This window comes from Tasmannia lanceolata, unplaced genomic scaffold (assembly GCF_043159265.1).
Source record: "Tasmannia lanceolata isolate RefF3 unplaced genomic scaffold, GAP_Taslan_0.1 ptg000037l, whole genome shotgun sequence".
In the NCBI taxonomy this organism is placed as follows: Eukaryota; Viridiplantae; Streptophyta; class Magnoliopsida; order Canellales; family Winteraceae; genus Tasmannia; species Tasmannia lanceolata.
This window is the reverse complement of record NW_027518714.1, coordinates 48,685,900-48,810,000: the sequence shown is the minus strand read 5'-3', so window position 1 is coordinate 48,810,000 and position 124,101 is coordinate 48,685,900. Positions and strand designations below refer to the sequence as shown.

The 124,101-nt window shown below is 41.4% G+C and overlaps 4 protein-coding genes and 1 pseudogene across 9 annotated transcripts; 1 reads left to right on the top strand and 4 right to left on the bottom strand.

Moving 5' to 3' along the window:
* Positions 1-2,769: 2,769 nt before the first annotated feature.
* LOC143860342 (uncharacterized) lies at positions 2,770-19,928 on the bottom strand. 5 transcript variants are annotated; one of them, XR_013239683.1, is made up of 3 exons: positions 19,744-19,928; positions 16,993-19,369; positions 2,770-3,112 (listed from the first exon to the last, which is right to left on the bottom strand). XR_013239683.1 is itself a non-coding variant. In XM_077370928.1 (2 exons), exon 2 carries the CDS (start codon positions 19,325-19,327, stop codon positions 17,135-17,137), a length of 2,193 nt encoding a protein of 730 aa, XP_077227043.1. In that variant the 5' UTR covers positions 19,328-19,369; positions 19,744-19,928; the 3' UTR covers positions 16,832-17,134. The 5 variants fall into 5 exon arrangements, 1 of the variants encoding a protein (XP_077227043.1); XR_013239680.1 differs by lacking the exon at positions 2,770-3,112 and adding an exon at positions 3,123-3,455; XR_013239681.1 differs by lacking the exon at positions 2,770-3,112 and adding an exon at positions 3,123-3,420.
* Positions 19,929-41,318: 21,390 nt separating this feature from the next.
* Positions 41,319-42,602, bottom strand: LOC143861512 (uncharacterized). The gene has a single exon (XM_077372433.1). It carries the CDS (start codon positions 42,600-42,602, stop codon positions 41,319-41,321), a length of 1,284 nt encoding a protein of 427 aa, XP_077228548.1.
* A 16,187-nt stretch (positions 42,603-58,789) lies between these two features.
* Positions 58,790-59,977, bottom strand: LOC143861511 (uncharacterized). Its single transcript, XM_077372431.1, has 2 exons — positions 59,563-59,977; positions 58,790-58,914 (listed from the first exon to the last, which is right to left on the bottom strand). The coding sequence occupies exons 1-2, from the start codon at positions 59,975-59,977 to the stop codon at positions 58,790-58,792; spliced, it is 540 nt and encodes a 179-aa protein (XP_077228546.1).
* Positions 59,978-69,402: 9,425 nt separating this feature from the next.
* Positions 69,403-69,970, top strand: LOC143861510 (zinc finger BED domain-containing protein RICESLEEPER 2-like). The gene is made up of 2 exons (XM_077372430.1): positions 69,403-69,613; positions 69,714-69,970. Exons 1-2 carry the CDS (start codon positions 69,403-69,405, stop codon positions 69,968-69,970), a joined length of 468 nt encoding a protein of 155 aa, XP_077228545.1.
* Positions 69,971-75,402: 5,432 nt separating this feature from the next.
* On the bottom strand, positions 75,403-78,952 carry LOC143862460 (7-deoxyloganetin glucosyltransferase-like; annotated as a pseudogene). Its single transcript, XR_013240315.1, has 2 exons — positions 78,409-78,952; positions 75,403-76,458 (listed from the first exon to the last, which is right to left on the bottom strand). The product of XR_013240315.1 is annotated as a 7-deoxyloganetin glucosyltransferase-like (transcript).
* Positions 78,953-124,101: the final 45,149 nt, after the last annotated feature.

Below are 124,101 nucleotides of genomic sequence, written 5' to 3'. Positions count from 1 at the left end.
ATATTTCCCCACGTCGCGACATTTAAAACCATGCTTTCAAGAGTGACACCCGCGACTCAAGAAAATACAAGCAGAATAGATCCAAGAAAGCATGGAATAAGTGGTTTTACGAGTCAGGGAAATGATATTTCCACCCCCTTTCTTGGCATTTTACTCATTTTTTTGTCTTTTCCTAAAATTGATTGCATTTCTGCCCATTCTATGTCTTTTCCTTATAGGATTCCATTTTAGGTGGAAATGTTAAAAGAAGTGGTGGAAATATCATTTTCTATGAGAAATTATACGAAGTTAATTTGTATTTTTTCAGGTAAAAATATGGGCAAGCAAACATTAATAATGAAGAAATCAAGGTACTTATTGGGAACAAAAAGGCCATGCTTGAAAACGTTGAAAAAATTATTCCATGAAATATTTGTGGGGTTAGTTGTGAGAAGGGCTGGAGAGGGAGAAACTTGAGAAGGTGGGTTGGGGGTAGCATGAAAAGCTGTTAAAATCAGGAAAATAAAGGGCCAATTTTATACATATATTCTTCTTTCACCAATTTTTAGGGATTTCTTATGCTCTCTTCACTCTTGCCTTATCCTCAGAATATTCCATGGAATACTTCTTCATGGTTGCCAAACATGGTCGAAGTGTAATAACATGCTTAAAAAAAATGAAGGATGGAGTGGACCCTAGTACCATATAAAGCATAATGAACATGATCAAGCATAATGAGGGCACTTTGTGGGCTTAGGGCTCCAAATGTGACACATCAAAGGAAATTAAGGATCGACAACTCATTTTGTGGGCACCCACTGTTTTGTGAGCAACGGCTTGATCCATCAAAGCCTCATGGACCCCACTGTACACAAGAAACACCTTAATGGCTATTGAATCGTTGATCTTCTGGGCCACCACAATCCATGATCACGATACATTTAATTGGGTTCCACATCTAGTGGATTATCATAGCTACCTGATCATGACTTGTTATTGGAGACTACCAAATTTAATTCGGAAATGCTGGAACTCTCTAGATCAATGGTTAGGATGACCTGTTGGGCCTTAGGGGATCCAAAGCTAGTCCTATCAGAACCGAGACGTGGTCATGTACGTGCAATCGAGACCATTGATCTTGTAGACTATCATTGTGTAAATAGTACCATGCTGGATGGACATTCTCATTGGTAAGATAAAGGTCTACAAAAACCAACTGTTTAGCTTTTCTTGACAACTCTAAATGCGGCTTGATGGATCAAGTAGCTAGGATCATCCAATCAAGGTAGGGTCAGATCCAACGGGCTGCAATTGTGCTCACTGGTCAGATTATCGGACCCGATCAGATCCATATGACAGGTGGGGCCCAAAAAGCGTGAGTATAGTATAACATTCTTCATCCATGAATAACTACTAAAGAAAATTGGCAGTGTTTATCAAGTAATGATGCCATACGTAACCACAATGAGCTCACTGTACAACATATTAGACAATGATATCTATTTTATTCAGGAAAATGCCAAAACAGTGCTGAAATTTGTCTACAAGGCTATGCATATGCATTCTAGAAGGCAACCATTGCACAACAATAGCAGATCATAATACCCTTAGAACAGATAATAAGAGAGATCTAGAAAACCCAAAAAGAAACCAACAAGGACATGCACCTCAACACTATTACATGGCTAAAAAATGTACATATACTGTGAAAGATAGCAGCCCCATCAACACTAAGAACAAAGATACATCAAAGGACAATACAATCAAAACAAATACAAACCCCAATAACAACAGTACTCAAATGATTTGCCGAGGGAATTCAACACCTCCCATCAAGATCATCAAAGCCCAGTACCCAACAGGAATTTAAAAACCTCCCCAAAAGCATATACAACATCTTGTTTGCATGGAAGGAAAAAGTAAACAAGTACACTTCAATTGCCCATAGACCAACTCACATGCAGTACATTAAAACACACATTTTACATAGCTGAAAGTCAAACGCCTCCATAAAAAATGCAGCCTTGTTAGCCTTGGGATTTTGAAGCCTCCTAGTGCCAGATGTAGAAAACCAATTCAATCTCTCTTACATGGGTGGACATTGCTTTTTGAGAATAAACAAATAGAAAACTAACAAATTCTAATCATATAGTAACTGCAATATAGCAAAAGGGTACAAGGCATCCCATAGAAGAACGACTCTTTGAACCTCCAAACGACTAAATACATACACAATCCGACAACCCATAAACCCCAGTGCAGCCTCTCCATTCAGAACCTGTCAAACCTCTGCATCCTTACCCCGCCGATAGGGTCTGTAATACAACTACCTCCTGCTTGTCTGCCCAATCCTTGGCCAATTTATCAGAAGGCTTGTTCACTGACCTTTTCTTATGGCTGAAATATGGTCAGATAGTCACACAAATATCCCTCATCTCGGAAATGATGTCCCCCAACTTCCAAGGTATGGGTGCCTTGTTAGAAGCCCAAGATTGCTAGCATCGAAATTAAACTTGATCCACGCAGGAAGTACAGTCAAATCATTACATGGGTGGACATATACAACTGCAGTTCAATCTCCTATTGGAACACACAAGACTCTACATGCCTAACCCTACAAGACTACATATAAGAAATGAGTAACTATTCTTCATGGATTTCTGAAAATCCACCACCATGCCTAAACCACAGCTTGAGCTCTAGAAAAGCGCACAACAAATTGCGCCAGTATTTCCAACATATTACATCTTTGGAGAGTACATGTGAAAAAGTTGTGATACTTAAAGCTGATTCAACATAAACTACTTTTCATTGATCTTATCACCTCCAATTACAAATGAAGAGGAGAACCCTCGTTACAATGTGTAAGTATGTCATAACCCTGGAGCATATCTTATCTGTATGAACTTATACAAGGCCACTGCTGACAGAGAAGAACCTATACAAAGCCAAATGCCTACTACATGTTTCTACACAAGCTCCTACAGAAAAAAAAATAGTTACATATAAAACACTATCATTCTTTACACGGTGGATATCAAGGACGGAACTTCAACATCTCCACAATATTTGATCCTCGTCTGATGCTGTGCTGAACCATATAACTGACATAGTCTATACACCATGCCATCACCTATAATTAAAAATGATGTCTGTGCACAATAAGTGAAACACCCATCTTGGAGATTACAGGGATATTACAGGTCAGGCTTCAAAGGATTCAAGAAACACAGAAAATCAAAATTTCCAATGTGGAAGACCCTACACTGCTACATCTTTTGTTTGCATATGGAAGACTCTGTAAGCAACAAGCCTATAAGCACCAAAGCATAACTGCAATAATTAGAAAGAACGCATCATCTGATGTATTTAGTGAAGGCACCCATTCAAACACATTTTCCTCAAGTTATTTGGGGGCTGTTTAGCGCGCGCATCACCACACTAGCCATATAAAAAAGATAGTCAGCTGCATTCCCCTGGATATGATGAAAAATAAATCTAATGTTAAAATAGATAAAAAGTAGTCCACTAAAAATAATCCCATAATCTTTCTACCACCCAGTCACTGTCACTATAAATAAATATTCTAGAAGCCCTAGATATAAGAAATCCAATGATGTAAACTTCAGCTGGAAAACAATTTAGGATCAGAGAGAATGGAAATTCTTTCTAAGATCTGGAATCTTATGATAAGAATTGGATTTTTCTTGAAAATGTGTAGAAACTCAAGAAAATATGCTGGAAGTCAATAAAGATCAGCTCTGATACCAAATTTGATGCAAACTTCGGATGGAAAACAAGTTAGGATAAAAGAGAAAATGGAAATTCTATCTAACATCTGGAATCTTATGATAAGACCCGGAATTTTCTTGAAAAAGTGAAGGAAGTCGGGACAATATGGTGGAATCCAAGAAAGAACAGCTCTTATGCCAAATTTGATGTAAACTTCAGCCGGAAAACAAGTTAGGATCAGAGAGATCTGGAATCTTCTGATTAGACTCGGTATTTTCTTGAAAAAAGTGTAGAAATTTAGAAAATATACTGCAATTCAAGAAAGACCAGCTCTGATATCAAATTTGATCTAGATCTAGTGTAGATCTACACTTGAATTGATAGGTTAGATAAAAAACGCAAGCAAGAACAATGAATGAATAAAAATTCTGCTCAAAACAGCCCTTAAAGCAGTATGTTACTGGAAATTGCACAAAAATGTAGAAATTGTGTGGAAAATGAAAAGAAAACACAAGAAGTTGAGCAAAGGAAATAGATGAACTAAAAGTTTATTGAATTTTAATGAAGATAACAGTAAAAGGAAACTCCGCCTGTGTTTTTCACAACCTGTCCCAAGCCAGGATGAAGGAGGAGGGTTGGCGTCAGGTTGGCAAATGGCCTTAAACTCTGCCACTCTTTTATAAAATGAATCCTATAGAAAAAGAAAATGATCCACGTAGAAGAACCCAACTAGAGCCAAGATTAGAGCCGGGTAGATTCCTTATTCATGAAATTTTTCTAATGAATTCATGTAGCCGACCCAGACTAGTTTGGGACAAAGGCTTTGTTGAGTTGAGTTGAGTTGAGAACAATAAAAGGAACTCTGCCTGTGTTTTTCAGAGCCTGTCTCAAGCCAGGTAAAGGAGGAGGGTTGGCATAAGGTTGGCAGCCGGCCGTATGCCACTTTTCTATGAAATGAATCCAATTACAATAGGATTGCACCAAGGATAAGCTCTAAGCCAGGATAAAGGAGGAGGGTTGGCATAAGGTTGGCAGCCGGCCGTATGCCACTTTTCTATGAAATGAATCCAATTACAATAGGATTGCACCAAGGATCAGCTCTAAGCCCTTATCTTTTTACGCTAGTTATGGATGAACTCGCAAGGGGTATTCAGGATGGGGTGCCGCGGTGTATGTTATTTGCAGATGATATAGTATCAATTGACGAGACCAAAGCAGGAGTTAATGCTAAGTTAGAGTTACGGACAACTACTTTGGAATCCAAAGGTTTTAGGCTGAGTAGGACTAAGACAAAGTATATGGAGTGCAACTTTAATAATGCAAGGAGGCGGGGTGAGGATGTAGTAAATATGACTGGACAGGAGGTACCTAAGAAGGATATCTTTCGTTATCTTAGTTCCATCCTACTACATAAGGAAGGAGAGATTGAAGAGGATGTTAACCACATAATAAGAGCAGGGTGGTTGAAGTGGAAGCATGCTTCAGGAATTCTATGCGACCGTAAAATACCTACCAAGTTGAAGGGAAAGTTTTATAAGACAGCTGTGAGGCCTGTCATGCCGTACGACTTAGAATGTTGGGCCACCAAGAAGCAGCATGTGCATAAGATGAGTGTAGCGGATATGCAAATGCTTAGATGGGTGTGCGACCATACAAGGTTAGATCGAATTAAAAATGAAGACATCTGTAAAAAGGTGGGGGTGGCACCAATAGAGGAGAAGATGAGAGAACACTGCTTAAGATGGTTTGGGCATATCCAGCGTAGGCCTTTGGATGCTCTAGTGAGAAGAAGTGACTCATGCCAAGTTGGAGTAAAAAGAGGTAGGGGCAGATCGAAAACAACTTGGGTAGAAACAGTGAGGTAAGACTTGAGGGCTAGGAACATAACAACTAACATGACCTTGGATAGGAGAGAATGGAAGAAAATTATCCATGTAGACAAACCCGTGTCAGGATTAGACTTAGTAAATTTGAGTCGGGTAGATTCTTTCACCTTCTTCATGAAATTTTCTAAAGGATTCATTAGCCGACCCCAACTAGTTTGGGACAAAGGCTTAGTTGAGTTGAGTTGAGTTGAGTATAACATAAAAGGAAACTTAGCTCGTTTAAACATCAAAACTGAGAAGTAGATGAAGTGGAAGGCCTTCTTCAACAGGAATTCCCTTCAAACAACCTTCAAAGCTCCTTTTACAAGTGATTTCTCTCTTCCAAAGCTAGGGCGCAAACTCTCTAATTCAAATATCAGCAAAAAGTCCACTAAAATTCGAAAGAACCCCTATTTATATGGGGTGACCAACACTAGATTCCTCACATTACAAGAATACCCTCACTACATCTCTCAATTACTTGAATGCCACTCCTCTCTCGCTTATTACAAATATGCCACCCCCCCCCCCCTACAACGGATTTAACAAGAATTGGCCCTCTTACACTTTGGCAGGGACACAGTCCTCATCATGCAGGTCCTGAAATCATTCAAGATTCAATTAGGAATCAACACTACTGCAGTTTAACTTGTTCAACCTATGACAGTCGGATTCGAGCTTCCCTTTCACTATTGGATAATTGCACATTTTTATCTGAACAATACCTCTGCATCTCATTACAGTTATGCAAATGCTGTCACATAAATACTCATGTCCATAGATCAAAACTCCCAGTAAGAACCAAGCGACATCTATAACATTTCTCCAGATATCGCATAGTGAGAAGGCATATGTGGGCATCTCCATGTTAGAAAGTGTGTGATTCTGCAGGACATATGGTGAACATAGAACAGAAAAAACATAAGCTTGGCCATGCAATAGCGGTCACTTCCAGTAAGGTTCCCAAAATCTCCACATTGAAAATGTTAAGGCAGCTAAAGGGAACCCTCACTTCCAGTTCATTAGAATCCTTGACGACAACAGGTCTGGCGTAAATCTTGATGATCTCCACCACCTCATTTTAGAAACCCATGCAATAGCGGTCAAACCTGGATTGCCACGATAGTTTTGTAGAAATTAAGCTTGATGGAGTTATTGAGTAGGATGTCCCAGAGCAATAATCCTATTTGACGAGTGAGAACTCATAGGGATCATCTTCCAATTCCAAAACAAATCTCCAACTGAAACACCACTCTTTCCTTGCAGATGACCACTCCTGATGTTCAAATTAAACGTCTAAGACAAATTGGATATACAATCAGTTTCATTGCAGACAACCCAAATCATGAAAACTGTGGTTACTTTCCAAGGAATCTTCCCATTATCATCAAAATGACATTTATGAAAAAATTTAGAATATAGAAATAAAGAGTAAAGCGATCCCAAAGGGCTTAAAATTAGTCATCTAAATTGTATGTTTCATCTTACAGCTATGTTGCTTGGTATGGATAAGAGATTCAGAATCCAACATGGCTATTGAGCGTCAAACATGGCAAACCTTGAAAAATGGGAGTAAGAATTTGGAAGCAAATTTTGATCAACTTTAAAAATTTAATATTTGTATATAGTAATAGGCTTAGTTATGAATTTTGTTTCGTTCGCCGTTTCATTTTGTCCAGTAGAATGGAACGCTTTGGCATTTTGTTTCAGAAAAAAGATGCTAGGACGACTGAATTTTTTTTAATACTTTTGTAAAGATCCAACATTTATAAGGAAAATGTCTTTGTTGGCAAGTGTCGACTGGTGCCTGACTAGATGGAAAAATTTTAGAGACCAAATTATGAGATTTTGTTTATTGCAATTTAGGAATTTAATAATGTTTGGACATGATAGAATTTAGGAATTTTTAAAATTAGAAAAATACCCCAATGTTTGGAAGTTAAGATTTTGACCAGGCCCGAAACGACTGAAAAATGTCAAATTTTGCACTAGAACTAGAAAGTTGACTTTTTATCCTTTTAGAATTGGGTCTTGAAACTATTTTTAATAAATCCAAATGTGGCGTATTCCCCTGTTTATATGTAAATCTTAAGGAAATGGACATTTACCTAAGTGACTTTGCAAGTAAATACCCAATTCTAAGAAGAGGCGGGAAGAAGATAAGAGAACTAAGAAGTGGTAGGGCGAAATGGGACGAAAGGGATGTTCCGTTCCAGTTTTCCGAACAAAACGAAATGAAATCGATAGGTTAGGTAGTAGGGTTTTAAGAAGTTAAGTAATGAAAAAACTTTAATAGGTTATGTAGATGTTTAATTTTCATATAAATAGCTTACTGTTAGGATGGATAGAGCTCCATGTGGCAAATGTAAATCTATTGTTAGTGACATTCGGAAAATAGAATATAACATTAAATCTAGAAATCCATAGTGCCAAAATTCGACATGTGTCTGACAGGGGAACTTGCCTACCTAGAACCTATGCAACATAGCTTACAAGGTATGTAAATGGTCATCAGACTCCTCCATTGTCCAACGTAAATGCCACATGCTAGCAAGCATAAATTCCTCCCTTTTTAGCATATCAAAAACATTAAGATTTCTTGCCATTATCATCCAATAAATGGCCTCAAGTTGAAGGAGCAGTAGAGCACCCCAAACGATTGGAAAGTTAAGCCCTCTATAGATATAAGTAAACGAACACCTTTAGCTTAAAAGCAACCTTTAATAGGTTAAGAAGGGGCACATGAAGATTCTTTAATGTCCTATGGAGCGTGAGACATTCACTCATTGTATTTAAGCTTTCTCTTGAAAACCACTCTTTCTTTACATGAACAAGCATGCACGTCCCTGTATGGACACACACAATCATAACATTCTTTGATTCTCATCCCTTGTGAACAACTACCACAAAGAAGCTCCAAAAAAGCATCGTATAACATAGATCCCCCAACCACAACTCAATCCCAAACCTAATATCCTATTACTACTACTCCACCCTCTTCCTTCCCAGTCTACTACAGTTAACCAACAAGTAAACTTTGGCCTAGGAAAAAAATCGATCTGCCACATGCCCAATCCTCTACACTAGGATTCTCCCTACATACCCATCAGCCCCAAGAATCCCATATTTGTCTCCAATAATTTTACACAAAAAAGCATCACTTTCTTATCCCAATCTCAAGCATTAGCGTTATTTCACCATGAAGGCCATATTTCGCTTCCTTACATAATTGATGCCAAGACCAATAATCACTTTGTGCTCACAAACCTAGTTCCAATTGATTAGATTGAGTATCTCCCTTTCGCCCCTCCCTCCCACATCTACAAATGCATCCAAAACCTAATACCTATTGCCCCCTCCCCTTCCCCCTCCCCCTCCCCCTCCCTCTGTCTTACTTCTCAGTCTACTACACATAACCACCAAATAAACTTTGGCCTGGGACAAACTAACAATCTGCCATACCATTCACAAGAAAACAGAAAAAAAAACGAACTATCTGCCACACGCCCAAGCCTCTAAACTAGGACGATCCTTACATACCCACTCACCATGAAGGCCATATTTCGCATCCTTACACTATTGACGCCAAGACCAATAATCACTTTGCACTCACAAACCTAGTTCCAATTGATTAGATGTTTGAGTATCTACCTTTCGCCCCTCCCTCCCACATCTACAAATGCATCCAAAACCTAATTACCTATTGCCCCCTCCCTCTCCCTCTGTCTTACTTCTCAGACTACTACACATAACCAACAAATAAGCTTTGGCCTGGGACAAACTAACAATCTGCCATACCACACACACAAACACACTAAAAAAAAGAAAACACGAACAATCTGCCAGATACCCAAGCCTCTAAACTAGGATGATCCTTACATACCCACTCACCCCAAGAATGCCACATTTGTCACCAATTTTACAGTAACAAGCATCACTTTCTTCCCCTAATCTCTTATTTCACCAAGAAAGCCATGTTTCGCATCCTTCATTATCAACACCAAGACCAATAATCACTTTAGTCTGACAAACCTCCTTCCAATTGATGAGATGTTTGAGTTTCTTCTTTTCGTCCCACCCTTCCATAAGAAGCCTCCTTGGTTACCAATCTAGTTGGTAATGCTGCCACTATCTTAAATGATGGCATGAAGTAGACTAAAATAATACAAAGATAAGCTCCTTGAGGGTGATATTCCATCCAAAAAAAAAGTTTTCTTCCTAGCTGCCAACTTCTTCTGCAAGTATCTTTAACGATGACATGAAGTAGACTAAAATATTACATAGATATGCTCCTATGGGTTGATCTTCTGTAAAAATAAAAAAAATAAAAAAAAGTTAACTTTCTTTCTAGCTGCCAACTTCTTTTCAATACTATCACCGGCCCCCATAAAGCTTTGAGAGGTACTAATACCAATAGGCGAATTATGATATGTAACTGAAAAGTGATGGACAGGCCAGGGCCTTTAGTCTCTCCTCAACAATGTTCACACCTTCAACCACACTTTCCCCAAATGCACTTTAAGAGCGGATTCCACCTCAAACTACCTTAAAATGAATAACAACTTTTTAACTTCTCTGACACTATGATGGTGACCATCCTCAACCAAAGACAATCAAGGAAATCATCCCTTGAAGATTCAAAAAGATTTAGATGGAAAATGGGTCCATCAAGAAATGAACCCAATTCAATTCTCTCGAAAATTTCCATGGTGTATTTTGGCAAGTTGGATAGTCTTTTTTTTTTTTTTGAAATTTTTTATTTATTTAAGTTAGTAATTAAATAACAAAGAATCTGTGGTCCCACAATCATTCGACAAGGGTGCTAATAACATTGTGCTTAAGTGATTTTTAATATTGAAGTTGAGTTTGGTCTAATTGGTCCACATGTTTTTTTGCTCTCTTTTTTTTAATGGCTTGGTCCATATGGTTTTTATTTTTATTTTTTAAATGATGGTCACATGGGTATTTAAACCCTTTATTATTTTTGAGAACTTGTATGGGGCCAAATTTATGGTAAACCATTTTCCCAAATGGAATTGCTTGGGCTTTTAGTCATTTTTAATATTGATCAATGTTTCTCATTTTGGAACTTAGTATTTTTTTAGAAAGTTAAAGTGAGATTAGGTTAGTTTTCTAATTATATTTAGAGACTTTAGAAAAAAGGGCGGCCTAGTGCACGAGGCTCTTGCCACTGCAGGGTCTGGGGAGGGTTAGATGTATGCAGCCTTACCCCTGCTTTGCAGAGAGGCTATTTCCATGACTCAAACCCTTGACCACCAGGTCACAATGGAGCAACCTTACCGTTGCGCCAAGGCTCGCCCTCATATATAGAGAATTCAGAAAAGCCTCATTTTAATGGTAGCAAATTTTATTAAAAAAAGAGAAGACTGAGGAGGTCTATAAAGACAGGGGATGCAAGAGAAAAAAAAAAGAGAAAATACAAGAGTGAGCCTCGCCATAGGCAATGAGAGAAAGTCAAGGTGGGAGAAAATCAAACAACTCCACATGCTCCTTGGAAACACCTTCTCTTGCTAACCTATCAGCCACATCATTAGCCGACCACCTTACGCGATGGAAAGAAATCAAAATTTTCCCCATCTGTCTTGCATTTAATTAAAATAAGGAGCAAACCTCCATGGATAAGAGTGGGAGCCTCTTAGTCATCTTATCACATTGAGAGAATCCCCTTCTACCACCACTTTGTTCAAGTCTTATTGCTAAATTGAAAAAGGATCAAAGCAAGTTACTCTCTAAAGTATGTTAGTCTTGTGTGGATTTGACTAAAGGAAGGCTTCGGACACGGGTGTGATGGTCACAAGCCAACCATTCGTGTGATGCCCTTTCCCCTTGGTGTCATTGGTGCGATGTCTTTCACTAGTTAGTAGTGTGATGCCCTAACATATCCAATCATAGGTGTGATGCATTCCCTAGTATACATCCTTTATTTTCATCAGATTTATTTTTCCTTTTCATTGTCTTGTCTTTCATTTGTTTCTTCTCCTCCTATTGCATTTGACTTCATCTACTCTTCGAAAATTCTAGGCTGTTTAAATCTACTATCAATTTCATTCGATTGATTGCCCATATCTTTAGATCCAGTAGTTAGATTGAGCCGAGATGTGGAGGTTCCATATTCTTCATCTTATGCGTAAAAGTAAAACATCAAACATTCAGTCCAATTTGACCCATGGATTACAATTTGAATATGATAACAGCCCCAGAATTGATATTGGAACCCCTCCAAAAATCCAAAACGATGCTCATATTCAACATAGTTCCCTTAATACGTGCTCCACCTAGTTTTTACTTAAACCCATGTCTCTCTCATTTCCTTGCTATCTTATGCCTCTCGCAATAGAAATATCTAACGTCACACTATCATTCCCAAAGGTAATATCTTCTGAAATTTATAAATAAGTAATTATTGATGCATTTCACCATACCACATAGCCTATGATTAGACCTCTCTCTTTCTCTCAACAAAGAAGATTTAACCATAGTTGCAAGAGTGAGAAGCGGGTGCGAGAAGCGATGAGGGAAGCATAAGCGGGAATCAAGGGATTTAGAAAAGAGAAAATGCAGGAAGCTAAAAGCTCCAAACAAAGTAAAGAAAAAACATGTGGGAAGCTTCATTGAAAGCCAACAAGAAGCTTGTAATAAGCTAATAAGCCTCATTGGAAGCGAACAAGAAATGTTTACAAAGATTAGTGGTATAGCATGCTAGGGAGGAGGAGTTAATGCAAGTACGATTACAAGTAGTAAAGAAGATTTCACAATTATTAGAATTACAAGTTTTAGGGATTTATAGCTTCACATGCTTTATTGATGCAAATTTACTATTAAGTTTTTGCGAAAAGATCCACATATGTTTCTATTTGAAGCTTAAGATGAGATTTAAGTTCTAAAACTGATATCAGTGACAAGGTGTCCTTTTGCAATAAACAATGTTTAGTTTGTCTGCCTTCTATGAAGAAGGCCTTCAACAGATGATAATAACTCCAAAATACTAATGACATTTTTTACCATGATTCATACAAGATACTAAACTGATAGAACAGAACTCTTTCACTACAACTGCAACTTCTACGAAAATAAGAGTGATACAGGTAGCATCAGCCTCCCTACTGATGTAACACATCATGGAATTCATTAAAAATCTCCATTGGCAGAAACATTTACGATGGAGTTTCAATAGACCATTGCCTCAATGGGCAAGATGGTCTGGGCCGCAATAATGGGCAAGTCCTCATGGTTTGGTCCGCAATAATGGGCAAGTCCTCATGGTTTGGTTTTGGATAATGATTCCAAGGAGATACGCCACTAGGGACAGTTGCCTCAGTGGGCAAGGGTAGGCGTCGATGGGTGAGTCATCATGGGTCAGTTTTTGGTACCGATCCTCATGGAAGATGCAATTACTCTCAAGCATGCACCTCAAGTGAATTGAGTCACATCAACTGAATAGGGCTACTATTTTAGGCAAACGCCTCAAGTGAGGCACCTCAATTGAAATAGACAAAAGAAGGAGATAAATATTGAGGGAAAGAAAAGTAGGCTTTGAAAAATATGGAACGACGAGGAAAAGCCACAACTAGCAAGTGGGGATGGTCGGCAAATATTAAAGCATAAGACGTGATGACACTAGTGAGAAACAAAATGTTGTTTTCTTGAAGGGTGCAATTTTCAATTTATGGGATGAGGGTTCTGCTTAATACAAAGGGCAGGATATCTGGAGGAAAATTAGGGAGTTATAAATGGAACTAGAAAATGTGAGAAAATTGGAAAAGAGTGGGGGTACTGTTATCAATTTTGTAGTGGGATTTTTGTAAGGGTAGGATTTTCGTAAGATAGGTGTGTGTATTGAGTAAAATATGGGGATGGAATTTCCCACCCCTCCTCATTATATTTCGTCACAGACAACGTCCTTTTTCAGTTTTACGCCTGCTTTACCTTCCTCTATCCACGCTATCCTCTCTTAATTCCTCCAATCTCTTTACAAGACTTTCGATGACTAGGGTGGACGGCGATGGCTTGTTGGATGTAAGATCAACCTAGGTCTCCCAATGACGAGGATGGATGGAAACGACAGGCTTGTTGCAGCAGCCAAGTGTTGTTGTTGTCTAGGTGGAAGGCTTCAGGACAATTGAAGAGGGCTTTGGTGGCGTGTAGAACAGTGGCATGGAGGTGTGGTGTGACGATCATGGACACCAATGTTTTTGCAAGGGTGTGTGTGTGTGCGCGCGCGCGCGCTGGTTTATCATCATGTAAGCTTAATTTTCTCCTCTGATTCCAATGTCCTATGAAAATTTCGCCGAAGCAAGAAACCCTTCAACTACATGCCCAATAATTTTTTTGGGTAGGTAAGCTGGGATCGAACCTGCGACCTCAAGGTACATGCCAATAATTTTGGAACCATTTAACAAACAAGCATAGAGAAAATTTTGATCACACAAATATTTGATCACATTTTTAAACTCATGGAAACTTACAAAGATAAACAACATCTAGGTTCCAGTTCCAAAAGGTGAAACAGTACATCTTATCTTGTCTATTAGCCAGTTGATGGAAATTGTTGTTTGTTCTACACTAGGATCTAAAAGGCAAAAATAATTAGGGAACATATACATCCGTAGTTTGAAAATTATATCCAATTAGTCATACAAAATCACAATTTAGCCAAAAATATTCAACATTTAAAAAAAAATGTCCAAGAAATCTCTATAGAGTAAATACTACACTGGTCAACATATGTTAAGTACGAACGTCTGTTGACAAAATGCCCTTTAAGCAACTCAATGGTAATAAACTTCCGTCTAAATTTGTGTATTTTATCAAGGGTTATCACTTTTTTAAAATTAGGTATGCCAAATCTCATTGCTCAAATTTCATCCTCATTCTTCTTCATTATCATTAGAAATGAAGAGAAAAATAAAACCACTCATCCTCCATTTCTCATCACCAACCATTGCATACTCAAACGACAAATTTACAATGACTAATAGTGATATCGCTATCTAGGTTCAATCCTACATAATGAATGAGAGACCGAAGAAGATGTTAACCACAGAATAAGAGCAGGTTGGTTGAAGTGGAAGCATGCTTCAGGAGTTCTGTACGATCGTAAAATACATGCCAAGTTGAAGGTAAAGTTTTATAAGACAGCTATGAGGCCAGCCATACTGTACGGCTCAGAATGTTGGGCCACCAAGAAGCAGCATGTGCATAAGATGAGTGTAGCGGAGATGCGAATGCTTAGATGGATATGCGGCCACACAAGGTTAGATCGAATTAAAAATGAAGACATCCGTAAAAAGGTGGGGGTGGCACCAATTGAGGGGAAGATGAGAGAGCACCGCTTAAGATAGTTTGGCCATATCCAACGTAGGCCTTTGGATGCTCCAGTGAGAAGAAGTGACTCATGCCAAGTTGATCAAGTAAAAAGAGGTAGGAGCAGACCGAAAACAACTTGGGTAGAAACAGTGAGGAAAGACTTGGGGCTAGGAACATAACAGAGAACTATGGTTTTAAATTTCGGCCAAAATATTGTGGTTTTGGCCGCGACCGAAACGAAATTTATATGAAGTCGTTTCTTTACAAGATTTCGCAGAAATTTCATCGAAATTCAGAAATTTCATCGAAATTCAGAAATTTCATCGAAATTCAGAAATTTCGCCGAAATGTCACAGAAATTTCGTTTTTAACCTTTTTTACAAAATTTCCACTGAAATTTTAGAAAAGTCCACCGAAATTGCCAAAATTTTCACTGAAATCGCTGAAATTTACACTGAACTTTTAGACATTTTGGTCGAAATTAAAAAAAGAAGAAAAGAAATCATAATCATATTTTTACATGACTTCGGCCGAAATTTCGGCCCGAAACCGAAACGTTTCAGTGGTGACCGAAGCCGACACTGAAACCGAAATTTAAAACCTTGCAGAGAACATGACCTTGGATATGATAGAATGGAAGAAAATGATCCATGTAGACGAACTCAACTAGTGTCAGGAGTAGACTACGTCAATTTGAGCTGGGTAGATCCTTTCACCTTCTTCATGAAAAATTTCTAAAGGATTCATTAGCCAACCCCAACTAGTTTGGGACAAAGGCTTAGTTGAGTTGAGTTGAGTTGAGTTAATGACTGTGAGTGATATGGTTTCCAAATTAGGCGTTTATAGGGAAAACCCTTATAGTTTATTATGACAAGACATAATGCGACATTTTAACATCAAAATGTAATTGAAGTTAATGATCCTATGCAATTTAAAGGGCCATGTAACTCCATGAATTAGGCAAAGAAGTAAAGACCAATGAGCATCTGTTCAATTTCAAAAAAAACAATGAGCGTCTGTTTACAGGTTTCTTTGAATAATTAAACAACAATCAAGACTTGGCATGTAACAAAACAGATCTAAGCACACATATTTTACATAAGTTATAGAAACATCCTGGAGGAAACAGCACCAAGATACTAGTATCAATCATGCTTGTCATCTTACCATCAAAGATCAAATTCAGAATTCAATGTTGAAGAAGAAAATGCTCCATAGCAGAGACAAGTAACATATCAAGTGACCATGCACCACGAATCATGCGAGCTGATTTCCAAAGAAAGCTTGGAACAGAACAAAGCATTTTCATGCACCGAGTTTCACAACAGATGCACCGAGTTTCACAACAGAAGTGACCCTAGATAACCCTAGGGATGCTAATGCACTACTTTAGACCGTAAAGACACGCTATAGCATCCTGTTTTAGAAGTCATAAATCATGTCCACATTGCACCCTTGGGCATCTTTAAAGTCTTCCTTCACCTTGCGCCATATCAGACATAAAAGCTAGGTGCGTTAAAACTATCACTCCACTGGGGTTTAATACATGATTAATAACCACAAAATTTAGTGCTACCATGCAGAACAACACACCAGATCTTGCTGACCAGAAATAGTAATACCAGTGTAACCCACCAACAATCTTTTCACAACTGCTAACATTAGCATCTAACAGTTGTAATCAATTTTCCCCCAAGAAACACTAACAACATCCAACTAACTCAATAAAATGCTTGGTGGAGAGAATTTTCTAGAATTAAAATAAATTTAAGGTACCATTCAAAAAAAAAAAAGAGTTTAAGGTGATCAGTTGAACATTGAAATATGATTTGCAGCACACATTAAATAGATGATACCCCAGAAAGCTCTCGCCGCAGAAAAAAAAAAGTTTTGGGGCAAGGTAAACCAGTGAAAGAACAGGCCAGTAGTATGAAAAGTCCAACCTCACCAGATAACTCCAGATGTTATGAAAATGACTTAGTGTTTTAAGCAAACAAGTATCAATTTTCGTGTCTAACGATGTTCTGTGAATAGGAATACGAACACACGAATAGTTTTTTTTCTCCTACGAAACATAATGATAACTTACGTTTTTATCCGGGAGCCACACTCCTGCATAGTTACCCCAAGAATGATGGTAGAGATGTAGTCACCAGGAATGTGAAACCTGCAGTCATGATTGGATCTGTCAAATTTCTTGCTGAAGGATCACGAAACAACACAGGATTGTGTCACTCTGATGGGAGGCGTCTCCTTTTCCCGTAATCTGCATCCCTGGATCGAGACCTATGATCTTCTTCTTGCATCATGTGTGACTTGCTCCGAGACCTTGAAGAGGACTGCCCCCTATCCCAATCATCTTCATTATCTCTTTCGCGTTCCCTTTGCCGATGTTCCCTGTACCCATCTTTTTCCTCCCTGTATCGGTCCCTATCAGACCTGTCCCAATCCGGTTCCCTCTCATCCCGATGCCTCCTCTCAGAGTTCCCTGACCAGTCACGGTCGGAGCCCCTATCCTTCTCCCTAGAGGCATTTGACCTTGCTCCTCTTTCATGGTTCACCTCTCCATACCCATAGTCAGAGGCCACATCATCGCCACCATAACTCGACTCCCTAGTCCTTCTCCCATGCTCATCTCCCGTCCATCCAGCCATGTTTGTATCTGTCCACATCCCTGCATGATGTCCTTCCATTCCAGTGCTACCCATTATTCCCATTCCATTTGCGGACATTCCTCGGCCAAAGAAAGCGGGGTTAACATGTGGTGCCACTCCAGGAAGGCCAACGGTATTAACAGCAGCAAATGAAGGCATCATCCCTGGAAAAGCAGGGCCTGAAAAGCCACCATAACCACCTCCTCGACCCATGTATGTGGGATCAAAACCTGCACCCATCATACTTTGCGGATGCATCATTCCACCAGGGGGACCCCCTAGTGCAGGGCCTCCAAGGCCTTGACCATAATGGCCTCCAGTAGCGCCTCCTCCGACCCCAGCAGTGCCCCCAACCATGCCTCTTCCTCCAATAGATCCTCTCCCCCTCATTGGTCCTCCTCCACCTTGCCCTCTATTGAGTAATCCTTGCCCTCTACCCCACCCAGGCTTGCCATAGTTCCTCCCACCATCTCCACCCTGATAATTCATCCCACCACCTCTCCCAAACCCCTCATTCATTGGCCTCCTTCCTTGTGACTGTGATTGAGTTTGCACTTGGGGTCTGTTTTGGAAAGAACCACCCATCTGCCTCCCATTTTGCGGATTAGCAAATGCAACCACACAAGCCCGCCCATTAAACACATGCCCATTCATCCCTTCCTTGCAAGCAGCCGCCGCCGCAGGATCATAAAACTCGACCTGACAGTAGCCCCTCGACTTTCCACTTGCTCGCTCATCAAAGAACTTAATTTCCTTTACTCTTCCATACTGCGACAAAACACTCTCAAGCTCTGCATCCGTCGTCCACCAATGCAATTCTCCCACGAAAAGCATAGTTGTCCCGTTATCAACAGAACCCAATATCGGCCTGTTTGAGTTTTCATTAACCATAGGGCGATTCACAACCATTCCCGTTCGGTTAATCGGCACGTTCACACCACTTCTAGCACCAACACTACTTGAATCCAACATTGACGAAGGCCCACCACTAAACTTTCCTTGCACTTGAGAAGGATCAACCTCAATCTTGGGTGCCACCATGGGTGCCGATCCTCGAAACCCTAAATTTCCTACATGACTTTCATCAACCTCAGTCTTGACCGCCACCATGGGTGTCGCTGATCCTCGAAACCCTAAATTTCCTACATGAATTTCATCAACCTCAGTCTTCACCGCCACCATGGGTGCCGCTGATCGTCGAAACCCTAAATTTCCCACATGACTTTCATCAACCTCAGTGTTGACCGCCACCATGGGTGCCGCTGATCCTCGAAACCCTAAATTTCCTACCTGACTTTCAACACCCAGTTCTAAACCCCCACCTTTCTGAGGCACCACATCTGGGTAGTTTCCAGTTCCTTCTTCAAAACCTTTACCAGACAAATACCCACTCCTTTTCTGCTCTGAATCAACAAAACCAGCGCCACCCATGTTCGAATCTTTCCCTTCAAGGCCAACTCCAGGGATGTTCACCTCTTGAAGCCCACCAGGCTCCGAAACCTTCGATCCAAGACCATCGATCTTCTGAGCTGGGGGCCCCCCATTTACATTCCCTAATGCGACCGGCAATTCAGTCCGTTGCATTGACTGCATAAAACCCTCACCGACATTAACATCGTTGTACAGATCATCATACTCGTCATCGTCGTCCCCAATTAGCTCCTCCTCAGCTAGGGCAGAGATTGCTCCGCCGCCCTGAAACTGCATTTTCTGACTCCCACCATACTCATCATCTCCATAATCTAATTGCTCTTCGCCCATCGGATCCATTTAATTTATACGAACACAAGTACAGAAATCTATAATGCCCACCTAATTAAAAAAAAAAAAAATTCCGAATAAAAAAATAAGAAGAAAATAGAAGTCCATTTATACAGAAATCTATAATGCCCGCCTAGTAAAATCAAAAAAGAAAAAGCCAAGAAATTTCTCATACTAATCAAAGAAAATAAGAAAAAAAAACAGATATCCAAACAGAAATCCAACGAGAAATCTCAAATACCCAGTAACGAAAACAACAGAAAAACAATGAATTTTAGAAAAACAAAGGAATCTCAACACCCATCTAAAAGGGAATAGTGAAAATAGAGAAAACCCTAGAACCCAACTTAAGAATGCACATGCATACACAACAAGAGAGAGAGAGAGAGAGAGAGAGAGAGAGAGAGAGAGGAGAAGATTCTTACCTGGATATGGAACCAGATGAAAGGAAAAAGGAATGATCTTGTGGATAGATGGATCGATGATAGTAAGAATAGAATCTCTCTTTCTTTCTATCTCGCCTTTTTATCCTAGCCGCCAAGGTCTTAGAATCGTTAATAAGAGTGTTTTTTTTCCCCTTTCTGCTCTGCTTTGGAATCCAAATCCTAGAGTCGTCTTCTAAATTCTAAAGGGTCATTGTCTAAAACGTAATTAAGATGTAACTTCCTCTGTATCTGACAAAATTGCCCTTTAAATTGACTATTATGGCATTCATATTTACGCCCCTTTGATCACCAGGACACCCAGTGCCAGTGTACGTGTTAATCAAACCCGCTGGATTTTCTGACATAAAGTACATTACTTACATTAGCCCCCCTTTAGTCATTGATACACTGACACTGGGTGTCCCTGGTAATAAAAAGGGCCTAAATGTCACTTCCCTTCTAAAGTATATATTTTAAGGGAAATGATATATTCACCCCTCTTTTATTACTTGGGACAGACCCCAACAGTGTAAAAGAGTAGTCTTAAATACACTATAAGGGATGTCCCAAGTAAACCAAAGGGTGAATATATGTAATTTCATTATCCTTTTTAGTAGTGCAGTTATCAAAACAAGGGTGTGCAGATATCTTTCATCTTCATTAAAATCAGAAGATCACAACACGTCAACACCCCGATTCCATAGAAGCCTAGACGTAGAAGAGCAGATATCAAACAAATAAAGGATCTAATTACTTGGAAAGAATTGAAGGAGAAGCCGTATGAGGTGAAATAAAGTATTAAAACTAGAGGAGTGCTAGATTCACATGCACCCTCTCCAAAAAGGGAGCAAAGGGTGCCCCTACTGGTCAAATTCCACTTAAGACATTATGATATTAATTCTATGTGCCAACTCAAATGGGATTTGACTAGGGGTGCAACTTGGGTTGGGCTCAACATGGCTTGGCTTGGGTTGGCATTTTCTCGGGTTGGGTTGGGTTGGGTTGGGTTAGGGCTGGGAAAAGCCAACCCAATTTAATTTCAGGTTGGGTTAGGGTTGAGGCCTTTGCGACCTAAACCCAACCTCCGTCCTCTAATTTTCTCATGATTTTCTAGGATTATGCTATTTTTTCTTGTATTTTTTTATTTGGCCCTAGATGAAGCCGAACTCAACCCGACCCGATTTGGAGGCAGGTTGGGTTAGGGTTGACCATCCTCAACCCGAGGCTCAGGTTGGGTTGGCTTAAGGCTGAGAGAATGCTATCTCGGGTTGGGTTAGGGTTGAGGCCTTTGCAACCCGACCTGAACCCGACCTCTGTCCTCTAATTTTCTCATGACTTTCTAGGATTATGCTATTTTTTCTTGTATTTTTCTATTTGGCCCTAGATGAGCCCTAACCCAACCCGACCCGATTTGGAGGCTGGTTGGGTTAGGGTTGACCATCCTCAGCCCTAGGCTCAGGTTGGGTTGGGTTAAGGCTGAGAGAATGCTATCTCGGGTTGGGTTAGGGTTGGCCTCAACCTGACCCAACCCGACCCGAGTTGCACCCTAGATTTGACCAATGGGAGCACCCTTTGCCCCCCTTTTTTGCAAGGGCACTTGTGAGTCTAGAGACCCCCCCCCCCCCTAATAACAATAAAATGGCATGTTGCGCGTTATTCAAGCAAAACATAGTTTATAGTTAAATTTCTTCGAGGTACAAGTATAGCCAAGGCTTTTAATTGTAAGGTATTTGATAGCTATAAAGTGATTTATATTCAAGGAAAACTACTAAAAACCCCCTAAATAAAAACGTATCTACACAAATCACCCCAAAAATTTCTTAATTACGAATCGGGCCATAAATTGCTTTTAATTATGCCTTTTACCCAACTTAACCTTATATCACCCTTACAAATCCCTAAAATCTATCCATCCACTAATCTCTCTCTCTCTCTCTCTCTCTCTCTCTCTCTCTCTGTGTGTGTGTGTGTGTGTGTGTGTTAGCTAGTTTTCGAACGACGCTTTTTCCCGTTTTTGAACATCACTGAGATAGGCTTTCCCCCGAACCATTGACTCTTGTTTGGGAGGGAGAAGTTGATTCATTCAATGGAGCCACGATCACCAGCGATTCGAGCCATTGAGGGCTTGTTTTGCTACTTAAAGAGAGGTTGATTTACCTGTTGATGCTAGGGAAGGCTCGTCAAGACCTCCATGCCATCTTTGGCTCTTCTCTTTTCAGCTTTGACATGACATTAGAATACGCACATGGATTCTAAACCTTGGGCATTGCATGAATCCCCTCTTTTAGAATAGAATAGCATGGGCCCACGGAGCATCGTAGATCAGGATAGATGCAGAGGAAATGAATGCATTTCCATACTATAAGTAGGTGGAATAGATAGAAGATAATCTGCCCCCAAAAGCAGAACCCCATATTTCTTATAGAGAATCTCCTAATTGTTCCAGAAAGAGATTCTTTAACTAGAAAGAATTCAGTTCATCACTGAAAGAGTAATCACACTGATTCATTCCTTCCACCCAAAGCCCGCCTGGCTGGGATGATCGTCATCTGATTTCACACGATCCAGGAACTTCCATAACGTTGGCGTGATTCGGTTTGAGCAAAGAAAACCATGGCTTCTTGCTTCACGCATTCAGTTTCTCGCGCTCTTTACTTCCCTTGCTCTGTCTGGATAGGATAGCCCATGTCACTTCACTCACCTTTAGCCCCCTACTAATCACATTAGCCCATGTTCTAGTAACTTGCGCTAGGCGCCCAATTTGTAGCTTGGTAAAGTTATTTTGTTAGGGTAAGGAGGAGTTATAGGCGGACATGGGAACATGCAATATGTCAATCACAAAACAGTTGTTGGGGCTCTTGCGGCGCACACGGTACATGTGGCTCTTTGAATAACCTCGACCATCTTCTGAAGTTCTAAATAATCTACTGATCAAACGCTGTAAGAGCGGACTGCTCTACATTCAGCCACGCCGCAATGACCCCTGAAGCGCTACGGAGGGACGAAATCAGGCAGCCAATTGATGGCTCTGAAATAAGCTCAATTCCTCCACGCCTCATTATTTGGCTGAGGGTCCGTCCTTTCTTCCTCTTCGTCTTCGCTCATATCTGTAAGTCTTCTTCTTTGAGAAAGAGTCACCGGCCTCGCCGTTGACTCTAATAGGCTTACTAAGAGGGCCTTGGATGTTGCCGCTTGATCTGCATGGATTGGGACCTAGAAATATTCTGTGATGAACGTACGGGAAAATCCTGGTCCCTGGCATGGATAAGATGTGCCCAGAAAATAACCTCCATAGGATGATCCTAACCCTCCAATCCTCCTTTTAAACCTAAACAAATCAGAGGGATAGGATCATCATACGGAGGAGATATTTTGGGACCTTCCTATCCACATCAGGGACCAATAAATAAATGGCTTGGATCACCAAAATAATGTGGACCCACTGTATTTTTGGGCTCCACGTGCATGTACGGCTAAAATTACTCAATTAAGAGAGCCAGAAAGAGTTCAAACGATACACATTGATGGGGATGGGGGGAAGAGAGAGAGAGAGAGAGAGAGAGAGAGAGAGAGAGAGAGAGGGAGAGAGAGAGGGAGAGATTTATGGATGGAGAGATTATAGGGTTTTGTAAGGTAACATAAGAAAGAGTAAAATGGGTAATAGGCAAAATTAAAAGCTATTTATGAGGTGATTGGTAAATAAGAATATTCTGGGGGGATTTGTGTAGATATGTTTTTATCTAGGTGGTTTCAAGTAGTTTTCCCTTATATTTATAACGTATTTAATAGCTATAGAGGAATTTACTAGTATCCTTGCCTAGTAGCAATAAAGAGAGGGGATGATATATTCGCACCTTTTTCTTCCACGGGCCACCCCCTTTTAGTGTAAAAAGAGTGGTAACAAATACCCTAGATAAGGGGTGGCATGAGGAAGGATAGGGGGGCTATATCAGTTCCCCTATTGATATTTACATTTATAAGGTATCTGAGGGAAAGTCTACATTTATAACGTTTTAAATAGCATCAAGGGTCATCCAATTTTTCCCATTATATATAATGTTGGTTGGAAAATGATAAATGCGACCCTTTTCATCATATGGGACACCCAACTGTAGTGTACGTGGCAATCATAACCATTGAATCCTTCTGACGTGAAGTACATCAGCCCCTCTGCACTAATTGATACACTGTTGTTGGGTGTCCCAAGTGATGAAAAGGGGTGTATTTATCATTTCCCTATCGATTTAGTAGCTAAAGGGGAATTTTTTAGTTAGGAGGTTTTAAATGACTTTGGGACCACCGGCCACACAAGTTTTTATATAAATTGTATAGATAAACGAGAAGGTCGAAAGACATGCCCCTATAAAAAATGCCCCTAAAAGCTCAATATAATGAGGGCGTGTGGTGGCAACCATGAATTTTTTTTTCAAGATAAATTGGTTTCTCAAGTGACTAGAGAGGAGCCGGGTGGATGTGAGAAGGAGAGCTTGAGAGGGCTAAAAAACAAAGAAAAAATCAAATTTATTTTTGGGTTAAAATTTTGTTACCTTGTTTTTCAGGCTTTCTTGTCCTCTCCTCACTTAAGATCCTGTCGTGTCTATCCCTCTGTGTCCTCTCTCACATCGGGTAGCTAATATTCCAAAAAATTTACAAAAAAAACTTAGGATAGGAAACAAATGCCCTCATCTACATAACTATTTATGCAATAACGAAAGGACCCCTATTCTGTACTAAAAGGGTTGCTCACAAACATGCTTTGATATCATTTTCCTGAAAGGGCACGTTTTGCCGCCATGGTTTTTTTCCATGATGAACTAGTGTCTCCAAGTGATGAGAGAGGGGTACTAAAAGTTAGGAAACTAGTGCCTCCAAGCGGTGAGAAGTGGCTAAAAATCAGCAAACAAAAAAATCTACTCAAAATAGGATTGTCTTTTCCTGATTTTTAGCCACTTCTCACCCTCATTACAATCATGCCCTCTCAAATCTTTCTCCTTCTCCCACCAGCCCTACCCCTCTCTCGACTTCGAAGACATTGATTTATCATGAAAAAAAAATTCGTGGCTATCATGTTAGACTATATGCCCTAAAAGCTAGTAGTTCTTGTATTAAATATTAAATAATAAATGAGATTTATGACATCCATTGGGTACTTATATTTGAATATGTATGATGTGCTTCCTTTTGATACATGTTCGTCATTAGGCAGCAAAGTATGGATATCGTGCCTGTGGATTCACATATCCTAAGGGGCTGGGAGATATGATATTCAAGTTCTTTGCAAACCTTAGAGGTTCCTGGTTGGGGTTGAGACTTGACATCTCATATTGTACACAACCAACATCGGACCTGCCTCCATACACGAATTGGGATGGCTTATCTCAGCTACTAGGGTAGTTAACCTTAAGCAGGAATTTTGTGAACATGATTTTTATATTATACGTGGGGGCCGTTTGGAAACGTCGATGTTGGAATCCAAGTTTTAGTTTGGAAACAGTATAAAAGAGGGTTCATGATCAAGCTGTTGTATGCTGTCCTGACGGCGTTTCTTGGATTTTAAGTGAGAAATCCAAGTTTTAGAAACCTCTTCTTCATCCTGAGATTTCTATAACATGGAAACATGGGATGATCTCCTGGTCCCTTGTGGTCGGAAAGAAGGGTGAGAAATCATAAAACAACGGCTGATCTCTTTCTTATCTCATCTCCAATCTACAATTTTGAGGGAATCCAAGATTCTAAAATCCACATATCCAAACGGCCCTGTAGTGCTCATTTAATATTTTAGCATATAGCCCCGTAGTGTTCTTTTAATATTTTAGCAGTATGAACATGATGTTACGTGCTTGTATGGTCCCACATAGTGTGGATTCCATCCCGATGAGGGTTGGTCCCACGAGGGTGCGTTTTGCGATGATGATGATAGCGCATTTGTCCATTGAATTTGAATATGGTTGCTTTTTTCATAAATTTAGGATAAAAGTCATAACTTCACGAAAGGAGCAACTGACCAGAGTCGCCACCTAGATTAGGGATCTAGGACCCATGATTAACTCTGTTAACGGAGTTGGTGAGGTTGGTTTGGTTTGTACGGTAGTAAAGAGCTCGGATGTGATGATGGTAACAGGGGGTATGGATATACATGGTAATGGTGGGTTTACTGCGATTAATAGCCGAGTAGTCAAAACAATAGGAATGGGGCGTGGGTAATGAATGGTTTTAGTATATGATGGTGATATGGGATGCAGGTCATGTGTTCTAATGTATGTGGAAGGTTGTTGGCCGAGATGATATGGGTAGGGGGTTGGCCAAGTGATGCCATGGTGATGAAGTATGGTATGTGGGCTGATGGCTAGTGGTTGAGTCGAATTAAATTTGGTTTGGATCCAAGTGAGTCAAGTCATATTGGATAGGGTCCGGGTTGGGTTGGATTGAGTTGAGTTGGGTTCGGGTTGAGTCGAGTTGGATCCAGGTTGAACCGGATTGAGTCGGGTTGAGTACGGGTTGAATCGGGTGGGGTTGGATCGGGTCGGGTTGAGTCAAATTGGTTTGGATCCGAGTTGGTTTGGGTCCGATCCGGGTTGACTTGGGTTGAACCCGAGTTGGCTTGGGTTAGCTCGGGTTGACTCGGGTTGAACCCGGTTTGGCTTGGGCTGACTCGGGTTGGACTCGGGATAGCTTGAGCTGACTCGGGTTGATTCGAGTTGAACCCGGGTTGGCTTGGATTGACTCCGTGTAGGTTCTCTTGGGTCAAGTGAAGGTTGGGTTAGTTGGTATTGGGTCAAACCGGGATGGGTTGGGTTTGAATATCTTGGATTGGGGAAAGTATACACAGTACATAAATTCCGCACAGTGCATGAGATTAAATTGATTCCATGCCCGAGTTGGTTTGGGTCCGGTCCGGGTTGACTCGGGTTGAACCCGTGTTGGATTGGGTTAGTTCGGGTTGACTCGGGTCGAATCGGGTTGAAGCCGGTTTGGCTTGGGCTGACCCGAGTTGGACTCGGGATAGCTTGAGCTGACTCAGGTCGATTCGGGTTGAACCCGGGTTGGCTTGGATTGACTCTGTGTAGGTTCTCTTGGGTCAAGTGAAGGTTGGGTTAGTTGGGATTGGGTCAAGCTGGGAGGGGTTGGGTTTGAATATCTTGGATTGAGGAAAGTATACACAATACATCAATTCCACACAGTGCATGAGATTAAATTGATTTCATGCACAATACATGCTCACATAATTGGATTTCATACGGTGTATACACAAAGTGAATACGGCATTATTTTGTATGTATGTGAACAGCACACACAGTGCATAAGGAATTATTGTGCATGTATGCCACACTACACTATGATACACACACTGTATATTGTTTTGCATGCATGTGCTTATCATGGAGGTAGAGTGCTTGCAATATATGCACACGGTGCACTAACATGCACAGCAACATGGATTGGGTTTGAGTGGACCCAATTGACGTGGGTTAGAGGTTGGGCTCGGGGTTGAGTCGGGTCAAGCCAGGTTGGCTCGAGTTGAACCCAGGTTGGGTTGGTTAAGTTGGGTTCGACTAGACTAGGGTTGGGTTGGTTTAGATCTTGGGATACGACTCGGCTGAGTCATGGGGTTTGTCTCAAAAAAAAGGTTGAGTGAAATTAATCAAACACGAGGGGTTTCATGAACTATGTGTACTGTGCGTGTGTCGAAGCCGAGTGTGCACATGTATTTAATTCAAGAAGGAAGGTCTGATGGAGGGTTTCAGTAGATGAGATGTGTGGACATGCCTCCATTGGATGCAAAATTGTGTACACAGTACACAAAACACACTTGGGCTTTGGTGCTGATTCAAGAGTGTTGTGTGGGTTACACTCGGCTATAGAATATGACATGGTTTAAGTAGGCCCAGTTGGGTTATGGAAATTAGGCTAGGGAACATGGGGCTGATGGGGATGTAGGTTATTGACATGGGATATGTGTCTGATAGGTATGTATAGGGGGGTGACCGAGTGGAATTAATTTGGGTGGGAGACATGGAGTATGATTAATTGATAAGAGGGCTGACAGTACACGGTTAGGTGGGATGGTGCTATGGATGGGCTGATGATGTGAATGGGATGAGAACATGGGTCATGGGATGTAGCATTTGGGATATATGCCATGGATGAATGAGGTGGCTGAAGTTAGCTATGAGGTTATAGCTACAGGCATGTGATGGTTATGGGACTGGACGATGGCGATTGGGTGGGGTTGGAATTTAATCTAAGCCAAGTGGGTTGTTGGGTTGGGTTGAGTCCATGTTAGACCGAGTCAAACTGGGTTGAGTTAGGGCTGGGTTACTGGTCAAGGATCGAGTAGGGGTGATGGCATAAGAGCATAGAAAAAGAAAAATGGGGCGAGATATATATGCAATGAATTTAGTCTAAGAAGAAAAAAGACGGAGACATGCAAGAATCATTGAAACCTACATACTTCCTATCATGTTCTTATTTGAAAACAATAAAGTACCAACCTTTCCCGGCGTTTGGTATCGATCCCCTTGTTTTCCCTTGGTGAATTCCTTTGAATACGATGATCCCTTTGACGATGGTTCCCAAAATGATTCCTAATTGATGCGCGAATTAGGCCGACAAGATGTTTTGGCCGAATTGAGAGAGAGAGAGAGAGAGAGAGAGAGAGAGAGAGAGAGAGAGAGAGAGAGAGAGAGAGAGAGAGAGAGAGATCTAGGGTGGACGGATTTTTAGAGAGGAAGAGAGCTGAGATTTTTTGTGTCTGCTCTCTTGGAGTCTTCTCTTTTTTTGGGATGGAGCAATGGAGGGGTATTTATAGGGGAATGGGTGAGCTAGGTTGCCTTCTTAGGAGCCTAAAGGTGTATGGTGGAGATTGAGTGATGGAGAAAGGAAGGAAAAAGGATGGCCAAGATCGAATTTTTCTCGAATATTCTCCCTCTTCTTTGGCATCTTCCATTTTAGCCATGACCATGTTCAAAATGGCAGGCACTTATGTGGCCAGGATCAAGAGGTCCAGGATGATGCCACTTGTCCTTGGAATCTTTGTGGATTTGGAAGCAAATTTCAAGACAAGGGAAATGTCCAAATTGGTTGCCTTTGTTGAGAATGGCAACAGCTTGGATGACTTAGATTAACTGCAATCTCCATGTGATCGAAAGAACGGGCGAGATGGGGTCTCCAAATATCCTAAAATCTTTGCAAAGATATGGACTAAGATTGGGTGGTTGAGATCAATTGCAATCCTTAGGGGATCAAAAGAATGGATGAGATGATGCCTCCAAATCTCCTAGCATCTTTGTGAAAGATTTTCCAAATATTTTGAATGTGAAAATCGAAATGCGGTTTTCAGGAGATTTTGAAGTCCGATTTCGATATTCTTTCGCCGTTGGAATTGTTGATTTTTCCTCTTTCTTTTAAGCCCAATATTGCCATAGAAATACTGATTTTGAAATTTTCGACTAGTGAGGGCCCCCGATCTCTGCCTGTAGATTGTTTTTCCAAAGATCGAGCAAATTGGCGATCTAAACGAACCAACCGATTCGATCAAATTTGGGTCAATGGTTAGAACCATTAAACGATGATATTGACAATGATTGAGACATCAAAAAGTTCTGTTATCAATGATTTAATGTGATGATTTCGACGGATCTCGCTTATCTCGCCTTGATCCATGACTTTTTACTAGTTTTTTGCTTAGTTAAGTAACCCAATGTTTAATCCGGATTTGAGATTAACCTTGATTGATATTATTCTGACTAAATGATCACAAGTCCTTGGTAAAGAAAGACACACAGGTTAAAAATCAGCCCTCGATCTTACGATTTACGGAAATCGGGTCTCAGAATGGAATCAGGGTCCGGGCTGTGAAGTGACCCTAGGTTAGTTTGTCCCGATTGATGATCCGTAAAGTCAGATCGAGATATCAATGCTCTAAAACATATAAATCCGTGATAGAGGGACTCTTACATGAATTTAACACTCTAAAGTCACGAATCAGGGCATTTTTTCAATTTTTCGGGTCTAATCATCTTACCAGGTACAGCTCTTTACCATTTTGGTTTTCAGGAAATGTGAGGATGCATATTTTACCAGTGAAATTCCACAGATCAATATATTAAGTTATTATTGGTTAAAGTGTAGCAAAATGAAGGTGTCTACAGATGCCCCTCTTTGGCAAATGTTACTTTGTAACCGCATGCCAAAGCTAAAGAGACATTTTCATTTTGCGAAACTTTAACTGACAATAGTCGCATTCAGATGGACGATGTGGTATATCAATTTGTATTTCTATGGCAATTTTACAAAACAACTAGATACCCCCCAATGCAATGCAATCCTAGAACGCAAACTAAATCCAGGCTAAGCGCAAGCTAATGCAAAATTTTGTGATTTTTCTTTTTTATTTTTTCATGCAACATGCTTTTCTATCCTAATGATGCAAAAAGTATGGTTGAAGATTACGGATGACTAAAAAGATGATGATAGGAGACCTTGGTCTATTTAGACAAGGTTAGGGATGGAGTTTTGGTCCAAATGAATAGGGAATTCACCAGGAGGCCAAAATATGGTTCTTGTGGACGATTGTCCTTTCTGCGGCAGCAAGTGTCTCTGGAAGTAGCTTGTCTGTCAAATGACGAGGCTGGTATGACTGGGGTCAGTGAGACAAAAGAAGCAGGATTTGAACTGTGATTGGATGCAACTCAGATCAGATTTTGAGGTGCAGGTGGGTGCGGGTGCAACTCAGGTCAGATTTTGAGTTGCGGTTGGGTGATGGGTGCAACTCAGGTTAGATTTTGAGGTTCAAATGGGTGATGGGTACAACTCAGGTCAGATTTTGAGGTGCAGGTGGATGCAAGTGCAACTCAGGTCATATTTTGAGGTGCAAATGGGTGATGGGTGCAACTCAAGTCAGATTTTGAGGTGCAAATAGGTGATGGGTGCAACTCAAGTCAGATTTTGAGGTGCAAATAGGTGCAGGTGCAACTCAGGTCAGGTTTTGAGGTGCAGCTGAGTGTGGGTGCAACTCAGGTTAGATTTTGAGGTGCAAATGGGTGATGAGTGCAACTCAGGTCAGATTTTGAGGTGCAGGTGGGTGCGGATGCAACTCAGGCCAGATTTTGAGGTGCAGGTGGGTGATGAGTCGAAATGAATTAGTGAGATGGGAGTTAAAGAAAATTTGATTTGTTTGCGAAATTGACCTGTCTGCGGAAAAGGCCTGTCTGTTAAAAAGACGAGGGCCAGCGGGACTGGAGGTCAACGAAACGGAAATCAAAGAGGATTGGCCTAGATGAGCGGGTGAAAATAGTTTGTCTGCGAAAGTGACCTGTCTGCGGAAAAGGCCTGTCTGTTAAAGAGACGGGGGGCCGCGGGAGTAGGGGGTCAGCGAGACAGGAGCCAAAGGAAATTTGATTTGTCTGCGAAATTGACCTGTTTGCGAAAAAGGCCTGTCTGTCAATGAGAAGGGGGGCCAGCGGGACTGGGGGTCAGCGAGACGGGAATCAAAGAGGATTGGCCTAGATGACCAGCTGAAAATAGCATGGATGTACTTAATCCTTAAAGATCTTGTAATGACTTAACTTGACTGATTGTTTTTTGCTGCTGAGGAAAAATGCACAAATTGATTTTGCAAAAGTTTTCGAAATAAACTTGAATTTTCTGTTGATGCAAGGGTACATTATTTTCAAGGAAACCACACCTGAAGTTCATTCAGTGCACCGGTAATATTTCTGGTTCTGCTGGATTACTTGACTGTGAACTGCCCTGTCTGAATCGAGCTTTGATGGCTTTGCTGATTCTGCTAATTTTGCTTTCATGTATCTGCCTTGTCTGGATTGGGATTTACTTGATCGGCTATTTTTATTGTTTCTGAGACTCATTCTCTTGGGTTTTAATGACTTATTGCATTAGTTGGAGAAGATTAGTTCTTTCCTTCTTTTGTCGCAGCTTTAGGGGAAGAAGAATAAGGAAATAGATGTGCAAGTGCACTGAAGGTGATTTTTAGAAATTTTTCACTGGAGTGCAACAACAAGGGGGGGATGATCCGTGCTTCTGAGAATGATTTATGTCTTTTTATTTGGTAGGTCAGGTCTTTCAAAGAATAATTTATCCATAGATAAATACTTGTACTTATTTTGCTAGTTCAGTAATACCCCTCAGATTATTACTAACTCCTTTTGGATTGTTTGGTTATGTTTCCCCTAGTTACGAGAATGCAGAGTTGGCTTGCTCGACCTATTTGGATAGGAGAGTGTGGACCCCGATCCGAAGAAGTAGACGGTGAGGGAATTAGTCCCCACACCATCCTCTGGATCATCCACGTGTGAAGGAGAGCTCTACCAAGGAACTCTCAAAACGGATGCCACTCTCATAGCATAGCACGAGTGGCGATATAAAAAGAAAGAGATATGTCTTGATCCGGATCCGAGGTTCAAAACCGAGACATACCTAAAATAAACTCAAAGTCGCCATCCATGGATATGCCAAGGAACCTTAAAATCAAATCCTCTGTGCAATGGATAACCAGAAATATATATGGGTTCGTGCCTGATTACGAATGAGGAAGGTCTGAAGAGCACCCCCAATTCGTCCGAGTGCAAGCACTTGGTCTCTTATGCCATTTTCATTAACTCCAAAGAAGTTTGGGTAAAAATCATGTGAAATGGGAACAATCCTCAAGAATCGTCTACCTAGGCATGCATTTCCTGAGGATAGAGAAATAAGCATACATAAAACGAAATGAAAGATGTGTTACCCAAACAAAGCTAGGTTATAAGTGACATGCCTAATGGGTGTCTAAGTTTTTGGTGGACACGCACATGCAAGCTACAGCTAAAAGTATAGTATCAGTACAAGAAAGTAAGAAAACACATCAAAACATAAACACAAATCAATTCTATATATGACAGGACAAGACAAATCCTAACTCTAATGCGACTTGACTCGGACCGAGAATGGCCATCCATCCTGGCTGCGCTATGTATCCTGGCCTCGGGAAGTATCGGAGTCCACGTAGTTCGATGACCTATTCTAAACTACGATGCCTAACCATCTAAAACCGCTATCCTATACTCGATCCACTAGACTCGACTGATTTTTAAAAGCTTTTTGTATAATTGCTTAAGTTCATGTGAATTGTAAGTTTTAAGACTCTCTATGCCCTAACTAATGCAAGTTGATTAGCCTTAAGCTAATGCAGGTGGGCCCTACATCCTATGTGTAACTAGGCTGTGCATCCTAAAGAAAATCACGGGCTGACAATATGCTTTCTAGTCTAGCCATCGGTTCGACTAAATGTCTAACCGATCGACTCGAGGCCTCCTAACTCTAGGGACACTCACACGACAGGATACACCATATCAATACAAATCAAGACAAACTCCTGACTCTAGAACACAACCTAAATAGCTAGGACACACTCCTAACTCTAGAGGAAGATCTTTTTGAAAAGGGTTTGAATATTTTTATAATTTTTGAAAGATTTAAAATGTTTATTTTTAAAAGTTTGGCTGGACTTGGGATGTGAATCCCAAGCTGCACTACGTACCCTGTTGAAAGGGATCAAGCCAACGTAGTTCGAAACGAACTCTCCTAATACTACCTAACAATCCAAAAGATTTAAGGTTTTTAATGTTTTTCAAATGTTTTTGACATTTTTAAAGTTTTCAATGTTTTTGACATTTTTAAAGTTTTCAAATGTTTTTGGATTTTAAAACTAACTTTTTCCAATGTTTTTGAAGTTTAAAGAGTTTTCACCCTTTTGGTCAAAGACCTATGGGAATATACAAAGCAAAACCCTAGGGCCAAACCCTAGGGCAAATAGGGGTAACCCCTAAACCCGGCAAACTAACTACCAAGGATGAATGAAAAGATCTAAGACCCAAAAGGCAAAGCTCTAATGAGACTGGGCAAGTCTCTAGCAAATAAAAAAAAAACAATGACAACACTAAGGAGAAGCTCTTAACAACAATTAAAGGGATGAGGGAAATGAGTCAAAGACTCTCTAATACCGCTATCAAAGGACCAGCGAGTCAAAGACTCTAATAAGGACAAATGAGTCAAAGACTCCCTAATGAAATTCTTAAAAGGACAAAGAGTCAAAGACTCTCTAACACTCTTTAAAGGAAAATCAATAAGACATGGCATGTCTTTCAGATCAAAATGGAGAGAAACAGGGGAGGTTCTATAAACGAGACACTGTATGCCTTCTATAGGTACCTCTTTATTACAACCAAGGTTAACTCCCTAAAGGGGAGGCTCTAGACAACGAGGCTTGTTACCAGAGGGGAGCTGCCTAGCAAGATAACCATGTCTCTAAAAAGGAAATCACTAATGAGACCACTAGGGTCTTCTAAAGGAGGGAAAAGATTTATATAAAGGTGTCTAAAAGACTTGGAAAGTCTACTAAATGGAGAGGGGAACACTACTTAGACTAAACAAGTCCTATGAGGCTGGACTAGCTCTATAGAGACCCAAATTGTCTCTTTAAAGGGGAGGCTCCGACTATCGCCATCATTGCCCTTTTGCAATGAATAGAGAACCAAAACGCGAAGGCACCCAAAAGACTAGACAATTGCTTCATATATTCAGAGCACTCAAAGGAATGAGTTCTACCCAAAGACAATATTTCATATCATGCAAACTTAACTAAATTACAATTTCAAAGCCTATAAACTGCAGGACAGCAATTATGCATTGATAGACAGCAACCATATATTATTTCATCAAGCCAAAATGACTATTACAGAATATATAGCCTGTGAGACAGCAACTATTCATGGCAGGGCAGCAGCTCCATATTATTTCAACAAGCTAAAACAGCTACTACAGAGTATATATAGCCAGCGAGATAGCAACTACTCATTACAGGGCAGCAGTCACAGATTATTTCAACAAGCTAAAATGGCTACTACAGAGTGTATAGCCAGAGATAGCAACTACTCATTACAGGGCAGTAGCCACAGATTATTTCAACAAGCTAAAACGGCTACTATAGAGTGCATAGTCAGTGAGATAGCAACTACTCATTACAGGGCAGCAGCCACAGATTATTTCAACAAGCTAAAACGGCTACTACAGAGTGCATAGCCAGCGAGATAGCAACTACTCATTACAGGGCAGCAGCTACAGATTATTTCAACAAGCTAAAATGGCTACTACAGAGTGCATAGCCGGTGAGATAGCAACTACTCATTACAGGGCAGCAGCTACAGATTATTTCAACAAGCTAAAACGGCTACTACAGAGTGCATAGCTAGTGAGATAGCAACTACTCATTACAGGGCAGCAGCCACAGATTATTTCAACAAGCTAAAACGGCTACTACAGACATAACTTTGTTTCACTAATAGTCCACGCATGCATTAGTAAATTGCATTCCCGATGGACGTGAGCAAATGAGTATTATGCTTAGCAAAGGAAAATTCCAATGAGTTAATGACATTGAATGGCAGTAAATATCAACTAAACCATTTCCCTGTAATTAAGCCCATCAAGTGAATGATATTATAATTTCATTCCAAATCCACATTATGAAGCCAAAATAGTAATTCAATAACCGTAAATGCTCACAATAAACGAGCCAGCCACTTGAATTTTCAAGAAAATAATCTCATTTTCCCAAATTGTCTTCACCTACTGTAACAAAGTATCTCAAAATATCATTCAAAATCTGGTTTGCCCACATTATGAATCATATGACAAAAATTATTTATTCATACGAGGTGGGGATTATATATTTATGCAATGTTATAGTTCAAACCAAAATTCATCCACAACAGAGATATCCCAACCACTTCTCCTTATTTTATCTTATGAAATACTGACCCTTCGTAGCCAAAACAGTGAAAGGTCTCAAAACAGAGACAGATTCATGGTTGAGCTTGTGCCATTAATGTGTAAAGAGGTGAACTGTGATTAGACATGTGCATAAAACAGTGGCAGCAATGTACTAAAACTGGGCAGTTTTGAAGATCAAATCTGTAATAAAAATGAACAAGATTTATACGAGAATTGAGCATATTTGAGGACAGATTTGTGTGCATGAACTAGGCCAAACAACGACAGATTTGTGCCCATATACGGTGTTAAACATGAACAAATCTGTGTGCGTGAACCTGTGCTAAACAGAAATAGATTTGTGTGCGTGAATTCTGTGTAGAAAATAAGCTAAAACCTGTATCAAGCATGGAAAAATTATGGGCAGAAACATGGTGCAGAAAATAGGCTAAACTTGTGTCCAAAACAGGGCAGAACTGCTGTCCTATGCAAACCATATAAAATCTCTGTGTGTGAACCTATGAATCATTATGGCATTGTTACCATTTTCAAATGTACAGATGTACTTTTTTTTTAAAATATGCATTTCAGAAATAGGACACATCAATATTTGAAATCTAAGAATTCTATCTGAATAGCAGGATCTCAAATAATCCAAATTCTGAAGCTAATCATGAAGGAGAGAATATTCTGACATTTATCATTCGAAATCCCATTATGATTGCAACAGCGATTATGCTATAATTGTGAAGTAACAGCCCTGTGCTCTTGACCAATACTAAAATAACAACCATCAAATGTATAAGCTTATAGTACAGTAGCCATCTTGGAACCATTACCATTACTAGAATTCCCTATTTTAGAAACAATAAGCATATTTGAGCAATTTGAATAGCTGTTATGTTCAGATACCTCATTAACAACCTTATTAACTGGCTTGCAACAGAACCCAGAAAACTTCTACCAAAATTACATTCCGGATCACCATGACTAACCCACTATTTAATATACAGAGGACAACAGAGTGCACAGAATTATATCTAAATTGGGGCTTAACTATGGACCGAATTGGCTGACCTGGGCTTGCCAAACAGGGGCTGAGATTAAGCCATAACAAGAATTATCGCCATGTATAGAATTGTGCTAAAACATGGAGCATATCCCTGGGCTAAAATGTGCTAGCAGGGAGCATATTCATGGGACAAATTAAATCTAACAAGTCAAATATGCACAGCATTCAATTGATTCAACTAAAATTCTGGAGTTTAAATGACATAATTGTCCCATAAATTCCGACCAACAATCTAAGCTATGAAGCTTCACATATACAGCCATGAAATCCCATTGATATCCCCATCAATACACAGACATATGTATGCTTACACGCATAGCACACATGAAGGTAATCACACAGGCGAGACAGAATTCTTCATGCATGAATAGAAGTATACTATTTCCAAAATGTAACACCATTGATTTCCAGATCCAAAAAATTTCGGTCATTAGATGATGGAATAAACTCAAATTGAATAATAAATAAAAATAAAAATAAAAATAAAATATATATAATGAAAAATAAAAATCAATAGAATCGCAAGCTTTTTATAATCTAAAAAAAATAATCAATACTATCTCCTCCATCGAGGAATAAAACAATCAACATTTCAACACAAAACTTAATATCATATAAAGAATGAACAGATTCTAAGCAGAAAATACTAGATCTATAATTTAGATCAAAGATCCACTGTAATAAAGACTCTTAGCTTAAATAATATAATATGATGACGGTACTTACCTCTAGAATTTGAGCTATCTATGAATTTCTTCACTCCCTTTTTGCAGATGATGAACACTCCTTCAGAATTTTTCCGAAAATTGAACCAAATGACAGAGAGTTATTGGATCTGAAATGACTTTGATCGGAAAAGGCTAGATTCAAGGTTTTCACAGCTAGATCTAAAGGTTAGAAACCTAAATTAGGGTTTCAAGGTTAGGAAAAATAGATCTAGGGATTTAAACATGAAAAAGGGTGTAGATCTGAGATTTGAGGATTTAGGATAGCTAGATCTGATCTCGAATTGGACGGTGAAGATCAAGATCTAACCAAACAACTGGTCGGAGATGTGGTCGGAGTATCGTCGGTGATCGGAGAACTAACTGGATTCTGATCGGAAAAATAGCTGAGAACTCGGATCTGGTAATGGAGGAGGTGGTTATGGTAGGAATAGGGTCTGGAGAATGAGATTAGAGTAGAAGAAGAGGTGATTTGATCGGTGATGAAGGAAGAATGCAGAGGTGGATGAGCTCTTTGAAAATTAGTAGTCGGAGCTTCGGGTATTCGCCGGAGAAGAAGAAATGTGATCGGAGAAGATGATCGGCGAGGAAAAAGAATGAAAAAAAAAAAAACCAAATCTCGCTCTCTCTCTCTCTCTCTCTACCTCTGCTTTAAACGAAAAATGAACAGTCCCCTTTTCCTTTTGATTTTTTTTATATATCAAAGCAAACAAGTTGATATCCGCACCCTCACTTGATGAGGCGGGCGGATTTTTGATGAGCGCGCGAATCAGCTCCGTCTCAGACGAGCTGATTCACCCCTCTTATACACGAAAATGATATCTTTACCTCCCTTTTCCCCATGGACAGCCCCCTTTTCCGATTAATCACCCTCCTTTTGATCTGCACTGCGCACCTCCTCTCGGCTCGTCCTATTTGACAAATCGAATTGGATTTTACCGAAACTTTACAGGGACCTCGGTGGGACCATAAGCTGCTTCAGGGTTCAATTTGGGACCCCAACTCACTAATTAGACGAGGTTTTGTACAAGCAACTCGAACCTGGGTCCGGTCAAAATGGGGTGTCTACAGAGAGCTGTTCTGAGATTTTGCCTTCTTTGATCTTATCTTACCATGACCAAATCGCCCTTCTGGGTTTTCAATTTGGCGGGCCGTATGCCCTAGCTTTTGCCTGAACTGCCCTTTCGGGTTTTCGATTCAACGGGCTTGCACCTTAATTTTTGCCTAAGTTGCCCTTTCAGGTTTTCAACTTAGTAGGTGAATGACCTTAATTTTTGCCTAGACCGTCCTTGCGGGTTTTCAATCTAGCAGGTCTGCAGACTCCCCCCCTTTTTTTTTTTATAGAACCTTAACACCGTCCACCGGAAGGATTTTATGGGTTGGATGAGCTTTAACAAAGAAATGGCTTGACGTTTGCAAATTTCGACCGAACCCGAACGAGCAGGTTGCCTACGTATCCTAGTGTAAGAATCAAGTCGCGCGAAGTTCAGGGCAGATGCCCCTAGTTTCAGAGTGTGAAAGGAATTTTTAGGCTCAAATGGTTTGCAAATGGGGGTTTTCTTTCATTTTTTTGGGTCATAATTTCTAGGATTTTGTTCGGCCAAAGAAGGCCTTCTGGTGTTCAAACGTAAAACCTTTTTAATTTATCAAGGTTCGTTGGTTCTACCATTATTTCACCATTCTCATCTCGGAGTCTGACGGCTTTTCCAGGTAAGATTTGATCCACAATGTATGGTCCTGACCAATTCAGTTTAAACTTGCCCATAGGGTCAGAGGTAGGTGCCCGGTTTGCTTTCAACACCAAATCTCCTTCCTCTAATTCCCTAATTTTAACTTTCTTGTTAAAGGCTCTTGCTATTCTGCGCTGGTAGCCTTGGGTGTGGTATAAGGCTTTGAGTCATTTTTCATCCAACATGTTTAGCTCTTGATATCTGGCATTTGCCCATTCTGTCTCGGGTAATTGACTTTCCATTAGTACTCGCAACGATGGTATGTGGATTTCAACCGGCAACACAGCTTCCATCCCATAGACCAGGGAATATGGAGTAGCTCCAGTAGAGGTTGGAATTGATGTTCTGTAGGCCCACAGAGCGTATGGAAGCTTGTTAGACCAATCTTTGTAAGTTTCTGACATTTTGCTGAGGATGGCCTTAATATTTTTATTTGCAGCTTCGACAACTCCATTGGTTTGTGGCCTATAGGGTGAGGATTTGTGGTGCTTGATTTTGAACTCCTGACAGAGAGTAATCACTTCTTTCTTAAAATGAGAGCCGTTATCTGAGATTAGTTCATGTGGAACCCCATATCTGCAAATAATGTTGGTTCTGATGAACTTGGCAACCAATGCTGATGACAGTGAAGCATATGAGGCTGCCTCGACCCATTTGGTAAAGTAATCGATGGCTACAAGGATGTACTCGTGTCCATTTGAGGATTTTGGTGAAAATTTTCCAATAATATCAATGCCCCACATCGAGAATGGCTAGGGTGATGTGAGAGAATGCAACTCTGAAGGTGGTACATGGATAAGATTGGCATGTACTTGACATTTATAGCATTTCTTAACAAATGCAAAATAGTCTGATTCCATTGTGGGCCAATAGTATCCAAGGCGCAAGATTTTCCTAGCAAGCATTTTTCCATTCATGTGTGGGCCACAAACACCTTCATGGGTGTTAGCCCAATGGTTCCCACCTTGGCATTCCCATCTTATTTTGATGATTCCAATACACAAGTGATTTAACATCACTAATGTGTTTTAATGTCTAAGTTGTAGATCTTAATTGTGCTAAGACAAGATTGCTTGGATTGAGGCCAAGAAGCTCTCATTGGACCACATTCGGAAGGCCAAAGACATCGGAGATCCAAAGCGCACGAAGACTTGAAGCATCGCAATTGAAGATCGAAGTCATTTTAGAATGTATAAGATCCAATCCTAGTTTAGGTGTTTAGAGGCATAAATTAAGTTAATTTCACACACCCTAAATGTATAAGAGATTGTCTTTGTGGTGTTCCAACACTTTGGAACCCTCATAACAATCCCAACTTGGTGTAGAGTTGGAAGCCTAAATAAATAAGAAACATGAAATTAAAAAACTGCTGAAGATAGGCTTCTCGGAGCTCCGAGCAAAGAACTCCAAGAGATTCCTCGGAGCTCCGAGAAATGGTCTAGTAGCATTTTTCCAACTTCTGTTCGTATTCTCGGAACTCCGAGAGAAATTCTCGGAACTCCGAGACCACTATAACAGGAAGAAATATAGCCGTTTGGAAGTTTGCCAGATTTACCACTATGCCCCTCAAACGGTCATATTTGGTTTTTCTATATATATGGGCATTCTAAACTTCTCATTAATTAATCCTAACACTCTAAAAACCTATTGGAATATCTCAAGAGTGAATCAAGCTTGTTTATGGCTTTCATCCTCTAGATTTAGGATTTGGATCATAGGCTCAAATTTGTACATCTTATTCAAAGTTTGTAAACCCTTGTGAGGGATTTTTTGTTTCCTTCTTTCTTGTTCAAGAACATTGTATTGGACGAGTGTTCGGAGAAGCGGAGCCCACTCTCCGTGGTGAAGATTGCCACCAAGGTTAAAGGCATTGGAATTGTAAACGGCGGCACCGATCTTCGCCGAAGTTAAGAAGATCAATTAGTGAAGCCATCAACGGGTTTGGTTGGTGGAGTGGAGTAGGCCTCGCGTTGGAGGACCGAACCACTTTAAATCTCGGGTGCACTCTCTCTTAACTCTTGCTCCTTTCTTGCATTGCACCTTAGGATTTAACTCGTGTGCTTAAATTTCATTCTTGATCTCTTAATCTTCAAAATTGAGTTTGAGTTTTCAAAAGATTAAAACTTGTTAGCAACCTAATTTTTTTTTCTCCTCATAAGTTGCCATTAGAGTAAGTACTCGGGCCTACCCTTGGAATTTCAATGGGTTTCTTTGAGGATCTTCACAGCCTGATCTTCTGTGATACACAAGAGTTGAATGCCATCAAAAGACTGACAATACAATTCATTTCCGCATATGACAAAATTGGAGGCTAATTTCTGTAGGGTTCTTCGTTCTTTGCTGGAGGCTTCGGCGGGATGCCCCGTGGCCTGAGATAAAGTTTTTAATATCTGTAAACCAGGATTGGCCATCCGAACATCTAGCCGCTATTTCTATAACATCACAATGAGCAGGAACCCACTGTTCTTGGATTGTTATTGGCCTCATCTTCATTCCAACGGGTATGTTTATCATGGAGGATAATGTGGCCAAAGCATCTGCAAATTGATTCTTTACTCTCGGTAAGAAAGTAAATGTAATGTCTTTGAATTGATCCACAAGAACATCTAGGTATTCATGGTATGGGATGAGCCTATCCTCTCTGGTTTTCCACTTCCCTTTGGTTTGACAAATGATCAGCATCGAATCACCATATGCATCAAGCTCATCAATGCCAAGGGCTAACGCTGCTTTCAATCCCACGATACATGCCTCATATTTTGCCATGTTGTTGGTGCACTCGAATTGCAGCTTGACAGCGAGAGGGATATGTTCATTCCGGGGTGAAATGAGCAATGCCCCTACTCCTTGTCCCTTTTGGTTGGAAGCACCGTCAAAGTATAAGGTCCACCTAGATTCATAGCTCCCCTCCTCCATTGTCATAATTTGCTCTTCTGGAAAGTCTGTTCTCAAGATACCAGTTTCCTTTATTGGGATCTCTACTAATTGTTCTGCCACAGCCCTGCCCTTAACAGATTTCTGAGTGACATAGGTAATATCGAATTTTGAGAGCAACAATAACCATCGAGTGGTTCTCCCTGTTAGAGCAGGCTTTTCAAAAAGGTACTTCAAAGGTTCCATTCGAGACAAAAGTAACACTCTATGAGAGAGTAGGTAATGCCTAAGCCTCTCGGTGGCCCAGACAAGTGCCAGACATGTTTTTTCTAAAGAAGTGTACTTTTGCTCGTATTCTGACATTTTCTTGCTCAAATAATAGACAGCTCTTTCATGCTTGGTTTCAGGATCTTGTTGAGCAAGCATACAACCCATAGCTATATCAGTGATTGACAGATATAGTAGCAAAGGTTGCCCTGAAATTACTGGTGCAAGCACAGGTGGTTCCGATAGGCACTGTTTAATTTTGTCAAAGGCCTCTTGGCATTCTTCTGTCAATTCCTTAGATGCATTCTTCTTCAGCAACTTGAATATGGGTTCACAGGTGGAGGTTAGGTGAGCTACAAATCGGCTAAAAAATTGGATCATTCCCAGAAAACCTCGAATTTCCTTTTCTGTCCTTGAAGGAGCCATTTCTTAGATTGCCTTAATCTTTTGAGGATCAACTTCTATCCCCCTTTGGCTGACTAGGAACCCCAACAATTTGCCAGATGTGACACCAAAAACGCATTTACTTGGGTTGAGGCGAAGCCGATATTTCAAGATTCTTTGGAAGAATTTTCTCAAGTTCCTGAGGTGATCTTCTCTTTCTTTTGCTTTGACAATCATGTCATCTACATATACTTCCACCTCTTTATGAATCATATCATGCAACAGAGTGGTGGCGGCTCTTTGGTAAGTAGCTCCTGTGTTTTTCAAGCCAAATGGCATCACCTTATAGCAGTAAGTGCCCCATTGTGTGATGAACGAGGTTTTGATCATGTCTTCGGGCGCCGTCTTGATTTGATTATAGCCAGAGAAGTCATCCATGAAGGATAGCAAGGCATGGCCAGTAGTATTGTCGACCAAGATGTCGATATGGGGTAAGGGAAAGTCATCTTTAAGGCTTGTTTTGTTCAAATCCCTAAAGTCCACACACATTCGCACTCGGCCATCTTTCTTAGGGACTGGTACAATATTTGCTAGCCATTCAGGGTATTCCACCACTTGTAAGAATCCCACGTCGAGCTGTTTTGTTACTTCTTCCTTAATTTTTAGAACCCATTCCAGTTTCATTCTCCTTAGTTTCTGCTTTTTTGGTTTTACCCCTGGTACCAATGGAAGCTTATGTTGGACGATTTCCTCGCTTATTCCCGGCATGCCCTCGTAGGACCAAGCAAAGACTTCTTTGAACTCTTGCAGAAGGTTCACTAGTTCCTCACGCTCCTTGGAAGTTAGTGTTTTCCCGATTCGTATTTCCTTAACTAGTGTTTTGGTGCCAATATTTATTACTTCAATTTCTTCTTTTAAAGGCTGGGCTTGGCGTTCCTCCTCTTGTTTAAGCAGTTGCTGAAACTCAAGGGGAGGTTCGTCGGCCTCCTCATCCGAGGAAGGTTGTTCATTTTGATTATTATCATTATCAGAAGCACAAACATCAGAAGAAGACACAAGAGGATACTGAGAAATAGATTTCATTTAAGTGAAAGCAATTACATTCTTATTGAAACTATCCTGAACAGGCTCAGGATTCACAATGGAAGCAGAAATAGAAACATCAGAATTTTTAGAAATAACAAATGGATAAGGGAGAGGATCTGCACTCCAGTTGGAAGGGACACAATCAGCTGTGACAATGAAGCTCTGAGCATTAGCATATGCAGAATCTTCTCCAAGTGCTGCAATAATAAGGCAATCTCCCGGGAAGTGAGAGTTCAGAAGGTTTGGAGCCAAGCAATTCTGCCAATCTTCCTCTGTATCTGTGGTCTTAGTTGGTTCTGCAAAGAGGGACCCCAAGAGTCCTGGAGTAAGGTAGTCCTGCCAACCGATAGGGGGGTACTGATGAGAGGCTCTTTTGGTATTTCCAATTCATAGAAGATTTCAATCCCACAGAGAATCCTTCCAGTGTCTGGCTCAAGCCACGGTTCTGCAAACCCGTGGTATGGAGTGGTTTCTCCTCCTTTGGCAAAGTACCCGTTTAGAGACAATGAGTATGAAGGTATCGAGATCACACCCCCATTTCTGCGAATTTCATTTCTTCTCATCATTTTAGCTTTCATCTGGTTCTTCTCTTTGTTTGTAGGTTCATATCCCAAGCCAAAAGTTCCCTCCATAGGTTCAACATCAGGCCACGACACCATACCCTGTTGGTGCCATCCCAATCCCAGCCCAGGAAAAAATCCCTGCCTCTACATCATTTTGGCAACTGAGGGGTTGAGGGTGCAAATGACCATAGGAAAAGTTTCTTTTCCTGCTTCTTCACAAGTGATCTGTGCAATTTCTAAGGAAAAACCATTCAGCATGATATCTTTTCCGGCGACAGGGAGTGACTTTTCTTTTGAAATTTGGGTGACTTCCAAATCTTCATCACCTCTGATGGTGATTATCTTGTTGTTTTTAATGAATTTTAGCTTCTGGTGAAGGCTTGAAGCAATGACCCCCTCTTTATGCAACCAAGGGCGGCCTAACAGCAGATTGAATGAGGTTTTGATATCAAGGACCATGAAGTCTACTTCGAACTTCTCACCTCCAAGAAGGATTTCTGCGGTAAGAATCCCAATGACATTTCTTCGGGTGTTATCATAAGCTAGGATTCCTTGCTGGGAAGGAGTGAAACTTTCGGGTCCAAAACCCAACATGGTAGCTGTATGAAGAGGGCAACATTTAAGGCTGACCCATTATCAACTAGAACAGAGGAAATTCTCATGCCCTGGCAGACAATGGTAACATGGAGGGCATGGATGTGATCATGACCTAGAGGTAGTAAATCCTGATCAGTGAAGGTTATAGACTTGGCGGCACTAACCATGGCCACTAAGTCAGCCACTTGATCCGGGGATGTTTCAGTTGATACTTGTATTGCATTCAATTCTTTGAGCACTACCTTTCTATGCTGAGGGGAAACCTTTAGTAGACCCCACACTGTGATGTGGGCCTGAGTTTTCTTCAATTGTCTGACAATCTCATCATTCTCTTCAACAATTCTCTTTTGAACGTGATCCTCTACTACCTCCCTGGCCAAGGCTGCTGGGTTTTCATCTCGGAGCTCAGGAGGCTTGAATACCCTACCTCCCCTCGTAAAATGCTGGACCTCATCACATTGAAGCTCAAAAGGATCAATGTTATCATATTGAAAGATCAGAGGGGATGGAGGTTCAGTTTTATGGGTTAGGACTAAGGGTGCAACTTCTGGTTCATCGACCTCTTCCCAACGAAAGTAGTAAGGCTCAGAACTGGCATCAATGGCACATATTAGGGTTGATGGATCAAATTTAAGAACATCAAGGGTGATCATTCCCACTTGTGCGGGTGGGGGTAATGCATGGTTTGGGAGAGGGTTATTGGTGATATTGGGTTTAGGAGGAAAAACTAGAAGATCATCAAGCAAGTCTTGAATAACATGTTTAAGGGCTATACAACGATCTGTAGTGTGCCCGGGACCTTGGTGGTACTCGCAATGCTCACGGGGATTGTAGTTTTTCGGCAGAGGGTTTGGTGGAGGGCGAGGGGTGGGTAATGTGATTTTTTTCGCGGCCAGGCATTGTTTTAGAACTGCGGAGGGGGGAGTAGGTAAGGGGGTAAATTCTCTTTTTTGCCGAATAGGAGGTTTAAGAGGATCCTGGCTGTAGTCGAAAACCATCGCTTTCTGGGCTTGGTTGGATGAGGCAACATTATTGACTTCTTTATTGTGAGGGAAGGGCTTCTTGAAGTCACTTTTTGCTTGAACAGTCCTGGCCAGAATTCCTTTGTTCATAGCATCTTCAATCTAGGTCCCAGCATTGATGAAGAGATCAAAAGTAGGGCAATACTACAGTGTCATGTGTTGAAGCATTGAGGGGAGGAGGTTATTTAGCATGATTTTGCACTGCTCCTTCTCGGTAGGGCGGTCCATCATTGAGGCTGCCAACTTCCTCCACCTTTTCACAAAAGTGATAAATGTTTCCTTATGCTCCTGCTTAGTTGCTTCCAGATCCCGGATAGTCACCTCAGACCCATTGTGGACCCCGATCCGAGAGAGGCGGGGGGACCTGCCCCCACGCGAGTCTCAGGATCATCCACGTGAAGGAGAGCTCCACCAAGGAACTCTCGAAAGAGTGCCCCTCACAGCATGAGTGGCGATGTAAAGTGAGATACCTCTCGACTCGGGGACTAGCCCGGATTTGAGGCGTACCTTAAACAAAGAAAGAGTCGCCATCCAAGGAAGTGGGCCCTGGATCCCATGCTGTGCTCTGTCGCAACAGATAACCAGAGATACAAAAGGTCCGTGCCTGATGACGAATGGGGAAGGGGTTAGGCGCCCCCAATTCGCCCAAGTGCAAGCACCTGGTCTCTTATGCCATTTATTATTAACTTTGAAGAGTTTTGGACAAAAATCATGTGAAATGGGAACAATCATCCCCGAGAAAACGTCTATCTAAGCATGCATGACCCGGGGATGGGCAAAGAAAATGAATATCCAAATCCTAACTCATCGCATCTAATCCTAACTCATCACATCTAAGAAAGCAATAAACAATCGCATGCATAGCTACAGCTAAGCAGATAATGATAGATATAATGAGATAAGAAAAGCAAATATCTTGTGACTCAAAAAAGAAGAAGAAGAAGCAAATATCTAAGTTTAGACAGATAATCAAACTAAGATGAATGGATAAACGCTATAGCTAAGTAATCAAAGCAGTAAAGTAAACACTCTAGCATGCGAGCCTATGCAAGAGATAAGACTAAGAAAATGGCAATCGATCGCACGCTAGAAGAACAAACAAACTAGAATGCACGAGAAATCTAAGATAAGCACACAATAAGCTAAAAGGTGTAAGAAAAGAAAGAAATCAGAAAATCAACGGCATGTGAGAACTAAAAATGCCAGGGGAAAGAAGATGGAACACACGATAGGCTCAGAGGGCGATTCAAAAGGAATCAAGCCCAGCGATCCTAATCTGCTGAAGATCGGACAAGTCTCGCGATCGTAATGACCTATCGTTGGGCTCAGCGAGGACAATCCCTGTAAAGGGGCCACGCTACGTCATCGCCCGTCCCAAAACCCGATAAAACGTCAGAAAACTGATGGAAACCGAAAAATCACGATGAAAACCGGAAATGGAATGAAAAGAGGGCTCCGAGTGACCTGGCAATCACCATCCTTGCCCATTTTTGCTTTTGTTTTGAAATGTTTGAAAATATTTATTAAAAAGGTTTGACTGAACTTGGGTGGACCCAAGCTACCTACGTACCCTGCGGAGAGGGATCAAGCCAACGTAGTTCGGACGAAAAGGTGAGAAATATTTGTAAAATGGTGATGAAAAAAAGGGTGACTGGACTCAGGATGCCAGTTGCACGCCTGAGCTGCCTACGTACCCCTCAGCTAGGGATCAAGCCATCCGTAGTTCGGACTAGAATTTCCTAACTACTCCTAATGACTCTTGGTTTTTGAGATTTTTAGTTTTTAGATGTTTTTATTTTTTATTTTTTTGACACAAGAGGGCAGAATCCTATCATCATAAAGGTAAGACAGACTCCTGATATCTCGCAAAGGTTGGACAGCGTCCTATGCTTTGCGGGGGAATTGGACAGAATCACGACTCTGCAAGGGTTGGACAGCATCCTATACCTTGCAAGAGCGGATAAAAATCACGTGACTTGATGAGAGGATGGACAGAATCCTAACCCCTATGGTGATAGGACAGACTCCTGAAAGACTGAAAGACTGACTCCTATGCTGAAGACTGACTCATATACGAAAGGACAGACTCCTATTGCACAACCCTAAGAGGGGTGTTAGTAAGACTGGGCTAGTCTCCTAAACACTGGGGAGATAAAGAAGGGTGTTAGTGAGACTCGACAAGTCTCCTAAATACTGAGGTGGGCTCCAAGTATATGTAATTTAGGACAGCAACTAGGTGACTTAGGACAGCCACTATGCGATGTAGGACAACAACTATGGACAGCAGCTATGGGCATTTCCACGACTCCACAAAAGAGAAGGACCACTATACATCATACAAGGGGCAGCTATATGAAGAGTATGGGGCTTTCAAAATCAAAGATTTAAGGGGTGCTATGGCCATTTAAAGTTCAGACAAAGACAGACAGACTCATTTTGAACATAAAAAACCAGTTATTTTTGTGTTAACATGTAATTCTCTTGTAAGCCAATTCATCAATAAAAGAAATGAGGAACCCCGCAGTTGTGTAAACCCATCTACAAATTCAATTCACTTATAGTAATGTCCTCAAAATCAAATGAAACTTAGGATAGGTAAAACTAGTTTACCCGCTCATATTAGCAAGAATAATGGCATCTATCAAGCATTCAACATTAAGCAATCTTATGCAAGAACCCTCAGATAGAATAAAAATCAACAAATTGTCTTGATCATAAGATGAAAGAAGCTTACCGGATTTTCCTTTCAAGAACAGTTGTGAATATTGCCTGAAATATGACTTTAAAAGATGCTTTGGCTGAAACTCCAAGGTGAAAACCAACTAGCAACAAGGTGCTCTGGATCTTTGATTGAGAGAGAGAGAGAGAGAGAGAGAGAGAGAGAGAGAGAGAGAGAGAGAGAGAATAGAGAGAGATGGTTGGGAGTTGAAATGGGTCTGAGGATGAAAATCGAAGGGGGTTTTGAGAGGATGGTGGTGGGTCGAGCGGCAAGGGAGAGCAAAAGACCGGCCAGAGGAGGAGTGGCCAGAGGTTTTTTTTTTTAAAGAAAGGGTTCCTCTGATGTGGGTCTTGAAAGGGGTTTTGGGTAGAGATGGGGTTCGGATGGGGATAGAAGAAGGGTTTGGTAGAGAGGAAATGGAGAAGAAGAGGAAGAAAATGGTGGTGGTGGTCTCGGATTCCGCGGGGGTTTGAAATGGGTTTGAATGGGATAGCAGCAGAGGGGGTTGATGAAGGAGATGGGTGGCTGTGGAGGAGGTTCGGCCGGAGTAGTTGCAGAGGTGGAAGAAGGTGGTTGGTGGCGGTGGAATGGGATGGAGGTGGCTGGTGGTGGAGAGAGTTTGGGTTTTTTGAAAATGGGTTTTGGGGGAAAACAACAGAGGTGGTGGGTGGGGATCGGAGATGGAGGTGGCTGGTGGTGGAGAGAGTTTGGGTTTTTTAAAAATGGGTTTTGGGAAATGGCAGAGAATGGGGTGGAAGTGGAGAGGGTTTCAATGGAGGTGGGGGTTGTGGCCGATGGAGGTTTAGGGTTCTAAAAAATGGAAAATGGTGGTGGTGGTGGGGTAGTTTTTGCCGGAGTAGTTGCAGAGGTGGAAGAAGGTGGCCGGCCGGCGGGAATGAGGTTGGATGATGAAGATGGTGGTGGTGGTGGGGTAGTTTTTTGCCGGATTCCGGTGGTTCGGCCGGAGAAAATGGTGGGTGAAAGAGAGGGTTGAGAAGGGGAAGAGGGAGGAGATGCAGAGGGGGGGGTCGGAGAGGATGGCCGTCGGGTCGGATTCCGGCAAAGTTGCCGGAATCTATGGAGATGGGGTTTGTGGATGGGGGTTTGAGGAGAGGGTAGGGAAGATGAAGAGGCCGAGATGGAGGCGGCTTGGCCGGAGGTTGGAGGGCGGCCGGAGGTGGAAGAAGGTGGGCGGCTGTGGATTTCACTCTTCTCTGCTTCTTTTTTTTTCTTCTTTGGAAAAATGAATCCCTCCCTAAACCCTAGTTCGATCGAGATATATAAGGGAAAAATGATAAATTTTCTCCCCCCCCCATCCTCCATGGACAACCACCATCTAATGTATTTTAACTACTCTCTTCCTCGATAGGGGGGTGCCTGGGAAGCAATGGGACTAATATTTTGAGTCTTGTTACTGCATTCGGGGTTAGTAGGGGAACACCCTTTGATTCTATAAACCGCCCCCCTCCTACTTTAGATAAGGGAAATGATATCAGCACAACTAAGATTTGATAATCACACCAATTTAGCTCGTCTTGCCTGCCATTTCTCACTCGATTTCCGCAAAATTTTGCGGGCGCATTCCTTGGGGTTATGACAATCTTTTGGGAGTTTTACACCAACTAACGAATACAATGGATTGGTAAAAACTCAGGTTCTCTCCTCATTTGGACCCACTTTCTCAAAATTTTATTCAACTTCATGAATTTTATTCGACTTTGGGGATTTTAGGGCCTTGTCAAAATGGGGTGTCTACACCCATCATCGTATGAAAAGTGCTTAATGAACTGCTCGGTGATCTCATTCCAGCTCTTAACCTTCATCTTATCTAAACCCAGATACCATTTACGTGCAACATCGGTTAGCGAGATAGGAAAGAGCTGGGCCATCTGCTCTGAATTCAAACCTTGGGACTGCGATCGTATGATGAACATTTGCACATGAGCAGGAGGAGAACCAATACCACTGTACTTGTCAAAATCTGGAATTTGGAAATTCGAAGATAGACGGACATGAGGGAACAATGTAAGATCATCTGGGTGGAAAGTGCTTGATTCTCGGCTCTTGATCCCTTTGACTTCTCGAAGTAGCAACTCAAATTTCTCAGCAAGGGACTTTGTCTTCTGGGGTAGGGACTTGAGTGCGATTTTTCTCACCGTATTGTTCTTGATCTTCGACGGTCAGAGGAGACAGATTGGGTTGAGGGTAGACCTCAGATGTGGTTGCTATAGACTTTCCTTGTGGGAGTACCAAACTTTTCCTTCCATTGGTCTTTCATGATCTTATTCTCTTCACGAAGTAAGCTCATCTGATGGGTGAGTTCAATCAGCAATTCCTCAACACGAGGAGGTTGAAGGTTTTCAGTAGGTTCAGACATTGAGATGAGAGTGGGAGAAGATGGGGGTGAAATTCTCACGAGATAGAGTGGAAACTCGGGTCCGAGTTACTTTTGGATGATCAATGGTGAATATAAGAACTCATGACAAAGAAAACATTGGAATTTTAGACACAATAGTATTCCTCACTAAAAACATGCATCGGCTAGAAGGACTAATTTTACACACACAATTGAGGCTGATAAATTTTCCATTGAAAAAAGATGTTCTTATTTATTTGAACATTGAAAGAATGCGACCAACAGATTGGTGAGACATGATCCTCAAAGGGGATGCCCCTTGAATGGAATGGCATTTTAGGGGTTTTAAGGATGCACTCGAAGAAGATGCCCCTAGTTTAAGGGGAGATGAAATCTTGAGCCAGAGTTATAAGATGAGTCATTGAAATGGAACCCTGGTCTAAAGGATATCAACCCACGATCAATGAATCGTTGATCAATGAGAGATGGGATTTCCTACATCTAAGAGCAATGAGATTATTATCAAAACCTCAAAGGCATTTTCTTTTTGAGCTTTACTTGGAGGGCGCAATTCCTAACCCTTAATCTAGCGGAACCAAGTGGTTTGATTCGTGACTTTGTTCGTATTCCTAAGATTGATCGTAGCCATTGGAAGATGGATTACGGCCTAATCTAGACACAAAGGGGTAGGATATCCTAATCTAGGCTCACACACGTGATGTACGCATATTCGTGCTATATGCATGTGTGGGGTAAACTAGGGGTAAGGCCAAGAGTTCCCTTAGCGCGAATCCGTGTTCGATATACTCTACCGGTGTCCAGAGTAGCAGTACATGAACCAACAGATCCGTTTACGCACCATAAAGGTACTAGGCTAAGAGTGGAATGCTTCTCTAACATAGAGGCACCAAGTCATGACCTCCCAGTCAACCATGCTAGATAACATTCCGGGTTCCTAAATAGGACGTATGTGTGTATGTGATATGCAAAAGCAAGTGATGGAAGTTTGTGCAATTTGAGGATTCGCATCTAATGCCCTCAAGTCCTTTAATTAATCTTTTGAAGATTTAGGTGATGGATTATTCAAGTAAGCAAACAACATTTTTTGGTTCTTTTTTGAATTTTTGAGTTTTTGAATTTTCTTTGTGCTTTGTTTCACATTTATCCTCTTTAGTTATAACCTACATGACTAAAGCTTTTAAAAGTTGTAAAGTTAGGTAATCAATCCCCAACAGAGTCGCCAATCTGTGGATCCCGTCCCGATGAGGGGTGGTCCCACGAGGGTGTGTTTTGCGATGATGATGATAGCGCCTTTGTCCATTGGATTTGAATATGGTTGCTTTTTTCATAAATTTAGGATAAAAGTCATAACTTCACGAAAGAAGCAACTGACCAGAGTCGCCACTTAGATTAGGGATCTAGGACCCATGATTAACTCTGTTAATTTGGTTTACGTTTTGAGTTCTGGGTAAGTTACCTGGTTACGTGGTCAGAAGGTATACCGCACGAAGTGTACAGCACCGACCTTGCCTAACTTTTAAAAGCTTTAATTATTTAGGTTTAACTAAGGGAGGAATGTGAATTTTATTAACCTAAGTGCATTCTAATTGTTTAGCCGTTCACAGTTTAGACTCATGCGGGTCAGGAGTGCATCCTATATGCAACTACATGCCTATGTGATTGTTTTGAGATTGATGAGATTTGATTTGAGTTGAATTTGATTAATTGATTTGAGGTGAAGTGACCTACGCTATATGAACATAGATCTAATGCAATGAACCTAAGTTGCATTTTTAGTATTCTTGTGAAGTTTCGGGGCTCTAAAAGTTCTATTGTGAAACCTAGAGTGAAATTTCTAAGTTTTAGAACCTAAGGTATTTATGTTCTTGGAATTTAAGATTTTGGAGTAGTGATTTTCCAATGATGTGAGTTCTTAGGTTCTTTTAGAGTTTCAACATCACAAATAACTAAGCATACAAACAGTTATTCTAACAGAAACAAATAACCTACCATGCGAATTCTAAGCATAACAAGCAAGCAACATATTATTTCTAGCATAGGATGAGAACAATTATCAAACAAAGAAAACATGCAATTACTCATACGACTAAAATATAAAAAGAAACATCTAGCATGCAAAAAGGTTTAGGGAAAAGGAAAGGGTGCAAAGGAGAATGAGAGAGACGGGGAAGGGTGTAGGGGAACGAGAAGGATGGAGAAAGGTACGGAAAGGTGCGGCTGAACTTGGGAGTGCCAAGTTGCCTACGTACCCCATGATGGGGATCAAGCCACACGTAGTTCCATTGGAGGAGTGTGGAGTTGGGAATAGAGGTATGACACGGTCGGAGTGATAAGGGTGCAACTCGGGTTTGGGAATATGAGTGCTTTGGAATCATAGGGATGCAACTCGGGTTTGGGGATAGGGATTCTACTTTGCTTAGAATCATGAGGATGCAACTCGGTTGGGCTCTATGGGTATGACTCGGTTGGGCTCTAGGAGTCCACTCGGTTGGGCTCTAAGAGTCTAACTCGGTTTGGGAAAGAGAATGTAAGGGTGTGAGGCCCACTCAGTTGTGTAAGGACTTGTTGTAGGGAATGATTAAATTAAGGAAGTGTGCGACTCAGGTGGAACTAAGGTGTAACTCAGGAAGTATGACTCGGTTGAGGTGTAAGAGGTACATCGGTTGGGTTGCTAGAAGGTGGGCCAACTTGGTTTGAATTGGGTTGGGTATGCCTAAGTGAGTTGAGGCCGGTTATGTTTGGGACAACCTAAATAGGTTTGGATTAGGGTCACATCAGACTATGCTGTAAAATAGGGGTGTCATGGGTTCAGTCACAGTGAATTGAGCATTGGTTCAGATTCTATTAACGGAGTTGGTGAGGTTGGTTTGGTTTGTATGGTAGTAAAGACCTCGGATGTGATGATGGTAACAGGGGGTATGGATATACATGGTAATGGTGGGTTTGCTGCGATTAATAGCCGAGTAGTCAAAACAATAGGAATGGGGCGTGGGTAATGAATGGTTTTAGTATATGATGGTGATATGGGATGGAGGTCATGTGTTCTAATGTATGTGGAAGGTTGTTGGCCGAGATGATATGAGTAGGGGGTTGGCCGAGATGCCATGGTGATGAAGTATGGTATGTGGGCTGATGGCTAGGGGTTGAGTCGGATTAAATTTGGTTTGGATCCAAGTGAGTCAAGTCATATTGGATAGGGTCCGGGTTGGGTTGGATTGAGTTGAGTTGGGTTCGGGTTGAGTCGAGTTGTGTTAGGACTAAAATCGGTTAACAGATATGACAGTGACGTAAGAGCCGAGCGGGAGGACCCAAGGAGCTGTGGTGAGGGAGTTCAGTAGCTGAGTCCTGCGTAAAGAGCAAACGAGGTCAGAATGACCAACCCAGAGTGTTACTCCGGACAGGCCCTTCGACACTCAAGTCAGTATGAGCAGGAGTGCAGAGCTAGTTTAAGAGTGGTGGGTGAGAAGTTATTACCTTGTTTATGAGCTTTGGGAGACCTTTTATAGAGGAAAAATGGGGTAATTGGGGAGTTAATGCTCCAAGACAGGTGCCGACCAGCTATAGGTTCAAGCTCACCTACTCTGCTGTAATTACCAAATTACCCCTGCTCACGCGGGGTCTGCTGTGGGCCCCTCGAGACACGTGTCGACTGCTAATAGGCTGGTCTGTGGTGTCTGTCGCGGGCCCTCCCCGGGACACGTGTTGGTAGTTGATAGGCTGGTCTTTTTACACCCCATCAGTTGCCCCCCAGTTCTTCAAGTTATTATGATGACTTGGGGAAATGTGGTGAGTACATCTCTGATTTGGGGTGGTCTGGAAACTATCAGTCCGGAGGCTGGAGCAGTCCGGAAACTATTAGTCCGGAGATCGGAGCAGTCCGAAAATCATCAGTCCGGAAATCGGAGCAGTCCGGAAATTATCAATCCGGAAATTGGAGCAGTCCGAAAATTACCAGTCCGGAAACTATTAGTCCGGAGATTGGAGTAGTCCGGAAACTACCAGTCCGGAGATTAGATCAGTCCGGAAACTACCAGTTCAGAGATTGGAGCAGTCCGGAAACTACCAGTCCGGAGATCGCGGCAGCCCGTAAACTACCAGTCCGGAAATTGGAGCAGTCCGGAAATTGGGGCAGCCCGTAAACTACCAGTTCGGAGATTGGAGCAGTCGGGAAATTACCAGTCCGGAGATTGGAGCAGTTCGAAAATTGGAGCAGTCCGGAAATTGGGGCAGCCCGTAAACTACCAGTCCGGAGATTGGAGCACTCCGGAAATTGGAGCAGTCCGAAAATCATCAGTTCGGAGATCGGAGCAGTCCGGAAATCATCAGTTCGGAGATCGGAGCAGTTCGGAAATTACCAGTCCGGAAGTTGTCAGTCCGGCTTGGGCCGGACTGCTTTTTGTCGCGTAGCGAGACGCGTCATATCCAGTTCGGCTTGGGCCGGACTGCTTTTTGTCGCGTAGCGAGACGTGTCATATCCAGTCCGGCTTGGGCCGGACTGCTTTTTGTCGCGTAGCGAGACGCGTCATATCCAGTCCGGCTTGGGCCGGACTGCTTTTTGTCGCGTAGCGAGATGCGTCATATCCAGTCCGGCTTGGACCGGACTGCTTTTTGTCGCCGGACTCAAATTTGTTTTGAGAGTTATCCTCCACAGTGAAAGACACGTGGCATCATCAAACGCCCTCGAAATGCGTGCCCTTCATTTAATGCACACCGCCTTAGATAAACCTATAAAAAGGGGGGTTTTCACCCTTCACTTTTTCTTACTTTTCACTCCTCCTCCTCCTTCTTTTCTCTGTCTTTAGCTCTGCTAGTTCGGCTGAGGCCAGTTTGGCTCGTATAGTTTGTGGTTGTGAACGACGGTGGATTCGGGAGCCTTCAGTTCGGTACCGTGAGATTTCAGTTATGACCGATAATTTTCTTGAGCGCGTCTCATTCGTTTCTTTTCCTGCTTTCATGTCAAGTAGTAGCTCTAGTTCCGAGTCCAATTCGGGGGAGTCGTCTTCTAGTAGTCCAGGGTCTAGATTGTCGATTAGGACCCAGGATAGGCCGACCTGGTCACCCGTCCCGAAAATGGCAAGTCCAGATGTCAGTGTGGATATCATAGGTAGCGATGAGGAAGTGGTGGAGGACGAAGTGATATTGGACTTGAACACCATTCCGCTTCCGACGGATAGTTGTGTCCCAGTGGAGGGGAGTGTTGGTAGTGACGCCGGCGAGGCGTCCACAATGTTTCTCCCTGGCCGGGCCGTTGAGGTCGTTGCGAGGGCCCGAATGGATGCCAATCCTAAATACAACATACAGGCTCTCAACGAGGGGAATTACCTAGATGAGTCCGCGATGGCGGTGATTAGGGATAAATACTGCATTCCATCCAGGTTTAGGCTGAGGGAGGCGATGGAGGGAGATAGGGCTTGTAACGAAAGCTCTGATGTTTGCGTATACGATGAGTCGTTGAGGGCCGGACTCAGGTTTCCTCTGCACCCGTTCTTCGCCTCGGTGCTTCAATACTACGGGCTGGCTCCAGCTCAGGTAGCGCCAAACTCATGGAGGCTGCTGACAGGGTTCGTATACCTTGTTCAGGGCCAGCTTCGGAGGAACTTGTCAGTGTCGTTGTTCCGCGTGTGTGCGCAATTGAAGAGGCACAAGGGCGGGGGTTGGATTTACATTAGCCAGCGCCCGGAGGTGAAAATGATCACTGACATTCCTTCCTCGATACACTTGTGGAGAAACAGGTTCTTTTATGTCGAGGACAGGGAGTCCAGCGAGCCCTGGCCGGTTCCTTTGAAATGGGGCACCCCGGATACAGTCGCGATGAGTCGCAAGCCGTTTCTTGAGGGTGAGGATGCGAGGACGCTTGCTTTACTTCGGGAGGTGCTGGACCATGAGGGACCTACTGATTGTTCGGACTTCCAAGGGGAAGAGGTTCTGGTTGGGTTGGGCCTTAGTACTGCGACCCGGGCACGTACGTGGCTAGTCTTGTTTAAGACTTATCTTTCCTCTTTTCCTTGCTTTTGACTTTTTTTGCTTGTGTGTGTCGATTTTCAGAGATGCAGCAACAGTCTTTGATAGACAAAATGAGGAAGGGGGCGTTCGGGAAGGCCCAACAGGGCCAGAAAAGAAAGAACGTAGAAATGGCGAGTCCGGTGCCATCCCAGGCCACGGCACCGCATGCTAAAGCCAAGACAATAGTTAAGTTGGTGGGCACCCATAGCCGTGGCGTGGAGTCTTCCAAGTCGGGAGGGGCATCAGCTGGAGCCCGTCCTCCCGCGGTGAGGACCGGAGACAATGTTTTTCTGCCCAACTGGGTCGTCCAGAAGAACGACACCGGCCTGGGTGAGACCCGGGTGGCTAAGGAGCTCCTTAGTAAAGTCCTTCTTAGTAGTGACAAGCTCCAGGTTCTCAACAAACCTCCTGCCGCGGCTGAAGAGGCCATTTTTTCGTCAGCTTACCAGGTGAGATGGCTTTCAAGTGTTTATTTATTTTTGCTCTATTCCTCGCTTTTCTGTGCTAACACTGGCCGATTTGCCTGCAGATTTTGTTATACTATAATGACCTCAATCAGAAGAGTCAGAAATTTGTGGAGGCGATAACGAAGTCCGAGGAGGAGAACGGCAAGCTGATCCGAGAGGCAGAAGGGCTTCAGAGGACCATTGAAAAATCGGCTGAGGAAAAAAAGTGGCTTAAAGAAAATTTTGCAGCTCAGCTGACTGTGCAGAAGGAGAAAGCGGTGGAAGCCCTCAACGTCCAGAGGGAGAGAGCCCGAGAGAGGCAAGAAGCGGCCGTTCAAAGAAAGGAGGACGAACTCGTCACCCTATCTAGTGAGGCGTACAAAATTGGGTTCTTTGACTGCCTTGAGCAGGTTAAGGAATCAAATCCGGGCGTTGTCTTGACGGGAATGGTCCTTCCCGACCCACCGACGATTGGTGGTGATGAGCCGGCCACCATGGCCGCGCCCTTGGCTCCACGGACAGATTTAGCGATGGAGGGTAGCAAGGAGGCGCCTTGATCTCCCCTTCTCTCTTTTTGGCGATTTCTCGATTTCTTTTTGTAATGGCCCCTTGGAGGCCCAACTTTTGTAGCAGCCTTTTGAGGCATTATCCTTGTAATGGTCCTTAGAGGCCTTAACTCATGAATGGAAAGTAAACTTTTATTGTCCACCTCTTCTTCACTTGTCTGTCTCTGGTTTGTACTGTTCGGTCGTATACTGTGTTGATATTGTTCCGGACAGGCGTCATGGGCTTAGGTTGACCCCAGTGGACTGGGTTTCTTAGGAGCTTTGGTTTCACAATCCGGACTGGTTCCGGACCAGGAGTGGGATCCCGGTCTTTGCGGAGACGAGCCGTGGCGAACCAAGCGTCAAGTACCCTAGTTTTAGTGAACCGGGTTTCCAAGGAGCTTTGGTTTTTGCATCCGGACTGGTTCCGGACCAGGAGTGGGCTCCCGGTCTTTGCGGAGACGAGCCGTGGCGAACCAAGCGTCAAGTACCCTAGTTTTAGTGAACCGGGTTTCCAATTTGATGAGTACGAAGAGATTTGCAAAAGAGTTTCTTTCATTCACATTCAATATATATTTACAAAGTCATTTTTGCGCCGGGTAGCTCGCTACTGATGGTATTTGCGAAGGTTCTTTGAGTTCCAGGCATGGGGTAGTAGCTGTTCCTCGAGTGTTTTCAGTTTATAACTTCCCGGACGAACCACCTCTTTTACTCGGTAAGGCCCCTCCCAGGTTGGGGAGAGTTTTCCGACCTTCTTGGGTTGGGAGATAACAGCTTTTCTTAAGACCAGATCCCCTACTCGGAATTCTCTGGGGCGTACTTTGGAGTCATGATAGCTGGACACTCTCTGCTTGTAGGCGGCGACTCTTATTCAGGATTCTTCTCTGGCCTCCTCCAATAAATCGAGATTTGCGCGGAGCCCGTCACCATTGAGCTGTTTATTGAAGTTGGTGACTCTGGGAGACGGGGTGCCTACATCGACCGGTATTACTGCCTCTGTTCCAAAGGACAAGTTGAATGGTGATTCACTCGTTGGTACGCGTGGGGTGGTGCGATACGCCCATAAGACGTGGTAAAGCTCATCTGCCCATCAGCCAGCTTTTTCGTCCAGCCTTTTCTTTATCCCTTGCAGCAGGATTCGGTTCGTCACTTCTGTCTGTCCATTGGTCTGTGGGTGCGCCACTGAGGTGAACCTCTGCTCAATTTTCAAGTCGGAGCAAAACTTCCGAAAGTTCCGGCAGTCGAACTGTTTGCCGTTATCTGTTATCAAGACACGAGGGATCCCGAATCTGCAGACCACTGACTTCCAAAAGAAGTTCTGCACGTTCTGCTCGGTGATCTGGGCTAGAGGTTTAGCCTCCACCCACTTGGTAAAATAATCGATGGCCACTACTACGAAGGTGCGCCTTCCGGAGGCCGGTGGGAAGGGGTCCAAGATGTCCATCCCCCAAATCGCGAAGGGTAGTGGGCTGATGATTGGAGCCATACATACAACGGGCTGATGAATGGTGGGGGAAAATTTCTGGCATCTCTCACACTTCTTGACCAGGGTCAGTGCGTCTTGTCTCAATGTCGGCCAGTACAGACCTCTCAGCAAAACTTTGATCGCCAGGGCCTTGCCCCCTAGATGTTCCCCACAAATACCGTCATGTGTCTCTTGCAGGGCGTACGTGGCATCGCTGGGCCGGAGACACTTCAAGTATGGGAGGGTGTAGGACCTTTTGTACAGGTTCTCACCGTCGAGTGAAAACCGGGCTGCTCTTTGCATCACTTTGCGGGCTTCTTTCTTGACCTCGGGCAGTTTCCCACTATGCAGGTAGTCGATGATCTCGTCCATCCAGCAGGACTCGTGCCCCACCTGCATGACTCCAGCGGCCTTTCTTTCGATACTGGATTTCTGTAGAAACTCCATACATATGTTTCCGAGAGTCGTGTATCCGGATGCGGCCAGCTTAGACAGCACATCTGCTTTTGTGTTTCCAGTTCTGGGGATTCTGACGACCTCAAAGCTTTTGAACTTGGTGGATAACTGCTGGACGTGGGAGAGGTATTTGATCATACGCTCGTCGCGGGCTTCGTATATTCCTTGAATCTGGTTTGCAACCAACTAGGAATCACAGTAGGCTTTCAATCTTTGGGCGCCAGTTTGGACTGCAAGATTCATTCCGGCGAGAAGGGCTTCATATTCAGCCTCATTGTTAGATGCGCGGAATCCGAACCTCAAGGCGTAGTCTAGAGTGAAGCTGTCCGGCCCGGTTAGAATCAGACCGGCTCCGCAGCCAACTTTGTTCGAAGATTCGTCCACGTGCACTTCCCAGAGCGGTTCGGCGGTTGAAGGACCCTGCTCCGCTGGTGGTACGGGGATGATTTCTGTTCCAGCCCCATCTTCTGCTAGCTCTTTAGCTGCAATTGCCTTTTCCGCCGTCGGGGCTTGGGCGTCTTCAGGCTCGGTGATCTGCTGGGGGATGGTGCATTCAGCCACGAAATCTGCTAGTACATGAGCCTTGATTGCGGGCCTCAGCATGTATCGGATGTCGAACTCACTCAGTTCCACGGCCCATTTCACGAGTCGTCCTGAGGTGTCCGGCTTATGGAGAACTTGCCTGAGAGGCTGGTCAGTCAGGACCTTTATCGTGTGACTTGAAAATACGGTCTCAACTTCCTGGCTGCCATAACCAGGGCGTAGGCCAACTTCTCGACCCGCTGTTCCGCATCGTGCAGGACTTTGCTAACATAGTAGACGAGTTTTTGCCGGCTGTGCTCTTCGTAAACTAAGACCGCTGCCAGAGCCAGGGGGCTTACGGACAGATACAAGAGTAGCTCTTCACCAGGCTCCGACTTCGTCAGTAGCGGTGGAGAGGATAAGTATTGTTTTAACTCCTCGAAGGCCACCTGGCATTCCTCTGTCCAGGGCGCGGTCTTGAGACCTTTGACTGCGTTGAAGAAGGGGAGGCACTTCTCTGCAGATTTTGAGATGAAGCGCCCCAACGCTGCTACCATCCCCGTCAGTCGCTGCACTTCTCTGATGGTTTTTGGCGGAGTGAGCTCTACTACGGCCTTGATTTTTTCTGGATTGGCCTCTATCCCTCTTTGGCTAACCATAAACCCTAGGAACTTTCCCGAGCTGACGCCGAAGGTGCACTTGGTGGGATTGAGCTTCATCTTATGGTCTCTCAGGACTTGAAATGTTTCTTTCAAGTCGGAGACATGATCTCGCGCGCTTCGACTTTTGACCAGTATGTCGTCGACATAGACTTCCATGTTGCGGCCGATCTGATTCCGGAAGAGCTTGTTTACAAGCCTTTGATATGTGGCCCCGGCGTTTTTCAGGCCGAAGGGCATGACACGGTAGCAGTAGGTCCCCTGGTCTGTTACAAAGGAAGTCTTCGGTATATCTGACTCATACATTCTGATCTGATTATATCCGGAGAAGGCGTCCATGAAGCTCAACAACTCGTGACCTGGAGTTGCGTCGATGAGCTGATCGATCTTTGGGAGCTGGTAGCTGTCCTTGGGACAGGCTTTATTCAGATCAGTTAAGTCAACACAGGTTCTCCATTTCCCAGTTACCTTTTTTACCAGGACTACGTTTGCCAACCAGTCCGGGTATTGGATTTCTCGAATGAAGTCAGCCCTCAGGAGCCTCTCAACTTCTTCTTTGATCGCCTGCCGCCTCTCGGGGGCGAAGTGTCTTCTTTTCTGCTTCACCGGCCTGCAGGTTGGGTCAACACCGAGTTTGTGCGTACTGACCTCCGGGTTTATACCGGGCATGTCCGCGGGGGCCCATGCAAAGACATCTGCGTTGTCCTGAAGGAATTGGGTGAGGCTGTGCCGAGTGTCGTCGCCCAGAGAGGAGCCGATCTAAACTGTTTTTTCATCATCATTTTTGCACAAGGGGATGGAGATGAGGTCCTCGGCTGGCTGAGTTCCCTGGGCTTCATCCCTAAGGTCGAGTAACTCAATTGGCAACGACTCCACCGCATTTTTGCCCTTTAGTGCCATCGCATAACACTCCCTAGATTGCGGCTGGTCCCCCCTCACTTCTCCAATGCCATTTGTCGTAATAAACTTCATCTCCTGGTGATAAGCTGACGCGACGGCGCGGAGCAGGTTCTGGCCAGGCAGTCCTAAAATGGCATTATAGACCGAAGTGGCCCTCACTAGTAGAAAGTTGACCATGGCGAAAGCTTGGCAGGGTGGCTCTCCGACGAGGACAGGAAGTTCGATTTGTCCCTCTACCTTAACGACCTCTCAAGAGAAGCCGAAAAGATCTGAATTCGCCGGCCTTAAGCGGTCGTTACCTATCATCATCCTTTCGAAGGCGTGAGAGTACAAAATGTCGGCTGAGCTCCCATTGTCTACCAGGATTTTCTTCAGCTCCCAGTTTGCGACGAGCATGGTGAGAACCAGGGCGTCGTCATGTGGTAATATCAGGTTGTCAAGGTCCGCATCCGAGAAGGAGATCTCATTCTCCGTCTTCGCCTTCTTGCTGCATGTGTGCACGACATTGACTCGGCGTACGTAAGCTTTTCGAGCAGCGGACGAGGTGCCCCCAGCTGCCGGGCCACCCATAATTGTGACTCCCCTTGGTTGGGAGCGATGTGCCTCTAGCTGTGGACTGGCGGCAGAGGAGATTGACCCCGGGCGGGGGTGATTGTGACCGCCGAGGGCTTCGGCCCTGGGGACCTTTCTCCTTGTGCTCACTTCGGCGGGCGTCGCTTCGGATGTATTTTTTCAAATAGCCCCTGCCAATCAACTGATCTATTTCCTCCTTCAGCTGCCAGCATTCATCCGTGTCGTGGCCGTGGTCCCTGTGGAAACGACAGTACTTCGACTTGTCTCTCCTGTTTCCTTTGGAGATCATCGGGGTTGGCCACTTTACGAACTCTTCTCCGCTGATAGCGGCCAGGATATTTCTTCGGGAAGTGTTGAGAGGGGTGAAGTTCTCCCTCCTCTGGAGGGATTTTTCTCTTCTGACGGCCTTGTCATCCCTACGCTGTTTAGCAGGGTTCTTGTCTTCAGAGGTTCTCTTCCGATTCGAGTCCAGGGCAGCCAGGGTCTCTTCTACTGATATATACTCCTCCGCCCCGTCCATTAGATCTGCTAGGGAGTGAGGATTCCGGCGGGCCACTGCTCGGCTGAAATCATTAGATCTCGCACCTGCGAGAAGTGCGTTTGTAGCGGCTGAGGGGTCTAGATTTGGTACTTGGAGTGCCTCCCTGTTGAAGCGGCTGACGAAGGTTTTGAGAGGTTCATTATCCTCCTGCCGCAAGGCCATCAGGGATGCTGTGGTTTTCCTTGGCCTGCGGCTGCTCATGAAGTGGTGGACTAGATCTTCCCCGAAGTCGTCGAAGTTGCTGATGGAGTTCGGCCTGATCCTTGAGTACCAGTCCCTTGCCGCATCGGTCAGTGTCGTTGGGAATGCTCGGCAGAGGAAGCCGTCCGACGCACCGTGGAGGAGCATCATCGTCCTGAACGTCTCCAGGTGGTCCACTGGGTCGGTGGTCCCATCATACTGCGGGACAGTTGGCATTTTAAATCCTCTGGGTGCTGGGGCACCCATGACGTCATCGGTGAATGGCGTTCTACTTGAGAACGCCCTAGAAACGGGCCGGCTTTGGTCCTTACCCAGTTCTTCTATCCTGTGATCCATCTCCTCTATTCTCTGCAGCATCGGGTCAGCTCTATGGTCTGGTGACCTGTTTATTTCCACCGATCGGCTGGTCGCGGAGCCGGAGTGGCTTTCCGGACTCCAATGACGGGACCGGGATTTGGCTTGTGCTGCGCGCTCTTTGTGAGCTTGGCGCCTTTGGGCAGAGCGAGACCGCGACCTCCGACGGCGGTGAGGCTCTGTCTGTGCATGCCTGGTTGTGGGGTGACGGACTTGTCTGGTGGAGTGATGAGTCCGGTCCTCACCGTGGCGCGATGACTCTCCCCTGTGGATATCTGGCCTTTCTTGGACAGGTCGTGGAGCTTCCGGAGGAGGTTGGGGAGGCGTCTGGAGTAGCTGCTGGTACTGACCAACGAGCGTTGTCATTTGCTGAAAGAGAGCTTGGACTTGCTCCGGGGTGGGCATGGGGTTGAGGTGTTCCGAACGTAGGTTGGCTCTATTCGGCCGTAGCAGAAGCTGCCACCACCAGCGAGGCGATTCGCTCACTTCGGGTCCTGCGGGGTAGCACGGCTCGGGTAGTCCACGCGGTTGGCACCCGCGCACTCCTGCGCCCTTTCATTTTTGTAAAGTGATTGGAACAGCCTTTAGTTCGGGGTCCCACGGATGGCGCCAATATGTTAGGCCTAAAATCGGTTAACAGATATGACAGTGACGTAAGAGCCGAGCGGGAGGACCCAAGGAGCCGTGGTGAGGGAGTTGAGTAGCTGAGCCCTGCGTAAAGAGCAAACGAGGTCAGAATGACCAACCCGGAGTGTTACTCCGGACAGGCCCTTCGACACTCAAGTAAGTATGAGCAGGAGTGCAGAGCTAGTTTAAGAGTGGTGGGTGAGAAGTTATTACCCTGTTTATGAGCTTTGGGAGCCCTTTTATAGAGGAAAAATGGGGTAGTTGGGGAGTTAATGCTCCAAGACAGGTGCCGACCAGCTATAGGTTCAAGCTCATCTACTCTGCTGTAATTACCAAATTACCCCTGCTGACGCGGGGTCTGCGGTGGGCCCCTCGAGACACGTGTCGACTGCTAATAGGCTGGTCTGTGGTGTTTGTGGTGGGCCCTCCCCAGGACACGTGTCGGCAGTTGATAGGCTGGTCTTTTTACACCCCATCAAGTTGGATCCAGGTTGAAGCGGATTGAGTTGGGTTGAGTACGGGTTGAACCGGGTTGGGTTGGATCGGGTCGGGTTGAGTCAAATTGGTTTGGGTCCGGTCCGGGTTGACTCGGGTTGAACCCGAGTTGGCTTGGGTTAGCTCGGGTTGACTCGGGTCGAATCGGGTTGAACCCGGTTTGGCTTGGGCTGACTCGGGTTGGACTCGGGATAGCTTGAGCTGACTCGGGTTGATTCGAGTTGAACTCGGGTTGGCTTGGATTGACTCCGTGTTGGTTCTCTTGGGTCAAGTGAAGGCTGGGTTAGTTGGTATTGGGTCAAGCCGGGATGGGTTGGGTTTGAATACCTTGGATTGGGGAAAGTATACACAGTACATAAATTCCGCACAGTGCATGAGATTAAATTGATTCCATGCCCGAGTTGGTTTGGGTCCGGTCCGGGTTGACTCGGGTTGAACCCGTGTTGGATTGGGTTAGTTCGGGTTGACTCGGGTCGAATCGGGTTGAAGCCGGTTTGGCTTTGGCTGACTCGAGTTGGACTCGGGATAGCTTGAGCTGACTCGGGTCGATTCGGGTTGAACCCGGGTTGGCTTGGATTGACTCTGTGTAGCTTCTCTTGGGTCAAGTGAAGGTTGGGTTAGTTGGGATTGGGTCAAGCTGGGATGGGTTGGGTTTGAATATCTTGGATTGAGGAAAGTATACACTGTACATCAATTCCACACAGTATATGAGATTAAATTGATTTCATGCACAATATATGCTCACATAATTGGATTTGATACGGTGTATACACAAAGTGAATACGGCATTATTTTGTATGTATGTGAACAGCACACGCAGTGCATAAGGAATTATTGTGCATGTATGCCACACTACACTATGATACACACACTGTATATTGTTTTGCATGCATGTGCTTATCATGGAGGTAGATTGCTTTCAATATATGCACACGGTGCACTAACATGCACAGCAACATGGATTGGGATTGAGTGGACCCAATTGACGTGGGTTAGAGGTTGGGCTCGGTGGAGTCAAGTTGGGTGAAGTCCGGCTACGTAATTAGGGTCCAGGTTGGGTTCAGATTATAGGCTTTTATGTGGATCTAGGTTGCGGGTCCGGGCTCACTTTTGGGTAAAGATTAGGTTGGGGTCGGTGTGCAGCTTAGAGCCGGTTCATGTTCGGGTTCCGGGTTTGGGTTCAGTTTGCGGGGCCGGGTTCGGGTTAGGGATTGAGTGTTTGGGCTAGGTTTGAGATGGATGGGGTTGAGTCGGGTCAAGCCAGGTTGGCTCGAGTTGATCCCAGGTTGGGTTGGTTAAGTTGGGTTTGACTAGACTAGGGTTGGGTTGGTTTAGATCTTGGGATACGACTCGGCTGAGTCATGGGGTTTGTCTCAAAAAAAAGGTTGAGTGAAATTAATCAAACAGGAGGGGTTTCATGAACTATGTGTACTGTGCATGTGTCGAAGCCGAGTGTGCACATGTATTTAATTCAAGAAGGAAGGTCTGATGGAGGGTTTCAGTAGATGAGATGTGTGGACATGCCTCCATTGGATGCAAAATTGTGTACTTGTGTACACAGTACACAAAACACACTTGGGCTTTGGGTGCTGATTCAAGAGGGTTGTGTGGCTTACACTCGGTTATAGAATATGACATGGTTTATGTAGGCCCAGTTGGGTTATGGGAATTAGGCTAGGGAACATGGGGCTGATGGGGATGTAGGTTATTGACATGGGATATGTGTCTGATAGGTATGTATAGGGGGGTGACCGAGTGGAATTAATTTGGGTGGGAGACATGGAGTATGATTAATTGATAAGAGGGTTGACAGTACACGGTTAGGTGGGATGGTGCTATGGATGGGCTGATGATGTGAATGGGATGAGAACATGGGTCATGGGATGTAGCATTTGGGATATATGCCATGGATGAATGAGGTGGCTGAAGTTAGCTATGAGTTATAGCTACAGGCATGTGATGGTTATGGGATTGGACGATGGCGATTGGGTGGGGTTGGAATTTAATCTAAGCTGGGTTGTTGGGTTGGGTTGAGTCCATGTTAGACCAAGTCAAACTGGGTTGAGTTAGGGCTGGGTTACTGGTCAAGGATCGAGTAGGGGTGATGGCATAAGAGCATAGATAAAAGAAAAATGGGGCGAGAAATATATGCAATGAATTTAGTCTAAGAAGAAAAAAGACGGAGACATGCATGAATCATTGAAACCTACATACTTCCTATCATGTTCTTATTTGAAAACAATAAAGTACCAACCTTTCCCGGCGTTTGGTATCGATCCCCTTGTTTTCCCTTGGTGAATTCCTTTGAATACGATGATCCCTTTGACGATGGTTCCCAAAATGATTCCTAATTGATGCGCGAATTAGGCCGACAAGATGTTTTGGCCGAATTGAGAGAGAGAGAGAGAGAGAGAGAGAGAGAGAGAGAGAGAGAGATCTAGGGTGGACGGATTTTTAGAGAGGAAGAGAGCTGAGATTTTTTGTGTCTGCTCTCTTGGAGTCTTCTCTTTTTTTGGGATGGAGCAATGGAGGGGTATTTATAGGGGAATGGGTGAGCTAGGTTGCCTTCTTAGGAGCCTAAAGGTGTAGGGTGGAGATTGAGTGATAGAGAAAGGAAGGAAAAATGATGGCCAAGATCGAATTTTTCTAGAATATTCTCCCTCTTCTTTGGCATCTTCCATTTTAGCCGTGGCCATGTTCCAAATGGTAGGCATTTATGTGGCCAGGATCAAGCACTAAAGATTTAGGCACAATTCAAGGTCCAGGATGATGCCACTTGTCCTTGGAATCTTTGTGGATTTGGAAGCAAATTTCAAGACAAGGGAAATGTCCAAATTGGTTGCATTTGTTGAGAATGGCAACAGCTTGGATGACCTAGATTAACTGTAATCTCCATGTGATCGAAAGAACGGGCGAGATGGGGTCTCCAAATATCCTGAAATTGGGTGGTTGAGATCAATTGCAATCCTTAGGGGATCAAAAGAATGGATGAGATGATGCCTCCAAATCTCCTAGAATCTTTGTGAAAGATTTTCCAAATATTTTGAATGTGAAAATAAAAAAATGCGGTTTTCAGGAGATTTTGAAGTCCGATTTCGATAATTCTTTCGCTGTTGGAATCGTTGATTTTTTCTCTTTCTTTTAAGCCCAATATTGCCATAGAAATACTGATTTTAAAATTTTCGACCAGTGAGGGCCCCCGATCTCCGCCTGTAGATCGTTTTTCCTAAGATCGGGCAAATCGGCGATCTAAACGAACCAACCGATTCGATCAACTTTGGGTCAATGGTTAGAACCATTAAACCACGATATTGACAATGATTGAGACATCAAAAAGTTCTGTTATCAATGATTTAATGTGATGATTTCGACGGATTTCGCTTATCCCGCCTTGATCTGTGACTTTTTACTAGTTTTTTGCTTAGTTAAGTAACCCAATGTTTAATCCGGATTTGAGATTAACATTGATTGATATTATTTTGACTAAATGATCACAAATCCTTGGTAAAGAAAGACACACAGGTTAAAAATCAGCCCTCGATCTGACGATTTATGGAAATCGGGTCTCAGAATGGAATCAGGGTCTGGGCTGTTAAGTGACCCTAACTTATTTTATCCCGATTGATGATCCCTAAAGTCAGATCGAGATGTCAATGCCCTAAAACATATATCCGTGATAGAGGGACTCTTACATGGATTTAACACTCTAAAGTAACGAATCAGGGCATTTTTTCAATTTTTCGGGTATAATTATCTTACCAGGTACAGCTCTTTACCATTTTGGTTTTCAGGGAATGTGAGGATGCATATTTTACCAGTGAAATTACACGGATCAATATATTAAGTTATTGTTGGTTAAAGTGTAGCAAAATGAGGGTGTCTACACATAGGCATGATCACATTAGAGATTAGCAACGTATGTGGATTTTCTTTGTGTTAATCTCTTCTTATTATGATAGGATAATAATCTGCAATTATGATAGCTATAGAAGTAATTGCTATTTGATATGAATTTGATAAGGAAGTTACCTGTTTAATAGGTGAATAGTCTATTTCGTTGGGAGGGATTGCGCCTACTTTCATGGGAGTATCACATTTGTAAACATTTGTTTAAAGCTTGTAAAATGCATTGAAGGGAATTAATGAAAAAAATTGTATCAAAACGTGTCTCGTGCACAGAGGAGGATTGATCCTTCCCTCGAAGTGGATCAAGAGGCAGATCTTCCCTCCAAGAAGATCAATCGGTTGTGAACTGGATTGAGTTCGTAACAAACTAGTATCAGAGCTGTCAATCTTATGCCATGGGTTGTGAGATTTGGGATTCTATTTTTGACGGTTTTTGCAAGATTTTTTTTTCCAGAATTTATGGAAGAACAACGACGATTTTTCGAAAGGCCTGAACAAAATTAGCAAGCTAATCAAGGAAATGCGAGAAGAAAGAAAGCTAAATTTGAAACTGATGCCGGAAAAGATTTAGTTAAACGCCATGCAAATATTCAGCTTCAAAACTTCAATAACCTCACCATACGAATTTCTGGGTCATTATAAGTTACATCCCACACCCTATTTCCTTAAATTATAGAGGTTGAATGCCTTTCAAAACAATGGAGTGAGAGTGACGACTTCAAATTGGTGATGATGGCAAGGAGAATGAAACAGAATATGATAAGTATTGGGGGGACATTGAGAAGATGAACAAGTTGATCTTTATTGCGGTTATTGTTGACCCTCGACATAAACTTGATTTTGTGAGGTTTGCTCTAATTGATATGTATAGAGAAGAAAAGGGCAATGAGTTGGTGGAAAAGGTGTTTAATGCCACGCTTGAAATGTTTAATGAGTTTACTTCTAAGTTGACAACCAACACACTTCAACAGGTGAACTTGGGGGAATCAAGTTCAAGTGAAACTTTTCAAACCTCGCCGAAACAACATGTTATGAAGATGATGAATGAGAAGTTTAAGAAGCAAAATTGAATTGGGATGTGGGGATAACAAATCAGAGTTGGATAGATATTTGAGTGAAGATGCCGAAGAAGATATTTCTGAGGATTTTGATATTTCAGGGTGGTGGAAACTTAACAGCCCTAGGTTTCCTATTTTGTCTCAAATGGCACAAAGTGTGTTGGCGGTTCCTATTTCTACTGTTTCTTCAGAGTCTACATTCAACACAGGAGGGCATGTTCTTGACACATTTAGGAGTTCCTTGACTCCTAAGATTGTGCAGGCTCTTATATGTGATCAGGATTGGCTTCGTTAATCCTCAGAGCCTCTTAACATCGAAGAGGCATTAGATGATCTTGAAACTGTTGAAAACAGTAATTTATATCCTTTTTTAGTGTGTACTTCTATCTTTGTCAACTGACTCTCACTCAAGTGACTTCAAATTTGATATTAGTTTTTTATTATATTCTTTTCTTTTCAGAGTTTGGACATTTTGGAGATGTTTTCACAAATGTTGAGATTTGAAGACTGAAAGACTACAGTTTGGACTTTGGAGAATTGGAGGTGGTTTTTTGTGATTGGTGCCTTGGTGGTGGGCTTGGTGGCTAATGACTAATGGCTATGTTATGGGTTTTGTTTTTTTGTTGGTTTCAGACATGTTATGGGTTTTATTTTCATGTTGGTTTGAGACATTGATTATGTAAGCCCAATGGTTAATCATTCACCTTACTTTCTTGTTTTGATGCTAGCAAACTAAATTGATTAGCATTTATGGACTGATGTATTGCTTTGAGGTGTTGTGTTGTATACATAATTTTTATGTCATAATCGCCATTACACAACTCTTCACAACACATGACTTGTAGATCAAGAATCAAAGGAACCAAGAGCTTGCACCTACATTGGAGTCATCCTTATTTGAAGATCCTTAAGTCAAGAAACTCAACATGAAGATCCCACAAGTTCCTAAGCAAGTGTCAAGAATGAGCTTGGAGTTGAACATGCCATGATGACACCTCATGTACCTCAACATGCATTGAAGATTGGAGGACAAGTAACAAGAGCCAAGACAAGGACAAGATGTTCACCCAAGCTGAAGAAGTCTAAGAAAGTGCAAAGGAGCTAAGACATTCCAAGAAGACTCAAGGTTCTTATTTTTAGAATGTATTTGGAGTCCTCTTGATTTTTTGTTTAAATACACTTTCAAAAGGTATTTAAATGGTTTTTGTACTTAACATTTTACATCTTTGAAAACCATCAACATACCCAAAAATGTGTTTGAAAACCATGGACTTAAGCCCAAAGACCATAGCCCAAAAGCTCATGGATTTTAAAGTTAAAAATGGAATTTCACTCAGGGTCGGTCGGCCGGGCTACTTCGAGCGACCGCGGGATGGAACCTGGAAATCCAGGCCATCTCGAATTTTATCGGGCCGGTCGACCGGGATAATTCGGTCGACCGCGGATGCGTTTCTGTTTCTACAGAAGCAATCCAATTTAGGTCTAGGACGGGCGACCGCCGTTGGTCGGTCGACTGGGATAGGTTTTTTGAGCCAAATTTTTGAGCAAACAGTTAGCCCTCGCCGGGCGACCGCCATGTGGCCGATCAACCGCGACGTTAAGAAATTTGAAAATAGAATAAAGCGCCCGATAGGGGCGGACGACCGCCGTAGCCCAGTCGATCCCCGTAGCCTGGTCGACCGCCGTGGTCGAGCAAACTAGCCGTTGGGGCATTTTCTGCTTGACTTTTTCAAGCCATTTATTTACAATTTTATCCCAAACGGTCATATTTTTAAATACACTATATATACATGATTAAAACTTATCTCTACATGCTTTTGAACATTTGAGAAAGATCAAATCACATATCTCTTTGAGCTTCAACATTTTGTTTCAAAAGCTAAAAATCTCTTTGATCTTCCATTTCTACATGTTATCAAGAGGCACTCCATAGGGCTTTTCTTTTGCTATTTGTTGGGAGTGATTGTGAGCTATTAATGTTGTAATCCGCCTATTAAGAGGCATTGAGCGTCTTTCATTTTTTTTTGTTCTTCGTTGAGGGTCTTCTCTTTGGCCCGGTAAGAATTGTGAAGAAGAGGGTCTTCTCTTCGGCCCGTGAACAAAGGTGAAGACGAGGGTCTCCTCTTCGGCCCAAGAAAGATGAAGACGACATATGAGGGTTTGTCCTCTGGCCGAAGGCTTCGTGCAGATGGGCTTCGCTTTGGCCATTGAGAATGGAAAAGCTTATTGTAAGAGCTTCGAGATTATGCTTGAACTCTCACCATAGTGGAGTACCCAAAGAGCCAAACTTGGAAGAGTGGAGTAGGTCAAGTTGTGACCGAACCACTATAAATCTTGGTGTCCTCATTGTGGTGTGCCTTGTCTCCTCTATCTGTTTCCTTCTCTCTCTTGCACGTGTGGTGATTGGTAATCTCTAACCTTACTTATGCTTATGTTTTAATTGAACAAGGGTTAGTAAATGCACTTGAGTTAAATGTTATAAGCCCTAATTGCATTATGATATCCATTTAAACAAGAGTTAGTAAATGTGCATGATTAGAATATCTAAACCTTAGCTTCTATTGATAAATCTTTTTGAACAAGGGTTAGATTAATTAGTGCTTAAGTAGAAGATTAATTTTTAATCTTTCATTAATTAAGCCTAAAATTTCTAATTAGCCAATTCACCCCCCCTCTTGGATTGTCACACCTGTATTTTACATTACTTGATATTTGTATTATTTCAGGATTTAGTTTTCATGTTCGTTCTCAACTTTTCATGGATTGTGTAACTTGTGTTCTTGGTCCTTTTGGATGTGTTACATGTGTAGGACCTAATCAATTATTGCTATGAAATTTCTATGTTTCTTCTTATTTAGAGTGATCATCGTAATTCTAATTATTTTTAGTTGTAGTATCATTCATTTGGTATGTCAAGTTATCCATTAGGACCATTACTTTTCCATTTCAATGTTTTTATCAGGTTAGTTAATGGCTATGAAGTTCTATGCCGTTTTTAATGGAAAGCAACTATTTTTACAGTTGGCCAGAATGCCAATTGCAAGTTAATGGGTACAGTGGAGCATGCTACATGTCCTATAAAAGCAGGGAAGAGGAGGAAGAGACTTTGAAAACGTTCTTACAACACAATGTTGAGGAAGGAGCACGAGTAACTCGTGAGGATCTTAAAGAAGACCGCAAAGAGGAGATCCACGATCTGTGCATCAGTATTGTTATGAAAGTAACAATGTAAGACTTTTCTTTTCATGATTTTCTTTTGCTTTGGTTTCAGTAAGAAGTTGCCATGTTGGTGTTTTAATTAATTATTCCAAATTTACATGCAGAGGAGATTCAAACAATCCAATACCAATGTCATTGAGAGGAATGAGTTTGCTTACTCCGCAATTGTAGTTGTTCTTCTTCACTAGGTATGCTTTCGTTGCTTTTCTTGATTGCGTCTTCACTAGTTAGTTACTTAGTTGGTGTGGTGTTTTACTAAAAGGATCAAAATTTTCATAATCTTGCACTCTTGGAGTCTTGCTTACTGATATGCAAGTAATGTACTTATGTACTCATGTAATCAATTCAATGTGGCTAATCTGATAGGAAGTATCTATTTCAATTTTCAAGTGTCAACACAGGGCACAACAACAGCCAACACTCAACTGCCTAACATGGTTATCTAAATAGCTGATAATGTATTAATGTTGTTGCTGTTGGATGTTGCTGACTTGCTGTTAGATTGAATGCATATCTGAATTTACTTATGTACTCATGTTGTTTGTTGCTGTTGTTACCTGTTTGCTGTTTCTATTGGTTGTTGGTTGTTGGGCTGTTGGCTGTTGTTGACATGCTGTTACCTGTTGCCTATTGCTTGTTGCCTGTTGGCTGTTGGGTTGTTGGTTGTTGCATGTTGCTGAACTTGCTGTGGTGTGACTTGTGAGATTGAATGCATTAATCATTATGCATTGGTTGTTGTATTAGTTAATAGTTGTTAGTTTATTACACCCAACTCAGATTGCATGCATTGGTTGCAAAATTGCATGTGATTCTAATTGTCTATTAAACCCACTCCATTTTACAATTGCTGAATTACTGGGGTACTCTATGCCTCTACATCTACATGGGCAGCGTTGGTGTATCAGATATTCAATGTACCATGGCATGCACACACATATATATATATATATATATATATATATATATATATATGAGGAAAGTGAAGCTACACCGCCAGTGTAGCTAACTTAGCTACACCGCCGGCTTAAAATACAATGGGCCCACATTGTTTTGGTGATCCACCATTCATTTGATAGGCCCTTACATTGATAGGGTGTGCCCAAAAAATCAGCTAGGTAGGATCATCCCAACCCTTCAAACTGTGGAGGCAAAAATGGACAGATTTGTGAAGGTTTTTACACGTTCATTTTTGCCTCCACAAATCGTAGGGTTGGGATGATCCTACCTAGCTGATTTTTGGGGCACACCCTATCAATGTGAGGGCCTATCAAATGAATGTTTTGGATCACCAAAACAATGTGGGCCCATTGTATTTTAAGCCGGCGGCGTAGCTTCACTTTCCTCTCTCTCTCTCTCTCTATATATATATATATATATATATATATATATATATATATATGTGTGTGTGTGTGTGTGTGTGTGTGTGTGTGTAAGTTAAACACTTAAACCATATTTATTTGCTGCATCGAATAGGCCTTGGTGGTTGGTGTGTCAGATATTCAGTGGTTCAATACGAATGTATTATGTACATGGTGTATCAGATATTAACTATTGTTGGCTTGTTGCTGCTTCAAAGTAATAGGCTATACATTGTTGTTTTGCTGCTTGGAATTGGCCTTTGTATATCAGATATTCAATAGCAGTTGTTACTTGTTAACTGTTAACTGTTAAGGGAGAAAAGGCAATTCGATTATACCGAACTAACCGATTAACGGAGCTAAAGTTTCGGTTTCGTTTATTTTCGGTTATGTTTAAATTGGGTTACGGTTTCAGTTATAAGATTAAGATAACTGAATTAAAATCGGTTAGTAATTTTCGGGTAAATCGGTTCGGCTATAACCGAATAACCACCCCTATTTCTTGGGGTTGAATAGTGCCTAATACCTTCCCTTCATGTAACATAGCACAACCTAGTACTTTGGTTAAGATCTAAGCCTTAAATCAGAGTAAATAAATTACACTACAAGAAAAAAGACATTTAGCGATGTTCAGGAGCGTCGGTAAAAAGCCGTTAAAACGTCACTGAAAGTAACACCGACGGTCTTTCGCGTCGGTAATTCTACCGTGACTAAAACCTTTTACCGACGGTTTTAATAAACCGCCGTTGTATGAATTTATACCGACGGTTTTAAACGTCGGTAAAAAGGTGGAAAAGTAGGAAAAGGACTTTTACCGATGGTTTATTAAAACGTCGGTAAACATTTTTTTTACACTGACAGTCATGAGCGTCGGTAAATGATAATAAAACTAAGACTTTCTCATTAAAATATACCGACGTTCATTTGCCGACTGTCATTTCCTTATCAGATCTGGTTCTAATAAGGGTTTTGATTTGATTTTTCTAAAGTTTTATTTTTTGAATTTCAAGCCATTTTCAAATTGGAAACACAGCAGACCGGATCTGTGGGGTTTTGGGAGCTCTACATCAAGTAGCTCCAAATTCTAGTTCGACTAATCAGATTTGGGTTATAGTTGCACCAATTTGGGTTCGACCAATTTGAGTTCGAGTAAGCCAAGATCAGTCCCTATTTAATCTATTACTTTTAACAAACTTCAGAATCGTAGTATTCTGATTATTAATTTTTCAACATAATATCACATTTTATTTTTCCACCTTCATCACTCTTGGTTAATGGAGTTTTTATTAGTGACGGATCTCTTTGATAAGATTCTCCAGGTTCATGTAAGATGACCACCTTTCTTTGTAGCTCTTTCTGCACTCTCCTTCCACTCAATTGCCTTCTTCCTCATCTTCTTTCCCTTCTCTCTTTCCATCAATTCCCCAATTAGACCCTCCACTTGCTCTCTATTAAACTCATGATTAACCTCCACATCTCCCAATCGTTGCAAGCGAATCGACAGTTGGTCGGCTGCTCTGCTAAGAAACTCCAACATATCATCGGCACCCCACCACATATACTCTCAAGCATTGAATTCCACCTGCCGTGCGTTAGAAACCCTCCGACCGATGGGTGTACGAGCACCTGTTCTGTGGGCACCATCCCGATAAGACACCTCTTCCTTCGATCTCCGTGAAGAATTCTTCTGGTAGGACCACTGATTCACCTTGCACTAGATCAGGCCGAATGACCAGAATGAATGATTGTTTGCTATTAGCCAGGCCCCAGGCGAATTCTAACAGCTGTTCGACTGTCATAGTCACAGTGCTCCCAAAATTAACATAGATGACTGATCTTGGCAATCTTTTATCCAACCAATCTAGACACTCGGCATCTTCTTTCCACAAATTTGAACCAATAGACTTTGATCGACTGTCCGACATCTGATTGTAGAGATACAAAAGAAGGCCGATGGCATAGACGTCAATAGAAAACTTGGCTCTAATTCCGTCAAGAACTTTATGTTCCAAATCCTCAAATGTGTTTAGAATTAAACCCTTAGCCCTTATTGCAATCTTCAAATTCTCCAAATTAAGATTTAGCATTATGTCGTCGTGATATGTGGTTCTAACGAAAGTAGGAAGGTCCCTTAATCTGCAACCTTCCATCCCAGGGATGAAGTTCACCGTGGTATCCAGATATCCATTAGTGAAGCAACTTTCATCTGCAAAGAGATGGCACAAAGGTATGAGAAAAAGAAGAAAATATTGCAAATTGTAGAACTAGGATTACCATTTTTCATCACATGTTATCGTAACGAAGAATGTAAATGGTATTACATGTCACTCCCTGTTCTAACAGTGGATCTGGTTTCTTCACAATATATCAGTTTAAATTGTTTCAAGGACTACTACAACACCTAAGATATTAGTAAAATGAAGAGTGCCACTAGGGACCCTTGCAAAAAATAGCCACAAGGGCGCCCCTATTGGTCTATGCCATCTTTGGCAACTGGGATTATTAGTGTATCTCGTTACTATTTTTAAGTTTTACTGATGAGCATTTAATAGTACAGATGTTAATAAATCAATATTAACTACATTTAGTTCGGCTACAAATTCTCTCTTCCCTACAATTAATCTCTCTCTCTCTCTCTCTCTCTCTCTCACACACACACATAGATACGATAGAGATGAGCAGCACCGAAAACACCAATTTTTCCCACCATAGTCTGGTCAACCAAACATGGGATATTTATTTTACCGGATACTTCCAGGGAGTTTTTTTTTTCCACCAATCTCCCAGGGAGTTTTTTGTTCCACAAAAATCCCAAGAACCAAAAAAATTTCAGCAACCAAACAGACCAGGAGACCAACAATCGGCTTTAAACAAAAAATCAATTCTGGAAATCCAAAACGAGCAAGGCCTTGCCCTCTGTTTCTTCCACGCTAACCACATTACAATAGAGGGAATAGAAATGAGATTCACTTGTAATACCCATTGCCATAGATGACATGGACTAATAGGGGCATCCTTCCGGCTGTTTTAGCCAGGGCACCCTTCAGTCTATCATCCCTCGCTAATTAATAGATTTCTGTAGTTTTTAATGTTAACTGCCGAAATAATACAGATGTTCCCCATAAATAAAAGGTTTTGCTAATTAAGTTTCCAATGCACTTAGCATAACCCATAAATAAATTTTAACGATGCTAAAGGATTGCCTTAAATTCTAAAAATATTTTTTGTCCACTGTAAGTAAAAGCACCAAGTTATACGGAAACCCGTTTAGAGAAAAGCAAGATGCCCTCTATCATGACACGTGCACAAGAAAACAAAATGGAGAGCACGTATTCCCAAAGATGCAAAAAGAAAATGTAAAAATACGAAATCAGTGCCATTTTCACTCTCTTCTTTATTTCCACGTCCATCTCTAAATCCTACGTTTAGAGAAAAGCAAGATGCCCTCTACTAGCCAACTGTCCACATCTATCTAAATATCCTACTTTTGGTGGATGGCTGGGATTACCTTTATAGTTGCCCACCCATGGTATGGCCCACCGTCTTCGTGAATTATTGGTAGCCATGACAAATCCAGCCTACTACCCTTGGTTCCACACTTGTCCGTGTTCACCGCTGGGAATTAGAATTAGACCCACCGGGTTAATTACCCAGGGATGTCTCATCAGTATCAAGTATCAACGTGATATAGCATAGTTCCTTATTAGATGGAAGTTAATATTATTGTTTTGGAATCTTGTGTTTTAGGAAGTTAGAGTTTCCTTAGAAAATCCTATTTCTCTTACAAGTTGTATTGCGAGTGGGATGTTAATTTGAACAGGAGAGAAGCATTTATAGTCTACAAATATGGACATATGCATGTGCATGAGATCATCTTTCAATGAATAATAAAACAAGTTTTAGATTGCTTTTTCAACAAGTCGAAGACCTTCTTTTCTAATTTATTCTAGAATATTGTTAAAGTTTAAAAGATAAATAACGCCTTTCTCCAACAGCTTAAGCTTTTGGAGAAGTTGGTAAGTTAACATGGTATTAGAGTCAAAGGTCTCGAGTTCAAACCTCCCGGATAACAAAAATCCACATGCGATAGTCGACCTAAAGTGGGGCTACATGTGCCTGGCCAATTTATTCCCAATGAGAGAGAGGGTTGGATTACCTTTCAATGGTATGTAGCCTTTGTCAACAAGCTCTTTGTAATGAAAGTAGCCTCGAGACTGCAAGCGCTAGGGTAAAACAGAAACTCGGGAATTCCGAGATCATTAGAAGCTTTTATGGTGAAACTCATCAAACCATCACAGGAGGCTCGTTCTTCGAGTCATTAAGCTTCTTCAAGAGCTCAAGGAAATAAGTATGCCAATTCTTCAGCATTGAATCGTAGTGGGCTGAAATGTCCTGCATGCGGTCCGAGTCATTCGACAGCGGTACATCAGATATCTCCTCGAACCGAAAATCGTCCAGTCCTTTCACTGCCTCCGGACCTCTGGATCGCACCAGACATTGGTGATTGTGTTTGGTAATGACGAACGTGATGAAGAAACCCTTGGATTGGAGGATTTTCGCTAGTTGAATAAAGGGGTTGATATGTCCCTGTTCGTGGAAAGGAACGAGCACTACATGAGGCTTCTCTAGTACCAAACAATTCATGGTTTCTTTCTCACAATCTCACTTCTTAGATGCTGAATAGGGTTTGGTTTGTTTGGTTTTTTGCTCAACTTTGTGGCTTGCAAGGTCCCCACAAAACCTAACAGATGGGAATTGCTTGGAAGAATGAGTACCTAGTGGCACTTGGATCGGGGGATGGACTTCTTGAAAGCAATGGCTTTGGATATCTACTTCTGCAAGTGTTAGCTGACATTAAATAGATTTATTGATGGTGCACATGCTTGGCTAACATCCCAAGGAACGAGCAATCTCGTGTCAGGCCATGTTCCTTTTAAGAGTTACTACATCTTACTATCAACAACTCCTTTTGTTATAATCGCACTCCACAATTTACCTACTAACTTTTGTCGGTGGATCTGGAGAGCATCTTGAGATTTGTGATTGACCTAAAAATTATTTTCGAAACATAAAATAAATAGAGCATGCCATTATTGAAAGGAAATTTTGTCAAACGGTACCTAAAAAATCTGAAATAGTGAGATGGAACCCTTGAATTTCAAACTTTTCAAAGGGTTCCATTTTGCTTTTCCTAACAAGGTTTTTGACCGATATACCCTTCCACCCTCAAAATACAAGTTAAGCCATAAAAAAAGGGATAAAAAAGTGTTCCCTTCTTTCTCTACTGTAACGATCCAATTCCGTCAAGTTGCTACGAGCAAAAGAACAACGCAAAAATCATGGAAAATTATCTTTTTTTTTATATAATCAACAACCACGACAAAAAACTTATTCCAAATTAAATAAGTCTACCATAACAAGAGGTCTTTTCAATACTCATACTCCAAATGAAAGGTAAAGTTTTAATCACTAAAGTTCAAACTAAAGAAAGTTCTGACAAAATAAAAATAGAAAATGACGCAAGACGTCATAACGCAATAATCCATGAAGCGAACTCTCCGATCACACGATCCCTTATCCCATGGTTTCTTCGTTTGCAAACGCTCCGCCATCTAACGCCTCAACCCCTGTGATGGAGGAAACAACGTTAGAGCAGGGTCCTCCAGAGACCGAGCGGAGTAAAAGGAACAATATAAAAGGGCATGCAATAATAATTCAGATCTTTAGCAATCATCTAGAAGCAATAATAAATAACTGGAGAATAAATCTACGCCATCTATATCAGTATAAACAGGAATGAATGACAATAATGAATGATATGTTATGTGTTCATCGAATATGTAAAATGAGACAGCACTTTCCCCAGGTACATCCGGCTTTTTCCCCAGTTTACTTTTTTGTCAGTTCTTTTCTGACTTTCTCCTTTTTGCCGGTGTCCTTGCCGCACGACTACCCACTACCCCTGTCCAATGGTAGTGGCGTTATGGACTCGGATTTCAGTCTCGCATTTAATGCCGAGCCGTTTCGGGGATACTATCCATTTGGATGGTTTGCCAACAAAAGGCTGTACACGCTTCTCGCATTGGCCTTTGGACCTTAGGTCCCAGGATGATACCACCACACCCTTAATTTCCCCTTCACTCTCCCCCATGTAGGATATGCAATTAGGGACTTTAAGGTACGTTACCTTTGCCTTCTTTTCCTGCATCCTTTCACATAAAGGTTAGAAACTATTTATTATTTATTTCATTTCAAGTAAACAAGTATAATGAGCTATACAGTTATCACAAAGAAAATAGTATACGTAAGATTACTTTGCATAAAACAAGTTATATTGAAACCATTACAACACAAGGTCTAGCTGTCACCTGCCTTAACTTACGAATGGGGAAGAATGGACGGCTTCTGATAGGTAGTGGAGTGTGATAGTCCTGGAGTCAAGTGATCGAACATAACAGTGTCAATTTTTTTTCCTTATGTTTAAGTTTTCAAAAATACGTACATGTACTACGTTGAGGCCCTATCTTAGGTGAAACCATGCATATAGACATACCATTGTTGTCTTATCTTTGGACAGGAAGGATATATACCCGGAGAAGACTCTTGCTGCCCTGTTTTTTTTTTTGGGCGGCCAGCAAGAAGACACATGAAGGACACTATTGCTGCCCTGTTCTGGGGTGTAAAACTTATGCACAGAAAAGCCTACTACTGCCCTGCTTGAGGGCATGAACTCACACACAAAAACACGACTGCTGCCCTGTTTGAGGGCATAAAACTCACACACAGAAAAATATCATTGCTGCCCTGTTTGAGGGCATAAAACTCACACACAGAAAAACATCATTGCTGCCCTGTTTGAGGGCATAAAACACGCACACAAAAATACATGACTGTTGCCCTGTTTTGAGGGCATAAAACTCACACACAGAAAAACATCATTGCTGCCCTGTTTGAGGGCATAAAACACGCACACAAAAACACATGACTGCGGCCCTGTTTTGAGGGCATAAAACTTGCACACAAACATAGAACACTGCTGTCCCGTTTTTAGAATATAAAATACGCATATGAATGACGTAGAACCTGTCCAGTTTTAACACACGAAAACATGCATATATCTGACTCTAAATCTTTCCAGTTTTGATACATAGAAACACACATATAACGGTCTTTAAATCTGTCCAATTTTAATATATAATAAAAATGCATATAATTGATCTTAAATCTGTCTAGTTTTGATACGTAAAAACACCTATCAACCGTACACAAATCTGGTCCGTGTTGGGACCAAGGAAACACATGTCAACAGGGTACAAATCTGGTTCGTTTTGGGACCAAGGAAACACTATAAGACAAGGAAAGTAATAAGGGTACTTACTTGGATGGATCTAGGGTATAAGGAGAATCAAGTGTAAAGCTCTTCTTCTTCTTCTTCTTCTTTCTTTTCTTTCTTTCTTCCCCTCTCTCTCTTTCTCTAAAAATTTTGGGCGAGAATGGGAGAGGTGTACGTCACTATATATATATATATAATATATATATATATATATTTTATTCTATTTTCCTTGTTTTATGATTGGTAAATTAAGATGAGTCATAAGAGGGCTATAGTAAGTTACCAAAAACCCAACACCTTGGTCTTATTTATAAGGCATGATAGCCACTTTTTATGGGTTTTAAATTTTAAAGAAAAGGAAAACAACCAAAAGAGGGGATTACATATATTCCCTAATTTTTGTTTTGATTGCTATTTTGGATAATCTACTATTAATGAAAATATTATATCCCTAAAGTTTCTCACTTTACATCATCCATAAGATTACTTAATCTCCAAGTAATCCCACTACTTCTATTAATGTAAAGTTCCCACTATTGTTAAGAGTTTTTGGATTTTTAATTAAAGAAATTAAGATATCCAAAATCTAGGAATTTCCTTTTAAGATTACTTATAATTAGTAAATCTAAAAGGCATTTTTAAATTTACTATCATCACACCATACAATTGATTGCTAATTAAAAAGAATCACATATATTTCCCTAAATAATTACTTATAATTAGTAATCCTACAAAGGCATCCTTAAATTTACTATCATCATACCATATATATATATATATATATATATATATATATATATATAATTTATTGAGGGTGGGCCCACACCATATGCACGTTTTCCCATACAAGGAAAAATGTGGGTTTCTTCCCATCACTTTTAATACAAAAAAAATTTCCACGTTTTAAGTGATATTTTTCACGGAAATTATTTTTACAACAAGACTTATTTTCTTCTCTCAATTAGAGAATTTAGATATAACTTTCAATAGCCATAGATTCTAAGATCTATGGATCAAAACAAATTAAAGGGAAAAGAATGATTAAAACTAAGATCTATGGTTGATCATTGATGGATCGTTAATCCCCACCCTTGAAAATAGATTCACTGATCCAATGGCCTAAATCTTAGAGTTTTGAAAGAAGAAGAATCACAGTCATTACATCTACCAACCCTTCATTTTCTCCAATCCCCATTAATGCCTAGAACAAAAAAAAGAGAGAAAAATGTGAGTTTTATTTTTGTGCTCTTAGGGTTTGTGCTTGTAACCCCTAATATCTCATTTAATGTATTTGATAACTCTGTCTTTTTATGATGGTGTATAAGGGTGTATTAAGGGTTTATCAGGGTTCATAAGTGTTATTAATGTTTGATGACCCTACCATTGAGTTGAACCCTTGCTATGTATTTCATAACTGCAGTGATTATGGTTGTCGAAGGGTTTATAAGGGTTCATAAGCATTATTAATGTTTGATGGCCCTACCATTGAGTTGATCCCTTGCTAGGTATTTCATAACTGCCGTTATTAGGGTTGTTTAAAGGATTATCCAAAAAATAATCCCTTACTTTTTGGCTTTGATAATCCCATAGAAAACCCCCATTTAGGTACTGGAAACCACCTTTTAGTCCATGACCATATTTTATTCCAATCTGTCCAATTGAAAACACCCTAGATAAGCTCTATTAAGCCACAACTTTATAGCCCATTTTAGAGTCTTGAAGTTTATGTTAAAGAGTTTAGAACCCCTGTGTAAAATTATAGAAAAATGCCCGAATCAATGGTTTCTCTTCTTTTACACTATGATGGACATTTGAAAGATGAGGTTTCTTGGGACTATGTCGGAGGGAGGAAGACATTGTTATCGGTTTCCCATCGAATTAATTTTGATGAATTTCAAAGTGCAATCCAAAGAAGAATTGGTATAACAGAAAGGAATGTTTTACTATCGATCAAATGTCGATACGTTGTTGATCCATATATAATCACTTTAATCGACGTTGATGATGATGATGTCCTTCAAACAATGTTGAGGATGTTTGACAGAGACATGTTCAATTCTGTGATGATATACATAACGAAAACCATAAGTGAGAACGACATTAATTCATTGAATTCGTCAATGCTTCCCCCAAACAATGTTTGTATTAGTAGAACCTCTATTAATCCTAACATTCCATCTACTTCGATTCTGCTCCAAGAACGTGAACGCGAACGGAAAAATGTCAAACTTCGCCCGCGTTTTGAAGCGGACTTGCAAAATGACTACGAAAGTGAATTTGTAAGTGAAGAGATCTTTGATACCAGTATAAGAGGTGGTCCAGGAGAACGCAGCCTAAGGTACTTTTGTTCTTTGGTAATTTTTCAAGACTTTCACAGTTCAAATTATGAATTTATCATATGGATTGAGGCTGATTATATATTTTCGAACTATACAGGTCTCGATTTGACTTAAATGAAACATTGGCAAGTGGCTTGTATGCTAACCATATTACCGGAGGTATAGATGAGTTACAAAACGTTGGAGATCAACGCAGCATAAGGTAATTTTGTTCTTTGGTAATCTTTTAAGACTTCCATAGTTCAAATTATGAATTAATCATATGGATTGAGGGTAATTATATATTTCTGAATTATACAGGTCTCGATTTGACTTAAATGAAACATTAGCAAGTGGTTTGCATGCTAACCATGTTACCGGAGGTATAGATGAGTTAACAAATGTTGGTGATCATGAAGTGGACGTCAATAATGTTTTTGAAAATCATTTCTGTGTAAGGAGTTTAGATTATGAAGAAGAGAGAAATGATGATTGTTAACTTACCAACTTCTCCAAAAGCTTAAGCTGTTGGAGGAAGGCATTGTTTATCTTTTATACTTTAACACTCCCCGCACGTGTGGCCCACTTGGCAAACACGTGGCACATGTGGTCCCACTTTGGGCCGAGCATCGCATGTGGATTTTTGCTATCTGGGAGGTTTGAACTCAAGACCTTTGGCTCTGATACCATGTTAACTTACCAACTTCTCCAAAAGCTTAAGTTTTTGGAGAAAGGCAGTATTTATCTTTTATACTTTAACACTTCCCCGCATGTGTGGCCCACTTGGCAAACACGTGGCACATGTGGTCCCACTTTGGGCCGACCATCGCATGTGGATTTTTGCTATCTGGGAGGTTTGAACTCGAGACCTTTAGCTTTGATACCATGTTAACTTACCAACTTCTCCAAAAGCTTAAGCTGTTGGATAAAGGCGTTGTTTATCTTTTATACTTTAACACTCCCTCACGTGTGGCCCACTTGGCAAACACGTAGCACATGTGGTCCCACTTTGGGTCGACCATCGTATGCGAATTTTTGCTATCTGGGAGGTTTGAACTCGAGACCTTTGGCTCTGATACCATGTTAACTTACCAACTTCTCCAAAAGCTTAAGCTGTTAGAGAAAGGCAGTATTTATCTTTTATACTTAAACAATGATAATGATGATGATGATGATGATGATGATGATGATGATGATGATGATTATGATTATGATAATGAGGAGGAGGAGGAGGAGGAAGTTGAGGATGAGGATGATCATCATGAAAACACCGTTGTTAGTCCAATCCCTCAGCCTATCAACAGAGGCAACAACGGAGGCTTTCCTATCAGAGGGGGTACTCCTATCAGAGGTGGTACTCAATCGGTTCTGAGTGACGGTAGTGGACCAATCGAAGTAGATGGCATGTTTGTTGGAGCCTAAGAGACAGAAGCTGATACGTTAAAATTTGACCAGTTAACAGTTGGGGCAATGTTTTATGACATGAGACACTTCAAGAAGGTTGTTCGAGAATGTGCTATTCGACAGAGATTCATCTTTAAGAAGGCAAAACCATCAAGCAAAAAGTACTCCGTTCGATGCAAGAAAGATGGTTGCAAATGGCGTATAACGGGTGTGAATCATATGACTTTTGTGGTAGTGAATTCGTTTGTTGCCGACCATACGTGTACAGCTAAAATAAGGGGCAATGATCACCCTCTCGTTACAGCAGTTTGGGTAGCTGAGACATGTTACGTTTATTCGCTCGCCCAGAGGACATCCGTACAAGGATCATAAGAGAATATATCAAGATGTATTAGAGTATAACTATTAGCTATTGAAAAACGTACAATGCGATGAACATCATACTTGAGATTAAGTGTGGGAATGCCGAGGACTCTTACTGCATATTGCCCGCATTTGCAGTTGAGATAATGTGCAGAAATCCTGGAAGCTACATGCGTGTTTTTCGACATAGAGATTTACATCCAAGGGGAGATGATAAATTTGCTCGCTTATTCTGGACATTTGGTTCCTGTGTTCGTTCTTTTCGAACATTGAGACCTATAGTTTTGGCGGACGGAACACATCTGCGAGGAAAATATCTAGAAATCTTATTGATTGCAATCGGTGTCAATGGTAACAACGGTTTATATCCATTAGCATTTGGGGTGGTGGAGACAGAGAATGAAGATAGTTGGGAGTGGTTTCTGAAGTTGTTGAAAATGCACGTATTGCCAGAGCAGATGAATGTATTCGCTATATGCTCCGATTGGTAGAAGGGGTTGTTACAGGCAGTACCTCTAGTATTTTTCAATTGTTATCATAGTTATTGAATGCGTTACCTCGCTGCCAACTTCCGGTCCGACTTCAAAGATCTTCTACTTGAGAGATTGTTCTGGAGAGCCGCAAGGACATTGAGGGAGAGTGTTTTCAAAGAAACAATGGAGAAGATTAAGGCAAAGAATGAACGCGCACATAAGTGGATAAGTAACATTCTGAAGAAAAACTGGGCTAGTTTTTATTTCAAGGGGGATAGGTATGATGTATTGACTACGAATAGATCGGAGTGTTTCAACTCTGTCTTGAAGGATGCTAGAAAATTGCCGATTGCATCATTGGTAGAGCACACTCGACATCAGACTACCTATTTCATTCAGAAGCATCCGAAATTAGGTAGTAGTTGGCACACAAAGTTGACTCATTACTCAGAAGAACGTATGGAGTCATCACTGAGGGAGAGCTGCCAATATACAGCTTATTGAGTAGGGGGTCATGAATTCGAAGTAAAGTCCCTTGAAACTATAAATTCCGTCGATTTGATAACTCGAACGTGTAGTTGTCGTACCTTCCAAACATATGGACTTCCGTGCGGACATGCAATCGTAGCCATTAACATCACAGAATTCGATCCGTACGATTACTGCGACGAATGTTTTGATGCAGAGAGGTATCGGGATACATACGCTGAGGTTGTGCACGGAACACTAGACCAGACACAATGGCATGAAAGTCCCGAACCATTGATGACAATATTACCACCTCTGCCCTCACTCCCTCCAACTCACTCCCCACTCTATACTGAGCCTCCTCATCCATTCTTTCTTCCCCCCTTCCCTAAATCCCTCCAACTCCCTCGTAGATGTAGGGTCATCCCCTTCTTCTCTTTCTATTCCCTCTCCCCCTTCCCTTTTCTCCTCTCATCCTTCTCTTTAACTAACACATACCACACTTCTTTTAACTTTTGCCTCTCATCTTCTATCCCTTCCTTATCTTTCCTTAACTTCTCCTTCTCATCTTCAATCCATAGCCTTTCTCTGCGGATATCCTCACCATCTACACTGTCCCTTTCTACAAATGCATGAGAGGTGGACAGTGGGGTGTTTGTAGGTGTCTGGCACAAAGTCTGGAGCCCCAAAACTGCTCCAGTCTCCTCCTCTTCCTGATATAAGATAAAGGAAAACATAATGAGTTTGGTTATATCAGGAATTCTAATTAAATAATATAGACTTGCCCTATTATAATACCTGTTCGTCGAAGTACTCGACTTCCTCCCCTACCGGCGTCAATGTGACCACCACCTGATGATTTGAGAAGTTAGGTAGTTCACGAGATATTGCAGGACTTATGATAGGGTATGCAATTTTATGTCTCACCTCAGAATCCTTTATCTTTCCCTCCTCAATCAGCTTATACTTCTTCGACTCCTTCGTTGTCCAGTCCTACTTGAGCACACGTGGACGGGCACCTGGGCTAGTAGGAGTCCATAATTTGGTATGCTCATATAACCAAACTTGCATGGAAGAGGGAGACTTTGTGTGGGACCCAATCCTGCGAGAAGAGCATGGGGCGTGACTCGCCTCCCTCTCTCTTGGTCTCTCATACCCACGCGAATGGCGTGTGCCGTTTTTTTAATTATTATTGATTTAATTCATCTTTTTTGTGAACCTGGGATCACTAAAGCAATCCGAATTTCACGCAAAAGAGAATGACAGAGTGTAGACACCCCATTTTGACCTAGCCCCAATTTCCCAAAAGAAAGAAAAAGAAAAAAAGAAAGAGAAGGCAAATATAATACCTTTTTATCCTCCCCTGGTCTTTACTTGGACCACCCCCCTGTGGGGTTTAAGAATAGACATAAAGACTAGATAGGTCTGTCCAGGGCAAGAAGAGGGGGGCCGAATTTATCATTTTGGCTTGTCTTGCAAGCATCGAACAGAGACCATAGGATCAAAAGTGAAATGGATGGTGAAGATTAGAATCAGGTCCTTAACCCTAGTTATAAAAAAAAAACCAAACAAAAAAAAAAGGGGGAGGGGAGGTCATTTTTTTTTTGGAAGAGAGAAACAGAGAGGAAGGAACTCCACAAACCCCATCCCCATCTTCCTTGGCCTCCCTAACCGGAATCCGGCAAGGATCCGGCTCCCATCACCGACCGAAACCTCTACCTCCATTCTCCATTCTCCATTTTCTCCACCTCTTCTTCCTCCATTTTCTCCATCACCTCCCCCCATCCTCACCCTCTCCACCACCACCGCCAGCCGGAATCCGGCGAGGCCAAACCCATCTCCGGCCAGCAACCCACCGAAAATCCACCTCCATCTCCTCCATCTCCTTCAACATCCACCGCAACCCACCTTCTTCTACCTCCAACCCACTCCACCGAGCCACCGCCTCCATCGGCCGCGACCTCCACCATTACAGCCACCACCTTCTTCACCGATTGCCACCACCTTCCCACCGGAGCCACCTCTGCAACTCCTCCACCCCCAAACCCTTTTCGAAAGAAAAATAAAAGAAAAACCCATTCACCGCCACCTCCATTGACACCGATCGCCACCACCTTCCCACCGTCGGCCACCACCCCCATTTCCTCCTCCACCCCCATCGGCCACGATCCCCATCTCCAACCCCCACCAATCCCCAACCGCAAAACCCATTTTCTAAAAACCATCAACCCAAACCCCCCATTAAAACCCAAACAACCCAAACCCATTTCGGAAAAAAACCGCCAACCGCCACCACCCACACCACCAACAGCCACCGAAACCCTTCGAAAATCCTCCACCATCCTCCACCTCCACCTTCCACAACCCCCAAAGCCGAACCCACTCTCTACACCTCCCAAAAACCGAAACCCATAGCCACCAGCCACCATCCTCAACCCTTTTTTCGAAAACCCAATCCACCCTCCAACACCATTTCTACCCCGAACCGCCACCTTCGTCGGCCACCCTCTCTTCCACGGCAGCCACACCCCAAAACCCTTTTAGCTTTCTTTCTCTTTCTCTTTCTATTTCTCAACCTTCTCTTCTGCCATTTCCCCCAAAACCGTCTTCACAAAACCCACCCCCACTATTTTCGTTAAAACCCATCTCAAAACCCTCTACTGCTCTTTTCCACCATTATTTTTACCCATTTTGACCCCTCTCTGTCATCCACTCCCACCCCATCACCGGCCGGCCATCTCCCAACCTCCACCCCAAATCTGCAAACCCATATCCACCTTCTACCTCCATTCTACCACCTAACCTCCCTTATATCCCTCTCAAAACCCATTTTCGTTTTCCCCCAAACCCGTTGTTCTGATGATTTTCGCCATCTCTCCTCCGGTCGGACCCGCAGATTCCGTCGCCACCATCTAGACCTCTGGGCCTTCATCTCATCCGGACACCTCCACGAGATCCACATTATTATCGACACCAATCTGCGGTCAAAGCAAAATCCAAACTGCCAAGAAAAAGAGCAAGGAAGAAAAAAGAAGAGAAAGATCTGAACCCTTGAATTTCTGCTTCAGCAGGTAATTTCTAGTTCCTTCTCTTCATTCATGAAGTCTGACATTTTCATAGTTCTTAGATCCTTTGAATGTTTCTCTGCTAGGCTTAGGATTACCAGTTGTGCTCGATTGTCATTTTTTACAGAATTTGGTTTTTCCGCAAACCTTGATTTACCAATCTTGAATTTTCTTTCCTTTTCCTGGATTAAGTGTCGTTAATTTTAAAGGATGAAATGAGCTTCGGATTTTGGTTCCCAGTAGCTTTTTGCAGATTACAAGTTGCTGATCCAATGTTTTCTCTGAACCCCATTTCTTATAATCCTTGGTCCAGGAGACTTCTTTATAGACTTTAACTCTTTCCCATCCCTTGCTTTGTTAAAACTCCCATTTCTTTTGCCTTGGATTATTGTGAGAATTCAACTTTGACTAGTGATATTATCATAATCGTGTAATGATGATGGTACTGCTCTATGTTGCTGACTTGTCGTACTAATGCGAGTGATTCTATTTCCATTAGTCGCTTCATGCTTTCATCGATGGTTGAATATGAGAATAGATAATTCTTGCCATGATTATTAAGAGTTAGACTGTTAGAGAGATTGCGGAATGGACTTTACTGTTACCTCCATTTCTTTTGGGGTAAGGATAAGACTTTATTTGGAACATCAATTTTGTCTTGATTTCGTGTCTTTGAATCAAGCTGTGATGAGGCTAATCGGAGCCGCACTCTTCTTCTTTCCCTATCTTCTCCTTTGGTTTTTTCTATCGTCATCAGCATCTCCTCTTCGATCATTAGAGTTTCTTCCATCTTCCGCGGGTTTTCGCCGAAGTCTGGGATCGTCATCGGGGTTTGATCTCTTCATCGATTCTTCCTTTTAGGGTTCATTCTTACATGTTCTTCGGGATTCTCCTTGCATTTTGAGACCCCATCGATTTAGGGAGCACTTCGTTATTCTCCTAGGGTTCAGGCTATGACGAAATGCTTCTTGAGCCAACCCCTTCCCTTCCTGCCTTAGAGTTTTCGCAGGTTAAGGGATTTCTTCCTCTTTAGAGTCAGTCCTAGAGAGTTTACGAGTCAGTCTTACCATCCTAGGGTTTAGGTGTCTGTCCTACCCCTGTAGAGTTTAGGATTCTGTCCTATACCTTCATAAAATTTAGGATTCCGTCCTTCCATCTTTCAGAGTCAGTCTTCAGCATAGGAGTCAGTCCTTCAGTCTTTCAGGAGTCTGTCCTATCATCGTTGGGGTTAGGATTCTGTCCATCCCCTCATCAAGTCATGTGATTTTGTCCGCTCCTGCAAGGTATAGGATGCTGTCCAACCCTTGCAGAGTCGTGATTCTGTTCATTCCCACGCAAAGCATAGGATGCTGTCCAACCTTTGCGGGATATCAGGAGTCTATCCTCCCCTTGTGATGATAGGATTCTGTCCTCTTGTGTCGAAAAAATCAAAAACATCTGAAAAATCAAAAATCTCAAAAATCTCGAGTCATTATAGTGTAGTTAGGAAAATCTGGTCCGAACTACGGACGGCTTGATCCCTAGCTGAGGGGTACGTAGGCAGCTCAGGCGTGCTGCTGGCATCCTGAGTCCAGTCACCATTTTTTTAAATCACCATTTTACAAATATTTCTCATCTTTTCGTCCACCCAAGTTCAGTCAAACCTTTTTAATAAATATTTTCAAGTACTTCAAAACAAAAGCAAAAATGGGCAATGATGGTGATTGCCAGGTCACTCGGAGCCCTCTTTTCATTCCATTTTCGATTTTCATCTTGATTTTCCGGTTTTCATCGGTTTTCTGACGTTTTATCGGGTTTTGGGACGGGCGATGACGTAGCGTGGCCCCTTTACAGGGATTGCCCTTGCTGAGCCCAACGATAGGTCATGACGATCGCGAGACTTTTCCGATCTTCAGCAGATTAGGATCGCCGGGCTTGATTCCTTTTGAATCGCCCTCTGAGCCTATCGTGTGTTCCATCTTCTTTCCCCTGGCATTTTTTTGGTTCTCACATGCCGTTGATTTTCCGATTTCTTTCTTTTCTTACACCTTTTAGCTTGTTGTGTGCTTATCTTAGATTTCTCATGCATTCTAGTTTGTTTGTTCTTCTAGCGTGCGATCGATTGCCATTTTCTTAGTCTTATCTCTTGCATAGGCTTGCATGCTAGTGTGTTTACTTTACTGCTTTGATTGCTTAGCTATAGCGTTTATTCATTCGTCTTAGCTTGATTATCTGTCTAAACTTAGATATTTGCTTTCCTTATCTCATTATATCTGTCATGATCTGCTTAGTTGTAGCTATGCATGCGATTGTTTATTGCTTTCTTAGATGTGATGAGTTAGGATTAGATGCGATGAGTTAGGATTTGGATATTCACTTTCTTTGCCCATCCTTGGGTCATGCATGCTTAGATAGACGTTTTCTCGGGGATGATTGTTCCCATTTCACATGATTTTTGCCCAAAACTCTTCAAAGTTAATAATAAATGGCATAAGAGACCAGGTGCTTGCACTTGGGCGAATTGGGGGCGCCTAACCCCTTCCCCATTCGTCATCAGGCACGGACCTTTTGTATCTCTGGTTATCTGTTGCGACGGAGCACAGCATGGGATCCAGGGCCTACTTCCTTGGATGGCGACTCTTTCTTTGTTTAAGGTGCGTCTCGAATCCGGGCTGGTCCCCGAATCGAGAGGTATCTCACTTTACATCGCCGCTCATGCTGTGAGGGGCACTCTTTCGAGAGTTCCTTGGCGGAGCTCTCCTTCACGTGGATGATCCCGAGACTCGCGTGGGGGCACGTCTCCCCGCCTCTCTCGGATCGGGTTCCACACAGAGTCGCCACCTAGATAAGAGATTTAGGACCCATAATTGACTAGAAATCTAGATTCGTTACCTGATTACGAGAATGGAAGGTATGAGGAGTTACCACCACATGTACCTGTAGGCACCCCATTTTGACTGAACCCTAATAGCGTCGTTAGAATAGAAACCCTATCAAGCTAGTGTCTTAGTGTCCCCAATTTGTTCATAGAATAAGTTAGGATCTCATTTAGGTCCCCGTAAATTTTCATCCGAATCCGTTGCGGTTTGCCTAGCAAACAAGCGAAGTTTGTAGTGTAGTGTAGTGTAGGAATAAGGGTGGCGTTTTAGCCAAAAAAGGAGGTGCGCTGGAACTTAGAAAACCAGTTCAAATTTTTCGTAATGGGTTGTTTGGGGAGATATAGAGGTATGCGGATTAGTGTGTAACAAAATTAGGGGGTGTATTATCCTGAACCAGGGCAATTTCATAAATAGTGAAGATGATTTTCTTCCCCTCCAAGTCACCATTAGGCCCTAAGCTAGGTTAGTGAAAGGCTTAGGACTAGAATTAGTTAGGAGAGAATCTTAGGTGGTTAAAAAAGGCCAAATCCTCACCCTTAATCCATAAAGGGGATTTGGAGGGTTGAGATCAATTCTCAGGAAGATATTTTTCAAATTTTTTCCATTTTGTTATTTACTTGGGCCCCCTGCTAGAGTAAAGGAGTTTTAAAAATTCATTAGATTGGGCTGTCCGTGGAAAGGGAGGGGGGTCAAATACGTCATTTTTGATTGGGTTTGTCTTACCCGAGGCCCCCCCTTGGTTGTGAAAAGATTAGTGGTAAATACACTAGAGGTGGTTGGCCAAAGAGGGGAATAGGGGGTGTAAATTTATCATTTCCTTTTATATATCCCAACGAACTAGGGCTTGAGGGAGATGCTACCCATTTTCTAGAGAAAAGAAGAAAAACAAAAATTTGCAGAGAGTGAGAGAGAGAAAAGGGAAGAAGAAGAAGAAGAGGAGAACCCTCTTCTCCGGCTCCATCTCCCGTCGGAAATCCGCCATACCACCACCATCTCCACCTCCATCCCATCTCTGCAACCCAACTCCACCATCACCATCTCTCAACCACTGGATCCCATCTATTCACCCTCACCACTAAAACCTTCTTCTTAGAACCCTCATATCCCTCCATCAAACCCATTTCTACCTGACCCATTTTCTTCCCCTTCTCTAACTATCCTCACCTCCACGGCCCATCTCTGCAAACCCATTTCCCATCAGCCAATCGTTATCTCCACCTCTTTCCCCCGATTTTTGCCCATTTTTATTTACTCCAAAACCCTCGCCATCAAGACCAGCTTTCGGGTTTCATATCTGAGTCGGAAAATTAGAAAAGGGAAGCAGAGAGAGTAGCAGAAAGCTAAGAGAGAGAGGAAAGGTGTGGCCTTCTCCGGCAACTCCGATCACCATCAGCTTCAATCTCCACCATCTTTTCCCCACAACCACCTTCTTCCCTATTACCTTTACCATCAAAACCCTCTTCTCAGATCCCATCTTTCCGGCCACTCCTCCATTTATTTCAAACCCATCTCAAACCTTAGTTCCACCATCTTCAACCTCTAGATTCATCCACCTCCACCATTTTCTCCGGCTCCGATCTCCAGTCATCTTCTTCATCTCTCCGGTGAGACACCATTCATTGTCACCACTACCGCCACCATTTCTATCTTCAAACCCACACCATTTTCTGTCCATTCTCTTTATTCCCATCACAAAACCCATTTTCATTTTTTTATCTTCCCCATCCATAGCAGCCCCAAACCCATTTCATTTGATCTTGTTAGAAGGTGTATTGCATAGCCTAAGGGCATAGTGGTCTTTGTATGTTCTCTTTATATATAAATACTAGAGTAAGGGGGAGCAAACCCTAACTTCTTCCTTTTCTCTCTAATCTCTTCTCCTCTCAACATGGTATCAGAGCCCTAGGGGTTTTTGTGCCCTAGGGACCATTGGAGGAGCTCTCCTTCTCCTTCTTCTCTCCTCCCTCCCTCCATCACGCTCCTCCTTTTTCTCCTTCTTCTCGCCCACCCTTCCCACACGCCCCTGCTCCTGCTCCTGCTCCTCCCTCGCTCTCTCTCTCTCTTCCACCCCAATCTCTTCCTCTTTCTTCCCATTTTCACCCTTCCCTTCATTTCCCTCATTAAAACCCTCATTTTTCCCTACTAATCACATTTCCTATCCCTCATGAAACCTTAAATCCCTAACCCTCCCACCCTAAGTTCTAACCCTCTTTCTCTCTATGGTCTAAATTTCTTCCGCCCCTTTTTTTTTCTTCTTCGCTCCGCGACTCCGACGTTTCATCTTCTCCATTTATGCCCTAGAGGCCCTATTATGTCTTTTTTTTTCTCCTCCCCTTCGTCGGAGTCGCGCCACATTCTCTCACCACACATAGTGGTCTCTTTATGCCCTCGAGGCCTTCTCATTTCTCTTGTCCCTTACTTTGACGTCGTGTGTTGTCTATTTTGACTTCGTTCCTTCTATGGATCCTCCTATTGTAGACAATCCCTCTCTCGGGCAAACTTCTTCTTCTTCTACCCCTATTTCCCATTCATCGGGTGATGCCTCCTTCCTCCCGATGACCACGGTCAAGCTTGATGGTTCCAATTACATGAATTGGAAAGTGGCGGTGGAAGTTTATCTCATTGCCAAAAGGAAGGTCTACACCATACTCGTGACCCTCCTACGGCTTTGGATCCCACTTATGAGCAGTGGGAAACGGATGATGCTCATATCCGTAGTTTACTCTGGCAGAGTATGATCCCACAGATTTCAGGGACTATGATGCAGCTTCCGACTGCAAAGAGGATTTGGGATCATACTGCGGTTATGTTTTCAGGCGTTGGTAACCTCTCCCGTATTAGTGCCACATATTCTGCGTGGATGCATCTTCGGCGTGGTGACACCCCTCTTTCTACATATTATGGTCAGTTCGTCTCTCACTGTCAGCAGCTTGACATTTTTCTGCCCTTGACGACAGACTTAGCCGTCGCCGCTCGGCAGCGGGATCAGCTTCGCGTTGTTCAGTTTCTCGAGACCTTGGGCCCCGAGTTTATGTTTTTTCGCCAGCAGATTTATGGTTCTGGCACTATGCCTTCCCTCGAGGAGGTCTATCAGCGGGCACAACAGTGTCTAGGTGGAGCCTCTCTTACTCCTGCTGTTTTTGATGGTCATGCTACCGCGGCATATGCAGTAGGAGATCGTCCTGCCCGTGGTGGTGGGATGTTTGGCCGAGGCCGTGGCCGTGACTCTAGTCGTGGCGGACGTACCATGGGTACGGATTTATCTAGTTGCAGGGGATATGGTGGCCGACCTCGTCCATATTGTACACATTGCCGGCGCGAGGGCCACCGTGATGAGACCTGTTATGTGCTACATCCTGAGCGTTGTCCCCCGCCGCCATCTCAGTTCGGGCGATCAGCGCACCTTTCTACTCTGGACGACTCTGATCCTCGAGCATCTTTCTCCGGCTTCAGCCCAGCTGTACCGTCTTTCACTCAGGCCGACTATGATGAGCTCCAGCGCCTACGCTTGGCCGCCCATCCTCCCAGTGCTGGCTTTGCACAGCCAGGTAGCACTCCTGCCTCTCTTCTCAGTAGCTCGAGCTCTTGGATCATTGATTCGGGAGCCTCGAACCATGTGACAGGTAGTCTATCATCACTCAGGTCTTTTCACCCTCTTTCCTCTCAGTCTATGACCCTCGCTGATGGCCGTACTACTCCCATTTCTGGTACAGGGAGTACCTCTCCCTACCCTGGTCTTACTCTCTCCTCTGTGCTTTGTGTTCCCCAGTCTCCCTTTAACTTACTTTCAGTCAGTCAGCTCACTAAATATCTTAACTGCTATGTCTCATTTTATCCATCTTATTGCTTATTACAGGATCTTGCGACTGGGAGGACGATTGGTAAAGGACGTGAGGTAGCTGGGTTGTCTCGTCTGGATGAAGGTCCCCCCCGTACCATTTTACACAGTTCTGTCGACGCCTACCAGTGGCACTGCCGCCTTGGTCATCCATGCATTGAGCGCTTACGGCGCACCTCTATAGTTTCTGTTCCTATTCAGTCTTTTCAGTGCGAGGCCTGTGAACTTGGAAAACACCACCGTGTGTCTTTTCCCTCTAGGCTTGTTAGTCGGGCCTCACACCCTTTTGCTTTAGTGCACTCTGATGTATGGGGTCCCCTGAGAACTCCTTCTATTTTTGGATATAGATATTTTGTTGTTTTCATTGATAACTATTCTCGCATGACTTGGCTGTATTTGCTTCACGATCGTTCTGAGGTTTTCTCTGCTTTTCGTACTTTTCATTCTGAGGTTACAAATCAGTTTGATTGTACCCTCAAATGCTTGCGCACAGATAATGCTAGAGAATATTTCTCCACTACCTATGGGTTCCAGGATTTTCTTTCCAGTCGGGGTATTCTCCACCAGTCTTCCTGTGCTCACATCTCTCAGCAGAATGGTGTGGCTGAAAGGAAGATGCGCTCTTTACTTGATGGGGCTCGCTCTCTTCTTATTCAGATGCGAGTTCCCAAGAGCTATTGGGGTGATGCTGTTCTTACTGCATGCCACCTTGCCAACCGGCTTCCATCTTCGGTTCTTGGTGGCTCTTCCCCCTTTGATGTGTTATACCCTGGTCATGACCCCTTTCCTATCACCCCTAGGGTCTTTGGGTGTGTGTGTTTTGTTCACCACCTTGGTCCTGGCTTTGATAAGCTGGACCCTCGGGCTGAACGATGCATCTTTCTTGGGTACTCCCGTACCCAGAAAGGTTATCACTGTTACAGTCCTCGCCTGCGTCGGTCCTTTGTGTCTGCTGATGTCACATTCTTCGAGTCTGAGTCCTACTTTGTATCTTCTCATGAGACTCCTTCCACAGGTCCTGACTCGGACCTTCCTCTTCCCCTCCCCACCCTTCAGGCTCCTCTCCTCTCCCCTCCTGTATTAGTTCCTGAGACTATTCCTGTTTGTGATCCCTCCTCTTCACTACAGGCTCCTGAGGCTACTGAGGCTCCTCCTCCCGCTCCTCCGCAGACATATCCTCGTCGGCCGAGATCTACAGCTCATCCTCGTCGACCGAGATCTACAGCTCATCCTCCTCCGCCTGCGCCATCGTCCTTGCAGCCGGAGATCACACCCCCCACATCTCAGGTACCTATCTCTCCTACTACTACTTCAGATTCTCCCATTGCTTCTCGTACTCGTTCTCACAGTACTGCTCACCCAATTTCCTCTGTTATTTCATATGATTCTCTCACCCCGATGTTTCGGAGTTTTGTTTCCTCTTTGTCCTCTGTTTCTTTGCCACAGTCTTTACCAGCTGCACTTGATCATTTGGGATGGCGTGCAGCCATGGATCTTGAGATGGAGGCCCTCCAGGCCAATAAGACATGGGAGTTAGTTCCTCTTCCTCCTGAGGCTCGACCAGTTGGTTGTCGCTGGGTTTATGCCGTCAAACACTTACCTGACGGTACTATTGAGCGCCTTAAGGCGCGGTTGGTGGCAAAAGGCTATACTCAGACCTTTGGTGTTGATTATTTAGAGACTTTTTCACCGGTCGCTAAGATTCCGTCTGTTCGTGTTCTTCTATCTCTTGCAGTTACACATGACTGGCCTCTGCATCAGTTAGATGTCAAAAATGCCTTTTTACATGGTGAGCTTACTGAGGAGGTGTATATGGAGCAACCTCCTGGGTATGTTGCTCAGGGGGCGATGTCCTCCTCAGTATGTCGGTTGCGGAAGTCTATATACGGTCTCAAGCAGTCTCCTAGAGCCTGGTTTGGACGATTTAGTGATGCTATCATGCACTATGGCATGAAGCAATGTGCAGTTGATCACTCCGTCTTCAGTTCTCATTCCACTACTGGTTGTGTGCTATTGATAGTATATGTCGATGACATCATCATTACAGGCAGTGATTCAGAGGGGATAGGCAGGTTGAAAACCTTCTTGCAGAACGAGTTTTCAACCAAAGATTTGGGTCGTCTCAGATACTTTCTAGGCATTGAGGTTGCATATTCTACTAGAGGTCTCTCCCTCTCACAGAGGAAATATGTACTAGATCTTCTTGAGGAGACAGGTCACCTTGGAGTGAAACCTGCGTCTGTTCCCATGGACCCAAATGGGAAACTTCTTCCAGAAGAAGGAGATTTATTAGATGACCCTGGCAGATATAGGAGGCTGGTGGGTAAGCTCATATACCTTACAGTCACTCGTCCAGATATATCATTTGCTGTTGGCTCAGTCAGTCAACATATGAGCTCACCCCGTACTTCTCACTGGGCAGCAGTGATTCAGATTCTTCGCTACTTGAAAGAAGCACCAGGGAAAGGACTCCTATTCAAGAAGCTTGGTCATACCCGAGTAGAAGGCTTCTGTGATGCAGACTGGGCAGGATCTCCAGCAGATAGGAGATCTACCACTGGATATTGCACCTTTGTTGGTGGCAATCTAGTGTCGTGGAAAAGTAAGAAGCAGGACATAGTCTCCAAGTCGAGTGCCGAATCAGAGTATCGTGCTATGTCTCATACCAGCGGGGAGCTTATTTGGTTAGGTTCTCTCCTTTCAGAGATTGGTTTCTCTTCATCTGCTCCAGCTCAGCTGTATTGTGACAATCAAGCTGCAATTCATATAGCTACCAATCCAGTCTTTCATGAGAGAACCAAGAATATAGAGGTTGATTGCCACTTCATTCGCCAAAGGATACAAAGAGGCGAGATTCATGTTTCTTTCACGAGATCTGCTGATCAGTTAGCAGATGTGTTTACAAAGCCCTTAAGCTATACAAAATTGAGTGACATATGTAACAAGCTTGGAATGTACAATATATACATTCAAGCTTGAGGGGGAGTGTTAGAAGGTGTATTGCATAGCCTAAGGGCATAGTGGTCTTTGTATGTTCTCTTTATATATAAATACTAGAGTAAGGGGGAGCAAACCCTAACTTCTTCATTTTCTCTCTAATCTCTTCTCCTCTCAACAGATCTTTTTCCCAAACTGTTTTTTCAAACCCTAAATCTAGAAACCCTCATTTGAAACCCGAACATTGATTTTCATCTCCTCCGGCAAGGAGATTGGAGCTGCGGCCGGTCTTTTCTCCATTCAAGGTTCTTCCTTGTTCTAGTAGTTTCAAAGCTCGGATTCTTCTTCAATTAGTTGAGAACTCATTCCCATCAGGTAATTTTCAATCGTTTATGGAATATGATGCCTTGCACATTAGTTCATTTTAATATATTACAATATTTTTCACAAGGTGAACTGCTATTTAAATCCTGAAATTATTTCTAATTTTTTTTTTAAAGATCTATGTATGATTTATTATTGTATTTGTTGAGCATATCTGTTGAAGGGGTTGTGTGTGAGTACTTAGAGATAGTCATTGTGTTCTTTTGTCTATATTAAGCTTAGATTAAAGTTTATGTGCCAATTCATTTAAAGTAGATATGACTTCTAATTTCAATTCCCCTGTGTTTGTTCTGTAATTGATATTCATTGCCAATTGAATAAGGAAGAAAAGTTTTATGGGTGCATTCAATGGTTTTAGAGTACAGGTGTGGATAATATTCATTTTCTCTTGGATTTTTGTGTGATTCCAGGCGTCTGAGTGTTTTAAATGATTAAAACAATTTTCTGATAAAGGCACCTGATTTGAATCTTCATGTTGTTGTCATAAATTTCCCTATTTCAATTAATTGCTAGATTAAATGCTTTTAAGAATCTGTCCCTGTTTTGGCACAAAATATGCACACAAATATGTCCCTGTTTGGCACAAGTTCTGCCTACCAAATCTGTCCCTGCTTTGGATTAAAATTTGTCCCTGTTTTGGCACAAAATATGCACACAAATATGTCCCTGTTTGGCACAAGTTCTGCCTACCAAATCTGTCCCTGCTTTGGATTAAAATTTGTCCTTGTTTTGGCACAAAATATGCACACAAATATGTCCTTGTTTGGCACAAGTTCTGTCCACCAAATCTGCCCCTATTTTGGATTAAAATCTGTCCCAGTTTTTGTACATGTTTTACTCATTTACTGCACAGGTTTAGTCCTCAAATCTGCCCAGTCTTTGTACAAGTTTTGCTCATTTTCTGCACAGGTTTAATCCACAAATTTTTTTAACACAGTGCAGCCTTGTTTGTAAGCAAGTTTCACCCCCTTTTTTAAGCAGTTCAACCCTGTTTTGAATAAGTGGTGTTGATGACACTGTGGAGCGTAATAAATGCTCTTATATGTTCATTGTTTTCTCGTAAGAAATTTTCATCTTTGCATAATATTGGAAGGCTACTGTTTTGTGATGGAGTGTCAGAACCTACGCATAGGTTGGTTTTGGTTAGTAACATTAGATTGTATCTCCATAGGCATTCGTTTGAAATTTTAGTTAACCCAAGGAGCTCAGGTGTTGTATATTTAGAGCAGATTTTCTAGGTTCAGTAGTTGATTCTGTCTTAAAATTAGCACTCACTATGTTTTCTATTGTTTGGTTTGTATAGTTGTTCAAAGTAGTGGTTGTTCTGCTTTTGAGCATGCATGCTTTTGGCTTATTTTACTTACTCTTTCATTGAGTTCTTTGAAAGTAGAAAACATTTTTTTTATGTGTTGAAATAGGGACAGATGGAGGGTTTAGATTATCATATTATGAGATACCATTGATGGCCTAAATAAAATTTTGTTCTCACCAGATGATTGGAAATAACACTAATTCAGCCACATTTTGATGATTGTTATACTCAGTTTATATTTTTTTTCTTCAATTAGTGCAAAAGGTCTTTTGGGAATTGTGGTGGCATCGTATAGCAATGAAAATACAGATTTGCTAATATCAATATAGACTCACCCTTTCAGTTTATTACTATTCTTTGAAAATTGTAGCACCTTAAGATTAATAATAGACGAGGGGAGTTGGTCTCATTGTTTATCTATCCCTTATAGATTAGTTTCCCTCTTAGTGAGATTGATTTAGTCTTTTAAGATTATCTTAATGTCTTTATTCATTGCTTAGGCGATGAAGGCGCTAGCCCGAGCCCATCTTTGGGGGACTCGCTCGTTTCTTGTAGCACTCCCCCCTCTTGTCTAGGAGACTTGCCCAGTATCGTCAGAGCCTTTTCTTACGTCCTTTGTGCCTAAGATACTTACCCAGTCTCGTTAGATCCTTTATTTGCGTCCTTCGTGACTAGGAGACTTGCCCAGTCTCGTTAGATCCTTTGTTTGGATCCTTTGTGTAGAAGAGGTATGCCCTGCCTCATTGATAGAGCTCCTGTAAGGAGACAAGCTCTGTCTCATCTAGAAAGTTGTCCTTTGGAGGCTTGCCTAGCCTCATTTGTAGAGTCTCTCTCTATTTGAAGACCAGCTTGGTCTGTTTGTTGCCCTTATCGTACTTATTCATTGCATGGGCGATGATAGGGATACTTGGAACCCACCTTTGTGTCTGCAAGGCATGCCTTGCCTTATTTCTAGAGCCCCGATTAGGAGACACACTTTGTCTCATTGAGGTAAGTCTTTCTTCGAAGACATGCCTTGTCGATTAGAGCCCACCCTTAGGAAGGTTACCTTAGTTTGGCAAAGAGAGTTTACCCATAGGAGGCATGCCTTGCCTTATTTACAGAGCCCCTATTTGGAGACACGCCTTGTCTCATGTATAGAGTTTTCCCTTAAGGAGGCTTACCCAGCCTCATGTTAGAGTGGCCTCTTCTTTCAGAGCGAGTCTTTGACTTGGTAGTGTTATTAGAGAGTCTCTGACTCATTTGTATTCCCTCTCTAGTGTCATTAGTTGGGAGGTTTTCCATTAGAGACTAACTCAGTCTTATTAGAGCTTACCTGCTTGGGATCTTAGATCGTTTTCGCTGTTCTCGGGATGCTGGTTTACTTGTTGTGGTTTGTCTCTTTGAGACACTAGTTGCTTATTCGGGGTTTTCCCTTTAGATTTAGGGCTTTGCCCTAGTTTGTGGTGTTACTTGCGTGTTCCCTTTAAGAGTGAAAGCATTTAAAATCCTAAAACATTGAAGAATCTTAAAATTCGAGAGCATTGAAATCATTTAAAGCTCCAAAAATACTGGAATATTTGAAAATTCAAAAACATTGGAAATTTAAAACATAAAAAACATTTGAAAAACATCAAAAACCTAAAAAAGGTATAAAGTGTAGAGTTTTTAGGAGCGTAGTTAGGAAGTTTCTTTCGAACTATGTTGGCTTGATCCTCTTCCACGAGGTACGTAGTGCAACCTGAGATCTTTATCCCAAGTCCAGCCAAACTTTGTAAATAGACTTTGTAAGTCTTTCAAAAATCATTCAAGCGACTTTAAAACCTTATTTTCAAAAGGATCTTCCTCTAGAGTTAGGAGTTTGTCCTAGATAGAGAGTTTTAGAGTTAGGAGTTTATCTTTTGTTGTGTGCTTGTTGTGTATTTGTGTTAGAGTTAGGAGTTTGTCCTAGCTAGGAGCGCCTCCGTCCGGTCAGTTGGCGATCCACATCGCCGACTGATGACTAGAATAGGCTGCGTTAGTCCGCCCTTTGTTTTCCTGAGGAAGCAGCCTAGTTACACATAGGTTGTAGGAACCACCTGCATTAGCTTAGGGTTACCTTGCATTTAGTTAGGGCATATAGGGTGTCCTAAAATCCACAATTTACTGAAATCTAAATGATCGCTCAAGAAGCTTTAAGAACTAGTCCGGTCTTTTAGGTCGAGTATAGAATAGAGGTCTAGGTGTCTTAGGCATCCTAACTTAGAATAGGCGCGAAGAACTACGTTGCTCTGATTCTCGTGGAGGCAGTGATACGTAGGCTTCCTTGGATGAACATCAGACCATCCAAAGACTCGGGCTCAATCGTTAGAGTCTTAGGATTTGTTGTATTGTTATGTTGTGTATTTTGTTGTATTCTCTTACTTTCATGCGCATACCTTATACCTTTAGCTGTAGCATGCATGTGTTTGCCCGCCAGAACGTAGACACCAGTTAGGCATGTCACTCATAACCTAGCTGTGATTAAGCGACACACCTTTTTATTTATTTTTGTATATGCTTATCATCCCCGGGTCATGCATGTTTAGGGAGACGTCCACTCGGGGATATTTGTTCTCATTTCACATGATTTTCGCCCAAAAACTCTTCGAGGTTAATAATAAATGGCATAAGAGACCAAGTGCTTACACTCGGACGAATTGGGGGTGCTCTTCAGACCTTCTCCATTCGTAATCAGGCACAGACCTTTTGTATCTCTGGTTATCCGTTGCAGACAGAGCATTTGTTTTGGTTCCATGGCGTATCCATGGATGGCGACTCTGAGTTATTTTTAGGTATATCTTGGTTTCGAGCCTTGGCTCCGGATCAAGATGTATCTCATTCGTTATGTATCGCCACTCATGCTATGCTGTGAGAGTGGCACTTATTTTGAGAGTTCCTTGGTAGAGCTCTCATTCACATGTGGAGATCTTTAAGGATTGCTGGGGGACTCGTCCCTCGGCACTTCTTTCTCGGGATCGGGGTCTACAGTACCATTCTTGCCCGATAATCCGGTCTTCAATTCTAAAAGTTAACTCTCTTGAATTTCTTTTAAATGGCTCATTTAACTCTATATTAATGTGCGAACTATATGACATGCATCATAAGATCTAATTTCAATGTATTTTCTAATGTGTATCTTGATTTTCTTAATTCGTTTGGATTCAATCTATGTGAAAGTTCTCCTAAAATTCTAATTTAGAGAAAAGTCCTAAGTGATTTAATCAATTTTAATTTAAGGTTTTAAATGATGAAAGAAAATAAAAACTACCCTAAAAAACCCCACTGATTGTGTGTGGGGCCGACTCGTGATTGGTATGCCATCAAGCATCCAAGCTGCCTACGTACCCAAGCCTCACTGGGATCAGAGTCGACGTAGTTCGGTGACCTAAACTAAGCTACATGCCTAAGACATCTAGGACACTGATCTAGACTGGACTGACTGTTTTGACAGTTTAAGAGATTATTTAGTTCAAGTTGAGTAGATTTTTTTTATCCTAGGACTCCATGTAAGATGCTATATGGCCCTATCTAAGTACAAGACACTCCCTAAACTAATGCATGTGGGTCCTACATCATAGGTTAACTAGGCTTCTCCTACAGGGAAAAGTGGGTTAACTAGTGAAACTAATCTAAATGTCAATTACTAATAATAGCAATCGGCCGTGATGAGGCTGGATTTTTAACTCTAGGACACCCTAAAACCTAGAACACAACGTGACGTAAATGTTCCTAAAGCGGCTTTAAAGGTTCCTACGAGGTGGGACCGTGATCCAATGGTTCCAAGATTGACTTGAACATGGGTTTACCCAACCCAAATTATTAGATTAATGGTTTCAATTCTTTTAAGGGTTCCTAACACGTAAAATTTAGAAAAAATCTAAAGCTCTAAGGGTTAGTTATTTCCCTACATGGGTTGAATTCATGGAAGGGAATCGTGCTTTCTACCTTTACACAGTTCGACAAATAAATCATGATATAAAGCCTCGGAGCCAACAATATATTTAGATTTAGATGCTAAAAAGTCAAGGGTTGATCGCAATGAAGAAACAATTATGAATACAACCTTCTCATCTAAAATAACCTAAATTACCCAGTTATGAAGGAACTTAATGATTTTTAAGGTTTATATTCAAATGACTTAAGGATTATATGCATTCTGGAAAGTTATGATATTCTAAAAATTTTCACTATTTTTAGAATTAAAGTGAATTTTTAATGATTTTAATAAATTCAAACCAGATTGATATAGTTACAAAGCAACATATAGTAAACATGCTCCAAATCATTCCAAATTATCACTATAATATGCTCACAGTAATATCAAACCACAATAGAAATTTCACACATTATCTCTGAAATTTACTATTTTAAATATATTTATTTATGTTCTGTCCGATTCAAAGATAAATCATACAAATATCAAACCATGCACAAAAAATCTGAAAACATCATAATATGATTTTTCTGAGCTAGATCATCTTACTACAAAATTTCAGCTTCCGAGGAGTTCATTTGATGGTATCTCCTTCATACATGTGAAAATAAGTAATTTTCATTAAACAATTCCAGTAAATATAATAAATAAACTCAAAATCTTTTGAAAACTTTTGTATGATATTTAAATATTAAAATACTAATAAGAATAAAATTTCGTTCAATTTTGAATTGTTTTGATACATGAACAAATTTTTATTCGTCTAATTTCTTTTTTCTAGGTATTTGTTGGACGAATTTTAGAGTCATCAAAATAAATGAATTCTAGTGGAAATTTTGGATTTCCAGTGTTCTTTTATCCCAATTGAAACTTAGAAAATTTAACTTTGCGAAAAATCCTTGATTTTGAAACACTTGCTTTGTAAATCGACTTAAAAACTACTTGAAACCCTAATCGGTTGATCGAATCTTAAAGCCATCAATATTAATGAATTCTATTGGAACTTTTAGATTTATAGTATTTTTTAAATCCAATTGAAACTCAGAAAATATAACTTTACGAAAAATCTTTAGATTTGAAAAACTTGCTTTATAAATCGATTCAAAGACTACTTAAAACCCTAATTGGTTAAACATCCAATTTTTCACATCTAACATGGTTCTTCCACCAAAATCAGTAATAAAGTAAATTGACCCATGAAGAAAATAAAGAAAAGACACTTCTAACATGTTACTAGTTCTAGATTACATAGAATAAGATACTAACCGTTGATCGATTTCCTTGTCTCTAAGGTGTGTAAATCCAAGATATACGCTTTGTCACACCTTGTATATACAAAAGAAAATCCCAAGGATCGCCCAACATAATCCGGTTTTGACGTTTGTTGAAGAAGAGACGAAGAAATCCAAGTGTGCTTTGAAGAAAAACAAGTAATAGAATATGATCAAGAACACCACAATGGGGGAAGGAATTTTCTAGAGGGGGAAGACAAGGTGGGATGTTTTTCCAAGAGAATAAAAGCCTTGGGTGGGTTTGCTTTTATAGGCACAAGGCGAGGTTTGAGTGAATTTGGAAGTTTCCAATGTAAGCTCTCTTATTTTGGCTTGTTTCCAATTTGTGTTTTGACTTTCTCATTCTTTGATTTTCATATTCAACTTATTTCTAAACCTTGTTTCTTGCAAGCTAAGCAATGCTAAATTACACAATGGAGATCCTTCAAGATCAATCTAGGAACCTTCTAACATAGGAAACTAGCTTTTATGAATGATTTTCTTCCAAAGAGGGCTACCCAACGTTTGAGATCGTGTTTGACCTATTTAGAGGCTGATCCAGGAAACGTTGTGAACTAGAAAGTTGTAGATCTTTTCGAGACGTTCGAAACAAGTATATGCAAAAATTTTGTGAAGGCGAAGGTAAAAAGTTATGGTCATTTTACTAACCTGACCATACTAGCCTTTTCTAATTATAGCTATTCCTTTCTTTATTATGTTTTCAAAACAAATATGATGTCACCAACCACCTCATCCCATGTTGGACATTTTTACATGTGGCCTCCCCATGTGGGGTGCCCACTTATGTGGCCGACCCACATGGGTGGGTCCACATGGACCCCCACCTTGTGGGCTTTAGCCCAATGGGCCTTATGACATGTATTTTGGATTTTTTTTCAATGAAAATTCAGTAAAATCCTTTAAATTCAAAATTTTTATTGATGAACCCAACACATGACATTTATGGTGCACCCTCGACATATGGTAGAACCATCCCCTTTAAAAGAAACAATTTTTCGGACCAAAATGCCCCTGTTTGATAATTACGCACCCAAAGGCGACTAAAATTACCTTAAATTGGATTGCCCCCAAAGGGGAAAGTTAAAAATAGAAAGTCTTCATGGTCAAACCTAAAAAATAGAAAGTTTTTAAGTTTGCTTCTTTTGGTAGGTGATATCAAACAGGATCACTTGGAATCTCTTGAAAATGCCCAAAATGCCCTCGACACACAAAAATTTCAAATCAAGCGAAACCCCTGAGAAATTTCAAATTTAGCAGGTTTTCCAAAATTCACGAAATGACTCGTGACTCCTTAGACACACTTTAGAGATCAAATGAAACACATTGGAAATGACCAAATTACCCCCGAGGTGCAAAAATAGGCAAAAATGAGGGAAATCCCTAGAAACCCAAAAATAACAGTTTTTCCTACTTGGTTGGAAACTTGATTATTCATCTTCCGGAGGCCAATGAAACCCCCTAGAGACTTTCAGGATTATGAATCAACTTAAAAACTTCTAAAATGAGGTGAAATTCACCATAAAATGCAACAATACCTAATCTAATATGGAAGACCAACTCAAGACTCGATGAAACTACCCAATCTTTTGCTTTTTAAAGTGTAGCAAAATAAAGGTGTCTACACTTTGTTGTTAGTTTGTTAAGACTAAGATAACAATGCCAAAATATCGAACCACCTGAGCCCATCATACCTGCAATACCTTCGCATAACCGCCGAGGTATTTCCCGCCATCTTTGCCCCATCTATTCAAATATTCTACCAGCCATTCGTACATGGCAAATCCGCAGTTGTAGTTGCCAATATTTTCCAAATTGTCGACAAACGGCCAGAATAAATCATCGACCCGATGGGCAGCTTGGGTGAATAGGACGGTGCCAAATAGGTGCAGAAGAATATACTTGATAGTCTTCTTTATGGTTGGTTCGTCCTCCTCTGCAACTAAACCACTAATCTTCTCCTCAAGAACACATGCCATCACAGAGGCTTTATCAAATGGCCATCCTGCCACTTTGGGGGGACGCTTTTTCTTGTCCATATCCCTCACCACCTTCATTTTCTCTCATGTGAGAGGGAGTCCTATCGCTAAAGCAACATCACCGGGAGTAAAAGGAACTCGTACTCTCCCTAGTATGAAAGATCTAGTGGTGGGATCCCACTTCCCTTGGAGTGCTCTAATGAGAGGCTTGTGCATCACAATCTCCTTTAGGTATATGCGGATCAAATTATTAAATGGAGTCTTCTCTAGAGCTTCATAATGCCATTCCAGCAATACCAAACTACCCATAGCCTTGGTAAAGCACGACGTCGAACATCGTGCAGGGACGTACGGAGCCTGCAAAACAAATTACATAATCAAACTATAAAAGTAGAAAATAAACTTACCATATTTGAAATAGACATATACACTTACATGTTGCTTCCTGCTCTCTTTCTTTTTCCCCTTCTCCTTCTTTCCCTTCTTTAAACCAACTGCCGACTTCCTTAAAACCTTCTGTGTCATTTTTCCCTTCGCCTTCCTTGAAGACTTTGCCATTTTAGCAATCACTTGTAGTCCTAATTTAAGTGCCTTATCTCTGTTAACAAAATCATTTCGTTAATTATGATGATATGACATTAAAATAAGGATTCCTTTTAATTTAATTGACTAAATTTTTTTTTTCCTGTTAAGTCTTCAAGAGGAAGGAACTTAATAAAACCATGATGTACTATCCATAGGATCCACATCAACACTTCTTAGTTTCCAAAACTGGACACTGAATCACACCAACCTTTTCCAAATGAAAATAAAGTCATAAAAAAAAATCAAAGAGAACTTAACTGCTATCACTATTTGAGTCAAGCTAAAAAAATAATTCCAAAATTTTGAAGTATAACAAGCCAACCTATATTCTTAACTGCAAGCCCAAGGGAAATATGAATCCTTACAAAAAAACATGTACAGCACCATCTACATGTATACAGATACTAAACGAGAACATTTAGGAACATATAGTACTTCATATAATGATATCAACACCATTGTCCAAAACAGGGCTAATCTAATACCACTTCTAGTGAATACATAGACACAAGTTGAGACCCTATATATGTTAAGCTAGGGCTGTACTATCTTTAAAAAAATGCATATGTATATATATATATATATATATATATATATTTGTGAGGTAAATTAAGTATATATTTGCACTTACAACTGTCACTTATTGAAATCATTTCAGTTCACAATACTTATGAGAAGACAATTATGGCAATTGTGACAAAGTAATTATGTGCCAAGAATCATACATGATAATGCCAATATAAATGACCAAAAGTATCGACATAAGCACTATACAAACCAAGTTTATCTTATTAACAACCACCCTTAACTTTATAAACATAAAACCTTATTAAAGATTGTATTATATCTTCAGGTTCAATAATAACAGAGTCAAAGCAAGTAGCATACACATCCTCCACTCATCATTACAGGTTTACTAAATTTCAATCAACTTTTACCAAAGACCATTTCAGGGAGAGGGATAGACTCTGAAAATGTCATTCATTGACATATGATAGTACATAAGCCATGATTGTGCTAAATTTTTTGTTAATGACACATAGACAAAGGAATTTAACCCCTGTACAGCTGAACACAATGATCCAACCAATTGTGGGAATGACAAACATAGATATACATAAGTAGATAAGATTTCAAATATTCATAAGAAGAATGACCATTTGACATAAATAAGGCTGGGATATTAGACATCTTCTAGCTTCATTATGATAACCTCACAACTGCCCTTGAATGAGATCAAAGTTTTGTCACAAAAACAGGGCAGAATATATATCCAAGACTTTGAATATCATGAAACAGGACATTCAGTATCAACCAAAAGAAATAATCTCCTTTTCAACCACATTCTTATGATAATATTATCTCATTTTTTTCATCCATTCTAAGATTAACTACCCACAATCTTTTCAGTTTTTGCATTTAATCTAAGAAAATATGGAAAAATAAAAGATCTGTATATGTGCTAACATAGAAGCTAATTTCTGAGACATAACCTATAGCACTGACCACGACAACACAATCCATTCAACTTGGCCTTCTTTCATAAGATTTTACCCTCTTGACAGAGCATTTCTTTTTCATTCTAAGGGTGAATTTAGCCTACAAACAACCATAATAACATGGTGTTTTAAATGAAGGCAATCATATGGTTACTCCTTTCTACGTCACTTGGGCATGTAAACAAAATAGAAAATCTCTATTGGCAAAATTCTTCTAAGCAGCTTGATGATGTCAAAGCACACAGCTAGGGGAATCAAATTAAGAGCTACCTATTTGGAGAATAGGCTTAACAGATAATATCTTAGACACCTCTTGTAATGCATAGTATTGTATCAAAGCCAAGATAATTTTGCACTGTTAATAACATTTCATTGTCCAAGACAAACAAGTTAGTTTTACACCTCAAGGCCCAACGAATTTTATAGCTGAGTTTATAGATGGATTTAGATGGATTAATAGGATTTATATGGGTTTAAAGATTTACAGGATAAAACCCAATTAGGAAATTTGTTACCTTAAATGAGTTTCACACAAAATAAGCACTCTAAAAAGAGGGTTATCAACATTGACAATGAGGGTTACAAACGGTTTATAGATGGGTTTTAACACTGTAAAAGGGCTTTAAAACAGTGCATGGTTAGGTTCTGAACAGTCCAGAAGCACATTCTCAATATTCTTACAAAACCCTAGATCTAAAAGGGGTTTTACTAAAAAAAGGATGAAACCCTAGGATATTTACAAACAAATCCTACCAATGGAGAGGAGTGAAACCCATACCTCTGTTTTTGGCCGACGATGGAAGCGAAAAACACGACGAAAGAAATGGCGAATGGACAGAGGAAGACGATCTTCATCTCTCTCACTCTCTCTCTCTCTCTCTCTCTCCCTGCTGTAAAAAGACCAAGTAAAAAAAAAGCTTGTAAAAAAAGAAGAAAAGTAAAATGAGCTTGAGGGGTATTTAGGTAAAGTGAAATGTCTTGAAAAGTGAAATGGACCAATTTCACAAGTTTTAAAAGTGGTATCCCCATTTCACTATTTCACCTATTTTTTATCACCATTTGGCAATTTTTCCTTATTGAAACATGGATGTGCGAAAATCAATTCCTTTATGGGATATTGCTTAGAATATCCCATAAATATAGGAATTTTCATATATAAAAACATAAACTAGTCGCATGTGAGAGTAGCTTAGGCAACCCTGGCCCTGTGCTGCTTCTGAGGGATTCTTCTGGTAGGGTCATTTGGGCTTTTTTGGGTCCTTTAGGACACTCGGATGCAAGTGAAGCAGAAGTTAGAGCGGCATATCAAGTAATAAAAATTCTAGATCGATCTCTATTGAATTCCATGGTTGTTGAAGGTGACTATTAATGTGATTTGCTGGCTTAGAGGGTCGATCATACTTCCCTGGAGATTCGTACGCCTCTTTAACGAGATTCAAGATCGGATAGAAGGATCTTCTATTGTCTTTAACCATGTTAGCACATCCGCTAATAGCGAAGCCGATAAGCTAGCGTGTGATGGGGTTGAAAGTTTGGGTCTACAGATGTTTGACTTCTTGCCCCGTTGATTGTTTTTTTCCTTCTCTATGTTTTCTCTCTGTTATTTCTATTGTATTGAGATCCTTCTCTTCCACTACTTTTGGGGGAACCATCTCGGTCTTCCCTTCTTTAATGAAATTTTACCATTAAAAAAAAAAGAAGAATTTGGGGCACATTTGGCTACCATGAATCTGTTTTTGTTATAAATCCGTTTCTCCATGTGGAGATGAGGGTGAAGTCACTAAAAATTAGGAAACAAATCCAGGAAACTAGTATCTCCGGCGATTAGATGTGGCTAAAAATCAGGAAACAAAAAAATCTAGTCAAACCTCTTCCCTATTTTTAGCCATATCTAAACACCGAAGAGAGTAGATTTCCTAGATTTGGTTTCCTGATTTTCAGCGACTTCAACTCTTCTCCACCTGGAGAAACCGATTTATTATGAAAACAAATTCATGGTAGCCAAACGCGCCCTTAGGCCACGTTTGGATATCTCATGTTTTTGTATTTGGATTTGGATTTGAGTTTTGGATACAAAAATACATCAATCATCTTCATGCTCATGTTGTAAGAGAGAGGGGGGACATCTTGCTGGTGCTGCAGCAAGGTCGAGGAGCAGCGAGGGTGAACGTACTTGCCACAAATATGGATTTCCAAATAATGTCTTGCAAAATAGATTTGAAGATCAGATATTTTTTCACTGTTGTAGCTGATTTGGAAATTTAATGATTTGAACCAGATCCAAATCTCAATTGCCAAATGTGAGAAATCTAAAATCTAAATCTTGTGGCTATCCAAACGTGGCCTTAGTGTACTCCCCAAAAGACATTTCAACTAGTTAATTGGTATTCATGCATAGAAACCAAAAGATATGCCGAACAGAAAATACCTGAAGCAACTTGAAGGGTCTCAAATTCAAGGTCTGCGTGGTACCAATTTTCTCCTTGGTAATCAAGACAGTCTAATTGAAAATCTAGTGTAAGAACTCGAGCCATTTGTCTCTGAATGCATCCGATAATATTGAAGCCCCGAAAGCGTGAACCTTTGAGCTTCTTTGTAGAGGCTGGATTCCTCCTACTCTCTAAACTCTCCCTGCTTGCTACCATCTCATAAAGGACACAATCATAAGGTCCAAGTTCCTTTTGGAGGGCCACAAAATACCTGAGTGTTGAATTCAATGTCATTCCAAACTAAATTTTCATTAACAAACAAAATCCATTCAGATAGGAGCAGAGGATATCATGGAACAAGATTGATGGTAATAGAATATAAAATTACATATGCCACATACATTCATATTCAGAGAGGATTTGACCCAAATTCTAAACAAATTCAAGCAGTGACTGCAAACATCACAGAGTACTACAAAAACTTAGGTGAGTTTATTTGAACTGGTCTTGAGTCGTATCAAAGGTAATGTAATTTTTTTAGACCACAAAAGGCTTGATGGTGTATCACCAGCTCAAAACAAAGTTTGATGGCTTATTACTTGCACTCCCCTTAGGAATTAGTTTTTACCAGTTCGAAGATTCTGCTACTAGTGAGCTTGAGTGCCATTTCAATGAGGAGGTTAATGTGGCCATGTTCTTCTTACAAGGAGATAAAGTCCAAAGTCAGGACACATTTTGCTTGGATTTTTTACTTTTATGCTAGAAGTCTATCAAGGATGATATTATGGTGTTCAATGTTTTCTTTGAGGGCCTTCATTTGGATAGGAGTATTAGGGCTACATTTGTTAGAAAGGTTGAAAAATTCCGAGCAAAATCGCTACACGTAGCGGAAGAATAAACCGTGTAGAACAAAAATTTTGCTCTAACCCAGGATTCCTAGGGACTAATTGATCTTATAGTGATTTAATAAATATAAATATAAATCAAATACCTTAGTTGTTGTAGAGAAGAAAACGTCCTCTTGATCTACTCCTCAAAAATCCGCCAACGATCTAATCGACGGGAAACCTCAAGTTGAATCGATGGATTCCTTTTGTTGCACAAAGTTACTTGTGTACTTTTGAAATTGATTAGGTAGTTCATCTTCTATATGCATTTTTATCTTTATATTGCCATCAAACCAACAAGGTAAAGGTGATTTGTTGAACCCATGGGAACCCTTGGGCTAACAATCTCCCCATTTTTTTATAATGGAAAACCAAATTGATTAGGAGGCAGGAGATATCAAACAAATAGACAAATAAGCATCAAATGATATAAGAGGGGGAGATTGTTACAATGACTAAATCCTTTTCGTTTCTATTCTTTAACTCATTAAAGAAGTCATCATATCCCCTCTTTAGCTCATCATATGACATTCTATCTTTAGAGGAATTTTCTTCTTGATTTGTTGTTAGAAGACAGTAATGTGATTTATAAGCTTTTTCAATGGAGATCCAAATGTCTTTAGCATTTTTACAAGAATCAATATTTTCAAATACACAACTAGGTAAGGCACAAGATAATGCAATCATGGCTTTGCAATTTTGTGAAAATATCTTTTTGTTATAATCACTTAATCTCTTGGGTAGTGTAAAACCATTTTCAATTACGTTCAAGAGATCCCCATCTAGACCTTTAAGGTAGGACTTCATACGGATCGACCAAGATCCATAATCGGTTCCATCAAAGCAAGGTAGTCTAGAAGTCATTAAGTTGCCAATGGATCTTTCTCTTGTAGGTTTTCAATAGAAAGCCTCTCTAAGAGCCTTAGCTTTGATATCAAATGAAATCCCAATAGGGAATCCCAAGAGGGTGAATTGGGTAATTTAAAAAATGTACCTAAATAAAATGGTGTAAGATTAATCCTAGATTATCTAACTCTTGTTCAAATATGCTTAGTAGAAAGTAAAATGAGAGATATTACCAATCACCAAATGCAAGGAGAGAAGAAGATGCACACCACAATGAACAAGAGATTTTATAGTGGTTCGGTCTATCAACAAGACCTACTCCACTCTTCCAAGTTTGTCTCCTTAGGTACTTCACTAATGGTTAGATTCCGCTTCAGCCGAATCTCCAAGCCATACAATCACCTTCTCCGCCTCCGAGGGAACAAACCCTCTTCGCACGCCACCTCCGAGGAGATAAACCCTTTTTGCACTGGATTCACCTTTGTTAACGGGCTGAATCGTAGACCCTTGATTACAATGAAGAACAATAAATGAAGAACTCTCTTAGCCTAATTCTGTTTTGATGGTTCTGGTAGTCATTCGGCTAAGAACAGCACTTACTGAATCTCGCTTTCATTGAAAATTTTGATTAGGCTTGATACAAAGATGATAGCTCACAAACTCTCCAAAAGATTACACTAATAAAGCCCTATGGAGAATCTCTTATTGAATGTAAATACACAAATCAAAGTATTGAAGAGGATTTTTGGAACAACCTTAGATTTCAAAGATTAAGCTCTAAAAGATGTGAAATGATCTTGCAAAAGGTTATTTAGAAGGTCAAGGATAGAGTATAAATAGCCCAAGTAGTAATATGACTGTTTGGGGGCAAAATCGTAAATAACTGGCCAAGAAAAATCAAGTCGTGCAAGCCCCAACGGCTACTTTGCCAGACGGGGCGGTCGACCGGGGTGTCGCGGTCGCCCGCCCTTATCGGACGCTCCTTTTTTATTTTGAAATTTAAACCGTCGTGCTCAACCGGGGGTGTCACAGTTGCCCGCAAAGGGCATTCTTGACTTTTTATTTTTTTTGTGCAAATCTTATTCACGGTTGGCCGAACCATTGGCGGTCGACTGCCAAGACCTTTCTGAATGGCTCCCAAATTTCCAAGAGCCCATCCACGGTCGACCGGGGTAGCCTCAGTCGACCGGCCTACTTATGAAGGGTAGGTGCTGGAGTTCCAACACCCATCCTGCGGTCACCTGCGTTGCTTCGATCGACCAGCTTTGTTTTAAAAACTTATTTTTACATGTTTGAGTCTTAGGGGTTTGAGCTTTGTTCTTTGGGCTTTTGTCCAAGGTTTTCAAACACATTTTTGGGTGTGGGGATGGTTTTCAAAGATATCAAGTTTGTTATGAAAACCATTTCAAAACCTTTTTGAAAGTGCAAAAACATTTAACAAGAGGACTCAAATACACTCTATAAAATGTAAAACCTTGAGTCTCTTGGATTGTCTTCGCTCCTTAGAAATTTCTTGGACATCTTCAACTTGTGAGTGAACTCTTCAACTTGCTTTGGGTCTTGTGACATCCTCCTTTCTTTGAACATCTTCAATGGTACATGAAGTGGTCACCAATTCTAGTTCATCTTCAAGCTTCTCTTGGCATTTTACAAGGAATGCTTGTGGGATCTTTGACTTGAGCTCTTGACTTGAACATCTTCCAAGGATGATGTCTCCTATGTATGTACAAGGTCGTTTGGTTCATTATGTATGTTGATCCGCAAGCCATGTGTTGAGTTGTATTGTGCTATATGTGCTAATTTTGGTTTGACATTTGAATTTCCTGTCTAAGGCACAATACTACAAAGCAACACATTAGTCCATAAAGACTAATCAATTTAGGTTTGCTAGAATCAAAACAACAAGGTAAAGGAAATTAGTTGAACCCATGGGAACCCTTGGGCTAATATGCACAACTATTTGTTCACTTTGAAATCTGATCTAAATCAGATTATAATATGGGAATAATTGTTTAGAATGATGGAGCTTAGTTGGATAATTGTCTTTGAGCTTTAAAAGACAAAATTAGTTGATGGAATTGAGAGAGAAGAAAAAGAGAATGAATTGGGGGTGTCTCTACTAATTTCCAGCACATGGAATTATGGGAGAGCTCTAAAAAACTCCATCACTTTGTCTTGTATTTATAGAGTTTTGAATTGCCTTTGATACAATCCAAAATTTCTAGAGAAATCCTTAAAAACATAAGAAACTAGTCAAAATTCAAAGCTCCAATTGGGAAACACGACACACCCAATTGGGAAACCCACATGGGGTGCCCAAGGGCGGCGTGCCTTGCTGCCCAAGCAACCTTGGGTTGCCTCATGTGGTTCTCTTATTCCCAATTTTGTTTTGTACATTGTTTCCTTCTTTCACTCATACCATTTTTTCACATGTGTTGCTTTAATTTGTTAAAATAAATCAAGCAATAATATTTCAAATATTATTTGAATTTCAAATGGATAATGGCACACCACATGGGGCGTGTGGAGATGGGTCCCACGCAAATTCGTCCCATGTGGGTTTCACTTATCCAATTTAAATCCCCTTACATTTTTATTTAAATCCTAGTTAAATTAATGAATCCAATCCTATCCAATAGCTTAAAGCTCCAATTATAATTTATGTTATTCCTAAAATACCCTTATGGTTAATACTTAACCATTTTGGTATTCCCAATGTATCCCATAGTGCATATACAATATATCCATTGTGTATATCTTTTCAATGCATCCAATGTCACGAAACTAATTCGTTTGAGCAACTAAATAAATGTGAAACCTCTATCCAATAAATTATAATAGGTCAATCGAGTAATGAGTGGGATCGTAGCAAGGATTTAAGGGTAGATCCTGCAGAACCCACAAGTGGGCCCCACTGCGATTATTGCTCCAAAGCTAATTCTACAATCGCATTGAGTCAGTGGCCTCCATCAATACGTAACCCTGAAGATAACCGTCAAATCATCATACCCATAATCACATCAAATGTGCAAGTCCTTCCTCCAAGTCCACATCTACCGAGTTGAGTCCTATGAGGGGTAGACATTAACTACCCCTTGGGCTCACTCATGGTATACCTTTCAGTCAAGAAGTGTCAGCCGCAAATGCATTTGCTAAAATCATTTCGAAAGAAAACTTATTTTGGAAAAACATTTTGATAAACATTTTATCAAATCCACCTGGCCAGGAACTTTTCTAGGCCTATTGCTCTGACCAAAACTTTTCTAGGTGAAGAATTCCATGTCGGGTATCACTATTGACCTCGAAGGTTTGTCCAACACTCTAGTACTACCCTTTGGTGACTCCAATAAGAACCACAGTTAGATAGACCAAAAGTGAGAGACTCGCCAATAGACCAATATGACCCTTCAGGTCAAAGGACATGTAGAGGGTCCTGTCTGGTAGAATAGCTCAACTATCTCCTGTCCACAAGCTATTCTAATGTGATCATGTTTAGTACGCAATCTCATTGTCGTACCCATTCTATCTTGCTTAGGGTCCACTACCCAAGTGATTGAAATAAGTCACTCCACATCTCGTGCATGTAGGCAAGATAGATGCTAGTTGTGTACAGGAGGATGTATCCAACCCCAACCCCAACTAAGAACTACTAACGTCTCAAATAACTGGAATCTCATATCTCCTTGCTCCCTAGGATCTGTGAATCTATGAGCATGGGTTTCCTACTTTGCTTTCTAAGGACAAAGAAGTGACATATCACACATATTTAACTTTTAGTACCCATAAATGTCATGAAAAAGAAATTTTTATTGATTAACATGCGAAATACACTGGGTTTTAGGGCATCTACTGTAACAGTCTCCTACTTGCCCTCAAACCCAATTATGCATATATCTTTGTAGACACCCTATTTTGATCGAACCCTAAACGTCTTTGTTTGAATAAAAATCCTTCAAATAAGTGAATTAGTGTCCTAGAATTCATCCTAGGATAGTTTAGGATCTCAAGAAGGTCTCTATAAAATTTCATCGAAATTGGACCAAAATTACTTAATAAGACGAGCCTAGTTAGAATTGTAGTATAAAAGGGGAGTGTATTATCCAGTTAACAAGCCAACCTATACACTAGACCAGAAAGGGGGGTGTGTTTAGACAAGTCAAAAGAGCATCTTAGGTTAAGATCTAAGCTATCTCCTAAAGGGGGTAATTTATCCTCATTAATCCTACAATAAACTCCTTTACATGGACCACCCTATTCTATCAAAATAAAGCAAAATATACTTTCAAAAAGGGTTGTACCAAGGTAACTTGTGGGGGTGGAAACTTATCGAAGTCTATAAATAGAGAGACAAGCTCTCTCATTTGCAAGAAATTAGGGTTTCTAAAAAATTTTTAGAGAGAGAGCTAGAGAGAAAGAGAGAAAAACCCCTTTCCTCTTTTCCCATTTTCCGATCACCTTCTCCGGCAAAGCTTTCTTCCACTCCTTTGCTCTTTATTCAGTCAACATTTACCTTCATTCTCCATTAGAACTTGTTTTTCCTTGTTTCTAAACTCTAGGCTTAGCATTTTTCTCATTTGAGACCCTAGATCCACATCATTAGATCTAATTTTCCTGCTAAACCCTAGCTTAAGCCTTTAAATATGGCAAAAGTCATTAGATCCAGCCATTTACTCCTTAGATCTATCGTTTTTCCCTCCATTTACTTCCTCTAAACCCTATTCTCTCTATCACAGACCCTATAGGTATGGATTTTCATTAGATCTACTCTGATTATTCTCCAATTCCTTGCTAACTTTAGTTAATCCTTTAATTCAACCCTAGCCTTGCATTTTTCTGGCTATTTTCAGACCTGAACTCTCATTCCTGACAATATTTGAAGATCTGATCATTATCTTCATTGTTTGAAAGATTTTCTCAAGATTTGATCTCCTTTTTACTTGGTTAAAGCTTTAATTGGTAGTTTAAACCTTTGCTTATACCAAGTAAATTATCATTGCTCTAAGATCCGTTCCTTTACATATAAATTATGGCTTGATTTATTTAATTCCTTTAGTTTCTGGTACTGGAGTGTGGTAATTGTTACAGAGTTCATCAATTCAATTTATTTGAATGTTTTTTCATGTCTATTGACCTTCGTTACTGAGTTTCTTACTAAAGAACAATGTATAAGGGCAGATCTAAAGATTTTGTTTGAGAAAATTGTTTTTTTAATTTTACTCTGATTATCTTTTGTCCTTTTGATTACAATAGTTAGATTTATGTATGGCTTGGGACTGATGTATGATTTGTTTACATCACGAATTTTAGAAGAATAGTTGTAAGTTTTATTCTTGTTTGACGATGTAATTACTTATCTTTGATCTACGAATTGTTGTTATTCCTTGAGTTGATTTTACTATTATCAAGTCTGAAATCATGAATGAGGAGAATTGTTTAAGCTCTTGATGATTAAAGATATTAGATGTTCTTGTTTGTTTTTAACTTTATAGTTATGTTTGAGAATTTAAAAGAAAATTTAACATGCATGTTTCTCATCAGATTTTGGAATTGATGTTAATTCTTATGACTGGTGAAAATTTTATTAATAGTATTAATTTGACTTTATATTTTTATCTACTTTATGAAGATTTTTTTTACAAGTGATAAGAATAACAAAACAATTTGTTACAAGGAGATTATGGATCGTTTACTGATACTTTGGGCATAGGGGTGAAACAAAGTGTTTTTACCATGAAATAATTTTTATTCAGTAACAAAAATTCAGAAATAAGAAAAAGCATGAAACCATGATGTAAACAATCGCATTGTCTTGCTTTAATTGATGTTGATACATGAGATGTATGGGTTAGGTTCTTGTTATTACTGATATAACTCTTGTAGTCATGAATCTTGCATTTGTATTGGATTAAATCTTTAGTACTAGTCCTTATGTTGTGGAAGTGTATTTTGATATTGGAGTTTCATTAAACAAGTTAGTATTCATTGATTGGGCAAGAGTTCTCATTAAAATTGTTTTTTTAACCGATTCAATTTTATTGATCTTTGAATACATTTTGAAAATGAGGACTTTCAAGTTGATGTGTCACCCTTCTTCAAATCATATCAATTTGTGCAATGTATTTTTCTATCAGAATTTTATGCATACCTCTTTGGTTCTTGTATTCTTACTTCCAAGTCACTTTTTTGTGTCTTGGTCTTATGTTGTTTATTTATGCACCAAATGAAATGCAAAATAAGACTTTAATAAGTTCCATATTCTGTCTTTTAATATGATTGATATTCATATTGTTTGGGTGTAAAATAACTGAAGGAGTGTTAAGGTATTATATTAATGTTATGGTTAAGGTCATTGAGGATAGCAATTATATGATGTTGATGATGTATGTTGTCAAGATAATTGTTCCACATTCAATTTCTATTGCCAGTTTGGTTCTGATGATAATTTATTTTCTTTGCAATGAAAATCTTATCATTATAATGGATAATATTACGTGGAGAACAAGTGTTTTGTTTTTGCTTTATGTCAAGTGAGTAACTGATTATCTAATTCTTTCAAATCTTTATGCTCAACTGGAATTATTTACATCCTTTGATCATATTTGAAATCTTGTCATTTTCGGTAGACAGTTTTACTAAAAGATAGCCTATAGTTTGAATATGTATGTCTTCTATGAATTATTCAATTGGTGTTGAAAATGTTTGAATGATTTATGGACAGCTGAATGTCAAGTATCAATAATCTGAACATGTCCAAATAGATGATTTACAGCATTTTTTTAATACATCTTAATAAGTTTTTTCTATCTGCTTAGGGATATGTTGATCTAAAACTAGAGCTGACACTGACATGAATTGATTTGAATGATTATACTTTATATATTAACCTAAATCTCAACTTGATATTAGTATTTTTTCTATTATAAATTTGCTTGAATGTCATGTTGAATTTTTTTTTTTTTTTATGGGCAAACAGAGGTTAGGCAAGACCTCAACCAGATATATTAGATAGAAAAAAAAAATTACATGGGGGCCCACAAGGGCGACAAAGACATAGAGCAAGAAGAAAAATGAGAGAGACAGAGATAGCTCTATGCAAGGTATTGCAGTCTAGTATATAGAGCTCCACATTTGTCTTCATGGATAATAAGCTGCAGGTCTGAAGTCATTGAGGAAGGAGCAATATCTACACCTTTTAAACAGCAATTCCGTTTGGAGAGGTAATCTGCAGCGGCATTAGCCTCTCTCCAGGTATGAGTAATGGTCCATGACTGGAAGGAGCTTAGTAGTGCAAAGATTTCATTGATGAGCTTGAGGAGTTTCCATGGGTGCTTAGCTTGATTTTTTATTATGTTCACCGCAAATTGGGAATCAGATTCGAGCCAAAGTTTGTTGATGTTTCTGCGAACGGCAAGCAGTAAACCTTCTCTGATCGCTTGGAGTTCCAGTTCATAAATAACTGATTGTTTGATCTCCAACGAGAATAGAACAAAGGGCATACCTTCATCGTCCCTTAAAATTCCTCCAATACCTGCACCATCGGTTTCTAGAGAAGCATCCAAGTTTAACTTAGACATTCCCATATCGGGTTTCTTCCATGAGCAGGTTTTTGGATCAAGATGCTTTTCCAATAATTTGAAACCCATTAGTTTTGCTATCTTCTGTCGTTGGCAATTTCCTTACAGTTCAGACCTGCCAATTTGCATCTGATGACGATGAGAATTTGCTTGAGAATTTGAACCTTGTGAGTTTCTTTCTTTTTTTTTCAAATATTCGAGAATTCCTCTCCCGCCAAATGTAATAAGTCGCTGCTTGAAAACAGAGCTTCATAGCAATCGAAATTTGTCCACCCCCAGTGCAATTTGCTCTGATCCAAATTTCCTCATCATATAGGGTAAAATTTGGGTTCCTCCTGTATCCGAAGCCCTACAGAATGAATCTCCAAATCCAGGCTGAAAATGAACATCTAAAGAAAAGATGATCAATAGATTCTCTGCACGATTTACAGAGATTACAGATGAAATCTTGCCGGATTATTGAGGAGTAGGTTCGGTCCTTTGTACTAATCTTGTATTGTATTGCTTTCCAACTCAGAATAGCATGCCTTTGGATTACTCCTTTGAACCAAATGGAATTTAACCAAGGTGGTTTCGGGTGTTTAGTGCGAAATTCATCCCATGCATTCTTAGTAGAGAAATACCCAGCAGTGTCAGGCATCCACACAAGTTTGTTTGAGTTGGCTGAGTTGAATAAGGTTTCAAGAAAGAACTTCTTTTCGTCTCTAAGAGAGGGATTGTCTAGAATTGGATTCCAACCTTTAGGACTGTGCAGCTGGGAGAGAAGGGAAAGGGAAGAAAGAGATGAGTCAGTATGACTTTTCGAGATTTGGGAGGATAGAATGCCATTGGAGTGCCATGGTTGATTCCACAAATCAATCTGCTCTGCCTTACCCACAAGATAACAAGTGTAAGGGATGGCCAATTCCCTTGCTCTGAAATGCTCCTTACTGCCCAAGAAGGTTTTGATGGAAGTTTCATAACCCACAAGTTTCTATTTTTGATCTACTTGCTATTAAACCAAGAATTCCATAGAGAGGGCTTCCCTTCCAGGATGTGCCAAAGGAGTTTTAGTTGGAGAGCTTTGTTGACATCTCTAAGCTTTCTGAGCCCCAAACCTCCTTCAGATTTTGGTCTACAAATCTCATCCCAATTTGTAGTGTGAACTCTTTTCTGCCCTCCATTTCCATCCCACAGAAAGTCCCGAATTTTTTTTTCGATAGAATCTAGGACCCCAGCAGGAATGCAGAAAGCAGAGGACCAGAAAATCTGGTAGGAGTTCAAGGTTGATCTGATAAGCTCTAGTCTACCAGCAAATGAAAGAAATGTGGTAACCCAACCTTGGATTATTTTCCTTATACGTGCAATGAGGGGCTGACAATCTGCTTTTGATAGTCTGGAGGTAAAAAGAGGGAGACCCAGATATCTAACAGGCAAATGGCCTTCCTGGACTTTTAGTTTCTAAACAATTTGGCTTTTCATCCTGTTACCTGTCCCTGCAAAAAAAATTCACATTTGGCCATATTCGCTGCCAGGCCAGTGATTGCTTCAAATTTCCTAAGGCATGAGCAAATGGTTTTTGCATTTAGAGTAGAAGCTGAAGTGAAAATCATCAAGTCATCAGCAAAGAGGAGATGGGAGACTGAGATATGACCTTGAGTGAAGGGGTGAGTTTTCCCTTCCGAAGAGCATTTTCCAGAATAATTGAAAGGATTTCCATAATGAGACAGAAGAGGAGGGGGGACAGGGGATCACCTTGTCTGAGCCCATTAGAGGATGTGAATCGCCCTTGGGGGGTACCGTTAACGGATAGAGAAGGTAGGACTTGAAATGCATTGGAGAATCCAGCCAATCCAGGTATCATTAAAGCCTTGCTTGATCATAAAAGCTATGAGAGAGTTCCTATTTATGTTGTCAAAGGCTTTAGCAAGGTCCACTTTGAGGCAGAAAGAGGGGGTAGCAGAGCTTAGGTGGAAGTTGTGGAGAAGGTCATGGGTGAGGAGGATATTCTCTTGTATTTGCCTTCCCTTTATGAAGGCAGACTGAGCAGGGTTCACAAGCTTATCAATCACTGTTTTTAGCCTAGAAGCCAAAA

What these genes read in the sequence shown, in the direction of transcription:
- LOC143860342 (XM_077370928.1), bottom strand. Translation starts at nt 19,327, where the DNA reads ATGGATCCGATGGGCGAAGAGCAATTAGATTATGGAGATGATGAGTAT.
- LOC143861512 (XM_077372433.1), bottom strand. Translation starts at nt 42,602, where the DNA reads ATGGCTCCTTCAAGGACAGAAAAGGAAATTCGAGGTTTTCTGGGAATG.
- LOC143861511 (XM_077372431.1), bottom strand. Translation starts at nt 59,977, where the DNA reads ATGATCAAATACCTCTCCCACGTCCAGCAGTTATCCACCAAGTTCAAA. An exon ending in CCTGCAAGAGACACATGACG is followed by an intron (nt 58,915 to 59,562) that starts GTATTTGTGGGG and finishes CCTTTGGAACAG; the next exon opens with AGGCAGTAATACCGGTCGAT.
- LOC143861510 (XM_077372430.1), top strand. Translation starts at nt 69,403, where the DNA reads ATGAACAAGTTGATCTTTATTGCGGTTATTGTTGACCCTCGACATAAA. An exon ending in CTTGGGGGAATCAAGTTCAA is followed by an intron (nt 69,614 to 69,713) that starts GTGAAACTTTTC and finishes ATAACAAATCAG; the next exon opens with AGTTGGATAGATATTTGAGT.